The sequence below is a fragment of the Paroedura picta genome, chromosome 11 (genome assembly GCF_049243985.1).
Source record: "Paroedura picta isolate Pp20150507F chromosome 11, Ppicta_v3.0, whole genome shotgun sequence".
NCBI lineage: Eukaryota > Metazoa > Chordata > Lepidosauria > Squamata > Gekkonidae > Paroedura > Paroedura picta.
The window spans coordinates 23,369,765-23,513,943 of NC_135379.1; the positions used below are offsets into that span (position 1 = coordinate 23,369,765).

Genomic DNA, 144,179 nt, shown 5'->3' on the forward strand with positions numbered 1-144,179 from the left:
AGGGCCATACAGGCCATCTAGTCCAACCCCCTGCTCAACGCAGGATCAGCCCTAAGCATCCTAAAGCATCCAAGAAAAGTGTGTATCCAACCTTTGCTTGAAGACTGCCAGTGAGGGAGAGTTCACCACCTCCTTAGGCAGCCTATTCCACTGCTGAACTACTCTGACTGTGAAATTTTTTTCCTGATATCTAGCATATACCGTTGTACTTGTAGTTTAAACCCATTACTGTATGTCCTTTCCTCTGCAGCCAATGGGAACAGCATCCTGCCCTCCTCCAAATGACAACCTTTCAAATACTTAGAGGGCTACCATGTCCCCTCTCAACCTCCTTTTCTCTAGGCTGAACATTCCCAAGTCCCTCAACCTATCTTCATAGGGCTTGGTCCCTTGGCCCCAGATCTTCCTCGTTGCTCTCCTCTGTACCCTTTCAATTTTATCTACATCCTTCTTGAAGTGACAGAAGATCTTCTAGAGGTGCCAGGAAATCCAGTTGCCACAGACCAGGAGCTGACTGCTCTCCCAGAGGCCCAACCCTACTGTGTGAAACCCTGGGACAAGATGCCAACCAGGCCTGAAGACTTGCCAGAGGGGCAGCACCAGTAGCCCCAGGCCAAGACCCTGGCAAGCCATGAATGGCTTTCTGAAGTTCAAGGAGAAACATACTTCTGGTTTATAATCATCTGTTTTCCTATATTGTTTTTTTTTTTTTAATATTACTGCTATATCTTCCTTTTGCCACCTGGGATAGGCTGGCGATATTTCCTCAGGTGTGGGAATCATTCCTATAAAGTATCCTACTGTGATCCGTAATAGCATTGTTGGAAATGGCAACACCTTTGTTAGGTTACTGACTGAGAATGGTTAGTAGTGTTTTCCCAATGGGCAGTAATTGTTCAGAGACAATGAATCATCATGAGGTTATGGCTGCAGCTGAAGAGAAGGTGCATTTTTACATGTGTTAGAAGGAAGAACAAGAATGAGCGACCAATCAAGTCACACTGAGCCATTAAAACCTTTTTGGCACCCCAAAACAAGCAATCTGATATGTTAAAAAAGAAAAAAAAAAGAAAAATGGTATGTGAACATTCATTCTGGGTGGGAAAATCAGACTCAGTTTGCAATAATATTCACTGGACCTAAAGCAAAGAAGAAGGATTTCTTTTTTATCCACTGATTTCTGAAAGAAATATTAGCAGCCCTTCTTTTAGTTTGTCATAAGGACAGACAGTCATAACAAGATAATAGAGCCAGAGACAGACTCAAATAGAATAAAATTAGTTATCAGCCATTGTCATTGGCGTTTGTTTTTGTTTTGTTATCAGAAGCAGAATCAAATTGATCCAAAGTAAAATAAAAGTCGTCATCGTCAGTAACCTTTTATTGGCATAAAATATGTATAGGACATATAAAAATAGGGTTTAAAATTTCAACAAAATAATAAAATAGGCCATGGGGTTACATAACCAAACAGATCTTAAAATGATTAAATAAACTATAAAAGATAAAATACAAGGTAGGCAGCATATTATAAAAGCATCTTAGTTAAAACTCTGGCAACTAAAATGGTTACCTCTGGGTCTTTGTCAGAGAGCAGAAATTGCAAGGTCATAGATTTACTTACAGAAGGCTTGTTTCCCAGCAAAGCAACAAATAAAAGTCAAAGTGTTTCCTTTATAAAGAAGAAAATATTGGGGTGGGGAGGAGTAATCCAAAGGGTTTTCAAAACATCCTTGCTTTCCCTCAGGTCTCCTAACTGTATTAAATTTCTTCTAACACACTGTGTAATGAAAAATAGTAAATTGTACTACATAAAAGATTTTTAATCATCTAAAGTGACAGCTCTGTAGTATGAATCAAGGAATTAGCAGCTGCTGATTATACATAGTAGATAGAACGAAAGTGCCTTAAGGCAAATTTTAAAAAGGCAAACTGTACTTTTATAAAAAGCATGAGACTGAATTTTATTCACAGTAAGACTTAAACATTCCTCTCTGTATTGCATTCCATTTGCTTGGACCTGTACAAAAAAATAAAAAATAGAAAAATAAAATATAGCCTTGTATATATTAGCAAAACACTGTAAAGCTAGGTTCTGGCTTTGCTTTTCCAGCTAGGTTTTAGCTTCTTTTTTGTTTAATCAGGTTAAAGGTGTGTGTGTGAGTTGGGGGAATGCCTCAGCCCACTGCACTGCTGGCCCAATCAGAATCAAGCCCTTGCAACTTTAAAGTGATAGTGGTGGCCCTGTGACAGACACAAAGATTAGAAATGGCATGAACAATATTTTTGCAGTTTTGTTCAATCTCTATGATCAAACCATGAACAAATACAAACTGGGAGGTTGATTTGTGAACTAAGCCAGTTTGTGTGGGTTTGTGAGGCATTTAAAGTTTAAACCCCTGATTTTTGTTCTCTGGGAAAAGGAAGCAGAAAGCAGGGGCTTGGAGCCATTTAAACTGCTGCTTCCTGCTTGTTGTGAAAACCCACAAAGAGCAAAAAGTAGGGGTGGAAATGGCTCCAGCTATTTCATGCCCAATATCTCACTTGCTATAGCTTTTGGTAGTGAGTAAAAAGGAGGGGGATGAAATAGCTTTGAGCCATTTAAACCCCTACTCTCTGCTGGCTGGGAAAAGCCACAGTCAGCAAAAGCCAGAAAGTTAAATGCTCCTGCAGCTCTGCTGTTTTGTGTGAAGAGCAGAAAGCATGGGCTTAAATGACTCCAGGCCATTTAAACTTTTGCAGCAGTGGAAAATCTGGCTGGATCCAGCCTTTTGAGACGATATACTTCAGCCCCGAGAAGCCATTAACATTTGTCAAGCATATGATACTGCCTTATACTGAGTCAGACCATTGTTCCACTTATCCCAATATTGTCAACTCTGACCAGCAGGGTCTTGGTGTCTTAGGAAGGCACAAGTTTTTCATGACGCCTGCTCTCTGCACTAGAACCATTATTATACAGTTTAGAGACCTGTAAAGTATACAGTTGCTAGAATGGCAAATATTATAATTTTGATTAACAGAGCTGTTTTGCTGTCTAGGACAGAGTCTCATAGGTTACATAATGCAACTTTTTCTGTGGTGCGCACATTTTCTTCAGCAAGAATGGTAGTGGAGCCATTCCATCATCTTAGCTCCCTTACAAGAGAACAGAACAAACATGTTTGGGTACTTACCTTTAAGACTATTTGCAGTCTTGGCCCAATGTACTGGAGGGACCACCTCTCTGCATGTGCCCCACAATGAGCACTACAACTGGCCAACTCCTACCAGCTAGTGATCACTGGCTCCAAAGAAGTACATCTGGCCTCAACTAGAGCCAGAATATTTTCTGTCCTGGCCCGTACTTGGTGGAATGGACTCCCGGAGGAGATCTGGGTCCTGTTAGAGCTGGCATTGTAGAATGAAGTTCTTCCATCAAGTCTTTGGTTGGGGCCAGTGAACTATTAACATCTATTGGGCCTCAATCAGAACTCCCCAGCAGAAATGGCTAGAGGAGAATATCTGGAGTGGGGTGGAATTAATTGATTAAATACAGTTTTAAATGTTTTAAATGTTAAAGAAATATGATTAAAATGAGCCTCAAGTATTCCTGATGGCAAAATGTTACAACATGTAAACATAGAAGCTCTCCTATATTTGGGGATATTTAAAGGCAATAAGTGCCTTATAAGAGCCTCTTGTGGCGCAGAGTGGTAAGGCAGCAATATGCTGTCTGAAGCTGTCTGCCCATGAGGCTGGGAGTTCAATCCCAGCAGCCGGCTCAGGGTTGACTCAGCCTTCCATCCTTCCGAGGTCGGTAAAATGAGTACCCAGCTTGCTTGCTGGGGGGTAAACGGTAGTGACTGGGGAAGGCACTGGCAAACCACCCCGTATTGAGTCTGCCATGAAAACGCTGGAGGGCGTCACCCCAAGGGTCAGACATGACTCGGTGCTTGCACAGGGGATACCTTTACCTTTACCTTTACCTTTAAGTGCCTTATAAATTTCTTAAGTACAGGGAAAATTGGGAGCAGGTGTGAAGGTGAGGAAGGTGTATAAACCAGAATGTGCATGTTCTGATAGTCTATGTCACCTGCAGCTTAAGGGCCTGGGCTGTTACTATTGATCCTCAGGTGTTTGGTATACAAAGTCTGTGTTCTACCAGTAAGCTACTGCCCTTCCCCAAACTGCTCTGTGGCTGCTGAAAGAGATTTGAAGAAACTTTTCCATGCAGCAGTGGTAAACACATAATCGGGGAGGTGGGGAACGTGGCTAAGGCTATTATTTTGTGGTCTATCCAGGAGCTTAGTTTTAAATGTTTTAAAATTTAGTATTTACTGAAATAAGTGGGGTGAGGGGAGATTATGGGGGAAACCATTTTTTAAATCTTTTCTTCACGCTGTCATTTCATGTGAAGAGGTACGGATTGGTTATTATAAAAATAATCTTTGGTTTGTAAATAGATGACAAAATGAATTTGCTCCTACCAGAGTTCAGCTCAATTTGCATGTGTTTTTCTTTTCCTTTTCTTTCTTTCCATTTTTTTATCCATATGGGCGTCAACATATTCATACTGTGTTCCCAACAAACAGAAAGCAATTTACACCTACTCTGTTTTTCCTCTCAATACAAAGCCATAACCATTTAGAGCTGGCTTTGAAAGTGTCAGGCATTCAAGGCAGTCTCTGAATTCTCAGGTTAATAGAGCATTAATTCCACAAATATACTCTAGAAATGAAATAGATTGAAGACTCAGAGATGCCCCAAACCAGACATCATGTCAGTCCATACCTGGCACACTCCCAGACAAGGTGCTCAGTCAGGGACCTCTATTTTTGGCTATATAACACTCTGGGGCACACACGCTACTGGCCCTGGAGAACCAATAACAACAGCAAATTAATAGAACCCCAATAAATGAAGTTTAAAACATCCAGAAGAGCAAACATCACAGAAGCTTCCGATGAAGCACTCAAATCCCATAGCCATTTTTGCTTAGCAAATATCATCTATATTTCAGAAGACACATGCATTCCAATAAAAAATGAATTAGTAGACATGGAATCTGCAAGCCCTGTTTGTCATTTCAGGAGTATGCCTCATATCTGCAACTCAGAGAACAGCTAAGTTGATTGCAGAACCACCACAAAGTTCACCGTTCCAAACAATAATGCGTTTTAAAATGAGGACATTGAAAACTGAATGCCAACTGCAAATAATGTTGGTACTACCTTTCAAAAATTAAATTATAAAAAGATTTTATTTTCCTTTTGCCCTTTTCCTGTTGTCATTTTTTCCTTAGTTCCTCTGTTCCATTTCTACTATATCTGTCCTATGAAAATTATCCAGAATATAAAATGAGTCCAAAATGATCACATAATGGCTTGTAAGTAAACACTTGACAAATTATCTTGCCTTGTTGTAAACGGAAAGTGACTGTCTTCAATTATTTTGCTTGTTTCTTCTGTGATTTCCACCCCACACACCTTAATAGTCCCTTCCCTTTTAATTACCTAATATTCTTTTTCCAATTGCATTGAATATGCACCATTCTTATGCAATCTCCACACTGTGTGAATGTTATTTTAAAGCAACTCAGCTCTGCTGTGATTCAATGCAAATGATCATTCTCAGGCCGCAGTGGTTACATGTGTAGAAAGAAAAGCAAGCCAATGTAGAAAAGGCAAGTCCCCCTTTGTGCTTTTCACAATATGAATTTTGAATGAAATCTGCACAAATTCCAAAGAACAGCCACAGATACAAAAGATCAGCCATTCTGCAGGTAAAGCGGCTCTTGATAAGACATCCCAACAGGTTAAAATGAACACGGATATGTTCTATACATACTGTTGCTCTTACAGTAACTTTCTGTTTTGTTTTGAGCTGCTGTGGGAAACGGTAAAGTTAAAGAGAGGCCAGTAAATAAAATTATACCTGAATTGCTATCCTAATTGTCTGATTGATAACCTCAGAACCCCCAAAGTTAATATAAAATCTGCAAGGCAAGACAGGATTTTCACACCTGGGCATATCCAGAGCACTGTTATGGTGCCTCAACAAGAAGTATTAGGAAGGTATTGTTTCTTAAAAATGAAAAGTTGGTAATTCTGAGAAAGTAGCAGATCATAATGGTAAATCACTGCAATGTTCTATCTATCTATCTATCTATCTATCTATCTATCTATCTATCTGTCTGTCTGTCTGTCTGTCTGTCTGTCTGTCTGTCTGTCTGTCTGTCTGTCTGTCTGTCTGTCTATCTATCTATCTATCTATCTATCTATCTATCTATCTATCTATCTATCTATCTATCTATCTATCATCTATCATCTATCATCTATCATCTATCATCTATCATCTATCTATCTATCTATCTATCTATCTATCTATCTATCTATCTATCTATCTATCTATCTATCTATCTATCTATCTATCTATCTATCTATCTATCTGTCTGTCACAACACAGGGCACCCCATTATCTCAGGCATAAACACTATCTTCATGGGGGTATCTGGCTATATGGACTCCGCACTGCTATCCTATGCCATCAATCTATCTGTCGCCCTCCCCTGAGGCTCAAGGCGGTTTACATGGAACATTAACAATTCATGGAACATGACATATGAATGAACTGCAACAATAATGACATTGCTCTGTATGAATCCAGCCATGAATTGTTTCTTTAAGAGGCTAAATAAGCCCTCCAATAGTATGGGGGAAATGACAACTGTGGGAGGCGAAGAAAAAAGAAAGTGCAGGAAAACTTGCTGTATGTAAAGTCCATGGCCACAGTGAATGTCTCTGTCAGCAGCAATGAGAGCTGTGTAGAAAGCTAAGTCATGTGGATTCCTTCTGTGGTGGAGCAGCCCTGCTCTGCCCTGCTATTCTACTTTGATCTCTGAGGCATCTGGGCACCAGTGGTCATCCAGGGTCACTACCTGGCATGTGTCACCCACTTGGCTTCTCCAATACCCTTTGTTTCCCTTTCTTGGTTCAGCCTTTGGCAACACCTGTCCTCCATAGGAATTGTCCACTGAGAGGGCCAGGGCTCTTAAGCTTTCCTTCCCTGGGTTGCTGTCCTGAGGCCTTACCTCTGTGTCTCCCATACTCAGCATCTGGTTACCACAAGGAGAGCTTAATTTCTTGTAGGCAGTTGTCATCTGATTGCCCTTCCCCTTCTTCTTAGTTTTTCTTTTAAAGTCTAGTGCCAGGAACAATAAAGGTCTAATGTGATGCTAGGGTTGCCAGGTGGAAGTGGGCTGGTGGCAGGAGTATTCTGTGGAATTCTGCCCTATTTGGGTGGTGCCAATACTTTTTTTCCCCACCCTTCCATTTGTTTCACTTGTCACCTAAAAATAAGGTATTTGAAAACTGTCTGCAGATCTTTTAGATTAAGTGCATAAACTTATAAGGCCATGCTCAGACTAATATATATTATAGTACCAGTACATGCACTCAACAACAAGAAGTACTGAAAGGGTTTTGTTTAATTTCTACCTGCCTATTAGCCACCAGCATATAACCTTTCCACATACACCTTTCAGGAGACAAAAGATTAATGTGGGGATAAGTGAACAGTTAGCAGAGTCAGCATTTGGAGGCTAGAAGAAAAGGTAATTCCTAAATTCCTGACTTGCTGAAATGGCAATAATCTTACAAGAGATACCCTGGGGAACAGACATGAGATTGTTTACTATGGCAAACTTGGTTTCCATTACTTTCCCCCCCCCACTCTCTCTCTCTCTCTCTCTCTCTCTCTCTCTCTCTCTCTCTCTCTCTCTCTCTCTCTCTCTTCTCTCTCTCTCTCTTATTCATTTTTCCCCCTGAAGGGAAACTTTGTGATTTCAAAAAAAACTACTTTAGCAAGTTTAGAATCTTGTGGATAACAGATTCTCTGTCTTGCTCTCTCCTTTTATTCTAATCCCAGACTCATTACTCTGTATTAAGCTCTACTGAGTACATTTGTCATCTATTAGTTGTGCTATTGACTACATTGTTTCTCATTATTTACTCTGGTTCCTAATTTGAAATCAGCCAGAAATCTTGCTTCCTATGGCATTATTCTGATCATTTATTTAATAATAAGAAACCTCAGGACACAGCACCAAATGATGGAGCACCTAGCTCCATACCAGCACAGTAATAACCCATCACTTAAAAAACGTTGCTTACATTAGGTTTCTTGACTTTTTACGAACATTAACAATAAGCAATAAACTCATGATTTGCTTTTTAAAAGACAATCCAATTAATGTGCAGTTTCAACACCATGTGTGAAGCTTCAAAATTAATGTGTATAATACTTTTGTCAAATACTGTGTTCATATGCTGATTCCTAAATAGATGTCCAACCCATACCAAATTCACAAACAGGAAGTGAAGAACAATTGTGAGACCAAGGGTCTCTTTAACCATTTCTAAAGGCAATCCTTTTACAAATGTCTTTAAGGATACAGTACTGTCTAGCGTTGTGGTGGGAATCTTTCTACTGGTTATTCTTGTTGTAGGAAGAAAAAAATATTCTAAAATGCCAGATTTGCACTACCTACCATCACACCCAAGGAAAACCCAGATGTTGCACTAGGCATTCCCAGAAATATATGGTCAAATTAGAGCTTCTCATAGTGTTTAGAAAAGTGTGATGTCACTTTCTCAAGTTTTCCCTGGAAGTGACATCGCACCATCTCATCAACATAATTTTGTATTAATTCCCCACCACCACTTGTTGACAGAGCAGCAGCAGAAATTAGGGGTTACCAGAAGGAGATCTCCTTCCTTGGTTTGATTGAAATACCGTCCTCTCAGGAACGGGCTCATATGCATTGGCATCAATTATGTTAGCTAAGCAATCAAGAAAGAGAGATCTCAGAACAAGAGTGTATCCATTTGTATTGTATGTCCATAGATATACGCACATCAGTCTCACTATTTCTAAAGACAAGGGTGAGTACTGAAACCTGAACTATAGTAATTTTAGCAAATGGTAGCAAATGGTACAATTTAAAGGCATATCCAAAATAAGGACATTCAAGGAGGAATGAACATATGCTACAAGTGAGGTTGCCCACAGAGCTGGCAAACATTACTTTGTGCCTTGAATAGAAGCTGGATCTGGAAATAGGCAGTTGAAGCTTTTTATGTCATTGTGGTAAATGACATCACTTGGCAAACAACATTGCATCAGGTATCTATTAAAGGGAAAGGACTTTCCCCCCACACCCACCTCTGTCCTGCTGCAGCCCTAGGAACAAGCTATCATTTTGTAGGCAAGCACTAAGCTCTGGAAGCCTTTTTGGTTGAACAATAACAGGCTCTGGATAGTAATTTCTTGGCTCCCCACATAAAGATATCAAGATCAAGGTAATAGAAACTAGAGGAAAATACAGCATTCAAAATAATAACATCTCTGCATAAACCATTGGTTACGGAGATTGAGAAGCTTTCCAGAGCTCGGTTTGTTAACCTCAGGGATTTCCTGGCTTCTTTGTGACTTATGGGGCCTAGGTTTGTCCACCATACCATAGAGCCGTAAATCCTGTGTCATCTGCTTAGCTTTTTGCTGCTATGAGGCAGCTGGTGTCAGCGATTGAGGCAAAACTGGGTTTAAGCAAACTTCATGTTTTTGCACATGTGCGGAATTTGCTTTTATACTGTGATCCAATTTAAAATGCTTGATTAAATCTGAGCTTCCCCCCCAGGTGTTTAATTTTGATGTTCATAATTGGCAAGCCAACTACAACACGAAGGGGCAAAAGAGTTTATCCATCACTACGCCACTTTTCCTGACTGAGTCTGAACTCGAAATCTTTTACATATAGCAAATCTTTTACATGGACCTTCATAAAACGATCTTGCCCGCAGCTGACCTAGGTTACTGATATTATACTTGGAATTCAGAGTGGCAGAGTGCTGTAATAGCTGCCCTAGGATCTGGGAGACTTGCTTTTAAAACTCTGCACTGTCATAAAATTTGCTGGGTGATCGTGATCTGGCCACATTCTCTCATCCCGAGCTACTTCACAGAGTAGGTGTGAGGGGAAAATGTGCACCCCTTACTTGAACTGGAAGGGTTTGGGGGGGGGGGACGATGTGAAACAGGTGGAATGGCTTCTTTACTAGATTGGCTGGAAATTAAAGAATTGCTTAACATATTTAATAGGAAGTTGGTTAACAGTTGTTTATACAGCATTTACCTATGAATACATGTCGCAAGGGATGTGTATTAGGCACCCAGGAGCATGAGAAAGTGGGCTCAATTCACATTTCCCAAATGAAGGAAGGAAAATTGCTTTTTGAATATCAATTTTTAATCTCCCCCCCCCCCCCACTGATTTACAAGGCCAAGCCATTTATCCATAAAGTGCCTATAACATACAAAAACTATGAAGCCTTGGTGGTTCCATTGTGCATACTGGGAGACCTAAATTTATTGGAAGAGTGAAGAAAGCCTCATACATCTTCCAAACTTTACTGAGCTTTTCATAGCCTTTCTGCACAAAACACACATGATTTGCCTCACATTGTTGGAATACACTGAAAACCCCATTAACCTGGCAAACTTTCATTTATGAAAAGCCGGGTAGCCAGATTCATTGTATGCCTCTCACCTCATGTCATTTCAATACAATCCTATGCAAATAGGCCTCCCTCATCTAAATTTAGGATTTTTGATGTTTTGCCTGACTTCCCCTCCATTAGCATAAATTAAGTTGTGCTATATTTAGCTTGTGACTCAGTGTAGCCTTCAGACCTTCAGTACCAGGATTCTCTTTCTATCTGTCTACCAATAAGGATTTCAACAAAGGCCATCCACTTGGGCAAATAAGCATACAGCCAGTCTCTCTTGATGGGGAGAGGGGATGCAGTTCTCTACTGACAGCATTCAGGCAGCTAGGGCAAGTGGTATGAGACTGTTACTGTCATGAACACCTGCTGGGTAGTATTCATTGTACTAATGTTGACACACACAGATGTGGTATCTTGATCCGCTGTTTAGCATTTCCAGGTTCTGTAAAGCTTTCTGCTGTACCGTTTTTGTATTCAGAAACAATCCAGGCTTCTCCTTTCCTGGCAGCAGTGCCTAATCATTTTATGCTATATTTTAGAAATGATTTCTAGGTGGACCTCTTAAAGAACTCTGAAATAAAGACTATTTTATATAATGTGCAAGAAATTGTGAGACAGTAAGAAAATGATGTCTTATGAGTGACAGGCCTTGAAGAGAACGTCATGCTTTTTGAAAAAAAAAATGTTTTCTGAAGTTATCTTCTCTCCACCCCCTGAGTATTTCAGAAAGAGAGAAATATTCCTTAAAACTAGGCACAGGCATCAAGTATTTTAGGACTGCTTCCGCACGGAGGTATAAAATGCCTCCTGCTTGCCAACGCGGGATCATAGAATCATAGAATCATAGAATCATAGAGTTGGAAGGAGCCATACATGCCATCTAGTCCAACCCCCTGCTCAACGCAGGATCAGCCCAAAGAATGATTGCAACTTGGATCTAAAGTACTGAGACCACAGCTGAGCAAGAACTCAGCAGCTTTCTAAAATTTGGCCGCCCAGAGTGCAGCTGAACTGTGTGCACTTCATAAACATTCATATTAATTTCACATCCAGATATCAAGGTAGACACTGGTTCCCTTATCATTTGTTCGGTATCCCTTACCAGTTTGGGATTCCATTTCAGGTTGTGTCTCAAACCTTCCCAAGATTCCAGAATTTCAGGCTGATTTGAAATTCCCTATTTCTCCCATGAGAGCCAGCAATAAAGGGGGAAAAGAGGAAACCGGTCTGGCAAACACCCATTAGTTGGCATCTCTCCTTGCTTTACAGTTTAAAAGGCCATTATGTTTTATGGAAAGAGTTGGCCTCTAGAGTTCGGAAGGCCGGGTCTACTTCCATAGAAAATAATAGCCCCTTAAAATTTAAAGGGTCCAGAGAAGTAGCTAATAGTCCAGTAGTAATGTACATGACTCTTTACATTTTAAAAGGAAAGGACTAGTGGACGGTAACATTCAGATTTTCCTGTCCACATGGCAGCTATTTTTCCTGACATTCCTGCACAAGCATTTTCTAAACCTTGCCACGAAGAGGCTTTTAGTTTATTTTGATTGATTTCTTTTTTTAAAAACTGTTTATCAAATGTTGTTATATCAATGTAGCATTGCAATGATATGTAGAACAGGTTATGTGAATGGCCAGTTTTTCTAAAATCTCTAGCTTTTACTGTTGCAGAGATATGTCTTTTCTCCACTGCAGAAGGACTAGAGGATGAAATAGCTGGACAATGACGGTCATATGGCGGGGAAAGCTTGACTTTGTACCCTCTGTTCTTTCCTTTTTAAATGTTAAAGGGACAAGGGGTGGTGGAGACCCAGCCTTCAGAGGCCATTTCTCCCAGACTATCAGCTGTTACTTGGCATCTCTGATACTTTTAAAGGACTGTTATTTTCTATGGGTGTCGACCCGTCCCTCAAGACACCACAGACCAGATCTTCCCATGAAAATGACAGTCTTCTAAAATGCAAAGGAACCAGCAACACTGACCAGCAGCTATCTGCCAGGGTCAGATTCCTATCTCTCCCTTCCACTCCCAGCCTCCCCTGGAATACTGGGATATAATTTGTCATTACTCACACACAATTTTGTGGGTCATTTTGGATATCCCCTGGCCCAAAGTTAGTTCTGCTGTATTCCAGTTTTGTGTTGTTGTTACCATCAAATCATAGCTGACTTATGGTGACTCCTGGTGGGGTATTCAAAGCAAGAGATGTTCAGAGCTAGCTTGTACTGCCTGCCTCCATATGCAACCCTGGTACTTCTTGATGGTCTCATATCTGAGCATCTGAGATCAGGCTAGCCTGGGCAATCTGGGTTGAGGTACTTATGCTCAATCATGCACCAATTCAGTTCATATCCTGCTCTGCCAGTCTTTTGCTCCCTGATTCTCCCTATTTCCTTCTCAAAGGACTGGCAGAGTCCCATGTCTTTGTAGCTTCTCTGACCCCTCCAGTCCCCAAGACCAGTCAAACTAAGTCTGTCCAGCCCCTCCTGGCTGCCCCCAATCTCACCCATGTTCTGGGCCTTGGATGGCCTCTGCTGTCAGCAGTTCATCTGTGACTGCACTGCAGTTCTCAGCACCTGTTCTTGGGTTTTGTGGGTCATCTTTGTCCTCCTTCCAACTCTGGTACTGCACAGCTTGACCACCTGTTGTGGATGGCACATCCCAGCCAGCGCAGCTGTGTTTACTTTGAGTTGGGCCAGTTGAAGCCCCCCATTATGGAATATGAAAAGGAAGCAAACTATACACACTCCTGTTCTAAAACTGATGATTTCTCCTATTTAGGCAGAAATTCAGGGGGACTGAAATACCAGGCAAATTCCGGTACGAAAAAGAAATAGAAGTGGATAAATCTACTAACCCTTGTGTTGTGCAGAAATATCTAAATACCACAAAAACAATTATATTAGCAGTTTGTGACCCCCCCCCCAAAAAAAGAATTGGCACACCTAAAACACACATTCATATTTCTACCAATCCCCCTCAAATTTAACAGTAGGTAAATTCCTCATAAACACTAGTTTAGATACCTAATAAATATACTTTAGGTGCTTTCAAAACAATGCAAGATCATTCATTCAACTAATTTAAATTGGAGAGAACAAAGAATTTACTAATTTCATATTAATCCACATTAGGGCATATGCAGTAGAGAACATTCTTCCTAGGAAGTGAATGGAGAAGGTAATTTCAGACATACATTGTTCTTTTATCTTCCTAGAGTTAATTTCTACCTTGATTAGAAATTAAAGAAGTGGCAATTGAGCAATTAATCAAAACATTAAGAATTTCAGTCTATCTGCAAACGGAAGTTTGGCGTAGTAATGGCCTATTTGCAGCGAAAATAAATGGACAAGACAAGACCGCGAGGGCACTGGAAGGAAAATGCAAACCAGGTAGCATTAAATTTTATGGCACTCAAAGCAATATCAAGGCATGGCATGCATGTAGCAATGACAGTGTTTGGTGTTCGTTGACAATGACACACGGATCCTCCTAAGCAATACTGTTTATCTCATGGAGGATCTGAAATATTCATAGATTCCAGCACTAGAATAAATTTATTGTCTGCTCTAAGAGATATAAGAGGTTGATAAACAGCTTTTCTGACCTTGGAGAACTTTGTTGCCGCATTAAGGGACTTTGATACATGGCAGCGTGCAGACAGCCTCTGTGATTTGTTAGATGCGCTCTGCTTAGGGACTGCATGATCAGGGGCACTGAAACCACAAGGACCTCTTTAGAGCAGGCAGCGCAGAGTGAGAGAGAGAGAGAGAGAGAGAGAGACTGTTCTTTACTTATATGTACAGTATTTGCTGGTGTATAAGACTACTTTCCCCCCCCTGAAAAACATGGCTCCAAGTGGGGGGGGATCATCCTATATGCCGGGTGCACTTCAGTTGGGATAGACATAGCTGCCCATAGTGGCCTCCCGATACCCGCCCACCTCATTCTACATTCTATCCAGTATCGCGCAGTATCCAGTGCGGCCGCGGCGAGTCATCAGCGTGGCTGCAGCGAGCATCAGCAGTGAGACAGGGGTGCCAGCCTTTTTGGCCCGCCCCTTGTCTACGCAGAGCTAAACATGCGCACTTGCGCACTAGTGCCGGTCACAGGGAGATGCAGGGGCGGGCCGGAAGCGCTGCGGCCGTGCTGTGGCCGTACAATGGTGACAATAACAGGTACGGTAAGATAATGTAACAAACTCTATATTTTGAGTGGAAATGTTGGGGAGTCGTCTTGTACACCCAGTCGTCTTATGTGCCGGCAAATACGGTATATTTTTTCTCATTTCTGGTAGAAAGGAACATGCATGAAGAAATTGAAGGGGGGAGGGATGCTGAATTACTGCTTTTCAATTCCCAACTTCTTTTTTCCCCTCTAAAGGTAAAGGTATCCCCTGTGCAAGCACCAAGTCATGTCTGACCCTTGGGGTAGCACCCTCTAGCATTTTCATGGCAGACTCAATACGGGGTGGTTTGCCAGTGCCTTCCCCAGTCATGACCGTTTACCCCCCAGCAAGCTGGGTACTCATTTTACCAACCTCGGAAGGATGGAGGGCTGAGTCAACCTTGAGCCGGCTGCTGGGATCGAACTCCCAGTCTTATGGGCAGACCTTCAGACAGCATATCTGCTGCCTTACCACTCTGCACCACAAGAGGCTCTTTTTTCCCCTCTAGCCTTTGCAAAACTGCACCTTTTATTTCTTTGTGGGTTTTTTTTTTTGGGGGGGTGGCCTTTGCTACCCAAGTGTGTCCTCTGGGGAACAATATGCCAGACCCATCTCACTTTGTTTACAAAACTCCTATTCACTGAGTGGCAGCAAAGTCTTGCCAGGGGGGACTGCATCGGTTCAATGTTCATCTGGAACCAAAGCTTATAATAAGAATAAAAAGTCACTATTGTGTTCCGATTGACAAATTTGAAGTGCCTGGAGAGAAATATTGCCACTGTATGATCTTTGCATTAGCAGTTTCTGCCCCATTATTATTAATTTACAATTGTGTGCTCCTGATTTCCCTACTTGTTGATAAAATTATGAAGAAAAAAATACTCCTAGATACATAAAGAATTGGATAACGGTGGCTTATTAAATTATTATTTGATCTCTCTATCTGTTCTAGAGCAATATTGTACTCAAGGACATCTCCCTCTGCCCTCCCAGACAGCGTTGCTCATCTCATCATGAATTTCTCATTTCTTGTTGTTTAGACCTGAAATTTTGTGTCTGTCTTACATGTATCGAAACTTATAAATGGCATGTACGTACAAATGCCATATATATTTCATATAAGCAGTGTATAACGCTTGGACATGCAATAAAGAAGTTGACAAATGTAAGAATGAAAGGCAGAGATTCAAAACCACTGACAAAAACATAACATAAAACATTAAATAGTCCCACACACCTGGCCCCTCCCACGATGCATTCAGCCACCGTACAGCAGCACGGCTCGCAGCCCGGTGTCGCTCTTCCCATTGGCCGCTAGCCATGGCATCGATGGCAGCCGTGGTTACTTGCGGCCGCTAATTGTTACTATTGTGCTGTTTGAAGTTGTTGAACCATACGTATTCCTGTGTTTTAAGTAAACCACTGTGAGCTGCAAGGGAGGGCAGTATACAAATAAACAAATACACTGTTTTCAGTGCAGCTTACTCCCAGGGAAACATTCATAGCAGTGTAACATTCATCAGTAAAGAGGAGAACTGTTATATGACACACAGTGCAATCCCCTTACCTCTCTTGGCAAAGTATTTGCAAATTAGTTAGTGAAGTAGCAGGACCATGCTGTGCATTGTGCCCCATGTCACTCCCTTGAAACATCCATTTGAAAGCACTTTTCCAGTTTACAGAGAGTGATCTACAGCCTGCTTCCGAAGCCAACAGCCCCCCCCCAGCCAAAGTACTTTGCAGATTAACTGAATGATGGAAGGGAGCATGCAGCACATTGTGCTGTGGTTCATCTCCGTGAGGCTGCCGGTTTCCAAGCACTATGTTAGCTTTAAAAGATCTACCAAAGGATGTGTCATCCAATCGTCTCCCGATTGCAAATTGGCTGGAGAGAGAGGGCTCGTACTGCGCGACACACTGCGTGGTGCCTCCTGTAAACAAGCAAAATGTTTCCAAACTAACAATTTGAAGGAGAAGATCCACAACGTGATATTCAGCATGATGCCTCCCCATATCTTGTCAGTCTGTTGCAAGTGCTCGGAGAAAAACAACAACAACACTTTGCTCCTGGTTTGGTCAAGGTAACCCAAGTGGTTACGGGACCACTTTTCCTTAATGATAACCATCACAATCTTTTCATGGTCTCTGATTAGCTGGGGTCACTCCAGGAAGAAGACAGCAGATGGAGGAGAAAACGGCAATCAAAGAGTTTCCAGGAAAACAATAGTTGCAGCTGATAACACCAAGAAAGGAATAACGTAGGCATGAGCATCTGGACATTTTACTAATCTGATGCAAACAAAACCCATTAATACTGTATTTACTTTGAAACTCAAGAGATTCATTTCTGACATTTAAAAATGGTTAGAAACCTTCCACTCGGGTTTCATTTTCTTGTACAGGAGGAGGAGGGAGAGATGAGCTTGTTTTTGTACCTCTCTTTTTAGTACCCAAAGGAGGCTTAAAGTGGCTTACATTTGCCTACCATTCCTCTCCCTACAACAGACACCCTGTGAGGAGTTGAGGTTGAGAGAGCTCTGAGAGAATTGTGACTGGGCCAAGGTCACCCAGCTGGCTGCTGGGGGAGTAAAGAATTAAACCCGGTTCTCCAGGTACCATGGCCATGACTCACCCGAGGCTGCCTATTGAAGCAGCGATGGGCTGGCTGGATGGCAGACACGATTGCCCCAGCTACCCCTGCACTGCACATGGGTGTAACAGCAGCACATCCTGCCATCAAGGAAGCTGGCCCTGTGATGCCTATAAAGGTGTCACATGCTTCGGGGCTCAGCTGAACAGACAGTTCCCAACCACCCGTCCTGTTTTGGTTTGATAGTTGTGGTTATCAATTGGTTGTAAAGTTTTTGTTTGTCACAGCTGTGGAGTTTGGCCTGTGTGTCAGACTTCCTGGAGGTTTGGGGCCTCTTAAGAGGCGGCACATGGTGGACAACACCAACCCAGCTGGGAAGGTGAGCAAGGTGATCCAGGGGTAGTCAAATGAGGTTGGCGCCCTTTGGCTTCCAGCCACAAGGTGTCCTCCTGCAAGTCAATAGAATCTACCACACTTATGCACTATACCAAAGTGGCTCTGGAGATGCAACAATGGATGACAGATCGGATGCCATCCAACTGGAACAGTTAGCTGATCTCCCTGTTAAACAGGAGAGTTGTAGCTTCAACCATGGTTTCTGCCAGAAATCCAACTGTCTCAGCAACTTTGGAGATGTTTTTCTGGTTCTCTGAATATGTAGTTGTACATCTATGCCAAATTTTGTCATTCTGCTAGGTAAAGGTAAAACTTACTTGCATCTGCTGGGAACAAGGCAGAAAGCGAAGACTGGGGGAGACAGAAGCAGAAGCCCGTCTTCCTGTGATAAGCAAGGATGCCATCTGCCTGCTAGGGCGCTGCTTATATACACTGATGGGCAGCAGGACTGCAGAAATGAAAATGAAAAATGGTTGTTCTTGGCCCTAGAGAAGCACGCCTAGCCTCAACCAGGGCCAGGGCTTTTTCGGTCCTGGCCCCCACCTGGTGGAATGAGCTCCCGTGTGAGCTACAGGCCCTGCGGGATTTGTCAGCATTCCGCAGGGCCTGTAAAACGGAGCTCTTCTGCCAGGTTTATGGTTGAGGCTGGGGTCTGCGAGGTAGAGCATTGCCCCTCCGGGGGGGGGGTCTGAAGTATACATCATCTCCCCCATTCTCTATTGCCTTGGCAAGTGGGAGTAGATTGTGATTGGCTGCCACCATGTTATGATTTTTAATGTCTTTTAATGGGGTTTTAATTGGGATTAAAGACAACTGTTACCCGCCACGAGCCTACCCACAGAGTGGCGGGAAATAAATAAATAATAATAATAATAATAATAATAATAATAATAATAATAATAATAATAATAATAATAATAATAATAATAATAATAATAATAATAATAATAATAATAATAATAATAATAAAAAAGACAGAAGCAGGCCTCACATGGTGCTAGTCAGCTGAGGTTTAGTAATAACTGAGCACACATGTTTAGGATATGTTAGAGAAATCAGTGATGACAAAGAATTGGATACTTCCTTCTATGAGCAGGTTTGCAAGAGCAAGCTGTTGATTCAGGATATAAGAGCTCTGACATCTGTATATACCATGGAGGGGCCGATATGCATACATAAAGCAAGAGGTGGAAAAAGTAGATGGACAAGATGAGCTAATCCTGTTCCCTAATCCTGTCCTCTCCTTCTCATGTCTCTGTGCTGTACTCTTCAAGGTACACTGTCTTCCAGTCAAGCTGCAGTATGAAAGTAAACCAATAAAATCAACCATTGGGTTGATTTTGTAAGGAGTTTACTTTTAATTCTGATGCTATATACCTAACTCACGTTTTTGTAATGATATAAGACCCTCTTGCTAATGTGAGCAGTTTTATTGATAAAACTATATTTTGGTACCCCTTTTTTAGCCCTTTCCAAAGTACATTTTTTACTTTAAAGATGTTTCCTGGCAAACACTAAGGGCAGGTCTGCTGTTCTCCTTATCCCATTTTAGCTTGTTTATTCCTTTTTGGATTGTCTTGAAGTCTCACTGTGCTTTTTGGCCATCAAGACAGATGGCATGTTACCAGTTTTGAGGTTGTTTGTTCTTAAGCACATCTTCTAGGTGATATGTCATAATGACAAGCAGCCAGCATTCTGTGTGCCAGAGACATTAACAGCCCTGTTGCAAGGGTTATAGTTCATGGACCAAATCAGAAAAGAAGATGTATGAGTGATCTGGTGATTGCTGAGAGCTCACTCCAGGAGTCTGAGAGAGAGTCAATGAGCCAAAATTGTATAAAATAGGGGTCAAATATGTACAGCTGTGCTTCTAAATATATCAGACAGGTCTGTTTTATTTTATTTTGTATAACATTTATTACAAAAAATGACACATTGGCACTACTTAATTCAGAGCACATGGTGTTACTAGTTTCTTTCGAGAGGTATGGAATATGTAAGTTCATTTTTATCTCTTGCACAGGACACAGGGTGGGGACCCTGGACCTAACCTGAGTGTTCTATGATGCATAAAGAATATATAGAATATCACACACACAATACAATACTGGATTGGGCATCTGTGTGCCATGGCCCTGTTTCAATTCTCCAGGTTTCAGATAGAGAAAAATTATATTTTATGGGAATAATAAAACTTGTTTAAGCACAAACATGTAAGTCAGTAAAGCTCAGTGAACTCTGAATGCTTTTTAATGAACCCCTAAAATCTATCCCTGGACTATAAACTTGCTCTTTAGTTACATTTTTCATTCATCTATTTCTATAGATAGATTCTTGACCTTAGCATGAATACTTGGAAATGAGCAGTATTAGAAGGACCAAAATACTGATTTTCTACATTTTAAATCTGTGTATCTAAGTTGCCATCTTGTATCCTGGGTACCGTAGTCTGCGGTTCATACTCATATTTTGCTGGCTTGTTTAAAATGTATCTAGACTATCTTTTTCAGAGCAGCTTAATACACAAGGTGCATAATAACAATAGAAAACCAATTGGATAAAAATAATTTACAATACATCAAAACCATATATTAAAACAATCTTAAAATACCTTGTGTGACACTGAGGCTCATTATGCACGGGGGTGGAGGATGAGGCTGGGCCGGTGCCTGCATGACAGTAGAGTAAAAATCCACTTATGTATGTCATTGCCATTGGCCTGGCCCTCTCCTGGCCGTGGCCCACTTTAGGGCCTAGAGTGCCTCCACCACTGATTTAACATGGGCACCATTGGCGGCTATGCTAGACTGGGCCTATGCATCAACCCTACCTATGGCATCCCAGCAGGGACATAAAAAAATGGCGCTGTGAAGCCTAACAGGGCATTTTTGCTCCCCCACAATGGTGGGATAGCTTTGTGCCACTATCTTACCTTCGTGCAGTGAAAAAAAAAAACCTGCCCTCCCCGCTGCCATCATGGTGAGGCATGGCAGACCCTTTCTGCCCCAGAGTTGTGTGTGCACACAAACAACTCTGTAGTGGACTGTGTCTGCTGAGGGATTTCTTCCCCCATTAGTACATGAGAAGAAACTGGTGGTGGCCTGGTGTGGCTGCCATCATGCATAATCAGTCTAAAAGTATATTTCCCCTTGACCAAGCCCAGGGGTCTCCAAAAGCTCTGCAGAACAATCCTGTCTTGCATCTACATTAGAAAGCCAGGAGGATAGGAACCCTCTCCCCTTTCAATTCTTCCTAGCATTACCCAGAGCATAGAGCAGCCACTGAAGATCCAAAGCCCAAAGTGTTGTAGAACAAACCAAAAATACACCTTGCTGGGAAGACTGATCTGCTATATGGAAACATGCTTGGAGACATGGTCTTTCAGATATATGGGACCTGATCATGAAGATCTTAAAAGGTGAGCACCGACACATTGCATTGGATTGATCAGCAACTAGTGATGGAACCTCAGAGTAGAACTAATATGATCCCACTGGCTAGCTGCTGACAACAAATAAGCAACCACATTTAGCAATAAAAATGATCCTAAACCAAATAGCTAAAAACATCCTAAATCGAATTGTAACTCCAACCTGCCAAATCTACTTCTTATGCATGCTTTGGTCATTGCAAAATAGGATAGTGGGTTTCAAAATCTCCTAACTGTACATGTCTGCACACTCCCCCCAAAAAAATCATTTGGCTGCTCCCGTTCTCTTTCTCTTTGGTCTATTGTAATGGTTTCCATTTCCCAGAAGTGCCTAATGAATTATGAAGGTGTTTCTCTTGAGTACAATAAACAACATATTTTACTAAAGCAGACCTTATGTTCAATGCATACCCAAGGCATCAATTAAAGCTCTGTGTTCCCATCTGCAAATCACTGCTGAAAATGAAGGTGGGAGAAATGGCAATATGGGTGAGCACTGGATTCTCTTTTTCTTTTGTGAGAGCTGATTTATCTAATCCCAGAGGTTCACTGGTTGCTTTCATGTGGCATGGCCCAGGGTTTAAAGAACGATCTGCTCTTCCCGGAGTGCAGAGCAGAAGCTTAATGCTGCTCTTTGTGTTTGTCCTGAGGAGATCTTTGTTTGTAAAAGCTGCAGATCTTCACACTACAAAGCATTTGGATCCATTTCATGCTTGTGATTACATTTGCAATTCATGCCATGTAGATGATGGAGAAAAAGACAAAATCTAAATCCCTGGATAGTGGGAAAACTAGCAAATTGGGGGGGGGGGTAAGTTTTAGATGACACCGTACCACCTTCTCTATTTAATCTTGAAAACATCTAACTCTCCATTTTTAAAAAATATTTTAAACATACTTCGGGACAGAACAATAATACTGTTTGTTTATGTATCCATGTGGTGGGAAAAGAGTAGAACTGGTTCTATTCAACATTTAGAGACAAAAAAAAAAGGATTTAAATTTATTTTATTTGCTTCATTTATACCCAGCCTTCTCCAAATGGGGACATAGCACAGTTTACTTCACACTTGCCCTCTGTTTTAGCCTCAAAATAATTCTGTGAGGTAGCTTAGACTGAGTAGAGGTGACTGGCCCAAGGTCAACCAGCAAACCTCCATGGCAGGACAGACATTTGAATGTGGGTCTCCCACACCTGGCCCTGCATTGATTATTTTATGGTTATTTCTTATTCAATTTCTATACCTCCTATCTTGGTGGGAAGTGATATAGAAATCTATACCAACCTGGCTCTCTGACCATTAATTTCAAATTTTTAATTTACTTTTGTATCATCAGGGGAACAATTCCCATGCAGCAAAAAGATAAAACACAGCATTTTGAGTCTAAATATATTGTTTCAATGCTATATACTCTCCTGCTTAACCATACATATTCTTTGCATCCATTGATTTATCGAATGATGAAGTAGCTGCCCCCTCCCCCTTTCAGATGGCAAAAGCCATAAAATCTGGCCACCCATATAGGAAATAGACACCTGGCTGATTCTAGCTATTTAGGGATTAAGGATTGAATAGCTTTTTAAATAGCTGTAAGATCATAGTTCTGTTTTGCTGCAAGTTCAAAATGTCTTCTAAGTGGCCGAATATATATTTGTGATGTGTTTAATATGAGATCCTGTGATTGTTTCTCTATGAAGGCAAGGGGATGGGGCGGGGGGATGACTTCCACGAGGGTAGGATTGTGTGACAATGCAATCCCACCTTCGTGGCTCCATGGTACCATGGTACCGCAAAGCTGAATGGGCATTTTCTGAGCATTTTTCTGGGACACTATAGGTGGGAGAAGTCTGCCTTTTCTGTGTATGCATGGGCCTGGCCCAGCTTGGCCACGGATGGTCACTGCAAAAAAAAAAATGTGAATGCAAAAAAAAAAAAAAAAGCATTCTTTTGCTGCTGGGCATTGGAGACCCTAAAGCAGGCCAGGGAGGGGGCTGGGCTGGCATTGACATCATGCACAAGTGGGAATTTGCCCCACTGCCATGCAAGGGCTGGCCCAGCCTTCCCCTCCCTCCCCCACATGAATAATTGGTCTGTAAGAATTTCCACCATTTGGATGGATATGTTTTTTTTAAAGGAAACCACTTACTCCCCAGTTTCAGATTTTATGTCATTAAAATGATTTGCTGTCATTTTCCTATCTCTGCAGAATTACTAATTACTAGAATTACTAGAGAGCCAGTTTGGTGTAGTGGTTAGGAGTGCGGATTTCTAATCTGGCATACCAGGTTCGATTCTGCGCTCCCCCATATGAAACCAGCTGGGTGACCTTGGGCGTGTCTGTTGTGGGGAGAGGAATGGGAAGGTGACTATAAGCCGCTTTGAGCCTCCTTCGGGTAGGGAAAAGCGGCATATAAGAACCAACTCTTCTTCTTCTTCTAATTTCTCTCTGTTTCCTTTGATGGACTCTCTCTCTCTCTCTCTCTCTCTCCCCCCCCCCCAGACACCCCACAAATGAAGACATGAGACAACAATATGTGTTTAACTGGTTTATTCAAATAACCAACATCATCATATTAAATATATCAGTATATTTCAATGGGTGGGTTTCAATAGGCAGCATGACCCCACTTCCCTTTATTTGGCACTTCCATCCTGACTCCAAACTTGGCCAGTGTCTTCTGCCAGCCTTGTTTATCATTGTCTGTGTGCAGTGTACCCAGTCCCAGTCTCCTCCCCCAATCACTACCAGGTTCAGAAAGATGTTGCTCAGCACCACAAACAATCCTTCCCAGCCACATCTTGCCACACAGCTCTTTTCGGGACATGTCCTACATTGCTCTCAATAACCTTATTGTGATCAGCTCATTCTATCCCTGCCTAGACAATCAAAAGACCAAGCATATCTAAAACCAACCTCTGCTATGACATTATGAAAAAAAGACCCCACCTTTCCAGGGAAGCCCCAAAAAATCCCATTTAGCCCCAAAGGTGACAGCTAATCCCATGGTGTCTAAAGGGATGATGGGTGGGTCAGTGAAAGTCTAACTGGGGGAGATGTGGTTCACAAACCATGTCTCTCGTTGGTTAGACACACAAATGGTTGCCCGAGAAGCTTCATGCTTCATTTGAACCCATGGAGCTGACGCAAACTGATCCTCAGGTTTAATGCCAAAAATTCCACTTTTCCTCAAAGAATGAAGGAAAGATTGTGGATTATGTCACCGTGGATGGATTTATCAACCGATGGTGCAGTTACCTGGGAAAGTGCTTATCGCAAAAAGTGAAAGGCATAAAATGACTTAAAAAAAGAAGTGTGAAATAAATCTACAATTTGGTGAAATTGTTTGATATGGATTTTGTAAGGAAAAAATGATGAAGCAAGAATGATAAATTGACAAACCTGAGCACCTGTAGGCATAAGTCTAGCCTAAACCTGTAGATTTGATTGGGTTCATCTTTTGTTTTACTCTATATGCCATGCAGAAGAATTGGGAAATTAATCCCTGTTCTGCAGTGATCTGGTTAGAGAAGATACAGATATTCTAGATGGGTGCTGAGTCAAAACCATGCAACCAAGTTTCACATTTATTTAAAATATTTATACCCTGCCTTATTTCATTGGACTTAAGGCAACAATGTTTGTGCTTCTCAACAAGCATCCTTTCATTTTTTTTCCTATTGAGGGGACATTCAGATGGGGTGGAGATATTCACAGGATTATTTCTTTTTTTCTGGGGGGGGGGAGTTAAAAATCCAAGCATCTAAGCATATTATTAGCACATAGTAATGGGGCTTTAAAATTTTCTTTTTGAAAAAAATGTGCATTAGCATTCACATTAGCACACAGCTACTGGGCTTAAAAAAATCATTTAATTCTGCAATTATTTTTAAACTCAAGCATTTATGTGCATTAGCACCCAGCAAGAGGTCTTTAAAAAGAGACGTTTAATGTGTATCAGCATGTGGATCAACTTATAGCAATAGGGCTCAAAAGAGAATGTGGGCAATGTCCTTTCAAATGAAAAGAATTTGAGGCAGCAGATGTGAAAAGACTGCAAAATCAAGGAAAGTAGACTTTTCTTTGGCCCTTTGATACCTGTCAAAATTGCAGTTTTTGCATTGAAGAGAGAAACTTTACAAACATTCTGTGCAGTGTAATTCTGGATGTTCTCGCATATGTGTGGTGCATCTAGAGCAGTATGCAGTTGTTCATGCCCAGTCTGATCTTGAATGTGCTGTACATGCATAAAAAAGGGACATACAGATGTACATGTCTATATATGGTGGAAAGTGCCATCAAATCACAGGTGACTTGTGTTGCCCCATGGCGTTTTCAAGGCAAGAGATGTTCAGAGTATTGGAATATGCAAGACCTATAGTGCGTATAATTATCCTATAGGAGGGCATCAGAGGAGATATGTAGTTTATATATTTAGATCAGAAAATTCCTGGAATTTTTCAGAGAATCTCCTCCTGTCTCGTAACTGTCTCAGTTGGAAACCTCCTGCTTCTTTGAGCACTCTTCCTCCCTGTTGGCCTTTGGATGTAGAAGAACAGTAAGTCAGTTAGGACTACCTCTCTTATCTCGCTTTACACCAGGGTTTCTCTGGCATTTAACTCCTTTGCAGATGTAAACTCTGCCAACACAGAGGTGTTTTTTACCCATTTGCCTCTGCATCATGACCTTAGAGCAGGGGTAATCAACCTGTGGTCCTCCAGATGTTCATGGACTACAATTCCCATGAGCCCCTGCCAGCGTTTGCTGGCAGGGGCTCATGGGAATTGTAGTCCATGAACATCTGGAGGACCACATGTTGACTACCCCTGCCTTAGAGGTCTTCCATCCAGATATTAGCCAGGATTGATCCTGCTTAGCTTCTGAGATCTGACAAAATTAGGCTAGTTTGGGCTATTCAGGTCTGGGACATACATGTGTATACAGAAACACAAAATATACCTGCACACTATTTATTTGCAAGCATGACCAGGGTGAGCATTTTTATTCCATCTATTTTCTTTGTTAAACACTTTAAAAATGTTATTCATCACTTCATGTGCTTTTTTGTACCTTTGGTACAAAGAGGCAGACTTCTGTGGGCCAGATTCCCTTATTTCTAGTTACGAGAAAAGAATGGTAGGAACCATTCTGTTCACTGTAGCATCTTACTAATTTCCCCCATGGGGGTAGAGATTCAGAGAGAAAGACTGCTTTTCAATTCCCTCTACTCTTCCTCCTTCCATTTGGTTTCTCCTCCCCACCCAGATGCCATCCCTACTGCAGGTAAGTCCCCCAAATAATTTTGTTTGATGTGACAATGTTTAAAAAAATGGCACACTGCTTTCTTATGTGTGACTGCAGAAGCCAAGCAGTCTGATGGGCATATTAGTGAAATGTTATCTTTCTCCCTCTGACAAGATTATAACATGAGCAACAAAGAGGGTTTCTATTCCCTTTGGGGTCGAACTCTCGGCTGACGACAGCTTCAAAGGAGAAAGGCTGCCTTGTACCAAATCCACTGAGATTGAGAGATAAGACTCACTTACATGTCGCCTAGGCTTGTACCACAGAATGTAATATTAAAGGTTATGTTTCACTCCGCTCAAGCCGAATTGCTTAACTTAGGAGAACATGAGCAGAGACAGCCTGTTGAGATTTGACATGACAGCCATGCTCATCCTATTGTCTTTTGAGGTACAGCTTAGACTACAGACATCCTTTTGGATGGGGAAAATCCTTTGAAACTCCTTGAAGAAAGTATTTCTGCAGGGGGAAATAAGGGGAAAGGCTTCAGACCTCTCTATGCCATCACTGGAGATATCCCCCCTTCCACCCCACATTCACACTTGAGGGTTCAGTAGAAACTCATAAGATCAAGCGCATCATCATTTTATCAGAAGACAGGAAGACTACAAAGACCCCCCCCCCCCCCCGCCAACCAACTGCTATAATAAGGGCTATACGGGAATGAACATAAAAGGGAAAAAGGAACAAGTTGTTCTGAATACTCAAATAGATGTTCCTCCCCTCCCCCCACCCCTTTATTGAAGATTTCCACTATGATGACTCTGGTGTATATGTAATCTGATCATTATTTAGCAAATTAATGCATTTTTGGTTGAATTAGAGATCAACAAATGTTTTCCGTTTCTTTGCAAATTCATTGACATTTTTACCTTTTGTGTTGTGCTCTTTGCGCCGCTGAGAATATTGAAATGGAAAGGTGGCATATCAGTTTCTAAATAGGCTAAATAAATACGCTATGTGCTTGTGAAATGAAATTTATGTAGTATTAATGTGTACTATATACTGTGCATGATAATGTGTTATATAATGCTAACATTAGTGCCACAAATACCTTTAACAATTTGTACCCGAGTCATGGGGAAAGTTGTATCAGTTGGTGAAGGTTTGGTGATTTCAAACCAGTTGCCAATTGAGCATCAGTAGATGTTGAAGACTAAATGCATCTGTACAAATTTCATAGCCCCATGTAATGATTGGGGTTGACAAGGGTGAAGTCTTGTGCAGTACAGTGCTTTTGATGGGGCGGAATGATCATTGACTCTGTTAAGAATCCAGAAATGATGTTAGAAGCTGCCCTCCTAATGGAGCAACAGTTCAATATAGTGGCCAGAATATGTCGATCCTCTTCGTTTGGCATGGAAACTGACCTTCTATGTGGATTTAGCTCATCTGGTCTCACATAGTTATTATGACAGAATAACCTCAAGGTCCAGCTATTCATTGTGACATGCACCATGTGAAGCTGCCCTCCACAGGTCAAAAATCCTTCTAATCCTGCATTGCTCCACTGGCATGAATTGGAGCAGCTTTGCTGGCAAAGCCTGGGTGGTAGGAGCAGGGAGGCATTAGTTTTCTTCTCCTAGGTTTATTATGCAGCACAGAAAATTCACAAAAAGACTGCCAAAACCCCAATGTATTTTAAAATTCTTAATGTGGCACCATATTAGCAGCACGAAACCCACTGTATTATTTTTGTTTTTGCATTTCAAATGCTGCCTATATTTCCAGCTGCTTTTTTTCAGTGAGACTTCTGAAACTAGTTTTACGGTGGCTTTTCTTGTGTGATGACACAAGACAATCTTTTTTGATGCATAAATGTTAGCTAAAAAAAACCCACAATAGCATAGAACCAGAGCACTTGCATAAATGGGAATATTTTTAAAACATTTTTTTAAAGGACGATTTAAAAGGATCAGCAAATTGACTGCAGGGGAAAGCAGTGTATGCATAATAGGTCCTAGTGCTCTTCTGACTAACTGGTCAGCCACCAACTCATTCTCTGACTCTAGACACCTTGATTGCCCTTTAAACAGGGGAAAGGGGGAAAGTGTGGGTGTGAAGTCCTCATAAGGCATCTGTGCACAGCAGCCTTTTTCTTCTCATGTATCTTCCAAAGCTGGACCAGATAACTGAGTTGTTTTAAAAACTAGCCAGAAGTATAAAAATAGAGTTCTTTTCTCCACATCTAAAATAATGAATTATACACTAGAAAACTCCATCGGCTTTCTAATTTATTCATTGTTTACAGGATGATGATATACAATCTGCAAGGCTTCTCCTTTAAGGCTATTCATTTATTTATTTCTGATGTTTTTATGCATCTTCCCCACGATGCTGTAATGTTCCCAGAGCTGCCAACCATGGAATGGCAGTGAAATGTTAATGTGACATTTATAACTTTATTTCTCTTATTTGGTCTTTACATTTATGATTTAATTTTTTTAAATTAAATGCTGCAAAGCAGTACATATTGTTCAGATTTCTCTTCAGCTGGCCTCAGGCCAGTCTATTATTTTGGGGAACTGATTGGGTCTGGGCCGGTAACCTCTGGTGTCCCTTGTAATGAGCCAGCAGCTACACAGAAGACTATTCCTGGCACCATCCTTGCGTATGGCTGATTGGATCGCTGCAGCAGAAACCACAATACAAGTGCTGCCATGCTCTTCCATGCCTTCTAATTGTGGACCCCTGCTCTCAGTCCTTGGCTAGCGATCTGGTACAGTCACAGTCTTTGTTTCTCTGTGGTTTGACCCTGGCTTTCCTTGTGACCATGGCTCCTGTCTAAAGTTCTGGCATAACTTCAGTTTTTGCTAGTCCAGCATTGATTTTTGAATTTTCTTGTTTAAGCATAAACTCCGTCTTGTGATGCACATCTCCATCCTAAACTCCTGTTCAGAAAGGTTTAGCTGGGGGGCACCTACACATTAGGACTCATCCCTTCCTAAAGGATGCAACTTGCATAATTTTATGTGTGCATTTATTAAGAGATAGCCCTTGATTCCTTCAAATATTGTTCTCAAACCTTGATTGAAAACAACATATTCACTTTAGACATGGTTCAAGGATGCTGCAAATGTACGACTAAAATAGTCATGAAAACTAGTTCTGAAATGGACTAATGGCAAGGAACTTATTTTGGTTATCAACATAATAATATTTATTATTTACATAATAAAGGAGGGCAGGATGCTGTTTCCATTGGCTGCAGAGGAGAGGACACGCAGTAATGGGTTTAAACTACAAGTACAACGATACAGGCTAGATATCAGGAAAAAAATTGTCACAGTCCGAGTAGTTCAGCAGTGGAATAGGCTGCCTAAGGAGGTGGTGAACTCCCCCTCACTGGCAGTCTTCAAGCAAAGGTTGGATACACACTTTTCTTGGATGCTTTAGGATGCTTTGGGCTGATTCTGCGTTGAGCAGGGGGCTGGACTAGATGGCCTGTATGGCCCCTTCCAACTCTATGATTCTATGATTCTATAAAGCTTTGGGTTACAACTATGTGTGTGTGTGTGTGAATATTATTTATACCTACTCTATTAGAGGAAAAGCCAGTTAAGATAAAAGAAGGCTCCGTCAGCTGAAGAAAGTTCCTCTAGTCTAACCTAAGATAGAATACTGTCCGCTGTCCATTGGATTCCCCTAGGCCATTGTCTCACTCACTCCAGATGAAGTGCCCAGTTAACTTCCTGCTGGCAGATCATCTGCATGAACTGGAGAAGCTTAGCTGATAGACCTTGTGAGAATAGAGCAAAGCTGGCCTCAATTTTTAGTCCATGCCTTAGGTCAAATGCCATCCAGAGGAATTTTCTGCCAAAAAAAAAAAATAAAGTCATGCACGCCTGATTTTAAAATCTTATTAAATCTAAAGCCAATTTGCAAAAAAACCTGCAATTATTACTTTCCAGAGGGTTACGAATTCCCTACTAATTAAACTGTGCACTGTATCATATTGTTTATCATATGTGAAATCCGGCAAACTCTACTGGAATACTTTCAAAAAAACCTGCAATCTGTAATGTCCCCCTCCCCTTTCTTACAGCTTTGTTATAAATGATTCTTTTGTACTTCCTACCACTCTTTCATTAATTAGCTGGCTGATGATCTGTGGCCAACTCTACAGCTCACTGAAGATTAGTCGACCATTAATATCGCATAGCTTTGTCAGTTTACATAAATGCCAGACACCTTCTCTGCATATAGGCCATCAGCAGCTCAGTAACAGGCTTTCCCCCCTGCACCTCTGGAAGGAAGACTCTGGCATCAGTCTTGGATTAACTAAAGTTTATTCATTTTAACAGCTGAATTATGTCTGGTAAATTCTTTACCATTCATTCACCAGCATTTAGGCGAGCCCACCCTGGTTTTAAGTTTAGTGAAATAATACTACTGCTTTTTAAAAAAAATCCCAGTCAGTAGGCCCAACTGTTCTGTGACCGTTTCCATACTGGGAATTTGTTGCACCAGCTCCCATGCAGGAGCACAAATCCAGGGCAGATGAGGTGCACTGGGCTAAATGCTCCCCCATGCGGGAGAAGGAAGAAGCAGGGCAACCTGCTTCGGCACAAACTCCAGCATGCAGCCCAGCACAAAGCCTCCAGTGTGGAAATGGTCTGAGAGATGTTCCCATCAAGGGCACTCCCCATGCTGGTTAACATGAGGGTCCAGAATTAACATCCAGTATCCAGACCGTTCCCTCCCCGGGTATATGAACCCCTTCCCATTTTAAGAAAATGTAAAGTGTATGCCAATCTGTTGGCTTTAACAGGTAGCTGACCCTAATTCTGCCACTTTTGTTGGGGTTTTACCAGTTAATTCTGCTCAGCCCTATTTAAAAGTAACTTCAGCTTCCCCTTACAGCATACAAAATGTCCAATTAGATCCTACTCTCTTCACATTTTTGCTTGCCCCTAAACTAGCAACCTGTTAATTTCATACTATAATTTGTGGCAAGGGGTACGAGTCAGCTTTCCATCAAAGGCTTTGTGATCACAGGATTTTAAAAGCCCTCTGAAGTAACTTGCCCAGCTGCCTGGGTACTTCTTTTCTGAAGAGGAACAGGACCCCCAAATGATTCCATCATCAAGGGTGAAGCCATCCATGCATTCAGAAGACATGCAGTCAAAGAAATAGTATTCTGGGCTAACTGAAGTGTGAGAACACACAAGATGCCCTGCTGGATTAGACCAGTGATCCACCTAGTCCAGGGGTAGTCAAACTGCGGCCCTCCAGATGTCCATGGACTACAATTCCCAGGAGCCCCTGCCAGCATTTGCTGGCAGGGGCTCCTGGGAATTGTAGTCCATGGACATCTGGAGGGCCGCAGTTTGACTACCCCTGACCTACCCCAACAGCCTATTTCACACAATTGACAGCCAGTTGCCCTGGAAGGCCAACAAACAGCATAAAAGCCAAGTGTTCTTAGGAATGATATTCAGAGGCTTATTGAAAATGTATGTGGAGGTTCTGTTAGGTCATAATGGCTAAAGAACAAACTAGACATTACAGGACAGGCCCAGAGATGCTGTCAACATTTTAGAGTTGAATCTGGCCATTTGAAAATACCATGTGAGCCTAGTCCTTATTGCCCGCGGTCCAGTGGGACTAGGCAGTTTAGTTTCTCTACCCACATGCATTTTAAAGTGCCAAAGAGTACTCATTTTGTCTTTTGAAAAGGCATGCTAAGGACTTGATATGATACCCTCACAGCTTTTTAAAGATGGCTGAGTTCAGCTCTTATATGATATTTACACCAATGTCTAGTTTGGCCCTAATTCTAATCTATTTTGAAATCATGCAAAATAAATGGTCATTTTTGATATGGAGGTTTCAAATGTAATATGGACAAGGGCAAGCTGATAATAGGGGCCATCTAAAGTCTACAAGACTTCAGTGAAGGTCAAAGCAATGATGGAAAGAATATAAAAACTGACCTGGAAGAAAGTGGTATAATAAATGAAAATATGGAATGTTGTAGTGAAGACAGTTGTGAATCCTCTGCTCCCTTCTATAGCAGTTTCTTCTTTAATTCCACACTCTACTGTCCCCCTCTGCTCATTGCCTATTGCTGTCCCAAATATACCTTTCTGACAAGCACTTAAATGGCTGTGCCCAGAAATCTCTAAAAGTACTTTGACAGCAATGGGGGGGGGGTAGCCTATTTCTCTGACTTTATAAGAAATATAAGATACATTAATTCCTTGAAAAATACCAGCTCTTCTTGGCAGATTAACTTTAATGAGTAAAAATTCACTTCAAAATTGGAAATCAAACATGACCACCACACCTGCCTTATTGATGATGTTGACTTAGGGTCTCCATTGGGGCAGTATGATGGGGGAGAATTTGGATGTTATGCAAGTTTGCTATTGAGTAACATGAGGCTGAACTACAACAGGGATGCTTTCAAAACATTTGCTCTCACATGTAAAAAGAACAAACCTCCCTTTTCAGAACAGGCTCTTCGGGGATTTTAATTTCCTAACATTAGGAGATGCTGTTAAGATAACTAGGGATAGTTTTAGTGATACTGTGGTTCTAGGCAAGAGTCCAAGACTGGTCAGAGAATGATTACACCCCCCTGCTTTCAAATTTTCAATTGTGTCCATGGGGGGGGGAGTGGGGACAACTAGCATAACCAAAAGGATTTGACAATGTGATTATTGCTATTGATAGCAATAGGCATGAAAATATAATAAGGTAGAGGAAAGTAGATGTGTCTCAGACCCATTTAGGTCAAAACAAATTTATTGGAGAATAATGATCCATAGTGAAGGACTTTCTGTGTTCTACGTCTTTACAAGTCTTTGGAGTTAACAAAATTGACTGGTGGGCCCTGAGTGACACAGATAATTGGATGTAGAAGAAATCTTCTAGAATCACCAACATTTGAATGTTAAGAAAAACTGGTCATTCCTAGGTGTTTACATCTTTCAAGCTCTTCATTATGTGGAGTGTTAGAGATACGTAAGCCTTCTTTATAGTATATTGTTTTGAAAAAGGGTACGTATGGAAAATCTTCCCTTCTGTAATGAATAGAAGGTGCTTATCATCTCCAAGAACCCAGTTGAGAAAATGCAATGGAATATGAAAATATGGGAATCTGGCAAGATGGCAAAACTGTTACATTTCACTAGTCTACAAATGTGTAGGTAAACTGAAGTTTCTGTATATCCTAACAGGGTGATAACTCTGCTTCCACCTTTACCCATCTGGTAACAGCCGAAATGTACAGTACTTAATAGGAAAGATTTTTATGGTTTTCAAACAGTATGTCTAGTTAAGTTGTACACAGGCTTAGAACATTTCAGTAATACACAAAAGTGTCTTTTGATAAAGTTATATGTTACTGCAGCCCTAGGGCAGCTGTCAATCTAACCATGTTTTATATCTTTCCTTTCCTCACTATTAAAAACAATCAAGGTAACCATAGAAACAGCGGTTTTTGTCACACAGAACTTGTGCAGTCTTTCAGCTATAAAAACATGTCATTAAAGAAATAGGCAGATTTCCATATACTGGGAACCCTCTTGATTTTTGTGAAAATAATTTTGAACTCTCCTTTGGGAAAAGTTGTTACTTTTGTTTTTGATCATACTAAACATCTAATTTCCTTTTGATAATTCTGAGTATATATGAACAAAAAAAATCATGCCCCCCCTATACGTGGTCAGTTTCCATCATTAATTGATGATACCACCTTTTCAAAAGGGGCAGATATTGTTGTGATTGGCTGATATTGTTGGAGCCATGGTAGGCCAATCAGAACAGGCTGCTCAAGAGGCTATTTATTGCTTCCTTGCCTGGTAAAGGTTTTTGCTATCTGTACAATTTGCTATTTCTCCAATGATGGCCTTTTTCTTTTCTCTTCTGTTCTAACCATAGATGCAAGTAGCCCACAAAATTGTTTATTATATGTGTTCACTGTAGACATAGGGTTTTGGCTGCTACACATATATGAAGCACCTCAGGAGGATATGTGTAAACATTACACATGAAAATATATGTGTATGTGTGTGTGCATGGGGGGAGTACATCCAATGTCTATGATGAAATTAGATGCAAGTAGGAATCTTGATATTTGAGAAGTTGAGAAACACAACAAGGAGAAATGAATTTCTATTAATATAATCACATAAAGCAGGAAGGGAAAAGAAAACTCATACAGATTATCTGTTTATCTAATATTCTGGTAGTTTTTGCTATGTTTGAAATACAAAGGTCAAGGCTGTGGTATCTCCTCTTCTTATGATTGATAGGTTAAAAAAGAAATTCAACCTCTTTTTCCGCTCTGACACCTAGTAGACAAATATCTTCAAGGAATTGCCCATAATGCAAAGATGGGAAACCTTGACCTTTACCAAGACAGTTGCTTTTAGTTCTCCCACTATACAATTTCTGCCTTTCGTTTTCATACATCACATGGGTGGTAATTCCAAGAATTAAATCAGGCTAGTATTTGCGGATGATTTGTTCCGTGGGGATGCAAGACTAGCCTAAGCACACAAGCACTTATATTTCCATAGGAATGGCATTTACTTAAATGGCAATACTGCATTTATTGTTGACTATAGCTGTTTATTGGATGTTGGTATTAAATAAAAGAGGAATTTGAAATGCATGGTATTTATAATTCTACATCATGCTGAAGGTTTTACTACTTGGCTTTATTTGTATACCCTTCAGTTGCATTTGTGGTAAATTACAATGAGCTGTAAATTCAAATTAACTGTTATAGTGCCATGGAATGAATTATCCCTGTGATACGTCCGTAAAGTACTTGCGCTGCTGAAGTAGCATGCTCTATTGGTTTCATAGTATGCACAACACTTTCCTATAATCCGGAAATAATGTTGGATCTCTTTGTGCATATGGGTGGCAACACAATTGTGTTGCAATCTGTGTATATGTTTATTCATTTTGGAAATTATAGCTGGCCACACACGGAAAGCCATTTTTACAGCTTGAAAATTATTTTCCAATATAATGTCGTACACATCATAAATTGAACAATTCTAACACGAGTTCCCCCAATTCTAATTTGTTTCTTGGTTTATATTTTCTTAATTCCATTTTTCCTGCAGTTTTAATTATGGATGTTCTTTGATTTTAAAAGAAAAATATGTAAATGTAGGTACAATAGGGAGTAGTTAAAATGTCATTCTAGGGTGGAGTCTGCACGGGGCTTTTTATCCACTCCCAGTCCAAGTAAATCCCTGCTGTCTACATTGAATTCAACTTCCATTTTGATTTTGGACACTTAAAATTTTCCGTCTGCAACATGAACAATTGAGCTGCGGTGACCCTACCTTTTCCCTGCGATATCCAGGAGCGAAGATAACTCGGTACAAATGATCCAGCAGAGGTAGAGAAGCAGTCTGTCTCTGATTGGCTGGGCACCAGTTTGAAGACTTCCTGGTTGCAAAACTTTCCTCCCAAAATTTATTTTTTCTCTGTTTCCCTCTGGAATGTGTTTTAAAGAAATTCATGGAATACAAGCACAGACATACATATTAAACTGCATTAAGCACATTTAAGGATTAGGTAGCGGGCCCTATAAGAAAATGGCTTCCATAAGGGCAGGTTTGAATTACAAATTGTTGAGAGGCTCTATAATGGACCATTTTCTACATGGGTGTTCCTTGCAGAAAAAAAAGTAATGAAATCACCTTTTACTCTAATGAAGTGGAGAAAAACCAGGACTGGCTCTTTGCTTTGGGGACGAAGGAAGTGGATTCCAGAAAACATTTTGGTAGGCACTCTGCTGAGGACTAACGGTTAATGAAGTTGCTATGCTGAAGATGAAGATATCATTTGCTTGTCAGGTGGTTGCTAGATTTTAAGGAAACTTGGATGACACCTGAGAAAGGGCTTTCTTGGTCATGGAACGCTAATGTTTAATTCCCTTCCTGGGTGTTTGTCTTCGCTCTAACTTCTGCCAGCAGGTGAACAGCTTTATACTCTGTTTGAAGTTCCAGTACTGACCATCCCTACTTCTTTATGGATATGTGTTTTATACATATGTGTTTCTAAAGTTATTGTTTTAAACTTTTACTGTTTTGAGGGCCATAATTGGGCAAAATGGTTTAGATAAACAGACAATATGTAAATGTGTTACATTTTTATTTTAAGCATATGCATCTTCTCCCATCCACTTCTGACCAGAATATTTCCAGTGTGTTCCCCATCCAGACTGTGTTTCATTGTTCAGTTTTGCAGTTTTCCATTTTGGTGTAAATATATCAGGGTCTGGTGTCAGGTAACTGTTGTCAGGTAACTTCTAAAAAACTTTGTTTACCAGTCACCCTTACCCCCCCCCTCCACTCCACACTTGGCTTCAAATCAAGGCCTATAGGACAGTACTAGTAAATTTGGAAATCAAACATATGCATGGTGTTCAAAAGTTGTACACACCCTGGAAAACCAAGGGTTACCATATTTTCCTGTGCATACAGTGAAACAGAATCTATTTTATTTTATAAAACCTAAGTGACAGGAACACTGCAGTAATTAAACCACAGTGCCTTAATCTTTTAATAGATACTGAAAATATTTGTATTTTTTAGGCAAAAGAGTGCTACTGGATGCTCACGGTTTTTTAAAATTGTTCACTGTGTCAAAAGGGTTTCCTCGTCTCCAATTCCTACACAAATTTCTCGGAGGACCTATATCCAAAGGCTGTTTTTTGGTGGTCCCCTCTATTCCTCTTCATTTTGGAATTTTCCATCATAACAGATAGAAAACAAAAATAGTGAAGTGGGCACCCACTGAAATGCCCCACTGAAAACACTTCAATATTAGCTTTGTTTAAAATTGTTTACAATTTGGCACACAAACATCTGTTAAACCATTCAATTGACCATAACATCTCAATTTTTCATCCAAGAATAAACAATAAATCTAAAATGTGGTGAATCAGGCATTAGTTCAGTACATGTTTCTCCCATTTTCCATGTCCTTATTGGTCCAGCCAGCCTTCAGGTGGAAAGGGTTTTGCAGCATTTCTATTTCTAACATACACTTCTACAAGCACACACACACACATAGATCTGTTATAGCTCTTATCAAAATGGGCAAGGGAAAAATGTTTCAACCTTTGCACAAATATTCAGAAGTACTGGCAGATTCCTTTCCCAATGCTTCATAAATCCTGTAAGTGAAATAATTCTGAATAGAAGACAGGGTTTTTTGTTGTTGTTGTTGGTTGTTGTTGTTTTTTTTTCTTTCCTGGAGACATCCTCCCAAATGTCCTTGCTTATCACCACAACATTAGGTTCTTAATAATAGATAGAACCTGCTTTATATTTGCCCTTTCAAAAAGATACATTTCCAAACAGCTTCCTCTGTGTGGTAGGTAATGATGACTTTGTACTGGCTAGTACTCCATGCTGGCCCAGAGACAGGTGTAAGTAGTAGATAACAAATACAGGAAAGACGGCTATTGCCACTTGCTAAGCTGAAGCTGACGCTATTCTTGCCAGACAATTTGCTTCTGCCTCCTGGTGCTTGCTTAACTTTGTAATCCCCTAATATGTTTTTCTGCAGCTCTGCTGTGCTGTGAAGTTGATGTCATATCACGCCATAATTGTTCAGATGGGTCCAAGAGGAGTTGTTTGAACAGAAGTACCTTGGCTCCCTTTGTCAGGCAACTTTCTGATGAGATTGCAAGACTCCAAGGCTGCTGCTCTTGCTTCAGCTAGAATCAGGAAACTATTCCTATGCGAAGAGGTTGGCCAGCCTACCCACACAACAGTGAAGGCAGGCAAGGAACTGAGCAACTAGCAGTGACTTCTTCTTTCTCACCTCTGACACTATTACTGTAGTCAGTGTTAGCTCTGCATATTGTGGAGACCAAATTGCTCCTTATTGACCAGTCAGTGTTTTCCTCTGAACGCCTTAAGATGGATATTCTCCCTCTCTCCCTCTCTCATTCTCTCTCCCCCCTCCCTTTGGTCAAGTAGCTTCACCATTGCCTTATTCAGCTCTTAAACAGCAAAGTTGAGCATTCCCACATATTTTCCTCCCAACGATTACTTGGAGCAAATCCAGGCATGAAACAATGAAAGAAAGGAATGCATAAAAATAGCCTGCTCCACTAAGTGAAAGAGAGGCTGTTCTTCACAACTCTGGCTTATCTTCTAGTGGGGATGCGGAAAAGAAATGAAACTGCTCTTTGATCCTGCCTGCAGCAATAGTCACCAGGCTATTTATAGGAATGGATTCTAAGCCAGTCAGTAAGTTTGGGTTGATTCAAACTATCTCCCTGACACTCCATTTGAGGAGATAACACTCAGACACCCTTAGTGTCATGTAGCACCTCCCTGATGTTCAGGCATGCTGAGTCACTCACTCCAACCCTGGGAAGGACAGCATTTGGGGGAAAGAGTAGAGATGTGATGCTAGACTCTGCACTGCAAGGTTGCTACTTCCTCCAGGGAAACTGCAGGAGCAGTGATTCTGGTCCTGCTGAAGGCAAGTTCAAACTGGATTCAATGATCTGAGACTTTTTTAAATATAAGGATTAAAGCCCGCCCACCTCTCTGCAGGTGGAAAAGAAAGGGGTCCTCTTTGATCATCTGAAAGAGTACCCTTGAGATTATGAGACCCGCATGGACAAAACTGACGGGGTCTGTGGTATATTGGTACTATTACTTGAAGAATAATTCCCAGAGGCTCTCTAAAAAGGGGAGCTTCAGGTCTTGTGACCATAACTGGAGAAGGACTTAGAGTTACTGAGGACCAGTCATGGACTGTTCCGTTAGTTGGCTTCTGTGTTCCAATAGACACAGTTCTTATGACCACTACTGCCTTCAGCACTGATCCATAATAGTAAGGAGGCTGGATCCAATCCTGATTTCTAAAACAATATGTATGTACAGTCAATGGTCTCAACCTGAAAAGTGTCTCATCCACCAGGGGGATCCTCCCCCACCAAAGGGTCACAGATGAAGGTAGGTTGGCTGGTGAGGGGTAAATGGGGAGAGGCTATAGAAACTTTCAGTAAAAGGAAAGAGGAAATAGTTGGGCAGAGGAAAATAAGATGGGGCACTGGAGAAAATGAGATGCTCCTCTCAACTCCTTGCATGTCTCTCACTTGCACATGGTAACTTACAATATATTTACTGATTTGGGGTCACCAAAATGGAAAACACAGCTTTAACTGGCTTGGTTTCAGAGAGAGTACGTGAATGTCGTAGTTCAATATTAAACAGCAGTGCCAGTGACAGGATAAAAAAGAAAACTCATCCAAGAATAAAAGTGAGTGGGTTTACTGTACCAATCAGGCATGCTGGCAAAGTGGACCACCTGCCAGACTAATCTCTCTTTGAGACTCACTTAAAGAACTAAATAACCAGCTTAAAGTTTTATTTAAGTGAAATGATCCAGAAAAGCAAACACTATGTAGCTGTTCAGCAGCTCCTCTCGGGAATGACTATTTCTTGCTTGTCCTTCATAACGGAGGATAAGGGTTGTTTGTTGCTGCCTTTGGAGGATAGGATTTTTGTACTGAACAGAGAAAGAAATATAATACAGAGATTGGATGAATGAACCCATAGGTAATAAGCTGACTTGTCACATCTACCTTTCATGAAGGAAAACATACTCTAGTACAAAATACCGTATGATACAGTGAGTCAAGCAAAAGTCACTTCAGTGTATTCTGTTGTCAAGTCGCATGGCACATTGATGAGACATCAGCATCACTTCCTCTGACCATGCCTTGAATCCAACCAGTTTTTCCATTAGTGAAAAGGGATGACAGGTACTCTGTCGGGGATCATGGGACATGTATGGACAAAAGGCATGAGCCTCCGGGGAGCGCAGTATATAAATATAATCTAAACACCGACTAAATAATTCGCTAAGGGCTTCTGGGGTGGGATCTGTCCGTGATGAGGAAGGGTCCGGATTGGACTCTTCCTCTGGACAGACAATCGGAGGGACCAATTGGCAGGTGTAAAGCACCTGCCAATTGGTCCCTCTGATTCCCAGCCCCAGCAACTGCGAGCCGCGCACAGTGCGGCTCGCAGTTGCCCCCGGCCTGACGCGGCGAGAGGCGCTTTGCGCCTCTTGCCACATCAGGCCGCCGCCAGACAGAGCCCCCGGCAGTCACGCAGAGTGCGGCTGCCGGGGCCTCCCTGCCTCCGCCGCCGCTGAGAGATGATGCCGTTGACGCAGGACATGCCAAACTGTGAGTGCGTAGCGCCCGCTGTATCCCTTATACAGCGTGGTATATTTCTAGTAGATAAATAAATGTGTTATGGGAGCTCTAATAAGGAAGAGGACTGAGATTGAAAGAAAAGTTTGGCTGGATCCAACTCAGAATTCTTGGCTAGATGGTGCTATCACCTTTTCTGATAGGACTAGAATAGAGAATCAACAATGAAAAAGCTTTGTCATTTCTAGCACACATGGGAATGCACTTTTGATGTAGAGCTAGGCATAAGGTGAGATCGGTGCCCTCAGAGTACATGTATTTTAGAAGGGGGGCTCCAAATAAGATACTTTAAATATACTAGTGGGAACTACACCTAACAGATTTTTCTTTGCCACCCAGCAACAAGCCTTTAGATTTTGAACTTGTACAAAAGAACATTCCACATACTAATTTAACCACCAAGGAAGACCCCCCCGGGGTTGAAATGCGTTTGGTCTCTTTGGGCATGTGCAGTTAGATGTGTGTTGTTTTTAATATGTTTTTAATGTATATCACTGCACTTTGTTTAATAAATGTGTAAAAACATTAATATTGCTTTTACACCTCAACTTTTGGGTTCCTGACTATAGTCAAGTTACGACATAAGACTGCTGGAAAAAATAAATGCTCTTCTAAAAAAGCAAAGCATACATCTGGGTCTGGATTCTGCATACTTTTACTTCTGAATAGCCTTGTAAAAGGAGAATGCCAAGAATATGTACCAGGGGACAATTATATTCCTCTAAACCTGTGCCTGTAGCCCTGTAGAGGCTGGAGAGATGCTTTCCCAAGTCAATTCAGTAATTCTGTTTCCTTGGTACCTTTTAGGATTTCCTCCTGCCCCCAGGATAAAGGAACACTGCATCTATTAAAATTGTATGTACTGACTGAGAGGAGAACAACACTGTGATATATCATGTTAACTTTAAAAGAGCTCCTTATGGCAACTGTAGTCCTATAATATAGCAACCAATTAAAATCCAGTCCTGTGGTCTCTTTAGGGGGAAAACCCCCATACAAATAAGAGATCAGGCAATTAGCTGTAACAAGACTCTCTTGGCATTGTAAGACTAGTCAGCGCATACAAAAATAATAGCAGCGAGTCAAATGGATTTAGAATCACAACATACATAGCAGCCTTTTCTTGGCACGTTTCAAATTTTCAATTTGGAACCATAATTTCCCTCATCTGTTGCTAACATGAAGCTCACAGGCCATTACAGAAAGCCAAACAACTTCTCTTCAGTCAGGTAAAATAATTGCATGTCATAGCTAAAGTACCTGTGCAAACAAAGCCAGAGAAAGAAAGAAAGAAAGAAAGAAAGAAAGAAAGAAAGAAAGAAAGAAAGAAAGAAAGAAAGAAAGAAAGAAAGAAAGAAAGAAAGAAAGAAAGAAAGAAAGAAAGAAAGAATCCTGTTGTGGTGGGTAGTAATGGATACCATCTACTAAGAATCATGGATGTGCAAAAATCCACCTTGTTGATTTCCACAGATATCTTCCCCTTGTTTCAAACCAGTAACAAACCAGCCCACAGTCATGGAGGTGGAATAATGTGAGGACTTAAAACAGAGCTGTTGAGCAAACTGAGGCAAAAACTGTTACATCATAGCAACTGGTGGGTTTGTTCTCTTACTGTATTGTATAGTTATTTTGACATGGTCCCTTAAGGGCAAAGTACTTGTTTTAATTTAGTTTCACCCTCCACAAGCTGTTGCTTGTTATGTCCAGGCAGTACCTAAGGGACATTCTGCTCTGTTTCCAAGTTTTCAACTATTTTTGTACACGGTGCTTTACAGAAGTCTAATTTTGGGTAAAAAAAGAAACCTGGATCTCCATATTCCTCTATCAACAGAAAAGTTATGTTGCGAAGTATTGTGCAGCTAAAGGGGAACTGTCGGTGCACAGTGACATCTGATGTGGCCAACCAAGGACCAAATAGCATCTTTCAAACCACAGGGGTATTTAGGCTGAGCCAAAGCTGTAATCAGCCTTGCTGCAGCTGCTGTGTTTCCCTGCTCCAAAGAGTTTCCCAAAAGATGCCCCACTGATTTTCTTTAGAGTAAGAAGAGATGTTTCAAATGATAAAATCACTTGAAAAAGCCAGAGAGAGAGAGAGAGAGTGTGACCAGAAAATGCAGGCATATTTAGTTCTTATTATTGCCTCGGAGGGCTGGAGTGGCTGTTCGTCAACTGAATGACACCAAAATTTCAGGGGAGTAAGGACTTCCTGTCCACTGTGATTGGAAGGGAGAAGTGTCATTGCTGGTAAGCACCGAACTTGAAATAAAACTTTAAATACGGCACAGGGGGTTTCATTGCACCAACAATCCCAGCTTTGCATGACTATTCCAAGGAATCACAGTAGCAACCTGAATCAGAGATCTTCATGTAGATCTTCTGCTCAGCAGTTTCATTAAGCATATGCCTCTGGTGTGCTCAGTTTGAATTTTACTAATGAGGAAGGCTTTTAGCCCAAATGCTTTTGTTACTGCTTCTTGCATATGAATATAATTTGTACCTTTTAACCTGTATTTATATAATTGGACTTTTGTCTTTATAATAGGATTAGGTCCTCCTATGCAGAACCATAGGGTTGTGGTTTTTAAATAATACTCTAGCACAGAGGTTCTCAACCTTCCTAATGCCGCGACCCTTTAATACAGTTCCTTATGTTGTGGTGACCCCCAACCATAAAATGATGCAAGTGTTCTTTCACAGAAATTAAACCAAAACTGGCCAATGGCGTGAAGATCCATTGTTCATGATTGTATATAAATTGTGTTTTTTTTCAGGGTTTCTCAGTTCAGTTCTGCTTCTTGTCCCACCATGCTGATCTCTCTCTCTTCAGATGGTGATACCGGACGCCTCATTTATTGCCTCATTTTGGAATATGTGCTGAAATATATTTATTATATGCATATTGATATTGTGTATTTATTTTAAACCACTAGGTTTGCTACTGCCAGAAAAAGAAAGAGGTGCGATGGAAAGTGCTATCAAGCCATGGCAGATTTTTGGTAACCCCTTGAGGTTTTCAAGGTATGAGACTTTTGGAAACTATTTGCCATAGCCTGACTCTGGGCTTCAAGCCTAGAATTATTTGGTGGTCTCCCATCCAAATACTAACCCTGCTTTAACTTCCAAGATCTTACAAGATTGGGTTAATCTGGCTCATCCAGGTCAGGTGTTTGTGTTGTATTTGTTTCCTGTTGCATGATAATGACATACAGTCAAGTTTTGTGCACCAGATTTAAATAGCCTGATTAATAAAACAGCATCTGGACTGAATCGATTAGTAATATAATAATTCTGATATTTTTATAAAAAGTGGTGAGGTTTTCTCCGCTTTCATGTACTTCAACATAATCACAGTAGGTGGAATTTTCTTTTAAGAAAACCAAAGATGCTTGGAGTCATAAGGCTTAAGGAATTAAGAGTTTTACAGGCAAAACCAGAACAAATATAATGAGACATAATGTTCTTTTCAGGAGTCATCCTCTTGGGAACTTTGAATTCACTCCAGTCAGTAGCCAGATGAGAACTCCAAAGAGAAAATGTTGCTCTCACCCTTCAAGCCTGACAGTCCGATACTAAAGCCAATTTTAATGCTCTATGAATTTTGTGGTTCACTCTGGGAGAATTTAAATGCTGGGAACATAAAAGATCTAAATGCAGTTTGCCTGAGAACTACTTTGATTGCTCTAAAATAAAGCAACCTCTTAAAAATATTGAACCGTTTTGGAACATAAACAGGTTATAGACTTTGTATGCAGGATATTAAATATTCTGGGTCCCATTGGTCTTGTTCTTTTCAAACCCTGGTTATATAAAAATTAGATTCTTAGTATTTAATTTAAAGTAGTGCCCAAAAGTAAAGACCAGAGAGGACATACCACCAAGTATGAAAAAAGGACTTGCAATGTCAGACAGACCATTCCTCACACTGATAAATATTCGAAGTAATAGTTATAAGGTATATTCATCTTTAGACATTGGCTAGCTTTCTTGTCAAATGCTTTTAACCCAATCAAGACAAAGAAATACCTAGATTTTAGTGCATACAAAATAAATAGAGAGGGACTATCCTAAATCCAAAAGTATTTCAAAAAGTGCGATTCACAAGCAGTGATTCACTGCTTAAGGTCATAAGGCTGTTGTACAGACGAAGCAATACCGTTTTGTTATATAAAACTGCAGCAGAATCCTAAGAACAGTGTTCAGCTCTGTACTAACAATGGTACCCCCACATCTATAAAAAGCTAATAAATTAGATTTATTATATAAGCATCTATCTCTATATTATAAAAAGTGTCATAAAAATCTAATTTGTTAATTAATCTTAATCAACAATGAACTAAATGAGAACAGTTATCAATTACCATCAAAATAACATGAAGAACAGAAAAATAAGCTGCCAATTAATAAATGCAATATTTGGGAAATGTGAGACTAAACACATAATGAATGTGTGCACAATGGTTTTCGATATAACCACATATACTTCATCACTAAGGGTGATTTCTTTATTAAAGTGTTTATATCCTGCCTTTACTCTTAGTTCATGGTGACTGATCTGTCTGGAGAACAAATTAGCTCATGTGACCAAGTGGGAACAAAGTGTCCTTTTTGGATGAGCAGCATCCACTGTGCCCTTTTTTGCTGGAGTAGCACATGGGAGCTGGACTCTAATTCTTCCCTAGCCCTTCCCACTGGCTCATCTACCAATAAACTATCTAACCTGCACACTTGTGTCTTGTGTCCTGTGTCCTTATTTGAAAATTTCTGATACAAAACCTATTGAAATAACGGCTAAGAAAGACAATGGAATTTACCCATGTAAGTTATTTTGTTTGTTTGTTTGTTTATTACAAGATTTTTATACCACCACTCCTGGACTGGCCAGCTCGTGACGGTTCACAGCATAATGATAAAAAACATAAGACGGCAAGTTATGCCATTTTGCCGACAGTACAAATTAAGAGGCACCATGATAAAGCCTCTTAAGGGTATGATGAATTAACAATTTGCCGGGAAGTGCAAAAAGGTCAGGAATGTTGGTTGCATATTTCAAACTGAAGTACATAGATATGGATTTGTTTTGTATATTTATTTGTCTCTAGAAATCTGTTAACATGAGATTTGATGTTTAAACTTTCTCTATAATGGTATCAGCAAAAACGTTGAGGCAAATAAGTTATGAACTGTGTAGGTACATTAAACTCTTTCTACAAATGGATACAAATCAATTTGTAAGCATAAGAGCCCAGTCAAAACTGGTGGGTACCAGTCAAGTATTAGATCACCACGAACAACACAGGGTGTGAAGAAAGATTTTTTTGGTTTTTTTAAGAAAGCTAATGGTTACTATCAATTACAATAGTGATCCTGGGAGAGGAGAGAGGAATCCTCCCCCCCCCCCAGTTATTGCTACTGTGAGGGCTGAAAATATAGTTTGCTGAGAGCATAGAAACAACAATGAATCACTGTTTGCATATATAATCAATGCAAATACCTTTTTCAGTATGCTATTTGGCCTCAGTATAGCAGAATTTGTTGCTTGTTTAAAACAGCCAGAAAGCACTAGCCTAAGGAAGGCTGAGAAAAGACTACATTCTAACATTCATAACAGTAAGGCAATCTTGTTCAAAACAGTAACATCTCCCTATCCCCTCAAAGAGTACTTGCAGTATGCCACTAAATCTCCCTTCCTACTAGGTTCAAAACAAAAACAACAACAAAGACTTGATTCAAAACTGCATCAAAAGAATAAGAACAGCACATTAAAAAAGAGGAGAAAATTCCTTCTACATCACAAGGATTTTAGGAGTATCAAAGCTACCCCTGCCTATCAAGTCAGAATGTGGAAAGACTATTAGTAAAAGTGTTTTCATTAACCCTTTGTGGTAAAATTGTGTGACAAAATTCCTAGTCTTCTCATGACAGTTTGACATGGTTGACAATGATTTGTTAGCCCACCACCTTGCTGGGGCTGGGATTTGGGGGACAGCTCTTTGGTGGTTCCACTCCTTTCTCTGGAACAGGACACAGAGGGTGACTATGAGGAAGGAGTTGTCACACCCCTACCAACTTCCTTGTGGAGTTCCTCAGGGGGTAGTCCTCTCCCCCACTCTGTTTAACATCTTTATGAACCCTCTGGCCCAGCTTCTCTGGAGCTATGGGCTGGGGATGTGGATGTGGATGACACCCAGCTCTATCTTCCATTTACCAGTTGTTTGGAACCAGTAGCTGGATGGTTAGAGCAGAGTTACCTGAAAGACAAACCCTCCGAGATGGAGGTCCTGTGACTGGGCAGGAAGACAACAAATTTGGAAGAATGATGATTCAACACATTTCTATTGTCTAAATACATGAACAAGACCGGTCACGTGCAAAACACTGGGTGATGGTCCTTGGTGAACTTGTAAAAAGTTCTGAGCCACTTCTAGTTTTATAAAAGAATATTCTATGGTTGTTTCACTTGCAATGAGGATAATCAGGATAGCAGCCATTGCAGCCTGCTTGCTATGATAGTTGGAAGTACAAAAACATGTTGATGAATTATTCATCTTTTCTAGTCATAGCTAACCAGACAAGTTCATTAAAATCACAACAGCTAAACTGGGTTATTTCTGGTGAGACTTGACTGTATTTATGGCACCCAGGAAGGAATATATTTTAGCTGTCTGTTCCCCTATGCGCTCCAGCTCCTAAGATAATAAGTAACAAAGATTTTGCTAGATTACTTTTAGGATCTTTCTAGAAGTGATGTTTTTCTAGTGTTAAGTATTCTGTGACAATTGCAGTTAGTCTAGATTGTAGAATGAGAACTAACATCATCAGCATATGGAACAGAAAACAAAATAGGGAAGGTAACTGATTCCCCCCCCCCCTGCTGTTGTATACACAATCCTAATTGGCCAATGATGTAATAGCTACAGCAGAGTCACAGAAGGAGCTGTGTTCAAGCACATGTGCTATTTCTGGCCACTATAAACAAAATGTGTAGAGATGCAGTGGGAAGAAGTCAGAAAGTCTGCTCTGCATGAGGATGTTATGGAAGACAGCCCAGAACCACTATCTCGCTGACTCTTGTGAGAAAACAAATGTGCCATCAAGTTGCAGCCAATTTATGGTGTCTTTGTAGAGTTTTCAAGGAATTGCCTGCACCTGCAGACTTTCATGTTAGTCTCCCATTCAAGTAGTATAGGAGACCCTGCTTAGATTGCAAGATCTGTTGAGATTTGGACAATCTGGATCATACCGCTCAGGGCAAAAATAAAATTGCAACAATCATAAACAATTTATGCTGATTTTCTTGGAGATTTCATGTGGAAGGTATTTTCCCATATTCATCTATTTTAGCACTATGTGCTTTAAAAAGCCACATGTGGGTCTCATCTGGACGTAAGCTTACAAAAACTCTACACTTGCTTGAGAAATGACTTGATTTCTCACACTGACATAGGGAACAAAAATTCAGAGAGGATCTAATAGAAGGAAAATATTGGATGCAGCCTATTACTTCCGATTGATTGAATAATAGCAGGATTGGGTACAAATTTGGCAATTGTCCATTACCTATTAGTCTATATGGAAAGTGTTGATCATGTTTTTGATTGCCTAGATCATAACTGTAGATTTAAAACCACTGAGAATAAAAACACTATAAGAACAGCCAGTGTAAACGACCTGTGCATAAAGCACTGGCTACAATATAGCAAATGCCTATGGCCGATCAGTAAACTGAATACTGAGTACTGAATACAATATAGCCAGATAATGAAAGTTATCATGAAATTAATTAGCTAATCAACAACTATTAATTAAGTGAACTTTTCAAACTATTATAGAAAGGGGATATTTTCAATGTTTAATTAAAATGTGTGTGTCTCATTGCATTATTAATCATAGTGTTTGTATGACCTTCTTAGTCTGATTCATTAGATAGACTTACAAGTCTGTGATGAGTTGCATTTAACATATTGGTATATTGTTAAATGAGCCTCAAATTCATAGAATCATAGAATCATAGAGTTGGAAGGGGGCATACAGGCCATCTAGTCCAACCTCCTGCTCAACGCAGGATCAGCCCAAAGCATCCTAACGCAAATTCATTAGGGCTATGAGTACCAAAATTCACATTCCAGTATTTAGTCTATAATTTTCCCTGTAATATTCTTTGTGGTGCTGTCTATACCTAACACTGCTAAATTGTCCGAGGAAGTGTGCCTGCACACGAAAGCTCAGATTTTGTCCTGCTATATTCTGTTTTGGAGTGTCAAGCTGAAGTTTTTCCTTTCAATCCAACCAGCATAAAATATCAAATGTAACTGGAGAGAAATCCTGTATATTGCATCTAATTGATATGATTAATCCACTTTTGTTACACAAAATACTACTTTAGATGTGTGTGAATGAGAGATTACAAATTAAACTGTACAGATAGAATGGTCATACTACTCATTGATCATGATTGTTTTCAGGGAAAACAGTTCAAAAATTCAATTGTCATCAAGTGTGACTGCTCTCTTTCACATATGGAAGATCTCCACGTTGGGATCATACTTTTGTGGGTGTAATGACAAAAACATATATTGATTGGTAGAGAGTCTGTAGGTCTCAACGTCGAAGGTCTTGTACAGATAGTAAGGTGCCTTCCCCAGTATGTATATACAGTATCTTGTTCCACATAAGCAGTTCTGAATTGTGACTACAACAATTCTAATAGTTACTAAATGGGTCTCTTTAAAAAAAATTGCACAACAATTCAGGATGCTGACATACATATAGTTTCTCTACTACAGAGAAGCCATGGTAAACACACTCACTTCTTTAAAAAAAACGTTTGTTCTGATCTGATCTCCCACCAGTCTCGCTTCCTGAGAATGAATTGTTCATAAATAATTCCACCCTTGACTGGTGAGAAGGATTCAACAACAGAGATGTTTTCAGGTAGACTTTGCACCTGTTGACATTTTGAGACAAGAGATCAATAAGAAAACACAGCCTTTAAAGCTGATCACAAACTAAATGGTCCCAGGGGAAGAGCTACATGCCTGCCATTGCAGTGAAGGGATATCAGTTTGAGAGGGTTATAATATTTGTCTGAGTCTATTACAAGCTGCAACAGTGACATGACTAACTCTTCTGGTAAGCCAAAGCAAAGAAAGGTGTGAAAAGCTACACCCATCAGTCTTTTAGGTCATATTATATAGTTATGGTGAAATCTACTAAGAAATTATAAGGCAACAGGATCGTTAATCTACTTTATGAACAATAGTAGGGCATTTATTTACTCATTCTGAAACATTCTGAAACATCTGTATCAAGTGTAAGATTCTAGGGTGAATTATGACAAATTATTACCATCAAGAAATACAATTTCTTGGGACTGCCTGTCACCCTATGCCCCACACAGGGCTCTGCACCATGTGGGTACCAATGTACTGGTAGTTCCCAGTCCCAGAGAAGCTCACCTGGCCTCGGCCAGGGCCATAGCTTTCTTGGTCATGGCCCCTGCCTGCTGGAATGAGCTCCCAGAAGTGCTACGGGCTCGGCAGGCATTCCGCAGGTCCTACAGGGCATTCCACAGGGTCTGTAATATGTTCTTCCACCAGGTTTATGGATAGGGCCAGTGCTGGGAGAAGATCTGATTGGGCTCCCCTGAGGAAAATATTCCACCACATTTTGTTCTATCTGTGGTGGCCAGCAAATGTTGCCCTGTCGCCCTGGCAGGGGAACCATTCTGGGAGGGCTTGTTTTTGACACCATGCTTGTGTGTTGTGTTTGTAATGTTAATTTTAAATTGGGTTTTAATTCGACTTTTATTATATTATGGTTTTTTTTCTTTTGTAACCCACCATGAGCCGGCCTGCTGAGAGTGGTTGGGAACAAATTTAAATAGTAGTAGTAGTAGTAGTAATAGTAGTAGTCGTCGTCACCGTCGTCCCTGGCAGAGTTATAGTTGGCATTTCTAAAGTTATACTAATACCAGGAGTGACTCAAAGATTCCTCTATCAGCAAGCAATTTTAGTTTATTAGGAGAAAGAAATTTGGGAATAAGTTAACACTTACTCATATAGTCTAAATTCTCATGCTTTCAAAAGAAGTCCAAGTTGCATCTGAGGATCTGCACTAAGCATGGGAATTCATGTAAAGAGAATGGAATCTCCTAAATTTATTTGGTTAATTAATTGATTCAGCAAAAATATTGAATGAACCAATGATAATTCTTTGCCCCTCAGATTTCCCTTTTAGTCTCCCCCCCCCCTCACCAAAAAGAAAAAAAACCTTGGTCAGTAGTCACCAGAACAGCCATCACACTAATAGTTAAACAATGTAACTGGAGAAACTTCGTCTCAGATCCTAACTGAAACTCTGAATTACTACTGAATAACTCTCTCTCAACCTAACCTCTAGCCCCTGCCTGCTGGAATGAGCTCCTAGAAGAGCCAGTGGTCCTGTTGGAGCTCTTCCATCAGGCTTTTGGTTGAGGCCAAGCTGAATGGAGTTCTTGTCCTTCCCCCCAAAGTGCTCCCCTCTAACGACATCATCCCTGGAGTCCAGGGAGGTTGGTAGTGGGGGGAAGAAATGCAGGTTCTTATCATTCTTGGGGCTGGGGTGGTGGGGTTTTATGCATTTTTATTATATTGCTTTTACCTGTTGTCAGACATCCTTAGCTGGCAAGCTGGGGTGGCAGACTAAAGGTACATTATTATAAATAAATAAATAAAAATAAAAGAAGAAGAAGAAGAAGAAGAAGAGTTGGTTCTTATATGCCGCTTTTCCCTACCCGAAGGAGGCTCAAAGCGGCTTACAGTCGCCTTCCCATTCCTCCCCCCACAACAGACACCCTGTGGGGTGAGTGAGGCTGAGAGAGCACTGATATCACTGCCCGGTCAGAACAGTTTTATCAGTGCCGTGGCGAGCCCAAGGTCACCCAGCTGGTTGCATGTGGGGGAGCACAGAATCGAACCTGGCATGCCAGATTACAAGTCCGCACTCCTAACCACTATACCAAACTGGCTCTCAACCCAAAAGGGGTTGTGGGGATAAAACAGAGCAGGAGGGACCCCATTTTTGCACTGCCCTGAACTCTTTGGAGGACTAGCAGAAATAAAATTTAAATAGTAAGTGAAAGGAAATGGAAGAAGGACATTGTGTTATTATACACACATATGTAATAGTCTATAATGAAAGTGATTTTTAATTATTAATAAAAATAGGGAAGCATAGTTACAATCCTGACTGCCACAAACAGTATGGAATTCCCGTGTGCAATGCTCAAATTCACATATTTGAATTCAGATGCATATGTAGCTTGCTTTGTTCCTTCCTTCACTACTGTGCTATTCCAGTGGGTCCCATGCCCCTGTGAACCAGGTTTAGATCGTTTATGCACTGGGAACTTTACTGCCCCAAGAACACAAATCAGGTGCACCAAATCAAATGAGGTGCACCAGGCTAAATGCTCCCCCAGGTAGGTGCAGGAAGAGGTGGGGCAATCTGCCATGACTAAAACTCCAGCCTGTAGCCCGGCATGAAACCTCCAGTGCATAAACGGTCCATAAACCTCTTCCTGCACCCACACGGGGGAGTATTTGGCCCGGTGCACCTCATCCACCCCCAATTTGTACTCCTGCACAGGAGCTGGGGCAGTGAAGTTCCCAGGGCATAAAGAGAGGTACTTGGGGCTGCCCCAAGAGGGGAAGCATTGAATTTCCCTTTGAGGATAGAAATCCTTGCACCTGGATCTATGTTAGTTTGAATCCAAGGCTGTGTATCACATTTCAGCTTTCTGTACTTGGTAGAAATAACTTCACAATGTCAATGCACATTTCATTAGGTATATAAGAGTGATTGAAAGGTATTTACATATATACATATTTGTACATTCACTAATTCATATATTTGAAATGTGTTATTAGGCTATATTTTTGTTTTAATTAAACTTTATACAACTCAACATATTAAGTATAAGGACTCCATGACTGTATGTGATAACTGTTTATTCAGACCTTATTTCTTCACCTTTGATAAAACTTTATAGAGAAGCAGCTCATTGAGGGAGAAAAATCCTTCCATTTATTTGAGTATAATTTCAAATAACAGCCTTTAGTGATTTTTAAAACGTTAAAATAGAAATTGCCTTGTAAAATGTAACTGCTGCCTAATGCACAATAACATTTCATTTGAAGGTTTCAGTGACATTTTGTGGGTAATATCTGAATAAAGAAAACTGCTTATTAAAACAGTCCAGGCTTCTCAATTCAAAAAAGCATTAATTTCCTTCAATTATTTAAATAAGTTTGAGCAGTGTATAAAAGCAAAGACAAATAAGGGCATATACTTAAGATACCCTTTATGAGTTTTTCTTCATCTGTAAACTCAAGAAGGAAGGGGAAGTGCTGGATAAAAATAACAATAATTATAAAGAGTGATGGGAATAACAAAGCTGTATCAAACTTTGACATCTGTTTGTTGCCCACTCTGAGATCTTATTGGAGGGGGGGGGGGGAAACCATGAAAAAATTTGCCATGTCAATGAAAAAGCTTTGCCATGTCTTCTTGCTATTTTCCTTTTCTTTATTGCTGGATATGTACAAATCAATTATTTTCAGAACCAGGGCAAAGCTTTTGCATTGACCTTACACGGTTTTTTTTCCCCCTCTCGATTATATTGTTACTGTATACTCCTCTTCCTTCCTTCCTTCCTTCCTTCCATCCTTCCTTCCTTCCTTCCTTCCTTCCATCCTTCCTTCCTTCCTTCCTTCCTTCCTTCCTTCCTTCCTTCCTTCCTTCCTTCCTTCCTTTTTCTTTTGTGTGTACTCTGAGATCTTGCCAAATCTCTGATGCTTACATGAAGGGTTCCATTTAGATACCTATGGTACAACTCTCAAAACTGTTCTGCTGAAGGAACAGGGAAACTACAAACAAAAGAGGCAAGCCTGAACAGGAACAAGACAGTAAATTCATTCCTGAACAATGAAAATCATATTTTCACAATATATATCACAGGTTCAACAGTAAAAAAATTAGCAGTGACAAAAGATACTCCTTTTTCCTCATGAGATTCTTTGAGCAGTCTTTCCCTCCTCATGGTATTTCCTGTCCTGCACCAGTTTCTACTTGCCTCTTTGTGGTTTACGGGGTTTCTTTCCTCTTTTTTTCTTGTTTAGGAAAAGCAGCATAACCAGAATTCAGGATAGCATTAAAATAACAAGTATAAGCTCTCTTTGAAAAGAACAAATACAAAAAATCCCGCAGCCTTTATTCGTCCTTCTTACAATTTATCAGTAATTTCCATCAAGGTGTCCCAAGGGCAGTTAGAGGTGTGCTAAAAACCACTGAGCCTTGTCAGACCCTCACAGCACTTTTGATGAATCTCCACAGGACATCCCCCAAACACAACAGTAATTCAAGAATCATTCTAGCGGGATGATGCACTGCAACAGCTCCTTTTGAGTAATTACAGGGTGCTAGGTCAATTAGACGAAGGATGTTACTGAAATATTGAAACTTTCCAAGTGAACTTGGAGGATGTTGACTCTCTGGGAGTTTGTAAGAAGTCATTCCTGTTTAGAATAAGACCTGGTCTGCACTAGTAGTACAACAATGGTGCTGCAGTAAAGTGACTGCAGTCTGTGGCTTTAGGAAAGGCTGCACTGCTTCAGAATGCAGATAAGAGACTGCATTTTTCAGTGTTACCCTTCTAGGCTTGGTCATTCTGGGAAATTCCTGGGGGTTCGGGAATGGAGTCTCGGGAGGGTGGGGTTGGGGAGGGGAGATCCTTCAGCCTGGTATAAAGCCATAGAGACCACTCTCCAAAGCAGCCATTTTTTCCCCAGAGGAACTGATCTGTGTAGTCTAGAGCAGGGGTAGTCAACCTGTGGTCCTCCAGGTCCTGTGGTTCATGAACTACAATTCCTGTCCCCTGTCTAACAGTGTCCTGTCGCAATAGAACTTATCAGCTTTACTAAAGGCTTTCCACTTATAATGTTACTTTAAAACATAACAGTTTTTCTAACTGTGCCACTTCTTGTGTTTCCAGTTGAAAACCATTTGAATATGTATTCATGTCATTTGTTAGTATCTGCTTGTTATACATTTAGTGATTATTTTTGAACAATTATTATACTTTTCTAATGTTTTTGTGGCACATTGTTAATGCTGTGGTGTGTTGTCTATTTTATACCATGACTATTTATCAGGCTTTTACACCAGGTGAAAAATGGGCTTGATCCAACCCATTTTCTTCAATTAAAAAAAAAATGATAGGCCTGTTTTCACATTACAGTGAGTGCACAAACCCCTGCATGTTTGTCCATGCATGTGTACGGCAGAAAGAACCAATGTTTGTTCATTTTCCAAATGAAACTGGGGACCAGTACCCTGATAAGTGTGCTATTTGTGCTATACATGCATTGAAGATAATATGAGAATTGCTCAGCACGCACATAGTGCACAGATTGCACATGTGTTCACTGTAACATGTGAATGGAGCTCATGGGAATGATGCTCATAGCTCAAAAATATTGTGATGAAAAGGAGACTGCCATCAGGACAGTATTGAAAAATGTATTGAAAAAATCATTTCCCCCTTGTAAACAAAGAGTTGATAGCTGCACCTAACTTCAATCAAGAGGCAACACAGACAAGAAACCACAGCAAAGACAAGAGAATAGGTGACTGAGGTATCATAAGGTGCTATGTAAGCTCTATTGTTTTCTGATTTATTGAAAGTGGTAGTCTATGAAAGTCAGCACTATAGTCTCAGGAATACACTGCATCCTTGAATTAACCGTGGTGGTGCTTCGCTATATTATTATGCTGACCATTGCCAGTGTTGCTGCAGTCACATCTGTGGAGACAAAATGGATACCTTTGCCCCTTTCCACAATCAGCTTAGCCCATCATCTAAATGAAATGTGTGAAGTTGTCCTCTTTCCAAGTTTTTGGTACTACAGGAGATTTTTGTGTGGCTGTATGTATATGCATTAGCCTATATACAGTTATATATTAATTCCCTTGCCCTTTCCAAGAATATAGTTAGGTAATATTTTTATATGTTTATGATATGAAATGTATATTTTATGATTTTTCAGGTAATCTAACAGTCTAACTAGATTTGAGATCAAGGGTGAAGAGCTTAAATTTAGAAGAAGAAGAGTTGGTTCTTATATGCCGCTTTTCTCTACCCGAAGGAGTTTCAAAGTGGCTTATACTTGCCTTCCCTTTCCTCTCTCCACAACAGACACCCTGCGAGGTGGGTGAGGCTGAGAGAGCCCTGATATCACTGCTCGGTCAGAACAGTTTTATCAGTGCCGTGGGGAGCCCAAGGTCACCCAGCTGGCTGCATGTGGGGGAATGCAGAATCAAACCCGGCATGCCAGATTAGAAGTCCGCACTCCTAACCACTACACCAAATTGGCTCTTTGTATAACTGGATGTTAGGATGTATAACTAGAGTTCTCAAAAAAAAAAGTCTGTTAGATTTTAGTCACCTGCCTTCTTCATTACATTTTAGCATTTGTACCACATTCAAAGTCCGATATGATTTTTACCTGAGATTTTTGAATACTCCTTCCTGCAGAAATTTCCCCCTAAGCAAATACCTACCTGTATACAGAACATTACTGTGTGTCAGGGACAAGTGTAATCTAGATGTTCAAACTTTCTGTGCGCAGGAGTTTCTGATAAGATGAGTAAACAATACATTCTGCTTGAAGTGGTAAAGTCCAAGAAAAGCTGTTTCATGTAATTTTGAACTGTCTATTTCTACAGATTTCAGAGCTGGAAGTGGCTCCCCCCCTCCCAAAGGCTGCATTTAGATCTGTGCATTTGAACTTTAGATGGCTGCCCTAAAATGGTATTCCTAGCTACCAAGCCATTCTCAGCCTTGGCAGAAATCCTAGTCTACATGGACTTGAGACCAAAGATAGCCCATCCACCATTTTCTTAGACCTTTCATGGGAGGATCTACAGCTACAGACACTAAAGGTAAGGAGTAGTAAACTTTTCAAAACATATTCCCTGAAAGGCTCATATAAAAAAGATAGGAAGTCTGGTTACTCTCAGTAATGCCAGGTATACTGCTCATCACTGTCCCTGGCCTGTATAGTGCACAATCATTGCAAAAATAGTCCAGTCTGCTATATCAAAAAGGAAAGGAAAATATTAAGCTAAACAGATGGCAATTAGATGGGCTGGAATTGATCCAGGATGCATGCATTAATGTCCTTGTTATTAGCGGAAATAGCATGAGATCTTTTTTTAAAAAAAAATAGACTGCTGGTCATCACAATGTCTCTTTTATGCATCAAGAAAACAAGTACAATTCCAGCAGTAATGGACACGCCTGCCTTGCACTGACACTGAGGTAACAGCACCACCTACTGAAATATGTCACGTCTATATCCTGCCGCGCTACTTGTGGCTGTATGGAGGTGTTCAGGCTGTGAGCACCCCACCCAGTCTTACTTCTGTGAGAAATTTGGTAGGATCAAATCCCAAGAGGACAATGGGAAGCAAGACCATTCACCCCAAACAGAAGTTTCTAATTAATGGATCCAGTCAACGTCCTTCTGCCTTCCTTCTGGTTTCCATAGCAAATACATTATAAACAATGGAAATGACGGAAACCCTACCGATGCCTATCATATATGCTAGTTTTGTGTACAAAAAGCATTGCAATCAGTTGCAAAAAGCAATGCAGTCTCTGATGGTACATAAAAAGGTTTATCTGGGCTGACAAGTTTGTCGAGTGTTAAAGAAATGAATAGCAGCTTGCGATCCCACAAAAAAAGGGGGGAGGCAAGTCACTGTAATGATTGTGGATCTGGCCCAAGAGAAGGTGCAGATGGCAGGGTGGGAGAGCAAAGAAAGCCTTGGGTGTTGAATTAATGGAGAAGGCAGATGCTCAGAACTGTGTCAGAGAATAGAATTGCCAATGGGGAAAGAAGCTGATTATTGGATTTTATCAAATTTGGAAGGAGGAAAAGGTACCAATTGTTTAACACAGCCAACTCACAGCTAGAAAGTTAGTGCAGCTTCACATAACTGTAGAAAGGTTGGGGAGGGGGTGTTTGGAGACCTTCTTTCTTTTAAAAGGTGGTGTTAAGCATTACAGCTATCCAGAGAGATTAAATGCTACAAATATACCATTTAGTCACTGAGAGGAGATAGAAGAATGAAGCAACAGAATGCTGAATGTAGGTGGTTAGGCACCAAAGAGATTAAGCAGGTTCCAGTAGACTGGAAGTTCTTGGAGACCAGAAGGGCTTCTTCAATGTTGTCCATTTGCAATATAGCTTACAAGAGCCTCTAATGACAAAACATAGTGGTGATAAAACGCAGCTGGGACTTTTTGGTCTGCAGCTGAGCTAAATGAATCCTACCCACCCTATGATTAGACATTGGTGAATTATGGGTCTGGACATTTGGAAATTTATGTTGTTTGTCACAGCTGGCAGAAGGAGACAAGGAGGGGAGCCTGTGCAGGAGGAGGGAGTCAGATTAAGGACACCTGACTCCACGGTATAGGCGCCTCCATTGACGTAGCTAAACTGTGAGCTAAGCCAACCCCGGCTGGGGAAGGTTAAGTGGCTCACAGGGGCCAGATGGCCCGAGGTGGGCCTATGAAGGTTCGCATCTTCAGCAGCGCCTCAAGTGGTACATCCCCCTGGGGAACAAGCCCAATGGCTAGGTACTGGGTCTGCGGGCAAGCAAATGCAGAGAAAGCCAGGAAGACATTGAGTGAAGGGTATCAGTGGTCAGATGACCACAAAGATGGCAGGTTTCCACCTCCTTGTCTGGCCAATGTCTAATAAAAGCTGAGGCCTGTTTGCAAGCCAGTTACTGTCTCTGCATTATTCTTGAACCATATTGCCAACCTTCAAGTCAATATTGTGTCACATTGGTACATGTGAGCATGGCACAAAGACACTTGGCCACATGGCTGGCACATTCCTGTAGCACTAAAGAAGCATTTGCACCTCTACCAAAATACATTAGATTTTGACGAGTCTTCATACAAATATATTTATGGGAAAATATAAATGTGTCAACTAGCTGTATAAATGCTGCTGGTTTTTTAAATGTGAAATCTTGACAGCTTACTGTTCAACGCAGGAGCAAACCAACCATGTAAAAAAAATAATACTGCAAAAAGGTACAATTCTGGGGCAATCCATCTTTTTGACTTATTTCATCAGTTGTGACACTGATCTTCTTGTATGCTACTTGAACTCACAGCAGCACTGGCATGGGAATCAGTGTAGTCTCCATGCGGCTTGCTGATGTCAGGCACGATGAACTAGGGCACCTGACAGTTGAAAAATGAGCCCAGCATATGGTGGTAGGTCACACGATGCATCAGGCTTGATGAGGAAAAGCTGGTCTGAGCTAGGTCAGTGTTGGAACAGGAGACCTTCTGCGAATCCGACATAATCCACCTTAAATTCCAAGATGGAAGGAAAACAGGATATAAATAAAAAACCCTTCTGTTTGAAAGTATGCTAACATTGCAAATCCACTGCTTATTTACTTGGAAGTAATGGGATCAGTTCTGAAGTTTCAGTAAACATGAAAGCAGCAGTTTCATTTCCAGTGGCATGATGACTCCTAGTAGATATCCTGAGGTCTGGATTAAGGAATACTCAAGTGGCATGAATGGGTCCTTGGAGCTCCAGTAGAACAAGTTAGGCATAAGGCAAACTTTCTGATTGAAATCCAATCCGGCTTTAAACTAGTCAACTTTTGCTGAATTATACCTTTAAGCTTCTTGAATTCTGAAAAGTAGAATGGGAGTAATTTTTGTCCTATGGTGATCTATCCTGAGATTCACATATGGTATTCATTTCTTGTATTCTAATATGTTGATTTTTCTTTTTAAATCTAGTTTTAAGGCTATGATGGGTTTTTTTTTGAGGTTTTAACAATAAAAATTGAGTTAAATCCAGCTCCTCCAGTCAACTGCTGAATTTCCTTCAGCAGCAGAAGCAGCAGAAGCAGAAGAATTGGGTTTTGTAACCCACTTTTCTCTAGTGGAAGGTGTCTCAAAGTGGCTTACAATCACCTTCCATTCTTTGCCCCAAAATAGGCACCTTCTTGCCACTCGTAGTAAGTTCTTTGCACCAACAGAAAGGCCAGTCATCAGCTGAGCAGAGTTGTTAGGTTGAATCCATTATGTTTAACCATTTTCAATGACTGAGGTATTGTATGCCAATCAGGGCATTTTTCCAGTAGAAAAGAACAAATTTTGATCAAATTTGAGAATCATATTGACCCTGTCAGCTTTACTATCATTTTCTTTCCCATTTCTCCAGTTTTGTAAAGGTGTTTTTAATGTGATATTTCTTTTCATTTCTGTTCCTTTTGAGGTCACTGTCTATTTTTATAACCCTCGAGCTTCAATTAGGGGAAATATTAACTCCAAAACATATGCATATATCTGAAAAGAGGTTTCCACCATGAACATAAATATGTGACAACAAATAGTATGCAGGGGGGGCATGTAAACAGAGTTGTGCTTTAAAACCTTTTTTCCCTTCCAAATGCCTTGATGTACTGTGAAAAATTTACTTCTGCTTGAAAGCTGTAATTCTAATGGTCACCAGGCTCAGCTTTCTAACCTGTGAAAATTTCAAAGAACACTTTAATATGTTTGCATTTTCCACAGCAGGAAAGTACATTTTCCTGTTTACAAACTGAAGTATTTCTCCAAGAGTTAGCAAAAAGTGCCAATGCACCAAAGCCTTTTTCTTTAAGTTTTTTTTTTGGGGGGGGGGGGGGGGCGTCTCTGTGGCACAGCCTTAGGTAGTAGGAAATAAAAACCCACTGAATCATTGGAATACTTTTGCTAGAGAAATCATTGGAATACTTTGGATAGAGACTCCTCTGGGTAGAGAAAACTGGCATATAAGAACAAACTCTTCTTCTTCTTCTTCTTCTTCTTCTTCTTCTTCTTCTTCTTCTTCTTCTTCTAATCTGGCAAGCTGTATTTGATTCCCCACTCCTCCACATGCAACCAGTTGGGTGACCTTAGGCTAGTCATAGTCCTGTTAGAAGCTGTTCTCACAGAGCAGTTTCTCTCAGATGTCTCTCACCCTCACCTCCCTCACAGGGTGTCTGTTGTGGGGAGAGAAAGGGAAGGTGGTTGTAAGGCTGCTTTGAGACTCCTTCTTCAACTTTTAAAAAGAAAACAAAGCCAGGAATTCAGAGAACCTACTGACTTAGCATTTCAATGCTATATCGATATATCCATATCCTTGTGGATGGACTGCCAAGTTGATCAGGCGGACGTTGAACATGTGGAAAAGCTCTTAATTCAAACACTAAGCAGACTTGGAAAAAATCACCTTTTGACCAAGGTGTCATGGGATCAAAGGGGCATTTCAAAAGTAAAAAAATATTTAATTTATACGATATGTTGTACACCGCCAAGAAACAGGCCACCAGGATAGGTGTTATAAAAATCTAATAAATGAATGAATAAATAAATTGCCTAATACCATCTTGATAATGTGCTCCAGAAATGGGTTGTTTACACTGACTAAAAAGAAATTGCATACTTTTTAGCAGAAGAGCCAGAGTTCTTTGGCTAAGTCAACAATTCTGATTATCATTAGCCGAGATGAATGAGATGAAAGGAAACATTTGGTTTCTAATGGGTAACAATCCTTTCTTTTACTTACAGATCATGACTAATAGATCATTCATTCTATTATAACTAAGCCTCCATGAATTGCACCCTGCCAAATTTAGATGCTAGTATGACTAACAGATACATACATGTAAATTCAAACTGAACAATTAAATAGGTTTGCCTTGCGTTGGTTATGCTGAGTAGCAGAACAAATCCATCAGTAAAGGACATTAAGCTCTAGAAGAAGTTTACACTCCCCAAAAAACAGGGCAAAGTTTGAGTCCATTGACACTTTTAAGACCAACAAAGTTCAATTCTGGGTATAAGCTCTCATATGCTTGCACAATTCATCAGATATACTGAAACAAGACTTCTTCAACCATTACATATAGGAAAAGAGAGGGTGCGGGAGGGGGTTAGTTGCTGGGAAGGGCCAATTACAGTCAACATGCATAAATAACTGAGTGATAAATATAGATAAAACTGAATTAAAGCCATGGGTAAGACCTGTGAATAGCAGCAAATCAGCATACAGATATGAAAAAAGCATACAAACTTTGTGAGAATTAAGTCTGAGTCCAATGGCACCTTGAAAACTAACAAAGCTCAATTCTGGGTATAAGCAAGAACCAATTAGCATGTATCGTGAGATAAAAGGTAAAGGTAAAGGTATCCCCTGTGCAAGCACCGGGTCATGTCTGACCCTTGGGGTGACGCCCTCTAGCGTTTTCATGGCAGACTCAATACGGGGTGGGTTGCCAGTGCCTTCCCCAGTCATTACCGTTTACCCCCCAGCAAGCTGGGTACTCATTTTACCGACCTCGGAAGGATGGAAGGCTGAGTCAACCTCGAGCCGGCTGCTGGGATTGAACTCCCAACCTCATGGGCAGACAGCTTCAGACAGCATGTCACTGCCTTACCACTCTGCGCCACAAGAGGTATCGTGAGATAAGAACCTGATATTTGTTTTATTATTTATTAATTAGGTTTTTTTAGGCAACCCCTCTCCAAAAATGGTCTCTGTTAAGCCCTTGGGATCCTATTATCCTGGGTTCTGTAGTAACTTGTAATTTAGCACCCTCCCATCCCAGTCTTCTTCTGAAATTCCTTTGCAAAACAGCGACTTTGATGTCCTCCACTGAGTTCCCTGATAGACTGAAATGTTCTCCTACAAGTTTCTCAATGTTGTGATTCTTGATGTCAGAGTTGTGTCCATTTATCCTTTGGCATTTGCCCTATGTAGAGAACTGAAGGACAACGTTAGAAGATGAGCAAGTGAATGTTTCTGAGATGATATAGTTGATCCAGTGACTGTGTTGTGCATGCGCATGAACGTTTATGCCCATTAGAAATCATTAGAAACATGCCTATCAATTTGCCTTTGTATGAGCATTTACTATGCTGTTTTCCTCTCCAACAATGAAGACATTGCTTACCTTATCCTATGAATGACAAGGATGACATCTAGTACTGTTATGAGCTACATGGCTACAATGCCCACTCACTTCTCAGAGCAAGCAGTGATGGCAGGGGGAGCAACCACAGAGAGAAGGTAGGCAAACAAGCAGTAGTGGCTCCCAGCAACGGGGAATGCTTGTTGTCCAGTAAAGTGAGCAAGAAGCAATGATCAGCCAGCAGTTGTCACCATTTCAAAGTGGGAGCCCTTTCTTCTCTGTCTGAGATTGAGCCCTGTTAGCTGAGAAGTCCTCTTTCTCATCAGTACTTAAAGGACAACAACCCCATGTCTCAGATTAAAAGGGTATAGTATCCAGTACTGAGAGCATGAAAACATGGATTGCAGTACTGTACCTTTCTATCAAAATAAAGCCTTCAGTGATGATGGAAGAGTAAGGAATGAGCATTGAATGTGCATGCACATCAACACATTCCCTCATGGTCATATAATTGTCACCATAAGATGTACATCAGCAACCGTGGGAGATGATCTGACTTGGTACATTACAGCCTGCATAGCCATTAGCTACAGGGCAGGAAAGCAGTGATTTGCAAAGGAGCCCTATGAAAACAATGTGGGGGGAAAAAATCTGTGAACGCTCAAGAGGAAAAACAGAATGAAACCATTACTATTTTCAAAGTGCACTTTTGTGTCCCTGAGAGATGTGACTTTGAAGATTCTGTTACAGAACCATTTATTGGTGGGGCTCAAAGCATTCTATCCCAAATTCTTTTTTAAATAGCCAGCTCTAGCGACTGTATTTGGCGGTGGTAGAAATCCCAGGGAACATATTGCGCTAATGCTGTAGCTCATGAAGAAACAGACGCAGTGTAGTGTATCATGACAGACCGAAATGGAATTCCAGCCATGTGAAGGTAAATTTTCCAGCTGTGCTAGCACAGATTGGAATAACTCACTCATGACTGCTGCAGAAGAAACTATCAGTCTATATCTCAAACTGAAGGTATCAACCACTTTGCAGGGCCGCCTGGAGCCGACACGAAAAAGATTCCTAAGCAACAAGGTGAGATTAATGCCGTTCCCCAAGGTAAAATGCAGCTCCTACACATTTTTTCAAAAAGACTCTCTTAATTCTTCTTGGATCAGATACCCTCACCTCAAATCCACACAGAGTTATAAGTATTATCATTCTCTCTGCTGGTTGTGACTTTCATTTTTCCCCTTCTGTTACCGAGAAGGCAAATGAAGTCTTATGAATGGCCCCTTCCTTCCAATGGGGACTGTTGGTGGGTCCCATGAAACTGTCCAGAGCAGAGAAGAACAATGCAGCTTTATGGCAAAGTATTATGACTGTGTACATGCTTGGGACAAAACTGAATATGTACTACAGTACTACACCACATCATGAAAAAGATACCGAGAAGTAACTGCTAATGGTGCCTTGACTTGATGCCATGTAAGACTTTTAGCAACATTGAACTGATAACTCTGCATCATCTGCTGATTACTTTTGCTTCCTTTTTCAACCTTTTGCCCATGGAGGATCCCCTGAAATGTTTTTCAGGCTTCATGGTACCATAGAAGTATTGTCAGCTGGCCACGCCTTCCTGCCATGCTTCCCAGATGTGACGTCACTGGAAGTGACATCACCTAACCACTCCTACCAGATGTGATCAGACCACTCCCACTGCCCCATCATAGGAAGTGATCTGCATTGCTAGAGTTGTGAACTTGGAGGTGAGGCCGGGAAATCTCAAAGAACAAAATGATTTGCTTTTCTTTGTGAATGGAGCATTATCTGCACTCTGGGCTGGCTGTCAATTTGTTCTTCTTCACCAAAGAGAGCCTGCAGTAGTATCTTCTCTGGTTTTTCCCTGTGAAAGAAAATAACCACAGGACAAGTAAAATTTCAAATTGTTTTAAACAGCTTTTGGAATCTCAAAAGAAACTAAGTAAGACTTTTGTTAAACAAGTGGCAGTCAGTAAAAAAAAAGCTCAAGAACCAAGTCATTTTGTTGCAGAACTTGTTGCCTGGCAAAGGAAAGTCACACTGTGTGAGCAAAACTAATCCTGCCAGCATGTAAAATAATAGTGGGAACACCACTAGGACCACAAGCAATACAAAAATCAAAAAGGTTCCATGGTCAGACAATACAATAAGTCAGTACGTTGATGACACGTTATATGATGCTGAAGAGGTTCTGTGTGAAATACTGAAGAACAACAGCTTTTCACTGCGAGTCAATGAGTTGACATTTTTCATCCAAAGAATGTGGGTCACGTCATTTGTAAGATTTGTTAATGAAGAAACAATTCAAGAAAACCTTTTCTTGTGCCAAGAACTACAGGGAACATATAAATGGCAAGATGTTTTCAAACTTTGGTCTTCATATCTGGAAGAAAAAGAGAACTGTGTTGGTATCTGTACTGATGGTGCTCCATCAATGGTTGGCTCCATAAAAGGTTTCGTTTCCCTTGTTAGAAAAGAAAATCCTGATGTTGTCTCAACATACTGTTTTCCTCACAGAGCAGAGCTGGTGTCAAAAATCTTGGGAGATGAAACAAAAGTGTTCTGGATGATGCTACAAAATGGTTAACTTCATTAAACAAAGACCTGTTCACTCGAGACTGTGTTTTTTTCAAAAAGGACTCATGGCGATAGTTCCATCCTCTCTTCGCTTGCTTGCTGAGCCTTGTGTCCCTCCTATTTACTACCATTGCCCCTTCCAGGCCCAGCACAGCTCCCAGTCACAGACACAGTTATCTCTACCCCTGTGCAGTTCCCCAGGTCTGTTGCCACTGTGGCAGGCCCTGCACATCTCTCAGGATTCACCAGAATGGTGCTCTAGATCTGCCACCAGTACAGCCAGGTCTAGTACAACTCCATCATGGTGCACTTGTGTCTGGGATCCTTGAGTCCCTTGCCACCGTGGATGGGCACTGCAAGACTTCTGGAGTCAGCCGTGGTGACCAGGCCCTACATAGTTCCTGGACTCTTCTGTGGCAGCTGAGCCCAGTGTGGCTTCCAGGGTTCATGGTAAAGAGTCTGGGTCCAGTACAACTCCTGGACACTGCCTATAGCTGGCACTGAGCCCAGCATAGCTCATAGCTCATGGCCCCAGCTATCATCAACCAGAAGTGGCTCCCCAGACTCTATATTATTTGCATGTACCAGACAACGCTCTTTATTTCGGGGGAGGAATTTAAACCTCTCCAGTGCAAATGTTTTCATTTGCAGGAATATGTGTTTTAAGGCAGTGTGGGCCCAGTCCACAGATTTAGGCATGAGCCCATGTGCAACTATTAGAATATATAAGTGTGAACCTCGATACTCATGCAGGCATCCTTCCCCCTAGCACTGCAGATTCCCTCCTTATGGGGGGGGGGGGTAGGTTGAGAAACTTGCAGGTGGGGGGAGATCCGTCCTACCCCTTGCCAAACAGCTCCAGGCTCCAGCACCTCCTTTTGTTAGATTTTGTGTTTTAGAAAGAGTCAGCCACTGGCTGTCAGTTAAAAGGTTAAACTGTTTATACCCAATATTATTGAGCACTACAGCTTGGTCCAGAGCAGCACCCAACATCTTCTGCTGACACTGTTGCTGGGCTGGAGCAGCAGGTGGCATACTCCTCACTGCCAGGCCCAGAGCAGCAGTTGGCCTCTGCCACCACCATGGCTGGACTTTGAGCAGCCAGTGAGGGTTCACTCTCTGCACCACTAATGCTAAACGCAGTACAGCTCCCCTGTTCCACTGCCAAATGACTGAGGAAAGCAAATTCTTGCAAAGAATGACACTTTCCTGAGCGGGAGAGAATTTAAACTCCCTCATATATGTTTGTAAATTGACAGCTTTTCCTGAAAACCTGGGGAGTCTACCAAGTGTACAGAAAGATCTCTTTAGCCCCCCGTGGCCCTGATCCACGAATTTAGATATCTGCAGATCATGACCACAGGTGACTAATAGTATATAGATGGTTGTAACTAATCCCAGTGGGGAAATTATATTTGTACAAAATGAGGGAAGATTCTTAAATATTCAGCAATCTGGTACCTCACTGATGCTGAATAATTTCTGCAGGGCAGGGGTGAGGGTGGGGGGAGTGAGCAGAAAATGAAAATGACAGACAGATAAACTGACCAACCAGCATTGCTCTCATCAACATGGGCATACGGTATCTTCACCAAGACTGTTTACGCACTGGAGGTTTCATGCCAGTATATAGGCTAGAGTTTTAGTCGTGGCAGGTTGCCCCACCTCTTCCTGCCCCCACACCAGGGAGCATTTGGCCTGGTGCACCTCATCTGCCCCCAATTTGTGCTCCTGTACAGGAGCTGGGCCAGTTCCCAGTGCATAAACGGTCCAAGTGTTGTCCCCTTAGGGATTAATTTCTGAGTAAGCGCAAAACAGCATCATTTCCTTGTCAGAGTTTACAATTTGTTTCTCACTGGGAGATGACATTAACAGAGCCACATGCATTTGCTTTAAATACTATCAATGGCTTACAATCGCTACTTTAAATACTGTCCTGTTTCTGAGTACCTGAAATTTGAAGAAGTGCCAGATAGTAACTTCCCTATAGCTCCACGGGGCTTTTAAATCCAGGTCTCTCCAGCCCAAGTCTAACATTCTGGTCACTGAACCCCCAATTGGCAATCTTCAGTTCTTCATCCTACATAATTCATTATATGGTTCCAAGTAGACTATAATGTTCTGAAATAAAACTGAGTACCACCTAAATACAGGACATATGGGCAAGCAGGGATGGTGCAGAGTGTTTTTTTAAGATTCTCAGAACGAGATGCAGATGGAAAGGGATAGCATGAGGTGGAGATCATGCTTCAATTGGTATCCCTGTAGTGAGCTTCACACCTGTGACTGCTGAAGGTTACCAACAGCTGTCCCTCATTCAAGTCACCTTTGTATGGAATGCAGCTCTTATTCCCCCCTCCTTTCTTCACAGCAGCTGTGTGAAGCTTACAGCTGAGAGGTATTTGAGATAGACATGCTCATTTTATGAATGACCTAAATATGGATCTTCAGTGCTAAATGAAGATTAATTGATTGAGATATTAAGACAGATTTCATGGTGCTGTGGACAGTGTTTGCTGGCATGGGTGGTAAGACCATCGGACCCAATGCATATTACATTTTTAATATTATAGGATTACTTGCTTTAAGTAATATTTAATGTAATAATTTTGGCTGGCACTGTGTGGTAGGAATAGAAGCTACAGTTTGAGATGCCTCCATCCTAAAACCAGAACTTCTTAGTGATTAAACTTTTCTAGAAATTTGCAGGGCAAGTAAACTTGTAGTGTAAGTCTCAGTGGAGTCATATCCATCTTTAAATTGGCAAAGAGAGATGTTACTCTGCTTAGAGTGGTACTTTTATTTTGGAACAGTCAAATCTGAACATGCTTATGAAAGATTGGCTTTAGGGATAGTTCATACTGAAGAGAATGAACAATGCCATCCTAAACAGGGGCTTATGTGCACTAGGCTTTTAAAGCTTATTTGATGTGATTAAACAAAAGCCATCTGCACCTGACTCCATTCTGATTCTGGTCTGTTTTTTTCTCTACTCTGCATAGCTGAGGATTGACTCTGTAGTCACACTACTTATTCACCAGCATATACAATGAGGATTTTCTTAACTTTATCAAAGAAATGTGGGCCCACAGCACTCTTTTCTGGGTGCTGATATCCTGCCTCTTTTGTCCTTTCTTCTCCCCTCCCCCAGCTATGCCTTGAGCACAGACATTGTGCAGAGGTCTGTGCAGAAGAAGCCCCTTTGACTTCTAGTGGCTTCCTTCATGTTATGCTGCTTTATCAGCCTTCTTGATATGATATGAAGTACTATCTGAAGACGTAAAGACTTGGCCTCCTTACCTCTAGCTGCTTCTTCCTCCCTTCTTCCAGTTTGCACATGCCTTACACCAAAGGGGTGGGGAGGGGGGGAATAGTTGCCAAGGATGCCCTTTTTCTGTTTCTTTTTTAAATGAAGGGGACATTTTACATTGGGATTTCTTTGTTTAAAAATGATTGTACAGAGGCACTTGATTTCATTCTTTAATTTAAAAGAAAACTGGCAGTGAATCTTGTGAATGTGGCCTGCAGGCAATGAACTTTAACAGGACTGTGGTTGTTCAATTAATAAGATGCTTATCTTACAACCACAACTGTATGAATTTGAGTCTGCCTATGGTTCTTGAGATTTTTTTCCCACACAGAAGTTTTAATGTTTTTTTTATTTTTGAAAAGCACATTTTTAAAATGCTACTTTTGACCATTTATTTACTTTTGAAAACGTAAAAAAATTGTCAAAAGTTAAGGATGATACATTTTAAAAACGCACTTACTTTTGAAAGAGTTTAAAAAAAATTAAACTCCTGCATGGGGAAAAATACCTCTGAAGATCCACACCCAGACTTGAACTCATAAAATATTGGTTGCAAGGCAAGCACTTTACTAATTGAGCCACCATAGCTCTATTGAAATTCATTGCCTGTGGGTAGTATTCACAATTGCTGTTTTTAAAAAATTAAAGAATGAAATGATGTACCTCTGTACAATCATTTTTCAAGCAAAGAAATCCCAGCATTAAAATCTCCTCTTCACCTTTTAAGAAAAGACCAGATAGGACCCAGGTCTATATTTTTCTAAGTCCAATGAATTTAAAAAGATATAATTCTCCTTAGCTGACATTTTCAAATAGTAGGCAGTACCATCTGAAAGTGTCAACTAAGGAGACTTACATCTTAGGACTGCCTACTAGGAATGTGTGCCAAGAAAATATTCAGAGGGTAGCCATACTGGTTTGCAGTAGAATGACTAGCTTCAAGTAGCACCTTAGATTCAAACAAGATTTTTTGAATATCAGTTGTCAAGAGTCAAAGCTCCATCAGATATGAGACAGAATGGAGTCTATATCTCCAAGTAAGCAGGTGGGAGAGGTGTTTCAGAGAAGGAATTCAACATGAAGGAGCACAGGTTTGGATCCAGGTTTTTGAGGGCAGTAATTTTACCATGATTCCTTCATTTCACATAGGGCATTACCTATTCAAGTTAGTGATCCATGTGGTGTTTTCAGGTTCTGGATTGTTGGGATGATTCTTTTCAATGGACAGTCAATTAGAGGGTCTGGAACAGCAGTATTTGAGATAATGTCACCAAATTCACTCTAGACCCAGCTCTCTCTATTATCTCAAGAACCTTTGTATTTTAAGCACATTCAACACAGGGATTCCATTTACCACGCCCCCCCCCCCAATAGATGAGCTTCCACACATATGTACTGCGGACCATTATTTTCAATGGACAGCCAAACCAAGGATCTGTGACACCAGTCATTAAAGCTAATGCCACGAGATTCACTCTGAATACAATTTTATTGTTTCAAACCTCCCCAAGTCAGCTGGCATAAGGGGCAGCATATAAGTTCAATCAATAAATTTTGAATTCTGAGGACTAAATAGTTCCCATAGTGCAATGGCATTCCCTGGGATCAAATATATTGATCTGGGATGGCATGAAATCCCCCAGATTGGTATGATGGTCCCTGGAAGTAGCAGGAGTATTCTGTGACTGGAATGACAAACCCCAGAGTGGAATAACCACCAAATGCCACCAAATACACACTGAACATGGTCCTTTCTCTCCTCTCAAGCCCCAACCCCAATTTTCAAGCACATTCAATAATGGGATCGATTTTCTTGGGCCCTGAAGTAGGTGAGGTGCTGCTCTTGTACCCTGCAGACACCATTCTTTTCAATGGACAGCCGATTTGAGGGTCTGGGGTGAAAGTCATTGAGGATAATGTGAAACACAATCAGCTGGCAGTACTCTGTTCTCCCTTGCATGGATTGGATTACTTGGAAGAATGCTGTTGCCTGGGAAACCAGTGGAATCAAAGTACAATGCAAGATGTGCATAGTGCTGCTAGTTTGGTAAGTACTCTAACTTGATAGTAACACAGATATTTTTGGGGGGGAGGGGCGGGGTTGATTTGTTTCACTAATGGATTGTTAACCCCAGTCTAAGAAACAATTATAAAAAGCAAAATGGTGAATGATGTGGATGTTTTAGGTTTGGTTTGGTTTGGAAATTCTGTTATGCACATTTTATTGCCAGTAGTTAGCTTGCTGAAATCTGTGCTGCAAAATCTATATAACCTAATCACTGTATCTAAAGTCACAATGGCTGGCCCTGTGTGGATGACAAGAGCTAGGAAAATATGACCTTGTAAATTAACCAGAGGGAAGAACCCCCAACACATACAGACACACACACACACAGAGCCTGATTGAGACTTTAACAAGCTTCAAAGAGAAGCTGAGTGCTAATTAAAGGTAATTTATTTACACATCTATTTTCAGCATTTCTAATCTGTCTTTTTCCAGGAGGCTCAAGGCAGATGACAATAAGACATTTATACTCTATATATACACAAGGGAAAGTTTGATTAGTAACTCATATACAATTCAATACCTTGACAAAAGCTTAAGTTACAACTACCTGTGCTATTTGAGGCTAGGGGTAAAAACCAGTCAACTGTTGCTTCTCAGAGCTTAAAGAATCATGTTGGGGCAGCTTGGTTGGGGTAGGATGGAAATCCCAAGTTGTTCCTCCTTTTAAGCTCAAAACCAATGGCTTGAAAAGTGGGTTCCAAAATTTTTATCAAGCAGAAGCTGCATGTTTAGTCACATGTGGAAACATTTTTATAGCTTGTAAAGTAGGGGGAAGGGGATATTTAAAACTCTATTAGGTCTTCTCCAACCTGTTTGTTGATAAGGGCAGTTTACAATGATTAATGATAAATTAGCTGAGCAAAAAAAGCCTGAAATGCCTCTTTGTGTTTGACCAGGAATGTTGATTGCAAGACAACAGAAAACTTGGAACAATGTGAAAACAGAAATATTTTTCTTCCTATAATAATAAAAACTGGGGTCATCTAAATTATTATTTTTTTAAATTTTCTCCCCTTCCCTCTCAAAACCAGTCCAGGCTGTGGCAATTTAAAGTAAAAGAATAGAACACAACATGACATAATAAAACTACAACCTGACTCCTCAACAATAACAATATCCAAGATGGTGGGGGGGGGGAAATCTAAAAACCTACCCCCACCCCAGTCCACAGTAAAATATTGTTCCCAAATGAATTGCAATACAGTTAACATTTCTTCATTTACCTTTCAATGTTAACTTTTGATCTAAATAAGTCAATTAATAATTTTGTTACATTTTGGTTTTGTTACATGTTAATGCAGCCCCCATGTGCGAGAATGTTGGGGATCCTGCTAAAGGCCATTTCTTAAACTCTACTCTAGCCACCTCCAAATCTTCATGAATTTTACAAGCTGGCAACGGAAACTTGCCTCATTTGAAGCTCGCTATATAAACTTGGGATAGTTATTCCCTTCAGCCTAACTTAACACACAGTGTTGCTGTGAGGATAGTTTTAATGAGAGGGATATAGCGTATACTGCTTTGAATTTTCGGGATGACGAGTGGCATTAAAATAGATAATAACAACTGTCATAATTGTATCCAATGTCTTTTTGTGTGGCATTTTATTGGTGATACAACACCAGACACACAAAAAGTATAGAAATAAATCACATGCATGATCATAACAAAGCTGCTTTTTGCAGTCTTTTATCAATGTGCCTCCAAACATGAATATATTTGAAAGAGGCGGAAAGATGCAAAAGCACTCAAGAGACTGAAAGCTAAGACAGAACCAGGGGATGACACGATTCTGGAGTGAACGTTATGAATTCTTTTAGCTAAGTTAGAATTCACAAAATATGAAATGTAGTTCAGAGAGGAACATCCAGAACAATAACACTAACTGACTGGGGAAAATCCATATGTGGCCTTGAGGGGGCCACTGTGAGTCCCGGCCTGCAGCTGATTGCTCCAAACACCCTGGCTGGATATAAAAATATGGGGACCCATAGCAGCTGTCCACAGGGCTCACAGCTCAAAAGGAGGAGGTGGGATTTTGAAAGGGAGAAGAGGACCCCAGCATAAAGGAATTTGGGGCAGCCACGGGTGCTGCCAGCATTTACAGCAACCAGGGTGTGGGGGAGTCAGTGAGAGGTGGTCTGGAATCACCTCACATCTAGCAGCAGGACTTTTCTGACACAAAGACATCTAACCAGAAGAATGTACACTGGTGTGAGAAGGAAAGTATGGCTGAGGTGTGGAAATAATGAACTCATAAAAGAAAAGAAAAAAGAGCCAAAGTGTGTAGGAGCCAATGAAGAGACAAAGGGGATGGAGAACAGATTATGTAAATTCTGCCAATCAGAGTCTGACTCAGTATCACATATTTTACTTTATTGTCTGTCGCATTATTTGCTCAGGCACTGATTTATTGTCCCCATCACTGTAAACCTCTCTGGCCCTATGGATAGAATCGCTCAGTATTCACTAGCTGATAAATCCCCAGAAATAAAAGAACTAGTAGCCGAATTCTTGGCTAGGGTGATACAAAAGGATAATCAGCTAACTAAAAAATAATTCTATTCCATGGACATTATAGTTGGTGTGAATTACTGATTATTGAGCATTCGATGGGGGAATGTATATTTGATTATCAATATTTTATTTCACCTATTCGTTTTTATCTTATAACTATATATAATCATTTTGAATTATTAATGATCAACTACTTCTTTTATATAGACATTTCTATATGCTATTAAAGGGTTTTTTTTTTTAATTTGACCAAAGGGGGGGGAGCCATAAGGACAACCAATTGTCCCTGTTCTGAGACTCCAACTATCTAAAGGAGACATCGCACAGCACTAGTCATGCTCCTGTTAAAGCATTCTGTTTGGGGAAAAACCCCTGAATACCCAGGTACTCTTCTTTCATTAACTCCATAAATAATATAGAGATGTGGGGTGAATCATTCCAAATCCAAAGAGAAACCAACCTCCTGACTTGAAATGTTACAATTACCCAGAGGAGCGTGGGGAAGAGAAGAGTGAAAAGGAATGTCAAAAGCTGTAGCAGCACGCCTAGTAATAACTATTTGTGGTTAAAAGGGAGAGGCAAAAGACTAGCAGGGAGCCGGCATAAAATGTAAACACTCCCACAGAACCCAGGAGGAGGTAAGTATCAACAACAATAATAAGCTTTATTTGTAGCACTCCAGCATAGCGCAGTTTCACAGGACGCACACAAGGAGGGACATTGCAATTATAATATATTTCACAAAATAGGGGGGGGGCTTAATTTTGTACTACAACAAAATTAAGAGCTGGATGGTAATATTGCTACCGAGTGGTATAAAAACAGGACTTTGTGAGCTTCAAGACTGCACATGTATGGTTTCTTTCACGTGACAATGAATTGGTGACTCTCTTCTTGTTCAGATGGGAATCTCAGTTTGCACCATCAAGGGCATGCAAAGTAAGGCTTGAAGAACGTCTCTGTTGCTTCAGTGCTAGTTATCCATCTCAGCTGAAAGATCTCTCAACAGTTGTGTGCCCCAGAAATTCAACAAATGCCACTTCTGCCACTCCTTTGTTGAAACCGCGTTTAACAAGCAGTGTTTTTTCATCTATGCCAGGCTACGCTACTAGCACACTACTGTCCTCAGAACACCTGGCCACAGTGATCCATGAAACAGTCACTTCCAGATTAGATTTCTGTAACTCACTCTATGCAGACTTTCCCTTGTCACTGACACAGAAATTGAAGCTGGTGCAAAATGCAACTGCTAGGGCTCTCATGAGGTCATCCTGGAGGTCCCACGTCCAGCCTATGCTGAGGCAGCTGCATTGCTTGCCAATCAGCTTCCAGATCAGATTCAAGGTTTTGGTTCTTACCTTTAAGGCCATCTGCAGCCAGGGCCCCACTTATTTGAGGGACTGTTTGTCTCCTTATACCCCTTGCAGGGCTCTTCACTCTGCCGGTAAGTCTTGCAAGGGAATGGCAACCGGGAACCAGTTTTCCTGCAGTCTTTTAACTGATGCCCTGACCAATCAGCGACAGACTGCTTCACTATGTAAACATTGGAGGCACAGAGGAAGTTAATCTGGCAAAATGCAGACATCTACATTTGAAATACTGGAGCTTTTGGAGCAGTTTTCTCAAAGGTAGCGAGTTATATCCAGCCCTGGATATTGCAGAGCAGTGTCACTGTGGCTCAATCAAAGACGTTACAGAGGGAAAAATTATAGCACTATATACCAAAATGGAGATCAAATAAGGTGTAGATGGGTTTCTTAAGTTCAGGGTCACAGGGGATAAAAAGCCCAGTGAAGAGTCTGCCTGTGAGTCAAACAGCAATTTGGGCTTCAACATCAAACCAGGCCTCCAAAGTCGTTCACAGATCCTTACAGAATCTATAGAGTTAGACAGGTTCAAGCCCTTTAATATTAGGCTTGGCCAAACCTATATTGTTTTGAGTATTAGTATGCTTTGTAGAACCTGGCAAGAGATTCCTAGATGTGTAGAAGCTACCAAATTTTGATTTGTTGGTGATAGTGATGAAATCGGTGCCAGTGTTAAGTCAAGTCAATACTTTATTATGGAATAATTCCAGAGGAATAAGATAAAATACATAGTATGGTTGCTTACACCAAAACAATATATGAGGAATATATTATAACCTTATTAAAAACTTACCAATCTGTGTCAGTTTTGTTCAGAACTGCCTCAAACTATTCCAAAAAGGATGGTAGACAAATGGATCTTTAGATGCAGTTATGATTTTAGAAAGTGGAAGGCGTAGACAGTTTTGCTTATTCACAGAGGAGCAATGAAGAAGAAAGACCTAGGAAGAACAGGAGAGTTGGAGGGTGTGGTCCAGGGAGACAGGAGAAGGCCAGATGGAGTCATCTGATGAAAACAGAAACCTGATTGAGAAAACAGATCGAGAAGAGATGCCAACCGCTGAGATTTACTGAGATGAAAAAAGAGACTGGAATTCACCCTGAGATGTAAAATAACAATATTTTAGGCTCCTGGCCTTTAGTCGAATAATGAACATGTATAAAGGTTCTTCGTATTATATTATGAAAAAACTTGATGATTTTGCTTTTAGTAGGCTTTTAGAAATATGGAACTGAATGTCACCCTGAATTTTCTTGGTTTGTTAGGCAGGTGGTATGACAGTGAATGTAGGCTTCACGTCAAAAAGATGGATGTGTTTGCCTTTCTCCGGAGCTTCTCAGGACCCATGATGCTGATAAGGACCCATTATGCACGGGGGGAATAACGCACATTCGGGGTGGAATGGCGGCGACTAAAATCACCGATAATGCACGGAGCCGGCTGCAACCGGCTGCAGCTTCAGTGCATGCCGCCGAAAAAGCCGCAGCTTCCGGGTGACCGGGGCGCACCGGACCAGAAGCGGCGCCCGGATCGCCGTGTGCATATTCGGTTACTCTGGGTTTTGCCGCCATCGCGCCCCGCCCCGTGCATAACCGGTGTGCGTCGCATCTTCCCCCTCCACGTTTTCCATGTGACCCGAAATCGCCGTTTTGGCGGCCGTGCATAATGGGCCTAGAAGGAGATGATAGGAGATGAGAGGCATGGCTTGCACCTATCAGTGCCCCCAGATTTGCCTGGGTACGAAGTAAGTTCTAATGGTATTCAAAGTGCCATTCTGTTCATCTTACTCCCAATCATCTATGATCAGAGAGGAGAAAAATTGCTGTGGTTTGCATCCATCATTCTCTTGCCCATGGATTTGCACCACTGTGGTCTGCATCCAAGACAAACTCCTGCTAGCATTGCTGGGCATATTTGATGGATGTCAATTTGTGTCTCTAAAAACAGTGTAACTGGCTTGGAAAGGGAACATACTTTTTCATACTTACCTTAGTTATTTCTTTATATCCTGCCTTTATCCCGATGGGGACAGCTTACATCATTCTCTCCTGTTTTATCATAACAACCCTATGAGGTAGATTAGGCTTAGAGTGTGTATCTAGCCCCAAGTAACCCAGCAAGCTTCCATGCCACAGTGAGGATCTGAACCTGGGTTTCCCAGATCTTAGTCCAACACTTTTACCACTATACCACACTGGCTCTCAAATACTACTAGGAATAATCATTGTGGTTCTTCAGGTTTTATACATCATGGTCATCATATGCTGATCAGTGGTCTATAGACTGCAGATATATAGCTCCATAAACTGTGGATCAGTCCTAGCAACATGCAGACTGAAGAAACTTAGCAGAAATGCCTAAACAATTGAATGACAAATCAATGGTCAAAATAATCACTTGGCTCATGTGTTAGCAAAGCAACCGAGAATCACCAAGAAAATCAACAACTAGTTTTGCAAAAGTTCTTTGTTCCTCTTTACCCAGTTCATAAGAATTATTTCCCCCCCCCCCTCACACACAAGCATAGATGCATATTTCCGTCCAATTTAGTCGCTTTAGAAAAATAAAGAAAGGGATTGTGCAACCCACCACTCTCAGCAATTGTCCATGAGTCAAATGGATTTGACCCTTCCACACAGCATTATGGTTTGTTGTTCATTTATCTTGTATGTCAGGTCTCTGCATTTCTTGGTGATGATGTGAAATGTGAAAGTGCATCCTGCACTGTGGCTATTTTTGTAAAGGATGGAAATAGATTGAACTTCGAATTCTTGCACGAGGAAACTGATGGGGGAAAGGGAATCAGCTGAAATAACATGATCCCTTGAGCTCCAAAAACAGCCTATGTTCATTTAAATAGTTTCTTCATCCCCCATGTAAAACCATTAGCATAATAATGAGTCGGAACCAAAGCATTGTGTTCAGACTAGTCAACAGTGTACATATTGTAGCATAAACGCTTCCATCGTATTTTCCTTCCCAAAGTATGTAGTTCAAATAAATGCCTGTTTTTGGTCTAATAATGTCAGTTTCAATAAATACGGAACCAATACCAAGAAATATATTTCCCATTCTGAAGGCTCAAACAAGGTAAAAACACTTTTTAGAGATCATAATAAATTACCTGAATGTCTTGAAACCGAACAAATTCTGGCTTTATGGACAGGCTAAGGATGTTCCCAATTTTTGTACCCCTTCTGTTTCAACTTCAAAATCCCCTTATTCCCATTCTATCACATTAAATCTTTGAATCTTTATTTTTCGTCAGTTTTTCTGTTTTCTTAAGCCAAAATAGCCCCATGAAATTTGTGCAAGCTTTAACTATGATCTTCTCTAATTGCATATAAATAGCATATAATGTTAAGATGGCAAAAAAAGAAGTAAAAATATCACAAAATAAATAAACAAATTGAGAACAGCAGTAACCAAAATGGGCAGAACAAGAAGTTATACAAAATGAAGTTATGTGAAAACATGAGAAGGAAGATATTAAAACGAACATGTCAGTACTTCCTGGGTGGTACAATATGTGCACTGCATGGGGTAGTCTTTGCCCTCAATTAATGGGGTGCCACTGGGAACCCTATTAGATTCCTGTGTATACAGTTAACTATAGTAGTGAAATATGCTTATTTCCAGCTGCATTCTGTTCAGAAGTTGTCCCAGTTTTTGCAGACATTTTTTCTGATCTGGCCACAAAGATCTAAGCTATGATAACTTCAAGGCTAGGTGACTACATGGGGCTGTCCTTGAAGATGATGCAGCCCATTTGTTACGGGGCCAACTGTTGGGACCACATTAGGGCCCAACTGAAAAGTCATTAAAGCTCATTATTAGCTGGAGGCCACATACTTGAAGGACTATCTCTCCTGCCATAACCCAGTGGGGCCCAGATCTCCTAGCACTTCCATTACGTCCCAACCCCTTTTGTTGTCCTGCTGCTGTACAGCCTCCTGCAAGGCAGGAACCTACCCTGGGGCCTTCTAGCAAGGAACTATTTACAGGGATTTACTGAGTAGCTTGAAAGTTATAGAAGTTGGATCTGTCTTAAATTTTACATAAAGTCTTTACATTATTTTAGTACATTGTTATTTTTGTACTTCATTTACTGTTGTTGTGGTCTTGAGTCCTGACTGAGTCAAGAGAACCTGCAAGCATAAATACCTGAAATAAATGTCTCTGAGAAAGACTTGTAGATTGTTTTTATGCACCTTAAAATACCTATTCTATGATCCTAAGATTTTGAGATTAAGATGTATGGCATACCTCTTGGACAGAGACAGATCCTGAGAGCAGATCAATAGGAAACACTGTGGGTGTCCAGGAATGCTGGGTTCTCCAGAAGTCAACACTCACCTAGAAGTCAGGGGGAGAAGACCAAAGCACACCTTAATAACATAGAAAGGAGCCCAACATAGCAACTAACTGCCACAGAAGTGTAAGGAAACGTAGGCAGAAGATCAATGCCACATTGCTAGATGAGGAAGGAAGGAAGGAGGGTTGGACTGAGGGCAAGGCTTCAAGTTCAAAGGACACTTAGCTTTATAACCAGGTAGGAATGCGGTGATGGGAGGGGTCAGGTCCAGCCCGTTTAATGTCTATTGTTCATGGATGAAAGGGGTAGAAGAGATTTCCTATGTGTAGATCTGGGTGAAAGAGGACAAGAGTGGAGCTGAACTCCCTCCCCAACTTGTTCTGAAGTGCAGGAGATTTTCCGTCTGAAGAAGTATGCACCCAGGATTAAACTTTGTTGGTCTTAAAGGTACCACTGAACCTAGTCTTTGTGCTAGTCCTAAGCAGAGTTGTACTCTTCAAAGTCCATTGTAGTCTATGATTTAGAAGTGAGTACACATCTTTAGAATTGCTCTGTAAGGTTTTTATTTTATTTTAAGGATAGGAAGCAAGGGATAACATGAAATGTACCGTGGAAGTGTTCAGCACTCAAATTTTCTGCGTTCCCCTGTGATGATCAAATGTGAACTGATAACCCAGTCTGGTTAGTTTGGCACCAAATGACTCAAATGCTGGCCAGGTTTATATCAGGTATCTTTAAAACTCTGTAAGTGCTATACTGCTGCTGATCAAACAGAATGTCACTGTTTGGTTGAACACGGAATGGTTGGAATTGTTGTATTTTAAACATAGCATTTATTTATGACAGATATAACTGTCCATTAAAAAAAATTCTTGAAGTAAGTACATGGAGGGGGAATCAAGCTTCGCAAGGCTGTGTGAGGATAAGCATGCGTGTAAAGCCAGCCGTACCTGCACCCGTAAGATACATAGTGCAGCAGTCTGTAACAGCCATGAATAAATGGGTTGATAAATCGATGAACACTCCATCGAACAATCAGATGTGAAGCCCCCAAATCTTGTCATACTCCCTGGAGGGTCACATAAAATACTTTATGTGTGAGTTTTATGTACTGACCTTATTATTTTTCCATGCACCTTTGAATATTATAGAATCTTTTAAAATTATTCTGCGAACAATTTTATCCCCACTCCAATGATGTAAAATGACCGTTTATGCACTGGGAACTTCACTGCCCCAGCTCCCCTGCAGGAGCACAAATCGGGGGTGGATGAGGTGCACCAGGCCAAATGTTTCCCCATGTGGGTGCAGGAAGAGGTGGGGCAACCTGCCATGACTAAAACTCCAGCCTGCAGCCCGGCATGAAACCTCCACTGTAAACGGTCAATGTGGTACACATTTTTGACGGGGTTTCAGCTGACGCAAAAGTAGGCGTGTTCTTTTCTTTTAAATCCTTTCTAGAAACACAACGTGCTTTAATTACAAGTATCAAAGGCAGAACTCCATGGGAAAATGTAATTTGGATAAACGTGTAACAGAGAACTGTGATAATTAGGCATTTGGTCTGTAATTACAACATTTGGAGCAAATCAGATAACTTCCCCCAATTATTTCTATGTATCTCTTTTCTGAAAAATAATGCATTGATTAGCAAATTTTATTAGGGCTTTCTATAAAAGTAGTGGAATTATATAGTATATTTAGTATGCTATTTTGTAAATCCTATTGTGGCTTTACATTTTCTCAACCAAGTCTAAGCATGAGTGCATGCAATTCACATTAATTGCCCCATAGACATTCCCTTGGCAACATTAATGACCTTACATGGAATCTATGTTAAAAATGTTAAGTATTTTTATTATTCCTGACACAATAGAGCTCATAGCACACAAATAGTTGTTGTTCAGCCAACTTGATTTTCTGCCTAGCAGCTCCACCAGTATGCTACATACAACACCAAATTTATTTTCTTGGGTTTTTTAGCAAATCCATTCCAGTTTTGGTTTTACAGCTGTTTGCAGAGGCTGTTGACATCCATTTCATCATATCTCTGGAGAAGAGAACTTTAATGCAATATGTAGTCGATAAGATAGCAATTTTATCCTGGTGTGCTTTCACCTGTAATGGAAGTGCCTTAATAAAACCAGCTATTTTTAATTCTGTTTCTCATGTGTTCCTACTGCTCTACAGCTGCTGGCCTTGCTTCTAACAAAACAAAAATAAGTAGTTACTGGCAAGGTAGTTTTCCAAGGTGACAGCTATTTCCTGTGATTTCTGTTTGACCAAGCCAAAAAATAAAAGTTTGTCGTAAGGGACATTGTTGAACAGAAGACCATAGGGCAGTAATCTGGTCTCTTAATTCAATGGTGTGGTTTGCATTTAATACATAGTCCTTTCATTCAATATCACCTTCATTAAAGGGAATCATATTGATATGGGTTAGCATTTTATGTTTTCCTCCAGGATCAGAAGAAATGCTATCCTGGTATTTGAAAGCACTAATAAATAGGCTTTCTATTAAATCACAGTTCTCCAATATATTTTCTCACAATATGATATTCTACCATTTAATGCTGAATGGTACTATTGTGAGAGTTACATACATTTATTGACATGTCTCCCTGACATTCGAACAAGGTTATTCCCGTATGAATGTACTTAGGATCACAGCTATGGGACATACTCTAAGCCAGTGGTCCCCAACCTTTTTATCACCGGGGACCACTCAACGCTTGACAATTTTACTGAGGCCCAGTGGGGGGGGGTAGTTTACTCCTCTACTCTCAACCACTGCCCTAACGCTCTCTGATCGCTATGGTAATGTTTAAACATCCCTTCAAAATAAGATACAGACACGTCACAACAATGAACATAGGGAACATTTTATTTTCATGGAAATTTTAACTCATGACAATGACAAATCAATGGGAACCCTGAGCTTGTTTCTCTGCAACGAGATAGTCCCATCTGGGAGTGATGGGAGACAATCACACCCGAAGTGTGTTGTAAAGGGCCGGGGGGGGGGGGTGAAGTAAAGGGCCGGGGGGGAGAAGGCGTCCTTTGCAGCCCACCTCCAATTAGTCAATGGACCACATGTGGTCCGCAGCCCACAGGTTGGGGATCGCTACTCTAAGCAATCTGCATATCCAATAAAAATGGACAGTCAGCATAACTTTGCATCATAAGCATATATAATAAAAGTAGAATGTGCTGTATGACTACTAAGCTATGGAGATCTCTACAACTGCTGTTTTGTTAACAAAAATGAAATCCAGAATCTGATTAACTACAGGATTACATGTCAAATCTGTAGCTGCTGCTATGGTATAAGATTTGAGAATATCAGTGTATGTCAGGGGCTTCCAGCAGCCCTTTCTGCGAAGAGAAAGCTACAGCTTCAGTGTTCAATGGTTTAAATCAGCAGGACCCAACCCCCGGGCTGAAGACCGGTACCGGGCCGTGGCTCCTCCTCATCCTCCTCCCCGGCTGCTGCCTCAGGGGCTGCCCTACCACTCTGCCATGGCTGGGGCTCCCCCTCGGCATGGCAGCTGCTGCTGGCAGCGCCCCCCAGTGGGAAGTGGGAAGTCAGGTGCATCGGTGGGAAAGCAAGTGGAGCAGGGACTCAGGCAGCAACATCCCTCAGCCAAAGACTACCACCCCCCTGGCCTCAGTAATATTGTCAAGTGTTGACCGATCCCCAGTGATAAAAATGTTGGGGACCACTGGTTTAAAGCATCATAACAATTAGCTGGTGTCTTACTTCAAGCAGCCTGAAGGTACTGCCACGTGTTGGCAATTAGACCAAACAGCTCACTCAGCACACCTGTCATTCTTTATCTTTCCTGTTTGCTTATGAATACTTTACAGCAGGGCTAGTCAACCTGTGGTCCTCCAGAGGTTCATGGACTACAATTCCCATGAACCCCTGCCAGTGTTTGCTGGCAGGGGCTCATGGGAATTGTAGTCCATGGACATCTGGAAGACCACAGGTTGACTACCCCTGGTTTACAGGGTCATGAAATGCTCCTGTTCTAATTAACATTTTCCTTTTCCCTCTTAGATCAGTCTGAAGTCTAAGATATTCCCAACTCTATTAAGCTTGGAAGTTTAATCAGGGGATAGAAACTATCGGGGATCTGACCACCCTCTGCTGATGCCAGGGTCATACTTTCCACACCGGGAACTTTGCTGCCCCAGCTCCCTAATGGGGTGCAAATGCTCCCCTGTGTGGGAAGAGGAAGGAGCGGCGGGGTCCACCTTGGCTCAAACTCCAGCCTGCAGCTTTGTGCAAAACCTCCGGTGCTGAAACAGTCAACTGTGTTCCCACCTGGTCTTCCTAAGCACTTTTAAAGGGCTTATAGCTGACAGCAGACACTTCTTCATCCAGGTATTGAGGTTTATTTCAATTTTGGTGCACCAAAATTCTCAGCTGGTTTCAGTGCTTCACACTGAGTCCATGAAGCATTTCTTATTTGTTTTTGGTTTTTGTTAAATCTCTGATACAAGCTCCAGCAGCATGCAAATATAGCTAGATATATTTGATAGCCTTAGAAAAGAAGAGATTATTAAAAGCAGTTAGTGATTTTATGTGTATTATTCCATTGAAATTCAATATGAGCTTATGCATATTGTATCCAAATAGTCCGTTATACTGTTGAACAGCATATCAGCATAATGTATTTGAAGTTCATTGATAACAGAACTGTCAGAAAATGAGAAAAACAATGGAAAATCATATTATACCCCTTTCACACCTGTTTTTTTCTCATCAGGATGTGAGGAACTGTGTAAAACAGTAAAACAATCCAAATTACTAATGGGGGGGGAGAGAACATGCCAGTGAAACCCCCTGCACACTATCAACCTAATATATAACTTCACTATTAGATACCCCCCCCCCACACACACACACACAATAAAAGCTTCTGTAACTGAGATCACAAAGGCTATTTTCTATGGTGGCCATGAAATAATTACCAGATTCAAATTTGAAAATTAAAATATGCTCTCACTAATAGAATGGGAATCAGAATGGGTAATCTGATATACAAAACAGCATCAAAAAAAGTGATTACTTTGTTCCGGTTTGTATCATTTTCTAATTATAGCAAATAAAAACAGAGTCCAGTAGCACCTTTAAGACCAACAAAGATCTGAAAGACTAGGCAGGAAGATTCTGACCCAAACCTGACATGTATCTGGCCAAATCTGAGCTTCAGATCTCCCCAAGGAGATAGACACACTCTATGCAAAAGGAGAAAACTACTATATAGACTAAGGATTTCTTTTCAGACTGGCTCATCTTTGACAGATTGCATTTTTATTACTGTCACACTGTCCCCTACTTCATGTCAGCAAAAGGGTTTAGATTTACTTACCACTCAGCCTCACTTTTTGTAACTGGCTTGGGGTTTATCCTGATACTCCAACTTCTCAGTTGACCTTTCTCTTCTTTGCTTCATGGACCTGCCCCGGTATCTCCCTCCTGTCCAGTCAGTTTCAATTCCTGACCAGATTCTTAGCTGTGGAGGAGAGCTTCCCTTTTTTTGAGGTGTGGACTTGTATGTCACTTTGCCTCCTTTTAATTTTATTCCTCAGCTAGGGCAAAGTTTTATGCTATGTTTATTTGATGTTTTCCATTCTGTAATTTTATTTTTGCTTCACCAAATGGCATACATTAATTTTATTTTGGTCCTGTTCATAAAATGAAAACTGTTTCTATTTAAGCATCCTTCTCCTTTCATTTTTTGAGTGTTGATATGACTTTGGACTTTGCTATACACTGGCTAGTTCCCAAGTATTGAAGTACCCCAAATATGCATGTTTGTTCCATTCTAGCAAGTGGATACCTTGGCACATTATTTCCCTGACAAGTGTAGACCTTTTTGGAGAGCAAAATGACTGCAGAAAGGATCCTTCAGATTCTACTGGAAGATGCAACTCTATTGTAAGAGTAATGGAAATGAGCTTCATGGACAGCAGAACCCTGAATGTCCTACAAGAGGTGGGAAGAAGGCACGATATCTGCCAAACAAAAGGTCCAGTAATAATAAACCATGCAGGATATTTTCAGCATTCTCTGGCCACTCCCAAAGCTGAGAACATGTGGAGGATGAGACTGGGTAGAACAACCTTTTAGTCAGAGGTCACATGAGGCTCTGAAGGAGGCCAAACCTGGGCTGATACAGTTTAGCACTTTAGACTTCCCACAGCTTGGACGATTACAAAGGATACAGAATGGCTGTAGTACTCAGCAGTGGTGAAGTACTAAAGAATGAAGTCATCATTGGTTAACTGTCTTGCTCAAATTTTAAAATGTTTTCCTGCTATATAACATATGCAGTGTGTTTTGTCTATATTTAGGGATTTGAGAACAAAGAAACCCGTTTTGAAAACACTACGAATGTGCTAGGGAGGAAAGCAAACAGAGGGGACTTGGATACAAATGATGAGGCTCCTTAAACTGCTGAGGTAAGTGACACACAGCAAAGACTGAAAGTGAGGCATGATATGATAATAACAAGAGGTGGGTGAAAAGAGGATTTTTGGCAGAGGAATTCTGAGAGCTGTTGACAACTTTACACAGTATAATCTGGAAATCCATTGTTTAATTAAGTCTTCCAGCAGAGGGGAAACATAATGGGGCCAGAACTGTTTCTGACTTGAACATGTGCCCTTCTGAATAGGTTACATTTCCCCCACTGGCAGCCTCTCCTTCCCCATCTGTTAACGCAGCAATCACCCTGACAGGACAGCTGAACTGAACCCTGAACTGAATTGCATTTGGAGTTTACTTAATGACACTTCTGTTTGCCCTCCAGCACAAAGTGAAATGTCCACATGAAGAAAAAAAAGCGCTAATTGTACACACCTGGGCTTTGTGTTTGTTTGTTTCTATAGATGGACAATGAAGGGCCATATGCAACTTTTGGTCCGGTTACTGAATGTGAATACTTAATAATTTACCAACAAGAATAAGGGGAGATACGCAAATTCTCATTCAAAATTATCCAGTTGTTGTGGACTCCATTCTACAGCACTCATTCTTTCAAATCCATTTACTTACCAAAATGAGTTTTTGTTTATTCCGTGTTCCTTGGTAAAGCAGTTTAAGAAAAGGTTGCTGTTTTAGGGCCCAAAGAGTTTGTCTTCCTATAAGAGTGTAAAGCAGGGGCAGTCAAACTGTGGCTCTCTGGAGGTCTCTGGACTACAATTCCCATGAGCCCTGGCCAACTGCTGGCAGAGGTTCATGGGAATTGTAGTCCAGGGACCTCTGGAGAGCCACAGTTTGGCCACCCCACCTCTTTGCCATTGTTCACCCATCAATGCTCTCTTCCCCTTCCCCTTTTGCAATGAAACATAGCCAACTCACCATATAGGGTTAAATAACCTATTTCATGCTGAGTAACCCCTTTGGTAAGCAATATTGCTGGCCTGTAATTTGCTCAAATGTGGCAGATTGCTGAGGGCCTTTCACACAAGCGGCATGAAAATCTTCACAAATGAGCACATGCCATTAGAAGCCGGGGCTCTAAGAGAGCCATTGTAGGAACTGAATATATATTATGGATCATTCTATGTAATTTAATTCAGCAATGAGGGGGAAAAAATCTCCAATGGAACTACTTCACACCCCTACCTCTCTTGTTCACAAACTGAAGGAAAGCAGTAGGGGAGGAGTCCTGGCAGAATTCAGTATCTATGTGCATAGGCATTCATGTGGTGGGGAAATGTGTTCTCTGAGGAATATGGGGAAACTAGAAAGAAAGCCCATTTTATCTCGGAATAAAATGGGCGCTAGGGGTGAGGGCCACTGGGCAGGAATGAATCAGAGGGCTCCAGGCCTGTGGGTGAAGGCGGTAGAGGTGAGCGGAAGGAAGAAGCCAGGTAGCGCGGAGTCCATGAGGGAAGGCGGGTAAGTCCGGCGTTGTGGGTGCGGGGAGGTGCGGCGCCATGGTGGGGCAGGGAGGCGTGGCCTCGTGTAGTTGTTTTGGCGGGGGGGCGGGCGTTTTTCAGGGTAGCCTTCCGTTCTGTGTGGGTTGGGAGGCTCCGTTGGCAGCAGCTGCGAGGCGGCGGGGCAAGGTCTAGGCCGTGGCCGGGCGGGGAGGCTGTTCACGGCAGTGAAGCACACGGCGGGAGGCACTGGTGGGCCGCATGAGTAGGTGCGGCTGTGGCGGGCGGCGTCGGTTGGCGGCGCGGGCCAGCAAGGTGGCAGGTTGGTGGTGTGGCTTGCGGGGAGCCATCTCATGGCGGCGGGTGGCGGCATGGGCTCGCTGGCGACGGTCCCTGGGGTGGGAAAGGAGCTCCTTTCCCTAGGGCGAGGGGAGGGCGCCATGAGGACTCACAGCGTCGTAAGGCAGCTTGTCCCTCGGCACGGTGAGTCCTCTGGCAGCCGGGTGAGGCCAGGCCAAGCCAGCAATGGGGAGCCAATTGGCGGCTTGGCCCTGGATGGACAATCGGAGGGCCCAATCAGGAGCAGCTTCGCGGCTCCTGATTGGGCCCTCTGAGTTTTTATCCTGGACAGGGCCCGCCCTAACTCCTCCCCGACAGCCCTTACTCAATGGCATTTAAAATTATTCATAAGATGAATGACATTTAAAATGCCAAATTAAAGTAGAATGTCATGCTTCAAGACTACTCCAGAAATATTTATTATTTCAGATTAGTAAGTATCAACATATAGAGAAACATGGCTTGAAAAGCCCAAGACTTGCACAGGAAAGTATACACTTTGCAACAAACATGCATTACTTGCGACTGCCTGAAAAATGCCGTAGTGTGAAAACGCATGCACCAGTCACAAAAGGGCTAATTAGCCCGTCAGAACGATAAGAAAGTGGAGGAAATGTTATTCCAGACTGCATTAAGCTTTGTCATATATTAAAGGTGCCAGTCCCATGGAATATAGACAGCAACATGTAAAACACCTTGCCCTATCAGTTTATTTAATGACACTTCTGTTTGCCTTCCAGCACAAAGTGAAATGTCCACATGAAACTTATACTTACGTATAAGTCCCTTATTTTACAGATAAGGAAGGGAGCTGGAAGAAAGGTAGGGATTTATAAAAATTCTATTGGCTGAATAATGTCTAGAATGTGGAGGACATTGGTTGCTACTTGGCTCATCAGTGATGTGTTTATCTGAACATGGACCCCTCCACTATGGTTCCAGTCCGTCACTCCAGGATCTGAAAGCATGGTTTGAAGCTAGTTTATTAATCTCACATAGACTCAGTTGCATGACATATAAATGTAAGTATCCTTGGTTTGTTCCCCAGAACCATTCTCATGACCGTGGGTCGCTGTGGGGAAGTCAGAGAAAAAAAGGAAAGGGAATATTTTTAGATATTGGATTTTACCGGTGTTTAATTTTTGAGACATCTATTTATGGAATTGTGATAAGCAGCCCTAAGACCTCCTTGGTGAGGGGTAGCCAAAAAGCCAAATAAAAAAATTAAAATAAACCAAAATAAAATGAAGGCAGTTGAGGTAAATCAGCATTTGAAGAATGGCCTATAAACAAGGGGTAGTCAACCTGCGGTCCTCCAGATGTCCATGGACTACAATTCCCATGAGCCCCTGCCAGCGTTTGCTTTGAGCCTCCTTTGGATAGAGAAAAGCAGCATATAAGAACCAACTCTTCTTCTTCTTCTTCTTCTTCTTCTTCTTCTTCTTCTTCTTCTTCTTGACTACCCCTGCTATAAACCAAATCCCAGCCCCGCAAAGATAAACCATGGATTTGTGTCATGTCTGAACTGAGCCTATGTTAAACACCAAAGGCAATGATAATCAGTAGGAAATTAGCATATCGTCCATTCTGCCATATATTGGATTGCTGTCAATGTGAGCCCTATAGGATGCCTCAGAGCATGTCTTAATCTCCAGCATACTAGTTGAGACACATAGGAGGTGCGACATTTTTTTAGAGAAATGAGGTTAGCTAAACCTGATTGATGCAAGCTGAAGCTCCTCAGGCTCCTTTACACAAGATGCAGCATGAAGAGTACTGCAGATTCAAAGCCCACCTGGAAGCAGGTATCTGTAAGTGGTCAATTTCAATGCAGATAACCAGGCTACCCTCTAAAAGTCATTCCTTTGTATTTCTGCTTCTTCTCCCTCAGGCGAGCACTTCATTGGATTTCTTCCTTGCATGCAAAAATATCAACCTTATAAAATCCAGTCATTTGCCTTTTTGGAGCTCTTCTGTGATTACCGCTTCCATAGCTGTGGCTAGCCTTCCTTCCTTCCTATACTAGCAAACGGAATAATAGGAATATCAAACAATCTTTATTTGTCCTTTCCAGGACTGATCCCTTCTCCTTATTAACACAGCCAGGCACTTTCTGCCGCACCACTGGCTTGGGACTTTTATTATCTTTCCCCTCCTATCACTGCAGCACAGAAGTAGTACATTAAAAGCAGGATGGGAGGTACTGAGGCAGTGAAGAATTTGGACCCAACAGCATCAAACGGAACAGTCAAGGAGAGGCTGAGGAGGGTATGGCTGTTTCTTCAGGTTACTATTTTTAAGGGAGAGACACTGGGGCAAATGGAAATTGGCATCTTGCATACTGGCAGCTTGTGTCCCTCATCTAGTATTTTGGTCGTTGTCAAGGTTTGAAAATAAGCTATGAAACATTTTTGCATGTCATTTGCAATGATATTTCTTCTAGTGCAGAGAAACGGAATTGTCTCTTTGTATTCAGAGGGAAGACATATAGCCAGAGCAAAAGTAGAGATTCCCTGTTTTGTTTCTATTTAATAAACCATTATATGAAACATACTAGATGATAGTAGAACACTGTATTATATATTATATATTATGCATTATATATTACTCACATGATTCACATATATTTTTCTTAGCTGTTCTATTCTCCAGCATTCACTATTGACCTTCTAAATTCTTGTGCATTGTATGTTGGATGGTTCGTAGACATGGCTTTAAGTGTTCCATCTTTTTTGGGGGGGCGGGGCGGGGTCAGGTGCTGCACCCAGAGATATCAGAATCCTCTGGTGTCACATACTCTAATTCGATTTGTCATCTTCCATGTTGGTGTGACAAACTGCACTTTAAAAATGTTTAAGTGCTGTATAAACAGGTGAAGGTCTGTGAAGGGGTAATTCCTTATCAAACAGGAGAGTCTTGAGTGACAGGCTGCTCCAAGAGATATAATTGGTTAGCACCTCCCTTACTTGGATTATGATCCTGTCCTAGGCATCAGTATTATTGACCTGCCATTGCCACAGTGGCACTGGTGCTGCAGTTCTTCCATGGGTCATGTACCCCCCACCCCACCCCCACACTTCAGTTTCTATTGAAGAGATTCTCTGACTTGACCTTAATCCTTTTGAGTTTGCAGTGCCACCATAACACTGGTTCTGCTGGACACATTGCACAGGTTTGCAGTGCAGTTCAGTTTCTACCACAGAGATTTTCTGTGATTTTAACTATTATGCTATATTTAAGAGCCTCTTGTGGCGCAGAGTGGTAAGGCAGCAGACATGCAGTCTGAAAGCTTTGCCCATGAGGCTGGGAGTTCAATCCCAGCAGCCGGCTCAAGGTTGACTCAGCCTTCCATCCTTCCGAGGTCGGTAAAATGAGTACCCAGCTTGCTGGGGGATAAACGGTAATGACTGGGGAAGGCACTGGCAAACCACCCCGTATTGAGTCTGCCATGAAAACGCTAGAGGGCGTCACCCCAAGGGTCAGACATGACCCGGTGCTTGCACAGGGGATACCTTTACATTTACCTTATGCTATATTTCTATTGCCCTTGCTTATTTTGCTAGAGGTCATCTTCTATGGGGAGCCATAACTCAAATCCTGCAAGTTTATTATTCACCAAACTTGGACAGCAGGTAGAGGAGTCAGCTGGAGATCTCTGGTGAGTTTGGTTTCTCTAGCTTGCTTTGGGGGGGGGGGGTCTTCTACTGCATCCCAAACCATTCTTTTAGCTCATGAAAGTTCATGATAATTCATGGTTTGCAAACTTGACACACCATGAACCATCACAAATGGCATTTTCATGGTTCGTGCCCATCCTTAAGAGTTAATGTTTTTTGTATTTAATACAAAGCTATTTGCCAAATATTTTGTCATTTACTAGACTGTCATCTGAATCCAGAAGACCTTTTACATCAGAAAGAGCAGTTGTTGCAATAGACACAAACCCAAAAGCAAGTCTTGAGAAAGATACTTGAGCAAAGGAAAAGTCTGATGGGAGAGGCCCAGTTTCCACTCTGTGGGGTGGTTGATCTGTGTTGCACAGATCAACAGAGCTTTTGCGATTAAGGGATTAGTGCCAGTTTTTACCAGCAAAGAACTGAGAAAGCCATTTCCCCTAGAGTGAGATTATGTCAGCATTTTCCTTCGGTATTTCTATTTTGGGATGTTTCTCTGTATTTTTTTGTCCAACCATGCATAGTTCTGGATGTGAAAAAAAGAAGAAATCAAATCTTTGCTATTGTGCTGGTTACTGTGCTGAAGGACTTTAGCAGCTCTATAGTAGAGCCGGATTAGTTGGTTGTAAACATGGTTGTGCTGGACGTAATGCCAGATTGAAAGTTCTAGCATGGATATTGCCTCACTCAGCTGGGCCAAAACAGAAGAAAATTACCACTGTGGGAATGGCATAGATACCGGGCAGAATGGTGACACAGAGACAGTTTGGTGTAGTGGCGTAATTCACCCAGGCAAAGCAAAAAAAAAAAAAAAATTCCCACCAGTTAACACACAAAGCATGCCTCTCTAACCCCCCCCCCAAAAAAAAATGGGAACAAGATTGCCTCAAGGCTAATGATTCCAAAAGGGGTGGCATTAGAAAAAAAAGTACTATGCATCTATGATAGGTGTCTAAACGGAGAAGTTTTACTTTAACAAAATTATCTTGCATTGTGGGCCCTTTAAAACAGGGGGAAAGGTGGCTTGATTGACAAGTGGGGGAGAGTCACAAGTATAGTGTGACTGGAGAAACACTTTGGTGTAGTGGTTAGGAGTACGGACTTCTAATCCAGCATGCCAGGTTCGATTCTGCGTTCCCCCACATGCAGCCAGCTGGGTGACCTTGGGCTCGCCATGGCACTGATAAAGCTGTTCTGACCGAGCAGTGATATTAGGTCTCTCTCAGCCTCACCCACCTCACAGGGTGTCTCTTGTGGGGAGAGGAATGGGAAGGCGACTGTAAGCCGCTTTGAGACTCCTTTGGATAAGCCGCTTTGAGCCTCCTTCTTCTAGTGTATTCTTCTCCTTCACCATTTCAAGCCGGCGTGCAGAGTGCCCAGAAGCGCGAGAAGGCAGCAGGGGGAAGGGAGATAGCCAGGAGGTGAGGAATGGCTGGAGGCACGTTATTTAATAGCATTATGCCATGGCGCTGCCATAACGCTATCTTTTTCAGCGTGCAGAAATGCCTAAAGATTTACAGCCTGTTTCTCTTTCACTCTAATCCTTGCTCTGGCAGCAGGCAAATGGCCGTCTGCTTGCCTGTTTCCTCTACCCAGTCATTCGCATGCCATCCAGATGAATCCCCATCTTTCTCCCCAACTTCACTGCCATGCTTCATTTATTTTTGAAGTTCTGTGGTGAGTCAGAGTTTTGTTGCCAGGGTGATGAGATTCTTGGTACTGCTATTTAGCTCTATCATACACTGGTCACTTGACCATCTGAGCTGGCAGTCTTGAGCTGGGTAATGGTAGTAAGGATGGGAAGAGCTACCACTGTGGGGAAAGTCCAAGCAGTGGCCTATGCTGCTTCAGTAGGCCATTTCTGAACATTCCCCGTGTGAAAATGCCCTGTGGATAAGCAGCCCAGCATGAATGCTAGTCCCAGCTATTTCTTCATATGCTTCTGCTGTGCCTTCAGCAACTCTTTATTATAGAAGAGCATGCATAAGTTCAAGCCTTTGCCAGCCATCTGAAATGGTACAGCCTATTCCACCACCTCATTTACCCATCATGTGAAGGCCACGCTTCCTGAGTTTACACACCCACTTATACATCTGGCTGTGATGATATTAAAATCATCCACTTGACAAATACGCAAGTTCTTTTTTTCCATCTCTGAGGAGGGGTTTTTTTTTGGGGGGGGGAGGGAAAAAATTGCTGTCAAGTGGCCTCAACAAAGAACTGCAGCAAAGAGGCAAATATTTCAGTCCCAGAAAACCACCATCCTCTCAAGATTTGAGATGAAGTTTTATAACTACTTACGCTTGTGATTAAAGATTAGAGATTAATGAGGACTGACATCACAGTTTTGCAGAGAATCTGTAATTATAACTGTATGGATGAAAATTGCAAAGGGAGCAATTGAGAATGATGCCACTCAGACTTCTACCCCCCCCCCCTTCTCCCAAATTCATGAAATGTTTCTCATTTCATTTTCTGCAGCTAATCAAAATTTACTTGACTGGAAAGATATGGGACAATGGTAAATATGCAGGATTTCTAATCCACTGTTTGCATTATGATGCCCGCACAGTCTTTGGTTCAGATCAGTTTCTTGTTTTAAAATAGATTTGATCAGAATAAGCCATTATCAAATATGAAAAGGCTGAAATGTATGAATAGTGGTTATTAATAGTCACTTCTGAATAAAGAGAGGAGATGATGCTGTGTCTCCATGCACCGACTGAGTATCTGACTTCTTCCTTTCAGAGGGAGAATCTGAAGGTTCAGAGAAAGAGATTGAATGCAGGAACCTGGTGAGATGGACGGGGGGGGGGCGGGGGGGAGGACTTGAAACATCTCCTTACTTGCAGGACTTTCACCTGGCACCAAATTAATTCCAGAGCAACTCTCTAAATCCCCTAGAACAGGGGTAGTCAACCTGTGGTCCTCCAGATGTTCATAGACTACAATTCCCATGAGCCCCTGCCAGCATTTGCTCATGGGAATTGTAGTCCATGGACATCTGGAGGACCACAGGCTGACTACCCCTGCCCTAGAACAGTGGTTCTCAACCTATCTAATGCCACGGCCCTTTAATACAGTTCCTCATGTTGTGGTGACCTCCAACCATAAAATTATATAAATGTTCTTCCACAGAAATTAAACCCAAACTGACCAATAATGTGAAGATCCATTGTTCATGATTATATATAAATTGTTTTTTTCGGGTGTTTCTCAGTTCAGTTCTGCCTCTTGTCCCACCATGCTGATCTCACTCTTTTCTGCTACTCCAGACAGACGAACATTCTATCTCACCCCCCCTGCCAAGCTGCTTGGCTGCCATGACCCCCGTGAAAGGGTCATTTGACCCCCAAAGGGTTCCCAACCCCCAGGTTGAGAACCACTGCCCTAGAATAAACATATAAAGCTGTCTTACACTGTCCTAATGAAGTCAGTTTTGTCTATTCTGACTGGCAGCAGCTCTCCAAAGTATCAGGCAGAACTACTACCTGATCTTTTAAAACAAAGATGGCAGGGATTGAACCTGGGACTTTCTGCATAACAGATTCGCTCACAGAGTCATTACTGTTAACACACAGGCCTGGGTGTTTTTTGTTTGTTTTTTGATATTGTGCTGGGAAATAGACACTAAGAATTGCCTTGCCTTTCTTTGCCCCCCATACATGGCTTTAGCATTCCTTGTTTGGTGTGCAGTTCCTGAGAGGAGGAATGGGAGACCCAAGCATCCCTGGAAAAGGGCTTATCCCTCTGACAGACAGACAGAGGGAGGGAAGATGACCAGACTGAAGGTAAGAGTAACTGGTTCATGGATGCTCCTGCCCAGCTCACACATAGAAGGAGCTGCTGGCTTGTGTGGCTTCTACGTGTCAGCCGAGCCAGCTCCTGCCCACTCACCTCACAGAAATCAAGGACCTCCACTCACACTGCCCCCCCTCACAGAAAGCAAAGGCTAGCAGCTAACAGTAGCTCCCATCCCCCTTCCATAGAGTAAGTCTCAACTCGATTGAGGCTCAATTGACAGAGATTCAGTCTCCCCAATTGCAGCCATTTCTCCTCAACCATGTAGAAAAAAGGTAACCACTGGTGGGCTATCCCCCATATCCCCGTGTTGACACATCAAATGCTGCCATAAGATTGAATAATATGAGAAGCACTGACCTGCAATTCTAGAGGGTAAATTTAAAAAGTTACCTAGAGAGGAAAGACTTTGTTATGGTAAGTCAGGGGAGACAGAATCAATCAATCACATTTTCTTCAGGTGTCCTTTTTACATCTCTGTCAAAAGACTATCAGTCCTCTTCTGGAGGGATCAGAAGCAATTTGGATGAAGAAACTTCTCTCTGAGACTAACCCCTAACTCACTGAGATGACTCCAAAATGCTGTGCAACACCAATCAAATTATGACAAATAAATACAAATTCTTAAATGATTTTAATGAATTTTTGATTTAATTTCCCACAAAATATTGTTCTCTATTTTCCCCCTTCTTAGCAAAATAATTTATTTTTAATCTGTTTAAATGTTTTCCCCTACGCTTAGTTACTTTTAAGCTTATTCTGTTCTCATCTGTTTTATGAGTGGTTATTGCATTACAATTTCCTGAACTACAGCAGCTTTTTTAAATATGGTAAACAATATTTTTTGTATTCAATTTTGTATTTACAAAAAAAAAAAAAAAACTCTTACAAACTGGCTATATACTGAGCACTGACCCGCCCTGCTCCAACTGTCTCTGGAGGTCATCCATTAGGATGACTATAGCCATCTTCACTCCATGGCCACGATGGAAGCTGGATTGATATATGTCAAGAACCAATGCTTCATTCACATATGCTAGCAGCTGGACTGTGGTCACACACTCAACCACCTTCCCTAGAAATGCTAGGTGTGACACAGGCCAGTAGTTAGCTGGATTGTGTGGGTCCAGTGACTGTTTCTTCAATAGAAACCTCCTTCATTGCCTCCTTCAAAAAAGGTTAAGCTCATGGATGCAAGTCCTAACAACCCACTTCATAGAAAGCCAGATAGCCCCTGTGTGTCCCTTCCTGAGGCCAAGCTTCAAGCAAAATCCCAGATGTTGAAAACGCCTTCTTGCACTGGCAGAAATACCTTCGGCAAAGATGCTCGATAAGTTTTCATTGCCCTAAGAGCAATTCCCCCTTTCCTCCTGGTACAACAAAATAAGGAAGCTCTGTACTACAGTGCTGATTTCAGTCAATTCAGAGTTCAGCTATCAGCAATTCCTGTCCTTCAGCTGTTCCCAGAGAGGATTGTTCAAGTTTTCCCAGATATCAATGTCAGCTCTTTATCCTTTCTAAGAACAAAGTTTTGCAAAATAAGCCTTGCCCTTCAGAGACTTTAGCAGCTTTCAGTAGAATTCCCTCTCTCCTTTTCACCTGACCCAGGTTTTCTTTATAACACCTCTTCTTGTCCTGGTGACTCTTTCAGAGGTATGCCAATGAGCATACTTCCAGCTAAACATGCAAATTAACACAAGCGTATGTACATCAGCTATCTGCTGATTTGGTTTGGCTGAGGTCTATCCAGGTAGCTGCAGTCTACTAATCAGACCTAGACCCCAACCCCTTTTGTTCCAACACAGGCTTACACCACAAAATTTCAGCCCCAAAACATTTATTTTGAATCCAGGCTCTTCACGCAACTTCTTCAGTGGAAGCCAATTTTGGTACTTACTGACCTTTGAAATTCTGACCATTGAACAAGTAAAGGTGGCTCAATGTAAGTGGTCAAACAAATTAATTGAAAACATGATGTGCAATATTAAACACATTGAGGAGTGGATGAAAAAGTTACTGTAGTATTGAATAGTTAAACTAAAGCAGGCTCCGCATCCCAATGCCAAAAATGCTTCCTGCCATATATGGTGAACAAGATCTCCGTAGAATGCCTGGGGCAACCAAAGTAGGGTTCAGCCAACAAAGTCCGCTTTCTTTTTTAAATGTTTATGTTGTCATTTCATTTTATCGTTTTTCCCATTCTTGATTTTCTCTTTTATGCTACTATATGTCTCTTGGATATTATACATCATTTATATGCAACTGATGAGAAAAGAACTTTGAAAAATTCATTCAATGCCATGGGAAAAACCAAGCACCAGGAAATGGAAATTGATTGGAAGATGAAGAGAGACAATTTCATTACAATAGGAGAAAAAACATCAAAATGGTGGATCAAAATGGTGTAACTGAACCAGAGAGATTGCAAATTTCAGTCCCATCTGTAATAAAAATACATGATTATCATGCATCTAACAGGTTAACTGTATTAATCCTTAAACTATTTTCTCTAACGAATAAACTTGAGTAGAACTGTAGTTATATGAGCCTCTTGTGGCGCAGAGTGGTAAGGCAGCCATCTGAAAGCTTTGCCCATGAGGCTGGGAGTTCGATCCCAGCAGCCGGCTCAAGGTTGACTCAGCCTTCCATCCTTCCGAGGTCGGTAAAATGAGTACCCAGCTTGCTTGCTGGGGGGTAAACGGTCATGACTGGGGAAGGCACTGGCAAACCACCCCGTATTGAGTCTGCCATGAAAACGCTAGAGGGCTTCACCCCAAGGGTCAGACATGACTCGGTGCTTGCACAGGGGATACCTTTACCTTTACCTTTTAGAACTGTAGTTAGACATGCTTAGGATAACTCTCTAATATTCTTGGCGGTTTAGCAGGTCATGAGAAGAAGTGTTGGTTCTTATATGCCGCTTTTCTCTATCCAAAGGAGTCTCAAAGTGGCTTACATTCACCTTCCCCACAACAGACACCCTGTGAGGTGGGTGAGGCTGAGAGAGCCCTGATATTACTGCCCGGTCAAAACAGCTTTATCAGTGATGTGGCGAGCCCAAAGTCACCCAGCTGGTTGCATGTGGGGGAGTGCAGAAACAAACCCGGCTCACCGGATTAGAAGTCTGCACTCCTAACCACTACACCCACCTGGCTCTCTTAGTGCAATTCATGTTTACTCTTTAGATGCCTTATACTTACGTGTAGTTTTTCTAATGTAAACAGATGCCACTTTTTAAACAGCTGACATTAATTGTGATGCATTTTATTTGTGGATGAATATTACTCATTGATGCATTTTACTTTCAAAACAAGTAAATTGAGGTCTCAATTGAAAAAGTTCCTAGTGTCAGGATAGGTATGATTTGTTGTGACTATGTCCTTCTGTTTCTTTAGAAAGAAATCATGAATTTTAGTGTGGGTGTTCTATAAGTATTATACGTTTGGGTAGCAATAAGAAGTTGCTATGGGAACCCGACCATTTATACTACTTACTGTCATCCACTAAAATTAATAATTTAATGGCTTATGTTAATAAAATATTGTTACATTTGAAGGTAAATTATTGCTTGAAGGGATGTAATTCATCTTCCCATGTAAAAATAGCTTAAGCACTGGCAAGAGAAAGCTATCCACAAATGCACGTGTGATTCCTCTGGACAAATATGTTCAACAATTCCTCATTTTCTTTATTCAACTCCCACCTCTCTGCAATTTTCTTAAAGCCCTGGTCTACCTTGTGCTACGTAGAAGTGCCATGAAGCTCACCAGGGTATTTTTGCCCCCTCCCAGCCTCCATAAGGCAGGGAGGAACCAGGTCTGGAAAGCCCGACTCTTCCCATTCACATGGGCTTGCCATGGACAGGCCCCATTGGTCCTTGCAACACAAAAAAGGAATGCAGAAGAACCCACATTCCCTTAACATGGAGCTACTGAGGGCCTGATCCACAACAGGCCCAGGAAAGCACCAACTTGGTGATGATGTCACGTGGACTCGGGGATTCGCCTCACATCCATATGAACCCTCTCCTGGCCTTTTCCATGCATGCAGAATTGGCCATGGAATCTTCCTCTGGGTCTCCTGGAGGTAAAGGAAAGTGGTAGCAGTAGCCAGGCAGTGTGAGAAGCCAGTGGTAGAATACAAGTGTGCAAGTGGGAAGCAGAAAGACTGATTGCTCAGTATGCTTGTTCACAAATACAAGCTTGTTGCAGTGGATTGCATACCCTGTTTATTGCATCATGTATGCCTTTGACACTATTTGGCAAAGAAACCAAATTCCCATGTGCCAGTTGACTAAGTCTGTTGGAGTGCCTTCTCAAAAAGAGTAGTTTTCTATTGGATTTGATCAAGTCTCTGAACTGATTGGTGTCAAAGCAGGAGGGCTGATGTACAATCATGTCCCGGCGTACTGATACTTTTATAATCTATGCCTGACTTCAGCCAGAGTTGCTTACCTGCACTGTGTCAGCACAGATCTTCATCTCTCTTTTGCTGATCATAGGAAACCATTCCAGAGATTACTCATTCTAGCAAAGTTTTCATACAATCTGTTTTGAATAGACACATCAGGAAATTATAGCTAGTGCTTTCTGCAGCTTCCTTTTTTCTTTCTGGCAAAAGGTGCAGATAGGAGGAGACATGACATCAGATTCTATATATTACCGCTTCCTGGCTAGCTTTCATACTGGGAAAATTCACTGTGATTTAAGTAATGGACAGTGCATCAGGACTACCCATTGCCTTAGAAAACAAGCACCAAAGCACAGCACATAGAATGAAGGTGAACTGCTGTGAACAAGAATATGGTTTATGCCCCACTTTATTTTTCAAGGTTACAAGTGAACTGCACCATTAACAAATAATGGACATCACGCTCAGCAGGGCGGTGGAATTTTATTGAATTTTTAAGCTACATCTATAAAAGACTGAGAGTAGTAGCCTTCCATGTCCATATTATTCAGTCAAACTCAGAGCCTAGAGAAGAAAGACATCCAAAGCATTGCAGTAGGCCACTCATGGTCCCTTTAAAAAGAATATTAAAAAATTAAGGCCAAGGCCAATGGTGTCAGTAAAGAAAAAAAATATACTATTATTCTGTTAAAATTCCCTATTTCGCCAAAAATAAATCACCAATAAAATAACACTGGCCAGGGGAAGCTGTATTATGCAATATTCAAATACATTACTGAGTTCTCATAAATAACAAGTTATTTAGCTAACATCCTGTAAATAAATAAAGCATTGTGTTAAAAATAAAACATCATCCAAAGACATTATGTATAACCCCTAGAGCATATTCTGTCATGATTCCATGAAGGAAACCAAGCGAGAGAAAGACACTCCCTATACTAGGGATGGACATGAACCAGCTGATGAACAAAAGTTCATAATGAATTTTGACCAGTTTGTGGTTCACAAAGCTATGTTTGTGAACTGAAGAGATGCCATTCATAAACCTCCATGAATTTAGACGTAGTTTGTGAACAGTACAAAAAAAATAAAGGACAGGAAGGCCTGGAGGATCATTGTCCATGGGGTCGTGATGGGTCAGATATGACTTTGCAGCTAACAACAACAACAACAAAAACAGGGTTTAAATGGCTTTGAGCTGTTCTTCATGAAAAGCAGAAGGCAGGGGGTGGAATGGAACTGAGGCATTTCACCCCCTGCTTTCTGCTTGCTGTAAAAAGCTATGGCCAGCAGAAAGCAGCAGGTAAAATGCCTGTGAGCCATTTTACCTCTGTTTTTTGTTTGCCACCAAAAGGCATGATGAACAGACAGCTGAGGGTGAAATAGCTTGGAGCCATTTAAACCCTTGCTTTCTGCTCCCCACAGCTTTTTGTTTGGAGCAAAAAGCACTGGTTTACATGGCTCCAAGCCCCTGCTTTCTTCTCCCCATTAAAAGTAGCAGGAAGCAGAAACCAGGAGTTAAACATTAAATGAGTCATGAACTGGTACACACTGGTTTGTTTTGTGAACTGGCCAGTTTATGATTTGGTTTGTGGTTCAAAAATGCAGCTCATGCCCATCGCTACCCTATATGAAAGGGAGATAAGATAAAGTGTCTAGCAACCAACAGTTTTGGCTCAGTTTTATAAGTATCTTTCTTCTGCCTATATGAATGTTACAAATCTCTTAGCCATGAAGCATTTTTTCAACCAGAGTAGAAGGTGGCCAGGAATTGCCAATGGAAGAACTCTAGTACATACCATTGTTTAGTTGATGCCATGTCTTTCTGTTTTACATCAAGAAATGCAATTTCAGAGACAAATGTAACCCTTTAGGTGTCAGGGTCTGGCGTCTGATAATCCCATCTGCTTCTTCCCCCCACCCCCACCCCCACCCCCCAAAAAAACCCCAGCCTTTCATGACAAGTTAATTTCTGCACAGCCAAAAGATAAAAATAGAAGGCCGTGGTTGTCTTCAATAAAGTGTTCACCCAATTAGGCACTTGTTCCTTTCGATTCGGGTCCTGCTCTGCATTCCTTGTTTTCCCAGCATAACTTTGATTACAGAGACATTCAATGATATATATTGTCTGCAAAGAGTTACATCTTAATATATATTCCTTCTTAGCTAAAGTGTGGATGAAATATTTCACACTGCAGTTTCCACAGGCAAAATGTCCCTGGAGAAGATTAGTGCTTGATAAAACTCTTTGATGACTAACACATTTATGAGTGTTACTTTGGACTAGATGTTCCCTCAGATTCATACTTCTGTTTTGCATATGCATACACGGATCCAAAGTAGTCAAGGATTTGAAAGATCATTGATACTGAAGTGTCACAATGCTACGCCCAAGTTTGTGAACTGAAAAGATGCAGATAAATTAGATCTTCGTCCTTCCGGAGCAGCTATTTACAACAGGCCTAAAATAGAAATGAAGAACACTGCATTCATGAAGGTTTATCATTAGAAAAATCATTTACTTAGGGAAAGCAAAAAGGCCTGACCATACATTCTTGTGTGCATTCATCCACCATAAGACAAAAAAGATGCCTTGATTAATGACCCTGCTAATCATTTCGGGAAATTCTGTAATTTGCTGCGATTAACAAATTAATTTTGTATTAATAATAAATGTTACTCACGTACAAGTCCCACATGCATGTTGACTATATGTGCGTGTGTGTGTGTGTGTATGTCTATAGAATGATCTATATTTTATCAGTTATAACAGAATGCTTGACAGCCAGAGCTGGCTTAAGCAAGCAATTAGTGAGTAAGTTATTGAACATTTTAAACAAATGTGCTGCATGAAACTCAAATTAAAGGAGTTCAAAGGAATTTAACGGTGTTTTGATTGCACAGGTGTCTGTGCTTTGATTTAGCATGTACCAAAAATGAAACAGAAGACTCAAATGTGTAATGCATTTTGTTAATGTGGGCAACTATTCTGAGCACCGCACTGAGCAAACAATTTTAATAAAGATTCATGGGGGTTCTTGATCAGTTATTTAATCCAACTTAATTTTCCCTTCACTCTTCTGAGGGTGATTGCAGTGACACTGTGGTGCCTACTGATTGCTTAAAATATATCCATTATTGAGTCTCGCTTTTGATTTTACATTATAAACCAGGGTTGTGTCATTTTGTAGGAAAAAATAAGAGAACAAAAGAACTGAATCTCTAATATTCACCACCCCATCCCACTGCATACCAACACTACCTTCTGCTGGTTGGACTGGAATGGAGGCTTTGCATAGGAGTCTACTATCTACTGAAACACAGAAGACCCAATATGGTCATATTTGAAGAGACTATCAACAACTGCTCATCCACTGAATCCACTCTTTCCTTAATTACTAAGTATTCATTCCATTAAGAGGTTTTGCACTGCTATTTTGAAACTTCATGGGTTTCAAACCTTCATGGGTTACCTAGCAATAATAAAATGATAAAATAAAGCAAAAAGACTGCTGAGAGGGATCACTGAAGGGATGGCAGACCCTTGTTGGGGCCAGGGGGACCCTGACTTTGGCATTATTCTTCCTGCTTTGAGGGCTTCAGAAAGCAGGGAGAAATTCCCCCCCAAAGCAACTGTTTTTGTGGCAAACCTTACCCCCTCGCCTCTGCATTCCCTTATGCACTCACCCAACATCTAAAGTGACATCAGCACACTGGAAAGCAACAGGAAGGGTGAGATGAAAACATGATATGTGCTAGAATCTTTGGTAAGGCTGGAGTGGAGGGGTGGTCCTCGCCACATTATGGACTTCCCATCAGCAGGTTGGTGATTTCCTTGATCTTTGGGCATAAAGCCTAAGGAGGGCAGGCTTTTTTTTGGGGGGGGGACCTCACAGGCTATATTGCCATAGAGTTCGACTTCCAAAGCAGCCATTTCTTCCAGAGAAACTGATCTATGCAGCGTGAAGATCAGTTGTAGCTCTGGGAGACCTCTAGATATTACCTGGAGATTGACAAGCCTGACAGCATTTATCTCTCAGCCTCTTCCAACAGCATCATAAATTTGAATGAGGTCTAACCCCAACACAGAGAATTTGTCCCAACAAACAGCAAGAACCCAGCCGAGGCTTACCGCAGCAGAACATTGAAGCTGCGGAGGGCCTGCTGGAAGGCTGACGTGAATGCAGGACACACAGTATTATGAGCAGGGTGGGATCCTTGCACATGGTGCCTGTATAAGGTGCCACGTGTGAGGGTCCCACCCTCTTTGCCAAGGACAACGCGGGAGCAGCTCCCCTCCCATCCACCCAATGTCGATGTGTATACGGTATTGTTCGGAGTGTTGAGTTGGATGTTTGGTGGTCAATATTGTCACAGCTGTGGGTTTGCATGGGATGGAGCCTGTTGACAGGGAGTCCGGTACGTGAATGGACTCCCTGGTGGTCAGGGCCACCCTAAGAGGTGGCGCGTATATGAGCACAGCTTACTCAGCTGGGAGGCCAGGGGCTCATTTGCCAGGTGGCCTGGGGGCAGTCAAATGAGGTTGGTGCCCATTGGCTCCCCTGCATAGGTTACTTCTCTTAGGGCAGACTTCAGTAGGCAAGTGGACCTGCTCTCCCGGGTGGGAACAGTGCCTATCCTCAGGGCGCCTCTGAACTCCATGGGGTCTTGGTGCAGACCGCTGACTGCTAGGTCAGGCTCCCTCTCCCATGCTTTACCAACCCTCCCGTGGAGAAGTAATAAAGCTGAGGCCTTGCTTATTCCCAACATAAGTGTGTCACATCTTATTCCAGTACATAATGCCCTCCTGCAAGTCAACTACATTTTCAAACTCTGCAAGAGCATAAAACGCAGAAAAAAACAACCTGTTAGACCCTCTGTGAAAGGTCTTCCACCAGGCATTTGGCTGAGGCCAGACCAATCAACCAACATCTGCAGGGCCCCTGCCCCACCCCCCAGAAACCCACTAAGACTCTTGGACCTGTTTGAGTTACCACTGTCTATGTTATAATGTTATACTGTTATGTTATACTGTCACCCGGTTTATCAATTAATAATGTGAATGTTATTATATGTATGGTTTCATGTATAGTTTCAGTTATATGTAAACCACTCTGAGCCTTCAGAGAGGGCGGTATATAAATATGAATAAAAAAAGAAAGAAAGAAAGAAAGAAAGAAAGAAAGAAAGAAAGAAAGAAAGAAAGAAAGAAAGAAAGAAAGAAAGAAAGAAAGAAAGAAAGAAAGAAAATTTCCCAGCCCTCTTTAAACTAATATTCTCAATTTATTTATCTTTTAAAAATATTGTCTTATGATGCTTTTCCCTCCAAAAAACAACCACACAAATTCTGTATAGCTGAGCAAGAGCTAACTAAACTTTTCTCACCCTTAGGCTACTTAATCTTGGTGTCCTCCTGCTGTTTCCTATCAGTGTTCAATTTGCATTACTCCTGTAGCCCTTAAGAAGAGCTTTTTAGTATTCAGTATTGCGCTTTTTATTTTTAAATATTCTACCATCTTCAAAAGGCTTTTCATTTCATTTTATGTGTTCCGGATGTTCTGTCAGTAGTCGCTTCCACAGCTGTCCTTGCTTCAGATGTTCTGGAGTGTGTGATATAGCATCCTTCATTGGTATGGGCTAAGAAATATCTGTTAGCATTTCTGTTTTCAGCAGTCTTCTGAGGGCCTTGAGCATTAAGCTGTAACATCTCACTTTGGGCTGAAATTTGGCATTAGAGTGATTAAAAGCTTTTGACCAGTGGATGGATTAGACCCAATTTCTTAAAAGACAGCCTGACCATCCACTGCCTGCTACACTAATTCCTTGTTACCTTGTACATTGTGCAGTTGTAGGAGTTTGGTGTGCACTGTACGATGCACCATTTGGTTACATAGAATAATAATCATAATGAGGGCTAGTATACCTGGATATGAATTTTAAAAGGCACCTAAGAGCATGCTATTAGCTTTGTAGCAGACAGAGATTTGTGGGAAAGGCAGAGGATTTCTCAGTAGAGAAGCCCATGTGGAAGTAGAGAAGCCCATTGAGAGAATGGTTAAAATACAATGTGATATGAAAAGGAGCTTCAGTTCCCAAAGGCAAATTGAAACTAAATTCTATATTTCCACATATTTCTCCAAACATATACATATAAATGTTATTGTATCACCACTGTGTCACCACTGAGGTAACCATGAAAGCTCACAAAAGAAGGGAATGGACTCCCTCCCTTTTGTTCCATTTTTCTTCCCTCCACCCACTCTGCCCACCTCTAGTTGTCCTGCCTTTCTACACCTTCTTCCCTTCCCTAATTCAGTTTGATAGAGGAATAAATGTCACAAGATTATTTTATGAGATCTTGACAGCCATTTTAGGCTACCTAGGCAGTAGACAACCCCTGCTAGAACAAACAGTTCAGTTTCCCCTTCCAAATATGTCTCTTGTAACGCTGCATCCCCTGCATCATAGCATGGGAATGAATTGTCTTATATGACAAGAATGAATGCTGCATGCATGTCAGGAAACAAAACTGAACTGGGCTCCAAGTACAATGAAATATAAAATATTTAAAATCAGAGCTAATGGCAGTGGCACCAAAGATTGCCTTTGACAGATTAGGAGTGCATAAAATGTGGGACCCAGTTCCCAGTCAGCCATGAAATTTCAGTCTTCAGGCAGTCACAGGATTCACAGGGTTTAAAGAATTAAATGCAGGAGGTAAAAATTGTGTAAGTTTTCCAGGCATCTTTGGAAGGACAGTGAGACAAAAATGTGATAGTAAAATGGCAGGCAGAATGTAATATTTCTAAGCCCATTGAGCAATGACTTAAAAACAATTTTCATACAAAAAACAATAAAGTGTCTTGTACGGCCATGAGATTTTAGGGAAAGTCAACATTATCAGTTTCTTAATACTATAAAATATTATGGAATGTCTCGAAATTGTAAATTTTATCATTACATAAAATAGCAGAAGACTCTGTTGGAATCAACAACTCCCTAACGTTAGGTTCCTGTTTCCTTTAGCTGGAAGGATCCCAAGTTTCTCCCAATTATGTTGTCTGTTGAGTTCCTTTTCTTTTGATCCATATAGTTCTTTAGAGTTTGTAGATAGTTCCTTCAGTAGAACTCTTTGTTAAATGATTTTGATCCAGCAGGAGATACAATTACTATAGGCCTGAATGAACAGCCAGTTGCATCCCGGATCTGGTTCAAGGTTTTGGTTTTGACCTTCAAGGCCCTTCGTGATCTGGGACCCACATATCTGAGTGACCGCCTGTCACCCTATGCCCCCCGCAGAGCCTTGTGCTCTGTGGGTACCAACTTGTTAGTCATTCCCAGCCCCAGGGAAGCTTGCCTGGCCTCAGCCAGGGTCTTTTCGGTCCTGGCCCCTACCTGGTAGAATGAGCTCCTGGAAGAGTTGTGGGCCCTGCAGGAATTGTCAGCTTTCCTTAGGGCCTGTAAGACATAGCTCTTCCGCTGGATTTATGGTTGACGCCAGTGCAAGAAGATCTAATGGGCTCCCTCCTTAGGACGTGTCATCATTGACATAGCCACTTGCTACCCCAAGAGTAGGTGTACCAGTATGGGGCGGCAGAGATTTTTACCGCCATGTGTCTTTAAGTAATGTTTTGTAATGTTTTATTGGGATTTTAATGGGATTTTATTTGTATGGGATTTTGTCAATTGTTACCCGCCACGAGCATGTTTACTGGGAGTGGCAGGATATAAATTTAATAATAAAATATAAATAAATAAATATCTCACAATCCTTTTGTAGAGTGTGTTTGTCATATTCCACATCTCTTTTTGAAGTAACAAGAATATTGGGCATGTCATTAGAGCTTGGCATCCCCATGCTATTGTAATAATAAAATAGCTGCTTCTGCTACATTTAAAAAGTCTCAGCTGCTACATTAAAAAGTCTCCGCTGTCAAACAAACTTTTAACTTTATATTAACAACTAATTGACAGCACTCTCTCTCAGACTCAGCCTTCTTTCAGTTTGCCTCAGAACCCAACTGAGGAGAAACTGAAAGAGGATGCCACACGTGCATATTCCTGTCTCCTTCTAGGAACTACAACATAATCATATTGCTATATGGACCGCTGATGAGCCTCTTGTGGCGCAGAGTGGTAAGGCAGCCGCCTGAAAGCTTTGCTCATGAGGTTGGGAGTTCGATCCCAGCAGCCGGCTCAAGGTTGACTCAGCCTTCCATCCTTCCGAGGTCGGTAAAATGAGTACCCAGCTTGCTGCTGGGGGGTAAACGGTCATGACTGGGGAAGGCACTGGCAAACCACCCCGTATTGAGTCTGCCAAGAAAACGCTAGAGGGCGTCACCCCAAGGGTCAGACATGACTCGGTGCTTGCACAGGGGATACCTTTACCTTTATATGGACCGCTGCCTCTCATTGTGTTCTGCACTGTACAATTCCTATGCTATCTCCTTAAGTTGGTGCTTCAGTGTGTTTAAAAACAAGGGTGAGTCCCGATGATCACATGTAAAAGGGACAACAGAGCTTCTAACTGCCTTCTGGGAACTTAACTACAGCTCAAAGAGCAAATGCACAGCTGCCAACAGTATCTGGGGAGCCAGCCAAGAAGCCAGATGCTCCCAGCAAAAGAATATCCTTTGCTGTTTGGCACTCAGGGCCCCAAGAGTGCCATTCAAACACAAAAAGGTCCAGAATGTTTCACTGAACAATATGATAGGATGCAAAATACCTCAGCTGTTTAAAAGGCTGCATGTGGAATTTATGACAGCCTCAAACAAGTCAGGAATAAACAGAGAGGCATGCAAATCAAGAATGTTGAATTGAAGCATATTTCCAATCTAATTTAGATTTACACTAAGCTTGGAAATCAGCAAAATCCAAATGTGCCCCTAGCAGGGAGAGAGAATTGGAACTAATGGAGCTTGGCCAAGAATGCCAATTTGATACACACACCCCTCCCCATTTTCTTGTTTGGAAAACCATTTGCTGATGTGTGAATCAGATAAGGCTTTCAAACGGGGAGAGATGCTAGCCAACAACATCAGAAGGACAAAAGAACATCATATCTCCTTCCCATGTGAGTAGCACAACTAGTAATACACACAAGTCAGCACTGCACCTTGCTGTGGTCAGCAATAAGGTAAAGGTAAAGGTATCCCCTGTGAAGCACCGGGTCATGTCTGACCCTTGGGGTGATGCCCTCTGGCATTTTCATGGCAGACTCAATACGGGGTGGTTTGCCAGTGCCTTCCCCAGTCATTACCGTTTTACCCCTCAGCAAGCTGGGTACTCATTTTACCGACCTCGGAAGGATGGAAGGCTGAGTCAACCTTGAGCCGGCTGCTGGGATCGAACTCCCAGCCTCATGGGCAGAGCTTCAGACAGCATGTCTGCTGCCTTACCACTCTGCGCCACAAGAGGCTCATATAAATAAATACTAGTATTGTGGTCAGCAATACTAGTGTTTATTTCTACCCTTTTGATGCAACTGACCCACTTTGGGAAGAATGTTCATATGTTATCCCTGCTTGATTTTCATGGACAGACAAGTACTGATTTACCACTCAGCTTTTTAAATGAATGAGACAACTCATGAAAGATAAATCAACCAATATCTGACAACCATGACCGTTTAATTCAGACTTCCATGAAAAATAGATAGTTGGTTGGATCTACTGACTGTCTTCCACTAAGTGAGGATTCTTCCTTTATCTTGGAGGAAGCCTCCATGCTTAATGGGAGGGATTCCTTGGACCCAACAGAGCTTGTCTCTAATAGGAATGAATCTCTAGCCTGCATTGGTTGTTGTTTTTTCCCCTTTGGCAAAGGCAGCAATTTTAAACAATCTGTTCATTTGGAAATGTGCACATTAAACAGACATTATAGAGTGCAGAGTGCTTTTGTTTATCACAAGTATTGATTCAGGCCCCCCTAAGCCTAAATCTTTCTCAGCATTAAGAAAAACTGTCCCTTAACTGTCCCCTGGCAATGCTCATAAAATATCCCCATCGCCACTCTGAAATGCATTTCAAATACATTTGAAATGTACAAGTCTCCTTGTGATTTCTTTTTACTACTTTTGTTTTGTCCCACTGCCTTATAAGGACAGATTTCCAGATCTGAAGAAGTGTGCATGCACAGGAAAGCCTATATCCAGAATAAAGCTTTCAAGGTTTCACTGGACTCAAATTTTGTTCCGTTGATTCAGACCAACAAAGCTACACAGCTGAATCAAACTTTGTTGATGTAAGCACCAGTGAATAAAATAGTACATACCAGTTTAGGATCGCTCTTCCTGCAGTGATCGTTATTTCTGGATCATAGATAATTAACTGAAGGCAAGAGACAGAAAGGGCAATTATGCGCCAGTGGTGCCACTCCAGGCTGCAGTGTTGCAGAGCTGCATGCTCCAATGGGGGAAATACATTTCAGCACCAGATCATCTCTGGTGTCCGACTGTATCATGCTGAAAGGAGACCCCCTGGGAAATGTAGTGGTGGAAGGTAGGTTCTGCTGTATCGGGGAGCAATAGGGAGGGTATTGTAGTTTTCTGGACAGTGGGATTGCATTCCTTATAATCCCACCATCCTGCAAATGGAATGAACAATGCCTTGGTCTGCCCTGCAGAGCCATGAAGTGCTGCGAAGCATTGTCCAGGGCATTTTGTCCCCTGCAGGCTTCCCTTAGTGCGGGGCTTCTGGGGCCCAAACTGCGCCAGGCCCAGGAGGGTGGCAGTCTAATGGCAGCGTCATATAGACACGGGGATTAGCCCCAGGTCCATATGGATGCCACCCCAGCCTTTACCACCTGCAAGAGATGTCTGTTTAAAACCTCTGCAAGTATGTGAATTAGACTTCCAATGTAAAATATATATACCATATTACATACCAGATTAGAGGTGTGCACCCCCCCCCCAGCATTTTTCAGGTTCAGGTGTACTGTTCCCCCTAAATATAAGGATTTTTCAGTATTTCCAAATTCCAATTCTGGTATGAATCAGTAAATACTTGGGAATGTCAAGTGTTTTTCTGGCTCTATTATAACCTATGGTCTTCATAAACCAATGGTGGCCAGGCTATGGCTCTCCAGATGCCCATGGACTACAATGCCCATGGTTAATGGACACCACTGCCATAGACTATAATTGATCCAGGGTATCTGGGACAAGTTTATTTTTAGGGAGAGACACCAAATTTGCAATATGGCTTGTAGTTCCTCTCCTCAAAAAGCCCTCCAATTATATGGGTCTGAAAAGAAGGCGCCCACAACCTCCATTGTCCCCAATGGCGGTGGGAAGGCATTTCAAATTTAATGGGTATGCATTAAAATTTGAATGCCTTTTACAAGGCACAGTGGCAGCATGAATGAGCTCTGAAAGTATGTGAAGTGCTCAGAGTCCTGGACTGAGAGCGTTTTAATATATTTTAACTGTGACTATCCAGCAATCCCAAAAAATGTTTTCAGGATTTTTTGGGCAACAGGAAAAAAGATATCCAGCTGAAATAATACCTGAAAAATACCAACAAGATATTATGGGGGGGGGGGGCTCAGATTAGCCAAAAACACACTGCTGGGCAAGATAATATCCAATTCCATGAAATAAAGGAAAGGAAAGGGATAAGGGAACCATGGTCAGTGTACAATGGAAAAGATTGCCTATATAGTTAGGAAATATTTTATTTGACAATACAACATTTTAAAAGAATGGATCCAGTCATTCCACACCTGAACCCCATGGTCCCCAGAGCTAGAGTGTACAAGAAAAAGAATTCTTATAAAAATATAATTTAAATAACATTCAGAGATTGCTTCTCTCTAAGCATCACAGCACTCCAGAGTCATACAAAGAAAATCAAGAAAATCAAGATTAACTATCTAACACATTTGAAACCTGCATGGCATAATCTTAAATTATCAACACCTTCTCTACATTGTTGTCCATTGCAATAAAACATACCATATGTCTGGCCTTTAGTCCATCAAAATCCAAGGTAGCTTTTTTCCCTCTAGGCTCTTATCCCAATAATAGTTTTTTTAGGCCAACCAGGATTAGGTAATGATGACAATCCAGTCAGGATGTGTTTTTGCTGGAACTCTTTATAAAATGGCCTCATCACTCTTGCTGCCCCCCACATCCTGTGGATCACAGGTTTTCATGATGATTCAATTATCCCATTCCTAACTCTGACCTTCAAGATCAGGGGTAGTCAAACTGCGGCCCTCCAGATGTCCATGGACTACAATTCCCAGGAGCCCTTGCCAGCATTCGCTGGCAAATGCTGGCAAGGGCTCCTGGGAATTGTAGTCCATGGACATCTGGAGGGCCGCAGTTTGACTACCCCTGTTCAAGATGATAAGGGCCTTGTAGGCAGGGATGTCCAATTAGCAACACCTGCACAATGGAATGAGCCCCTTAATTTGCACATTAACCCTTGGAAGGAATCAGATGTGCTTTTCCTCACTTACTTTGGTAAGTATTTTCAAACCTTTTTCTTCCTTCAGTTTATCTATTTTGAAAGGCACACTATGCTCAGAGATCTAACAGTAGCTGATTTTCAAATCTTGGGAAAGTGTCTGTGACCAATAGGAGAAAACCGTCTTTTTATGCTTTTCAACACTCAAAATATATTCAGATGTAAAAATCCAATAATTTAATTGCAACAACAAACTCAGTGAAGTGTGTTTATCTTGCTGTTACATGCAGGGATTTACGTTTTAAAAATCACCTTATGGAAAAATAGTTCTGGACCCCAAAATCCAAACTCAATGGAGCACTGCACACAAATGGTATTCAAATCAAATGGGTCCTTCAAATTCAAAATTCAAGCTCAAAGAACCAGTTAATCCAAATGTAAATGAAATGAAATATCTTCTAGTAAAATCACAAAACTATTGCACTTATGGAGGAGTACTGAGAGATGAAACGAAAGACGAACAAGTTGAGTTTTTGTTTAAAAACGAATTTTCCATTTAAGTATCAGCCTTTTGGATTTAAATTGTACAATTTCTAAAAAGGGCACCTTTCTAAATATTATTGGAAGAACCTTTGATCTCTTTGCTACCATTCAGCTCTTTTAAACTTTCTACTTATTGATATTTTTATATTATGGAAAATACAAATGTCAAACCTATAACACAGCAATTATATTACCAATATCCAATTTTTACTTAATTCTTTTTAAGGTAATGGCAAAATGACACAAAAAATTATGTTCCCTACAAAAAGTCTCTATTGATGATCTTGACATATGGTGAATCTAATCTCTACTCTCATGCTATTTATTTCTATGGTACATGTTACAAAAAGAATTCAAATTGGAGACAATAATATTTTAGCCACAAGCAACTTCCTTTGATCTAACTTCTTAGCCAGGCTTAGAATTAGTAAAGGACAAGCTAGGAACAATCCACAAATCCCAGTAAATCCTTCCCCCCTAAAATACCTCAAATTTAAGAAACCTGATTTCCCTTTAGTTGACTTTCAATTGATTTTACTGTTTCATCCCTTCTCGAATATATTCAGTTTTCATTGGGGGGTCTTGTCTGGGGAAAGGAGCCCCACACCCACATGTACCACCTCCAAGGCAGCCACTCAGGCAGACAGTGTAGGCTTTTCCAATAGCCAGGGTAGCTCTGGTGTCCACAGGAACTGAGCCCCAACTAATAGTGGTAAAGGGAGGGCATAGCTAGCAGTGTCATTGGGAGACATGGCATAGCCCCTATCTGAGTCAACTGTGCCTACCACTAAATTCATAAGGGAAGTAGAGCTCTGCTTCTAAGTTGTACCTTCTTACATTCCTGCAGATGAGGCCCCCTTAGGACATTGGGGAAGGATGGGGTGTGAGGTAAGTAGGCCTACTTTGAGCCCCAAGTCCTACTTGTTTCCCATGGCTCACAATGACCCACCTTCCTCCCTGAATCTGCTATTAATTCTTTATAGCAACAATAATCGGTGTAGCACCCATACTTGTCTTTTTGTGCTCAGGCAGCTGCTTGTTTCTGGGCAGGATATTTATATCAGGGAACCGGCAAAGAAGGAAAGGAGTAAAGACTGTCACCGTTATGTGCTATTCAGAATGCAGTGGCCAGGATCCTCACAGCAACACCATGGAGGTCCGTTCCAACATGTTTCTAAAACTCTTTGAACACCCTACCAGCATGGTGGTCTTGGCTTTTTTTTTTTTTTGTGCACAACACCATCTTCAGAGTGATATATCACTTAAGCTCCTCATTTAGATGATATATTACTCAAAATATGTCATCAGTTTGAGTAGTTTTCGAAATGATTTATATGCTCTCTAAATCATTAGTGAAGCAGGCTGATGATGCATTATTCAAGCCTGGTGCCTTAAGAGGTTCTAGATGAAGATTCGACACAATTAAAGGACACACAGCCCCATCCCTTGCACCATTCCTCCAGTCTAATACTGAAGTAACTACATAGGATTACACTGAAGGAAAGCAAAGTAACAGCCCATCCTTAAAGCTACATTCCTTGAAGTCTAGTATCTAAATTTACTTATTTATTTAATTATCTATGGCTTCATGACCATGAGGTTCTCAAAACAGTGAAGAGGGATTTTAAAAAGTCAACAGAACAAGCTGTGATAGTAAAGATGACAGAGCTAACAACAAAAACAGTAAAAACAACAGCAATAATATTTCAACCAAGTCAGCAGTTATAAAAGTAGCAGGAGAGGAGTAATCATAGGATTAATTTAGCAGCCTTGTGGCCTGACTCAATTTCAAGTAATAAAAGCCTTTAAAAATGAATGAGGAAGCAACACCAGACACAAGCACATAAAAACAAATAATCAAAAGCCCAGGATAATAAAAAAAAATTACTTGGTGACAACCTGGATGTAATTGCCCTAATCAGATTTCCCTTTACCTAGTTAACCCTGTCTAATATTCGCAGTAATTAAGACCACTGCAAAATTGGAAATGTTCTGTAATTGCACCCATCACAATGATTAATCCCCCCCCTTATAAAACAAAATGCTCCTCCCCAACACACAATTATTCCACTTCGGGTGACACTGTAACTGTTACAGAACATGTCTAACATAGCCACGCGTATGGTCATTTGATCACTGGTCATTCATCACTTCTATTTCACACTATTACACACAAACTAACATGAATAGGGAGGCTACAGCTTCTTAATGTTAGGGAGACTACAACTTTTTAAGATACCCGGATGAAGCAAAATGGATTCTGGTAGCATCAAAGCATTTCCGTTCCATCTGCTAGCCTGTTGAGATAAATGATTGCATTTGTTTTTGTTGTTTTTTTGTTTTTTATATTCCATCCTCATCATCAGATCTAAATGAAAGGCCATATTCCTATTAATCAAAAGTAAGGCAAGTTTGCCACCTGGCTACTCATGCTTCAACTGCTTACAAGAGATACTTGTCTGCGAGAAAGCAGGACTCCTCTCTTTTTCATTTGCTGCTTGGAGAGGATGCCCATTTCACCACCTCACTTGGCACAGCTACTACTTTCTACTTAAGAATGTTCACTGTTCACCTCACATCAGGTTTGTAGTTTATTCCTGGGTTAAGTGCATTCTACTAATAATAGCATGACGGGGAAGGCAGCATGGTATAGCTTCATCTTATCATCAGATCACAGAAGCTAAGCAAGTTCTCCTTGCGAGACCACCAAGGCAGGCTCTGCAGAGGAAGGCAACGGTGAAGCACCACTGCTTTCACTTGAAAGCCCTTTGTTGGCATTGCTAGAAGTCACTTTCAATTTGGCACTAATAGAGCGTCAACATGACTTGTGAGCCTTAGACACAATTTAATGCAACTGCCACAAGCCCAAGTGGCTCCTAATTGCCTACCTATTTATAGCATATAGCAACAAAACTCCAGTCAGCCAAAGTCATTCAATAACATGTGTCCAGTCAAAATTGGGTGTCTGCCTAATATAGCATTGAGTGGGGATAATGGTATCCTGATAGACCACTAAAACTCTTGTTCTTTAAGTGATGAGCTTCTGATGAGAATCTACTCCAGCCAGCTGAGCTGATCCAACAAGTTCCTGGAAATGTATGCTGTCAGGTTTCTCATCATAGATCATATCATGGCTAGTAGTTTTCTCGTGAACCAACATGGCATTCAACAGCTGCACCAGAAAATCTTGATCATCAGCAGACATGAGAACGATACATTTGTCATTTGAGAGATGGGCCAAAATGGTGGCCACAGCAGTTTTATCTCTCCTCTCTTTTATACACTTGCTACAGTGTCTCCATGCCCCATTTATTTTCTTCATGTATACTTCATCTTTCTCTCTGTTGGGAACACTAAGTGGCTTATGTCATTCTTCTCTCTATTTTATCCTCATACAATCCTAATGTTTAGACTCAGAGTTTAACTGGTCCAGGATCACCTAGAAAGCTTCCATGGCCGAGCAGGGATTTGAAACTGGGCCTCCCAAATACTACTTTGGCATTCTAACCAGTATGCTAGTAACATTTAAGAGATACCCTTCCTCTTGCTTCCCACTTGGAGGCACATAAAACCATAAAAGATACAACCATCTGTCTACTCTGACTTGTCAACTATAACTCTACCACTGCTACAAAGAGTACAGTAATGCACTAACACAAAAGAAGGACCCTTCCTATACCCTTACCTCACACTTTCCCAGTGACTTCCAGGAATCAATCAGAGGATTTATTTTGTAGCTTTTCTTCTACTATATATTATATGCATTATCTTAAAGGATTTGGGTGAAAAATATGAAATGAGAATTTTTTTGCTACAAATGAAAAAAAAAAGTTGACTAAAATGTCCAGGTGACCCTTTGAAGGATGTAACGTCTCTCAAGGATATATAACATTCTTCCCGGATCATAGTATCATCTCTTCCGCAAATTCTAGCCGGAAGGAATATATGTAATCTTTTAAGTTCAAAGCCTTTCCAGTTACAGAAGGTATTCTGAGAGTTACCTAGTTCAGTGAAAATTTAAACTCAGTTGCAAACTCCAACATTATAGTGAGTCAGTTAATAGAGCAATTGAAACATCTGGAGGCCGACAGTAGGGGTCTGATTCAGTAAATCCCTCCCCCAACCCAGAAAAATGTATCTTGATGATGGTTCCAGGCACAAGAATATATATTTATCATCATTGTGGAATACTTTGGCTGACAGAAATTAATGTGGGGGTTTCTAGAAGAGGTTCCAACTACATGGAGTTGGTTTGTTTATCCTCTTGGTTTCCTGAGCAATAGGGGAGAGAGACAGAGACAGAGACAGAGACAGAGACAGAGACAGACAGAGACAGAGACAGAGAGCACTTCTTCCTGGTCACCTGCATTCTTGCTCAAGCCTCATAAAGTGGTAGTTCCTTGGAAGACTACTTCTCTGAACAAGACATCTGTGTGCTGTGCTTATGACCATGTCATGCTGAGAAATACAATGTGGGTGAGAGCCTCAGATTTAAATGGCTGTGTTTGGTGGTTTGGTTTAATTGTTTTACATTTCTTAGCTCTCTGTGCATATGCAGATAACGCACTAACCTCCTCCAAGCAATGACAATGGTGGGAGGGGTGTCTAGGAGCAGCAGTATGGAGAGGGAGAAGCTACAGCAGGCCAAGTGGTGGAGACTAGGAGTTGCCCAAGCTTGATGCCAATGAGGGGTGGGTGGGTGGACCTGCAGCAGCTCCAGCAATGGTGGCAGATATCGGGGAAGTGATGCTGCAACAGACCATGTGCTGAACCATGCCGGGTCCAATGTCAATGATGGATGGGTCAAGTTGATGTTAAAATGTTTATTTGTAAATTTTGTTTTGTATTTTCATTATAGATACCACTCCTAAAGAAGGCTCTGTAAAGGTTAAAGATGGGTTTACTGGAAGTCGTTAGTCTTTTTCTATTTTTATTTCCTTTAAATTTGCTAACTAACACTGAAAACTTATTGAAGAAATCCATTATGGAAGAAAAAAGCCATTTTTTTTAAGGACTTACTAAAAAATACCCTTGAACGTATCTTTTTGGTTCATTTTTGCTTCAGACGGTTTTCTCGCTGCAAGGATGGAGGGAGCTGCTGCCTTGATGAAGGCAGCAGCAATTTGGGAGGGAGAAGCCATGATGTGCCTGTTATTGGTGAGGGAGAAAGAGAGAGAATGGGAGGGCAGAGGCAGAAAAAGAGAATTTTGGGTTGGGGAGCAGAAAGAAAGAAAGAAAGCAGAGGGCAAAAAGAGAGAAAGAACAGGTGATGTGTTGGGGTCACAAGAGAAAGAAAGAGTGATGGAATAAGGAACAGAAAGAAATTAATGGGGTGGGATCAGAAAGAGGGCAAGAGTGGCGGCATGAGGGAAAGAAAGTAAGAAAAGGGATGGTGGGAAGGAGAAAGAATAAAAGAAGTAAACAGAGAAGAGAGGAAACAATGATGCGGGTATGGAGGGACATTCCTGCATGTTACTGGTGGGTCCCAATTGGGCAGAACTAATGTATGAATTGGCATATTATACTAACACAGTCAGCCAGTTCATGTTCCCATTGGAAAGAAAAGGCAGGATGGAAACAAGGCAAATAAACAAATATCATGCAATTCTAAGCAGAGTTACACTCTCTGAAGCCCAGTGATTTTAGTGCATTTAGAACAATGTAACTATGATTGTAAGGTAGAGTGTCAGACTAGAGTGTAAACTGCACAGAACTTTTATTCAAATCCCAGGTCGATTCAGTCCCTGCCATCTCCACTGAATGCAATTTCCATTTTGATTTTGTCTGATTTAAATTTTCCCTCTGCAACTAGCATGATTGATCCGGAGTGACCCTACCTTTATCCTGGAATATCTTAAGAGTGCTTTTAACCCTCAATATTTTAAAAATCGGATTGAGTAGCCATGAGGAACTCCAGCTGCTGTACATTTGAAGCAGACTCCATGGTAGAGAAGCCCTGATTGGCCAAAACTGCCAAGCTTTTCTTAAAGAGGAAGTCCCAATTTTCTCTCAGTAGAAACCTTAACTTTTGTCAGTAGAGGTTTGTCACCTGGGTTCCCCCCCCCTACTGTGTCCAATCCTCTCTCCTCCCCCCAACTCATTCAAGAATAGAAAAGAAAGAAAGAGGGTCCTGCTGTGCTTGGCTCCTCCCCTCCTCTTCTGAGCCTCCCTAAGCATGTACAGAACACTTTTCTGTTTCAGTGGGGGGGGGGAGAAAGGAAAGCCCAAGTTCAAATCGATCTGGATTCAGCATGATCCACAATGGAATAAACAAAGTAAGTGCAGATTCAGCCTAGGCTCCAGGAGACCCAGGTTCCAATCCTTACCCAGTCAGGGAACCTTGCTGGGTAACACTGGGTCAACAACACAGTCTCAGCCTAACCTACCTCACAAGATTGTTGTGAGGAAGAAATAAAGAGGTGAATTATCAAAGCTGCTTTAGGAGCCCATCAGGGAGATAGGCAGAGCATAAATGAAGTAGATAGATAAATACATTTACTTCAGATATTACTATTTGTGGGAAATTTCATTCTTTCACACTTGCAGCTCCAAGTGACATATTTTTTCCCCAAGAAGAAAGAGCTGTAGTTAATGGATATACTCGTTACAATACTTGGAGTTTAACTGTTTTTGTATTTTACGATTGTTAAATGCTATGGCCTTTGGCTAATGCCATAAATCAATTGCTTTGATGAATTCAATGTTATTTTGACAGCACTGAATGAAGAAATATTGCTCAGTTTTGGCAACTGTAGAATAAGTTAATGATAGCTGTAGTACTGTTTTGAGATGTTATTTAATATAGGCCATTGAATATTCCCCTATAATAGATTATACAAATATGAAATATGAATCTAGCCTACTTCACAAAACACGGCTATTATGGAATTAAAAAAAAGGAAAATAACTTAACAGTATATATCTGTCCTCAGATACAATAGTTCCTATATATGAAACAATGATACACAGCTTTTCATAAATAAAGTACATTGCTCTTTTTAAGGAGTTTTATTTGGAATTTTAATATAGGTTCCATTGTTGAGGGGGGGGGGTTGGTTGGTTTTGCATTTTTAGAAGCTTTCTGTGTCAATTTACTACCCTTCAGTCATGGGGCCCATATACCTGGGCTCTTTCTGATTATGAAGAGCACATGGATCAGGAAATCCAGAAGAATAATTACCTAGTAGCATCCCTCACTTAGAAGAGCATGAAACAATAAGAGTCGATGAAACCTGCCACTTCATAGAATCAGAGCTCGAAGGGACCTCAAGGATCATCTAGTCCAATCCCCTGCACAATGCAGTAACTCACAACTACCTGCCGACCCACGATGGCCCCAATTTCATGGCCAAGAGATCCCTTCACCAAAAATCTCCATAATCCAGCCTGACCTGGAGGAAATTCACCTACCATCCCACAGCAGCAATTAGCAGTTCCCTGGGTATGCAAGGAAGGGCCACAAGAAACAAACACTGGCACATCACTTCCTGCACACCCACTCACAATCTGCCTAAATTCATAAAATCACCTTGTTACAAGTCCAAGCACCTGGAAGGGGGGGCAGGGATTTGAATACCTACCTTGTCCATGATGAGAAGCTGTGGGTGTAGCCTAGCCAAGAGAGACCAAGTGACCTCCAGCAAGGCAGGCAAGGAGGAAAGTGAAGGATGGAAAGACAGTGAAAACAGAGGTGGGGGAAGGAGCAAAGCAACACTGTGGTGGGACCAGGCCAGGATTAAAGAACAATAGAAAAAATATGTAAATGGTGGTGGATGCTAATGGAAAGGACTTGAAACTATGAGGACAGGATGAAAGAGGTCATGTGGAGGAGTGGGGAATCAAACGTCACTCTTCAGATTGAAGTCCACTGCTCTTGACCACTATGACACACTGGCACCCTTAAAGCAGGGGTAGTCAACCTGTGGTCCTCCAGATGTCCCTGGACTACAATTCCAATGAGCCCCTGCCAGCAAACGCTATGCAGGGGCTGGCAGGGGCTCATGGGAATTGTAGTCCATGGATATCTGGAGGACCACAGGTTGACTACCCCTGCCTTAGAGGACAAAAGGTCAGGTGAAATCAGGGGAAGACTGTTTCTTACTATTCAAAAGGGTCTTTTAAAACTTTGAGGAGAGAGGCTTTCTTTTCAGTTTCTGCTTAAACTCTCAAGCATAGGGTTCTGAGTTTCACTGATTCTAAAAGTCTTTAAGATGGGGACATATAACCAAGTCCCCATAATCTTTACATATACACAGATTAGGGATCTTTCCTCTTTTAAAATCTACCTTCCTTTTCACTGGGCCAGGATTCCTTCTGCTGTTGTTGTTGTTAGGTGCGAAGTCATGTCCGACCCATCGCGACCCCATGGACAATGATCCTCCAGGCCTTCCTGTCCTCTACCATTCCCCGGAGTCCATTTAAATTTGCACCTACTGCTTCAGTTACTCCATCCAGCCACCTCATTCTCTGTCATCCCCTTCTTCTTTTGCCCTCGATCGCTCCCAGCATTAGGCTCTTCCCCAGGGAGTCCTTCCTTCTCATGAGGTGGAAGCAATTCCCCCTTTTTGCCTTGAATGTAGATCCTCTCTGATCCTCTCACTCCTTCTGCCCTCCTTCCCAATCCACATTCAGTGCTTAAATGTCTTTTTTTTTTCAAATGTCAGTTTCCAACTGTCATTTCTTAACCGACTCCTTTGAGCAAGATTCAAAGGTTCTCAGACTCTGCTAGGCATTAACCCTTGGCAGTCTGTCTCATAGCTGAAGGGAACTACACCCTACTACATAAAATATTGAGGGTGAGTCCATGGATTTATTTTGATTTTATTTATTAAGATATTTACATGCTCTCTGTCATCTTGGTGTAAGATGACTCTATGAAGTGATGATGAGTTCAATAAGCTGTTGCCCCAGGTTTCATCCCACTGACTTGCATGGTGTCAAGTTGCATGCAAATATTGCTCTGTCACAGATATTACTATCACAAGTCATTATAAACAGCTCAAACAGTAACACATAAGGTGTAATGACAGATATTCAACTATTAGAAGAATCACTGATATATACCCATAGCAAGATTGACTTTAGGGCAAATTTTATGGCATCAGGTTTGGCATAGAAATGTGATCGATAATGGCTTCTGATTGGAAACCAATCTTCATCCCTTACCTTGACATTTAGAAATCTCAGATTGCAGAAATCATGCCACAGGGCTCCACTGAACCCTACTACCTATCTTGACGGTAGGTACTATCAAGGTATGGGAGATCAAATTCATCCAGTCTTTACTTAGAAATGATATTGGATGAAGAAACCACTGTAAGAAGATCCATTTTGGTCTCCTCCCAATGGCAACTATATGCTCTGTCTCTTATCCCTCCCAATATAAACCTAAAGAAAGACAATTTTAGTATTTATTACATTATATAAAATCAAAACCCCCTAATTTGACTAGCTTATATACCATAGTGAATGTCATTTGCATTATTAGGAGGATGCATATGATGCATTGGCTCTTTGGGAAGTAGAAGAGTGTTTTAATTAAAGAAGAACTACTTTTGCTTCTCTAAATTCAGAAAGGCCATGGCTTAGTAAGAGGTTCGTGGATAAACATTTGATCGTATGATGCCTCTAGATGTCTTTCTAAGGATTTCCCAAGAGGAAGAAAGTATTAAATAATACTTTCATATAGAAGATTCATTGAGCACTTCTGAGTTCTCTTTCCACTTCTGAGACCACTTGGCACCAATCTAGCAGCCCACAAAAGAAATATCCTTAGGGACGATGCAAACAAAAATTACTCCTCTTTTAAATCTCTCTCAAAGCTATTAGCATAATGCAACTTTCTCTTATTACAAATAATAAAAGTGGAGAGCCATTCAGGATTCAAGCTCATGTAAACCAATAAAGCATATTTACCCATGAAATGGAATCTACAAAAAAATACTTTTTTCATGTCTCATCATTAGCTCTCATTGCTTCGCCTATGCAATCTACAGTGTAATTGATCCCAAGAGTTAGGGGATAATGCCTGTTGTATCAAAACTCAAACCAGACTTCAAGGAAAGCCATCATTGAACTGTGAACACAGTCTTTCTAGTCAGTTCTGGCCAAGGATACTGAAGATATGTCACATTTCTCGTGAGTTTTGGTCATGCATTTTGAATTCTACCCTTTCAAAAGTCTGTAATAGAAGATGAGTTTCAGTGACAGCTTGGTGCTGGGATACTTTCTGCAGCCACCGTCTGTTGTCAGTTGGTTGATGGTTCTTGACACTTTCTAGAGTTCCAAGTCATTGTTTGTGAACACATTTTGTTCACAACTTCCAGTATGGTAAAATATATGCCGAAAACTATCAAAAACCTTCCATAAACTCTGTCTTGTGGTTGCATTTCAGAAGTACTAAATTTGCCACAAGGAACGCTATTTCAAATAAATAAGTTGATAGTATCTATTGAACTGATAATGCAACTGATACTCAAAGGTGTTCCCTTCTAATGGAAGTGGTCCTAGCAGATTTATTCCAGAAAAAATCTCCAAGGGAAAAAAAGGAAATAAAGGAAGAATGGTAATGTTTAGTAGGGTTCAGTTAGAAAGGTTATGTTGTGCTTACAACCCAGCTGCGTATTTCAATGTATTTTTGCTTTGCTAAAGCAACATTTGCCAATGTTTTTAGTCCTCTTTTTTAAAATCTGAATTGCCAGATTTTGGTTCCAGATCTGAATGTTGACAGCATTAAAATCATTATTCTCTGTGCTATTGGTAAAACACTGTTGTACATAGAGATGCCATTTTGGCTTTCACAGTTGAGTCATTTTAGGACAGAGTTGCCAGCTTTCAAATAGGTTTTTAAATAGTTTAATGGGTATAAGTAAGTATGAGTAGCCGAGACTTACCAAAAGCCACTGCTGATGTGGCAGAGGGCAGGCTGGGGGCCAACACAACCACCCCAGGAGCTCAGCTGTGGGGGCAAGGTGAGTCCTGAAGTGCTGATAAAATGCTCCATGGGGACATAGACCTGGCCTCTCTCCCCTGCACAAGTCAAGCAGACAGCTTGCTGTTTGCCAGCTGCAGAACTGTGAGGTGAGCTGGAGAAGTGGTAGACTCATTGGGGATGGAGGACTGTGATGCAGGCAGTGGTAAAAGGTACTGCCAGCAGACTGAGTGCTCTGGGGCATGCAGGAGGCATCTTCTCTGCCCCCCCTGGCAGAGCATTTTTTTGCAGGCAGGAGTGGGGGGGAGCCCACTGGTATTTAGCCACAGCCCAATGCATTAAGAGCAGGCATGGCACCGTGGTGATGGAAAGATGCTGCCATGGGCATAGGCAGCCAGCCAAGCCAGTCAGCTTCCATGGATGAGGCCCCTCAAAATGCAGAACCTCAGCAGGATTGGCAGGGGGAATGAGGCACCACAAGAGCATGGTGAGGGCCAGGGCAGCCTGGGTTGCAGAGCTCCCTGCAAGATGGGGAGCCCCAGAGGAGAGGGGATCAAGGGGCCCATATGGGGCAAGTGACAAACCTAGGGTTAGGATGGGGTGGCAAAGGATGAAGGTATCATATAGTGGGGCCCAATCCAGTGCCTCTGGGTCAGCCTCTGCAGGGGGATGGTGCAGTCAGGGAGTGAAGGTGGGTATTGAGACGGTGGGTATTCTTCTGAGGCCAGTAGGAACAATTCCACAGAGAATGGGGATGGATGAGCCAGGAGTAGGGGGCAGAGACATTCCTGGCCCCCTTACCTGCAGGGTGTGTGGAAAGGAGCAGAACACAGCATGACTCCTGGGCCATATAGGCATGAGCACTGGTGCTAAGAAGGGCAGGGGGTGGAACTGCATCATCATCCAGTTCCAGGGGGGACAGTATGGAGCATAGGCTGATAACCTCTACTGGGGACCCACAATCTTTTTTGAGCAGTTATGCCCAGGTGGTGGCGCAGTTCACAGGGGCGAGGCCTGTGAGTGTTTTGGCTATTTGATGTTCTCCTGCTTTCTCTGGATTTCCATGGGATTGGGAAAGCAGGGTCAGTGATATATGTGAAGATCTATATCTTTGGCTTCAGTTTTGACAATGTTTTGAAGAGAGTATTTTCTTGCTCAATAAATGAAATCTTTTGCCTTAAGTTAAGAGTTTGCTTTTCTGGTAACTGAAGATCCTCACATGCATGTATAATGCATCTCATTCACCATTTCATTTTGGTCTGTCTTGAATCTGACACTCCATTCTTGGCCAGCCACATGGTGAAGGTACAGAAAGAAGTGGACAATGACCCCTCTTAATTTCAGGTTGAGAGGTTCCTTCATATGGCACCCAGGGGGAACCAGGTACCAGACATGTTTTCAGAAAGCCTATGGACTTGTGTAGATGAGTTTTCCGGCAAAGAGTGCTGGGGTCATTGACACTTTCTACTCATCAGATGTATGAATGAGCTATTAATGGTTTCTTGGCCCATGCTCAGAGGGTGGAATATTGGTTAAAGCAAGTTTAGCCCATTTAAAAGGAAGTAATCATCCATCAAGGAGATGTAACAGTTTAGCAAAATGTTGAAATTGTGACTAGAATTCCTTTCCCCACTCTGTCAATTAACTTATAACTGTCCCTGCCTTCCTGGATTGAATTTAGGATCTGATTGTCCCATTCCAGTGGTTTCTTCCAGTTTGTGAGATTAATCATACAAGTAATCTGAGATCTTTGTGTAGCACAAGTGGGAAGACAGGGTGATATATGGATCTGCTACTTGCTAGAGTTGAAAGAGGGTCTGTTTGTGAATGAAAATGCAGTGACTGTAATATTGGGTCAGCACTAGGTCCACTTGTGCATCCTTTCTGACCTGTTTTGCACCCAATATAACAAATGACATTCATTCAGCTATACTCTTCGTATTGAATCCTGCTGTTTTCTCTCTATTCATTTACTAATTATTTTTCAGCTTTTCAACTTTGAAATATGTCTCTTTTTGTTTACCCATTTCTGCCTGCCTTCTGTATGTCAAGGACTCAAATCCTATGTCACAGTGCAATACTATGCAGATTCCCACCCCCAACCAATTAAAAAAACAATATGCATCCTTCTTGTTTAAGGCAATTTCACATTTATTTTAGTGCACAGATATCTTAGTTTTGATCTTTTTGTCTGGCTTAAGAATAAAAACCAGGCATTCAAAAGAAAGATATGTTAAACCTGTACTCATTAATTGCATATCCAAATTCCACAAAAATAATGAAGTAACTAATCAGACAGTCAATGTGTGTTGGAACTTTCCATCTTTGGATTTAATTGACTGAGACCTTTTCTGAGGCTACTACCCAGGTCTTTCAAGTCTGGAAAATTGATTTCAACAAATACTAGTTAACCCTCAAAGTGAACTGATGTAAAAAAACAGTGCAATGGTTAAATTTAGCCCATTGTTGCTGGTGGATTTAGAATGCCTTGTGACTCTTCTTAAGATTGCATTGCAAATAACTTCATCCAACTGAATTGTCAGGGCAGGGGCTGCTCACAGATAACAGTGCTTGAACTATACCTGGCCTTCTAGATTTTTTTAAAGGCCCTTAGTGAAGACTAGAGATTCACCTTTGCTGATCTGGAACACAGTTACTGGCATACTGGCATACTTACTGGGATGGAAATGGATATGGACATGATGTCCATAGTCCTACCCCTGGGAGCATGCCAGAAGAGGAAGGGATGGAAAAAAGGAGGCAGCCAGTGGAGGCAGAGGCTAGAGTACTGGCCGCAAGAGAGGAAGATGGCTAGTGGAGGAGTCCTGGGTGCTAGTCATGGGGGAGGGAGGGAGGCAGCCATTGGAGATGGAGGTCAGGGCTCTGGCTGTGAGGGAAGGAGGGAGGCAGCCAGCAGAGGCCTCTGGGGCAAAGGTTGCACAGCTGTCCAAAGCTGAGGCACCACCCTGGAGGCCTCTGGGTGGAGGCTTGGAGGCTGCATGGTGGAGGCCTGGAGGCCGAAGCCATATCAACACTCCACAAGACTCTAGGGACCGGGGTTGAGGCCGCGTGGCTGTCTAAAGCTGCAGTGCCACATTGCGGACCTCTGAGGGCTGGGACAGAGGCCATGCAGCTTGCTGAAACCACAGAGCCACCCCTGAGGCTTCTGGGAGGCAGGGCAAAAACTGTGTGGCTGTCTGAAACTGCAGTACTGCCCTGCAGGCCTCTTCTGTTCCCCAGAAGAGGCTACATGGCTGGCTGAAGCCACAGCACCACCCTACAGGACTCCTGGGGCCAGGTCTATGACCACATGGATGGGGGGAGCCATGGTGCCACTCTCAGGCCTCTGGGGGAGGAGGCTGCACAGTTGGCTGAAGCAGCAGTGCTGCCCTGCAGGCTTTAGGGGACGGGGGTTAGAAGCCACACAGCTGGACGAAGCTGTGCCACTGGGGTGGAGACTGCCTAAGCCATGGCATCACCATGGAGGTGTCTAGGGTCCAGAGCAGAGGCCACATAGGGCTGGGTTCCTGCCCTCTGTGGGCATGATGCATGCACAGGCACTGCCCTCCAGTCTGAAGGAAGCTGGGTCCCTCCTGGGAGGATTGGTAAGAATGGAGAGGGAGGACTCTTTGTGTGCATGTTTGTGTGTGTGCACATGTGTTTGTGTTGGGGGAGAGGGTCCGGGGAGTAGTTTGGCGAAGTGATAGGTGAGATGGAAGTGGGGAGGGAAGAGGTCTGTGTGTGTGTTCCTGAGAGAGGGGGGAAGGGGAAGGGGATGGATCAAAGAGTTCCAGAGTAGGTACATACCCGTGATAGCCTGGGTGTCACTACTTTTTTCCATCCACAGCACAATCTATGATCTGTCATCACCCAGTAGAATCCATACAGATTCTGTTCCTAAGCTTATGAAAGTCTGAATGGATTTCAAGGCTCGTATGCTATTTCTTCTTGCTTTCGATTGGTATCATATACATACCAGCAGCTTAAATGTCTTCCATTTAAGGAAACAAATAAATAAAATGAGTAATAAGTTAATCAGGTATTATTACCTTATTTTTCCCCTCTAAACAGTTATAACAATAATCACTAAAGAAAAAACTGTTTCAGTGACTTTGTAAACATCTAGCACTGCTAATCTTGCACAGCAGGCTTATAAGCGCTTGCTGAAATCATGGTTTTAATTATTGAAATACATGCCCCTATACTTATTTTAATAATCTGCACTCAATTGTATCTCATGGGGTGATTTTTAAAGCCCCAATTTACAAAAGCAGTCTAAGCCCATTCCTATTTTATAACCCCAAATCTCCTTGTTAAATATTGTATTAATTAAATCCAATGCATTTTCAAGGTTTTTGCTCTCGGCTCCTTCACTCTGAGCTCTTCTATATTCTTTTCCTGGCTCAATAGTTTTAGTCGTTTTCAGGCGAAAAGCAGCATAAATAAATAAATAAATAAAAGGCCAACAATCAGTAAACATATTAATAGATGACTATTTCAACCAAGTTGTTGTTTTCTGCTATCTTTTGTTTATGTTTAATATTGCAATGCAAAGTTTTCACCCACTGATTGAAGATGATGATTGAGGGAGACAATATCCCTGGGCAGGGAGTGCCAAAGTTTTGGTGCCATGACTAAGAAAGCCCTTTATTGAACTGCCACCCATCTAGTCATAGAAGGTGACAGTCGGGTTCATATGGGAGTAGACAGTCATTCACATATGCTGGCCTCATACCGACACCTGGCATTGGACCTTGAAGAGAATTGAGAGCCACTGTAATAGAACACGTTTGGAATGATATGTCCTCTATTACCCACTCCAGTCAACATCCTGGCTGTAGTATTCTGTTCTAAAGGTAACTTCTGTGCAAACTTCAAGAGTAACTACACATACAGCACACTGTATTAAATCGAATGCTGTGTTAACCACAGTTGAAAGATCTTTCCTGTCCATGAAAGATTCCAGAAAGTTCAACAGATGAATCTCATAAAAGGCATTCTGGCTACCACTGCCATGTCTTTATCTAACAGGAGTTTTAGGTTGAGCAGTAGCCCTAAGCTATGAACCTTCTACTTTAAAAGGGAGTGCAGCCCCATCTAGAGCAAGAGATGCCCTATTTCTTTGTCAAACCTTCCCCCCACCAATAGGTCCTCCTGAGTTGTAGGGATTAAGCTTTAGTTTGTTGACCCTCAACCATTTCTAAACTATCCTAGGCACCAGTACACCATTTTCACAGCTTCTCTGGGTTCTACTGAAATTGCAAGACAGAGTTGAGGGTCACCCCCAGCAACTCAGCCCAGATCTCCAGATGGCCTCTCCCAGATGGCCATTACATGAATGCTGAAAAGCATTGAGAACAAGATGGAAGCTTGCAGGAACTCATACACTGAATTCTAAAGATTGGAGCAGCAGTCCTCCAGCGGCACACTCTGAAACCTAGCTTCGAGGAACAACTCAATCCACTGCAGGACTGGATCTTATTCTTATATATCAGAATAGTCAGGAATATGTTTTCTGTAACTTTTCCCTCTTTATTTATGCGGATGTACTGTTCAATGAACAATACATTACTGGATGTTTAAATAAAAGAAAAATGCACCCTTGTAGTCAGTCACCTGTGCAGGAGATGATTCCTAGATGGATTAGATATATACAGATATCTGAGTCAGGATGATAATATTCACATTATTTTACAATACAAACGAAGCCAAAATATAGTTCCTTATTTTATGCTATAGATTCAGTGATCCAAGGTTAGGGCAGAATATAAACACAGATCTCCTGTTTTATCAGCCGAATCACACTGTCTTTCAGCTCTTAATGCAGGCAATAAGACTATCTTTAAATAGGACAGGGTCCTATTAAATAAAAGAGTAAGGCCACCTGGGGAGGAGTTAGGGCGGGCCCTGTCCAGGATAAAAACTCAGAGGGCCCAATCAGGAGCCGCAAAGCGGCTCCTGATTGGGCCCTCCGAGTGTCCATCCAGGGCCAAGCAGCCAATGGGGAGGCGCGCAAAGTGCCTTCCTATTGGCCCCTCACCAGGACAGACCAAAATTCCATTCACCCAGCCCAGTCTGGCTGCCAGTCTGCTCCTGACCACCAAAGGGAGAGGAGGTCAGTAGGGCTGCCAAGGAGGATGAGAACAGAGGTTGTGCCAGCCCTTTTCGCCCCAAGGCTGTCCTAACTGCCATATCCAACTGTCACTTTGCCTCAGAACCCTGACAGAGCTGGCCGGAGGCTGCAGAGTGCTCCCTCCCCCTCCCTCCCTTCAGTACTGCTGCGAAGGAGCCTCTGACAGGCCCTGACTGAGGGGAGGAGGCCTTTCCAAGAGCAACGCAGGGGAGTCTGAGGGCCTTCCTTTTGAGGGGGGGGGACTTTCCCCTTCTGCCAAACAGTTGCCTGACAGGGAGGCCACAGAAAAGCCCCTTCTCACATAAAATACTGCTCTGGCCGGGGGTTAGATACAGCCAAGCCATGTGCCTTTCTTCTTTGCAACTCTCTGCAGATTTGAGGCCACTGCACAGCGTTATTCTGCAGAGGAAGCTGGCTCTTTTGTGTCCTGTTTCATCTGCACAACAACCCTGTGCAGTAGGCCTCAAGTCTTTCAATTCAACAACAACCTGTGTGGGAAACCTTAAATGTTTCTTCTCTACCACAACCCTGTCCAAAGTAGCCCTTTCTGCCTGGAGGGCTGATCTTTATACTCTGCAGGCGAGCAGTAATTCCAGGAGCTCTCCAGGCCACACCTGTAGGTTGCCTACCCCTGGGTTGGAAATATTCCTGGAGGTTTGGAGGTGGGACTTCAAAATCGTACAATGCCTCAGAGTCCAGCCTTCAAAGGAGCCATTTTTGCCTCAGTTGGGAGGGAGTGGTGCAGGAGTGTCCCTCCTGGCCTATGGGCTATGGCCAGCCCTTACCAGCAACGGTTTGTATTCTGGGGCGCAGACAGGCAGACCAGCATCAGTCATGTGAGTCTGGAAAGTGCAGGAAGATCTAAATAAATATTTACAGCCTGAAACTAAATAGAGAACAAGTAAATGTCTGGAGACACATCGTAACTGAAATAATAACTGGCAAACCTTGGCCTGGCAAATAAAAAACCAGCATTAAAAACCTTACTAAGGTCAAGACTGCTGTGCACAGACAGTCTTCCTCTTAGGGTTGCCAGCTTCCCTGTGAGGCTCGCTACCCCACCTCCCTCATGGGGAGTCTGCTATGGGGAGAGAAGGGGAAGACGATTGGAAAATGCTTTGAGACACCTGAGGCCTGCTGGGTCACTGCGGCCCGTTCCCAGTTCTCTAAGATCTCTCACAACCCTACATACCTCACAGGTTGACTGTTGTGGAGAGACAAATGGAAAAGGTGTTTGTAAACCGCTTTGAGACTCCTTTGGGTAGTAAGCAATAGGGTACAAAAATCCGTTCTTCTAAGGAGCAACCATGAAAGAAGCATGTGGGCACATAACATTTTACCAACAGTGAGAATATGGGAGACAGAAGGAACAGGGTGGACACCTGTGTACTGTGACTACCCTATGTGTATTAGGGCAGAGGGGCATTTCGGTGAATGTGGCCTAATTCACACAAGAAGGGAAATGACGCAGAACTGGGGGGAATTGGTTGCCATGTAATCTTCCCCTAAGAAGAGTCTCCAGTGTGATTTTCCCTTCACATATCTGAGGACATGGCTCTGGAAAGCTCATCTGTAACCACTATGCCACAATTCCCAAAGGTCAGTCCTCTCCCACAATCAACAAACATTCCACACCACAGGTTCTTGACACCCATATCTCCACACCCATGGCCTCATTTGCCACCATGCCACCACAACCTCCCACACAACACACATGACAAACCCATGCCCTTACAGACTGGAGAACTCCTCCCCTTCCTCTTCCCACTGCCAAGCTCTAGCGCCCGTTGTATTCTTGGAAACAACGGGCTTTGCCCCTAGTATCTTAATAATAATGTAATTATAGCTTAATAATGTTATGGGGAGGAAATTTTAGCTATAGCTATTGATTCCTTTTATGTCCTTTTTCTCTTTTAAAAAAGGGATCTTCCCAATTTCTTTGAAGAGAAATTAGTGTTCCCTTTGATAACTTCAGCCCTTGCAATTGTTTTATGTTATACACATTACAGGGTGGTGATCTAATAGGAGGACAGGAAGGTTTGGGAAGGCATTGCCTGCCTTTGAGCATCTACAGAGTGGAATTCTAAAATGCTGATCATCCTTTCTTCCAGTTCCTTTTTGATGAGAATGGAATTGATTATAAACTGACTCCAAATTTCTTTTAAAACCCAGAAAGATACAGAATATTGCATTTCAGGGAGAAACTGGGTTAAAAGGGAATTAAGATCATTTCTCTTTATAAAATCCTTTCAAGATGATACCTACTTCCTGAGTTTTTTGACAGAAATGCCTGCCAGAAAGGAAACCCAGTTAGGAATGAAGATACATCCAAAGCAACCATTTGCAAAAACCTGGAGTGTACTGCACAATAGTTCAGAAACTCATTAAAACATTAGAAATTGAATACTGTTGCACAAGAAAGGAAAAGCCAAAATGTAATACATCACCAATAATACATTATAGCAATAAGGGCTTCTAGGGAAGGAATGGTTAAGGATTATTTGTTGGTTTGGCAAATCACAAGCTGCTGGATTTATCACACTTTTGTTCCTTGCTAGACAGAACAGAAATCTTCAGGGATGGCTTTTCTCTGGAATCTATCTGCTTCTGGGATTTACACAGAAACATCACTTGTCTCATTCACAAGCCAGGTAAACCTCAAGTTCTTGAATTTATGTCAGTTCAGACCCTTTGAAATCAGTAGTGTTTAATCATCATAATCCAAGTACTTTGGCGGAACTGAATTGAAGAATGGACTTCTCTGGGAGTGACCATCACTGCATGAAGGCAGAGCCAAATTTTTCCGAAAGGACCATATCATTTTGAAATGCACTGCTTGAGAGTTTGCCGCATCGTGTCTGGCTCAGCATTTTATCACAGTAAGTTCCTTTTTGCATGGCTGTCTTCCATGCCTGCAATTCCTTAAAAAGGACGTGTTATGACACCTCCAATTCAACTTCTTTATTTTAGGCCTAATTTTAACATCATGCAAAAAGGAAACCCTCACATTAGAACTGATTATTTGTTGCGATATTGTTGCATGATTTTAGCTGACAAATGTGCTCTGATTCATGTGTCAGTTGTTTAAAAAATGAGGCAGTACAGGTAGTCTGGCCTGTTTTTGGAAAGCGTTGGGTTGCTTTCATTGAGTGATGTTGACAAGAATTGTCAAGGCTGTGAAGGTCAGCACTTTTTATCCTTTCTGGTTGATTAAAGCTTGCCAAGAGAAAATATATGAGCCTGGAAATCATCAATGGCTTGTGAAACCAGGGTGTCTTTCCATAGGGTCAACAGCTGATTAGTTTTCCTTTGTTGAAATATATTCTAGATAAAAAGAGCAAAGTGAACTATTGGCCAGTTTCTAACATGTCATTTTGGACAATGTGACTGAGACAGTGGTGGCAAAACAAAACCAAAGTTTGTGGTTCTCAACCTTCTGGATGCCACGACCCTTTAATACAGTTCCTCATGTTGTGATGACCCCAACCATAAAATGATGCAAGTGGTCTTTCACAGAAATTAAACCGAAACTGACCAATGGCATGAATATCCATTGTTCATGATAGTATATAAATTGTTTTTTCCCCAGGGTTTCTCAGTTCAGTTCTGCCTCTTGTCCTGCCAAGCTGTACTGCCACCTGGAGCGCCTGGTGGGAGACTGCATTGTGCTGGAGGCACTGTTGGAGCAGCTGGTGGCCGAGTGTGGGTGCCTGCAGGAGGAGTGGCCAGGAGGAGACAACCACTGAGGAAAATTACCCTTTGAAAATGGGATATATCTAGAAACTATTTTGGTTGGATTCTACACAACAATAAAGAAACAAAGAATGAAGAGACTTTTTACTTTACTTTATTCTGTATATTTTTTAAAAAATAGTTAGTAGCCTAGAGATAGGTTCTTTCTCTTATTGTAGACACTACAAACCGCCCCATTTGTCTGCATTTTCAGGTGTATGTGGCAGCAAAGTTGGCATCTGGGTTTGTTGCAAGTTCTGGTATCAGTGTCCATCCTCAAATTAGATGTTGTATTGTGTTTGGAGTTGTTTGAGATTGTATAGAACATTAAATGTCAACAATGCCCCTCTGTTCTCTACATTATCTTCATTGTCGTCCTGCATATTTGTTGTGACTACTAATAATGTAACTCCTTTTATAAAATATGTGAATCTCACCTGATTCATATAGGAAGAGGGCAAGAAAAACTGTTCTTAAGCTTTTCCTCCCCCTCCCCCCACCCAACCTTTTAAAAGAACCATTTTACCTAAAGCTCCAGTCAAGAAGTTTAGTGAATTGCATCCTTCGTAATTTGCTGAGGCTATCATATTTGGTGAATGACATTTTGTAATGTGCTGATGAAACCAGGCATGATATGTTATATTGATAGTGCATGAAACTCAAGAACTCTTAAATGAAATGGTTTACTAAAAAGACATCCATGGACAGGCTTAAAAAAAAAATTAATATTGCTTTTCTTCAGTGTGGATCAGTCATGCATGTTTATAACTGTGAAAGCCAAGCCAATCCCATGAACTCAGGGCTAAGTGGCATTTCTTTTCAGCCTCGTGCCTCATAATTTGAAGCGTTTTACATTCCGAATGTATTGATTCTAGTCGGGTTCTATAACTTCTTCCTCTCTATCCATCCCAGTGGAGGACAGAAGTTCCTTCGTTTACAAAATATATGTCTTGTAAGATTAAAAGAGAAAAGGAAATGGCTGGCGATAGTCGAGATACTTAAATAGAAACAGTATAAAATCTGTGAATCCTACTCTTGAGTTACTGGAGATCAGACACACACCTCACTGACCTATCCACCTTCTTGACTTTACAGCCCAGTCTAATCTGTGGAGTCTGTTTTGCCATGCATTCCTTCTGCACATTCGCAGATCCCCGATATTTAAAAAGATAAAGGATCCCCAAGCACCAGCTGTGGAGCAGAGGATGTCAGCCACACATCTTCCCTGCTGGGGTTTAAACCTTGGTTTATGCTGTAAATGGAGGATACTACATTAGGAATTAAGCTCACGTGAGGATTGCTGCTGTAGAAATGAAACACTATATTGTATAGGAAAGGTACAGAAGAACATTCTAGCTAGCTATCTAAGCTTGGATGGAGAGACACTGCGGCCTGCACATCTTGCTCCAGGGTGCCTTGCCACCTTAGAAACCCAGGGGGCTGTTGGGGCTCAGAGTGTTTTGTCCACCTTCAGTTGGTGTGTCAGCCGTGGTTCATTTTAGTCAGATCTAGCCATAGTAAAACAAGCATTACTCAAAACTAGACTGGAATATTGCAGTGTGCTCTGCTTGATGCCACAATGCTGTATCAAGTGACAGCTAGTTGCTTTACTGAATTATCTGCTACATGCTTCTTTTCTCTGGAACATGTATGTATTTAGTTATACACATCTCTTATTGCTCTGTATGCTGTAGGTAGGAATTTGACTTAAAGACATGTATCACTTTTTTTGCAAGGTCTTACCCTAATTTAGACCCATAAAATTCTCACAGGTAGAGTTCCTTCCTTTAAATAAAACTGGTTGATAACAAGCTGGCCGCACAATGGCCCCACCCACATTGTGAAAATGAAGAAGGCTATGGCACCAATGGACATCACATTGGGGAACCCTGCCTTTCTTCCAGGACTGCCATGTCCTCTGGGGAAGTGATCTCTACAATTTGGAGATTAACTATAATTCTAGGAGAACTTTTGTCCCCACCTTGATGCTGGTAACCATAGATCAAACAGAGCCAGGAAAAAGTTCAAGGAGATATCCAAAGGTGCTGAATAAGCAGAGACCCTAATCACAATGAATCATCAAGCTAGAACTGTAGTGACAGACATTCTCAGATCAGCACCAGGGAAGCAGAAGCCTTGCTGAATCACCAGTATCAGAAACTGGGAGAGCAGGAAGGAGGACCAGCAAAGCAGGGCCAAAATAGTGAGGAGTAGTGAGGCTGTTTGTTGACTCAACAGAAATCTCTAGCTTTCCTTGGTCTATTTAAAAGTACATCTGCAAGGAAGGGCTGGGCTGAGTGCATCAGTAAAATCTGTCTGAGGCTGGAGTTCCCTAATCCTTATAGCCCCTGGGAATACCAAAATTTGCAGCCTCTGTGGATTACTACATGGGGCAGCAGAACTCATGATCTGAGAGTAAATTGGTCAAGCCACAGCAACCTACCGTGTCATTTGCTCCAAGGCCAAAGGTTGTATTACAGTCAAGAGTCAAGAACCAACATCTGTGATACAACTAAAGTGTGAATGTAAAAACTGTACTAAAGGATTCACCTTCCAAAACCAGGGTATATCTCATCTGTGACTGTTTCTTTGTGAAGAGATTATTTTCTCTACTTTTTCCCCCTCTTTATCTTTTTGTATAATGATTTTTTTTAGTTTTTTGTGGGTGGCAGTAGATTTAGTTTTGCCTTTGAAGATTATCTTTGCTGTGAATCCCTTGAACTGACTTTGAGAAATCCATCTCCAAACAGTGGCACAGGTTGCTTATCCAGCCCCTTTTCTTAGTAGCAGTGATCTGCTGTGAGTGGGGACATGACAGAAGGAAGCAGATTAATTCCAATGTCTTCTCAGGAACTGGGCCCTGCTTGTTATCCCTAGCAAGCAGCAGTCATATTCATCTGAAGTTAGAAAAGGAGATTCCCCAAGTAATTTGGGCATGAGAATGTAATTATATACAGGTATGTAATCATTTTGACTCTGATGCTAGCCAAGCAGATTACCTGGCCTAAAAGCCTCATTTTCTTATTTGAGAGATTCTTACCTGAGAGCTCTGAAACAACTTGGAAAACATGTATCTCACTGTCATTAGGGATTCAGGTGGCTAGCCATGTTGATCTGAAGCAACGGAAGAAATGTGCATGCACTCAAAAGCTTATACCCCAAATTAAACTTTGTTGGCCTTTAAGGTTTCAATGGACTCAAACTTTGTTCTGTGGCAATAGGGATGTGCACCTGGAATGTGACTAATCAAGATGCAACTCAAGACACTCTGGTTCTTTATTATCATATTCTGAAATAATTATTTGAGATATGTATGAGATTCCTTCCAGTTGGACCATGTTTCTTCCTATGGTACCTTTTAATGAAAGGGGGAGAGCCCTTTTCAGGGCCTTTTAGGGAGAAGTCTTTAGGGCCATGTCAAGCACAATCTACTGGACAATTTCCTACTATGTAGTTTTCAAGACTCCCCCTCCTGCTCCCTTGCTGCTTGCTGTTCAACAGCCCCCCTCCCCCAGCCAATGTGATGTAGTGGTTAGGGTTTCAGACTACAAACTGAGATACTCAGGTTTGAACCACTGGATGACCATGGGCCATTTATGCATTCTCAGCCTAAACTACCTCACAGGCTATTACGAGGATACAACAGGAAAAGAGAATGATGTAAGGTGCTATGAATCACCATTGTAAAGAAATATAAAGGAAACTAATAATAAATTCAGGTTAGGATAAGGGCAATAAAAGGTAGGTTGGTGAGTCATGATGAAAAATGGAAGCTGAGGAAAGGTGAGACTATGGGAGCTGCTTGGAGGGGAAAAGGAAATGGTATGGGAAGAGGTACAAGGGAAACTGAGGTGATCCTAACAAGTCCTGGTTGGTTCCCCACTATGCATATGGCCCAGCCTGGCAGCCAGCATTGCACAACTGAACCCAATCCAGTTGCTGTAATCGCCCCACCGGCCCATAGTTTTCCCATGTAGAGGCTGCAAGGCCAAGGGATGAAGGGAAAGCTGAATACAGATAAAAGTTTGCTGATAAATGGGAAGGAGAAATGAAAAGGAGAAAAGGGATGGGAGTTTTCAGGGAGGGGAAAGAAGAAATTGTGGATGAGGACAGGGGGGAAATAAAGTGCCCTCTGCAAGTTCTTTCATGTCTCCCACTTGTGCCTGTTATACATCCCTACTTTACTGAACCATGCTCAAAACATACTCACATGATAAAGCCAATTGACAGGCTCACATGCAGGGCTATTTAATTGATTGATCACCTGGGTGACTCACATGGTACTCTTCAGCAACCCACTTAACAGCAGTGCCTAGCATTTCCATTGTTGTAATGGAGAATTCCTGGAGATTTAGGGGTAGTACCTGGGTGGGGGTGGAGTTTGACCATGGGAGGGGCTTTAACAGGCAGTTTCCTAGAGAGTAGACTGCAGAAAGAAGAAAAAGTTCTCCCTGCATTGAAGCGAGACTCCCATATAAGGCAGAGGAAAATAAGTACCTGTCCATGCAGAGCATGCCTAAAAATCACAGGAATCGGGAACAAGCATTTGCCTGTGTGCTTGTTAGACAAGATGGCCTCTCTCCCCCGGACAGCCACATTTGCAAAGCTCTTTCATCCCTTGACATGATATAATAAGACACCTTCCCCTTCTGCCTTTCCTCCAAGATGCAGTGTTTCAATCTAGTTATAATATTTTTCTCTTTCAAGATAAAGTATGGCAGAGAGTAAGAGCCTTGATTACTAAGAAAACTTGCAATTTGTTTGTAAGATGTTGACGAGTGCAGGGGGAGGGGGGGGCTGTTCATTGTACTTTGTAACCCAAAGATGGAGCTGTGTCTTAGTTTAGACTCTTATCACTGAGGATAGAAATGTAGCATGATTGGGTGTCATTCAGAGCTGTTATCATGGCCAACATCAGCAAAGCTCGGGAAACAGTGAACTTGTAATCAAGGAAAGATATTTAAAGTGCCAGAAGATTCTGTCACATCATCCTATGAAGTGTACAACAAAGAGGGCTCCGTGATATCCTCAGCTCCTGCTTCCTTTTCCTTATTGCTATTTAGGTTAGTGAACGAGTTCATTCCCTTCCTTTCCCCATGCACACACATGGAAGCACACATATAATGTCTAAATGACAGTGACCTATTAAATTATTTTCCGGAAGCTGCCCAAGTATTCATCCACAACTTTAATTAAATTATAAATGTTGTTGTTGTTTTTAAAGAGATGTGCAGGGGAGGCAGGTAAGCTCAGTTGAGGGTTTGTTCCATTAACCCTGAGATCCTGGACAGAAAGGAAAAGAGAGGTTAATTGTCACATATATATTTAACGATAAGCTTCTTTCTTCCTCTGTATCTGTTTGCCAAATCAATATTTGGAAAGCTGTATTTTTAACATGCCGAGGTCAGAAGTACCATGTAGGTTTACTTTGTGCAAATGTGTGGCTCCAGTCTGCATCTATTAATTAATTAATGTTTATCCAAGGCTAAGTTACAGTGGCACCCTCACTCAAGTCAACATGACTGTTGCATGGCTACTGAATGAAGTCATTATGATCTCTGATTGAATAACTAATGGATTTACATTGCAGTTGAGAAGCCCTTACTCTAAAAGGCAGCCTGGAGGGAAATCCCAGGTAAAACCCTCTTGCGGTGTTCTTCAGAATGCCAATCATATGTTAAAAGGGCGGGGGGGGGATAGAGTGAACTAACAGACATATCACATCCTAAGATATGAGATCAAATGCAAAGGAAAGTCCACTTTTGAAAAGCAAATAAGGAACGCTAGATTATGAGCAGTTTTCTTTTTCTTTTCTCTTCCTGAAAGCTAAAGAACAGATATATGGTGCCACAGGGGGTTAAACATACAGTCATTTACATGGATTTGGAAACTTATCACCATATAAACCTGCCTTACACCCCTGGTTCATCTAATGCCATATTGTCAACTCTGTTGTGTCAGAGAAATGTCTTTCCCAAGAGATGCTACCTGAGAATCTTCAAGGAAAGATGCCAGGGACTGAATCCAACATCTTCTACATGCAAAATATATGACCTAAGAAAAACCCCAAAAGCCCTGATCATGCACAACTGGTCCTGTGGAGCAAGTAGTGACCAGACCGAGGTGGCACACATTTGTCCACATGAAAAAATGCACCCACCAATTGCAAACAGTCTAGATGAGCATGGAGTGTGGCTGGGGTGCACCTCCAAATGCTTACCTGCATCACTACCAGCTGCTTCTTCACAAGCCCACTTCTGTATATTTCAAAAGGATTTTAAAAACCTGCTCTGCTAAATCCTCTGGTAAATTTCTAATGCTATGAGTGACAAAATCTAGGCATACCTTGTCACATAATGACTCTATGACATTCCTTAATTTTTCATCATTTGTCTTTTTTAAAATATTTATATATCCAACTTTTCTGCTGGTCATCCAAGGACCAAGGGCAGACAACAGCAAAATGTAAAATCTATGCAAACAATTTAATAAAGCTTTCAAAAAGCACATTACAAATAAAATTAAAACCAACCTATGCTACTATCAGCAGGACATTCCCCCTTAGCAATATTTGTTCAGACTCAGGCTGCTGCCATAGCTCTCCTGAACACCTGTTTTGCAGCTCTGCTGGAAAGCCAACTGTCCCCCTGATCTCTTCTAAGATGTCATTAAATAGACATGGGTGGCCAATAAAAGACTAAAATAAGAGTGGCAGGTCTCAAACAGAAAAGCTTCAAAGGGACATTGCAATGTGAGATTCCTGAACCTGAGTTCATTCACAAATTCATTCACAAATACCTCCAGGATTCTTATCCCACTGCAGATGCAGATTTTCGGCCCCTAATGATTTCTCCCCTACTATAATCATGCTATAAGTTTTGCATTGCATCTTTGTATCCAAAGTCCCACCCCTCCTACCTTCTCTGTGGGTTATAAGGACTCAGAGATCCCCATTCCCATTTGTATCTCACAAAGGGAAAGTTGACTTTTGAAAGCCTACACCCTGAAAATCTTGGTTAGTCCCTAAGATGCTACTAGACTAAAATCTTGCTCAAATCTCTCAAACTGTGGCAGTGATAGACATGTGTCTATTATTCAAGGGATATCGATGAGAATGCCTTATTCTTCCCATTTCCTGGCATGTCTTTAATAAGCATGATTTTCCTCCAGTACATCAGAAATGAAATGAAGGGATGGTACATCAGCACTGGCAGAGAGTACATGTCTAGTAAGCTAGTGTTTCTGCAAGCAGAGTCTTCTACAGTCACATTCATAGCCAAAGGAGGCTTCAAGATGGAGGCGGAGATTGTCTTCAAACTCCTTAGGTGGAATTTCACTCACTGAAGTTAAAGGTCAGGTCTTGCCATCCTTGTCTTGTAAAGGGGGATGCTTCATTTGAACACGACAATAAAAAGCTACAAACTGTGAGCACTGCGTTAGCCAGATCCTGTACGAGTGGAAGACTTTTAGATGTCTTTGGAAAGAAAGGAACCATAGAAGTCAAGCAGGAGCAAGAATGCTCCCACACAGAAGTTAAATTAAAAGGGGGAAAATGAAACAATCCCTGCTAAGACATAGTCAAAAGAGTGTCACACTTGAACTGTAAAGACCTGTGTTCAAGTTCAAATTCATGAAACTCACCAAATGACCACAAGTCAGCATTTCTCAGTCTGACTTTAAACATAGAAACTGGAGAACGCCCAAGTATACCCCCAGACAGTGTAGGATGGGCATGAGAAGAGGGATTGCTGATCGAGCAAGTGAGACAAGGATGAAATATGGAAAATGGTTGGCTGTGGAGTGGGTTGTAGAGGTGCCAAAAGGGGGACCAGGACTGAAAGATGTATGATGAATAAGGAGGGAAAGGGGCCAAAAGAGAGCAGGGGATAGTCCAGATCATAGACTGTAGCATGCTCCTGAAGTTTGAGCAGTGGCAGTTGTTGTGGTGGCAGAGCACAGTTTGGGCCTGAGAACGGAACCTACCCTGCCATTCTAAAACCACGCCTAGTTAACCATTGAATCTGTGCCACTGACTCTCTTGGTTTAGTGACAGCTGTGGTGGTTCAAAAATCCCAATCATTAAGGGAAGGTTGGTTTAAAATGTTCTACAGATGGTATATTACGCCCAAAGTAATAGGCAAAATGTCATCCAAGGGAGACAATAGGCGTTGGAGATGTCAAAAAACTAGGTTAATAGTAGCCGCATAATGGAAACAATCATCTCTTCCAGAAGTCGACGAAGGGCTGAATAAGATGGGAGAATTTGCATCGATGGCAAAGCTTACCAGGCTGCTACATAAAGAGTCACTGGAGAAGTTTCTACAATGCTGGGAATGCTGCATGAAATGTCAAGATATACAACCACTGTAAATTGTGGGTCAGGGATGAGACTGTAAAGCTATTTATCTCCTTCCCTTTCCCTCTCACACTTCCCACTGCCCCCTTCCTTTCACCTACCCTTTCCCTTAAACTGAATAAAAGTAATGATAAAATAATAAAAAAAGAAATGACAGTTGGGAGGGAAAATCCCTCACTGGAATTTACTTTGGGGAGGGGGGTTTGCTAGTTGTATCAGAAAATTATGCTATCTTTGCTGATTCACTCAAGATTAGAGCTTGATCACTCATCCGGCATTATTCCATAAATGTGTGGGGTGTGCTGCAATGTGTTTTAACATCCCACAGGCATTAGTCCTCCTCTTAGGCTGGTTTTAGGGTGATTTCTTGGAGTCAAAAGAATAAGCCCTTAGTTTTGGGATTCCTGGTTACCTCATTTTGAGACAGCATTTTATCTGATTTAATTTTTTAGCAAGGGTTGATTAAAATTCCTCTACATGAACACAATTGATTCTCCTTCACTCTTGGCATGTTGTGGCTCTAGAGTTGTAAGCATTTGGAGAGTAACATGACTGTTTCCGCACCAGGAACTTCGCTGCCCTGGCTCCCGTACGGAGCAGATATCCAGGATAGATGAGGTGCACCAGGCCAAATGCTCCCCTGTGCAGGAGCAGGAAGAGGTGGGGCAATCTGTCCAGTGCAAAGACTCTGAGGTGGAAATGGTCTATGGCAGACATTTTGACAGTTCTGTACAAATACCAACCCATCATGGACACAATTCCGATGCAAGGCTGAGTTTTGTACACTTATACTGGTACATTTCCATTAGTTTGCAGATCTTGATTTCATCGAAGCACTTCTTTTCATGGCAACATCCCTTCCCCCTCCCCTTTGCTTCATTCTGATTGCTAGTCAGCTCTCTCCCTGCTGCTGTTGCCAGTGTAACCTCCATCTTGCGATATCTGTGTCTGTTGCATGAGGAGCATTTTGACATCACAAACAGCAATTATATGATTGCAAATCAGATAAAACTGTGTAATAATTGCATTCTAATTATGTCATTAAATGTATTTACGATAAACAGGCAATCTGGGGTAATTATACTGATGATATAAAGGTGTAAGAATGAACTCAAACCTTTTGTATAATGACAAATGAGCTGTATTTCTGAGCTATTCAAATGGCATTTCTCACTACAGCAAAGCTGGCCTGTCCATTAATGACCAAACTTGGCATCATGCTGTGATCGTAGGCAGACCCTGTGCATATTTTCAATTGTAAGATTTTTCATTGCCACTGAAAATATTTACAAGGACTATGCAATCCTGGAAAACAAAACAAAGAGGCAGAAGAATTAAGGTCATGAATTTATCCAGAAATTCCTTATTTGCCTTGCTGTGCCAGCGGTAGGCAACCTTTGGGTCTAAGTACCAGAAAACCTGTAGCATCTGCCCATGAAGGTAATTGTCTGCTGGCATGCAAAAACAGGGTCAGAGGAAGCAAAGGCACACTGGAGGATGTAGCACACCTAGCCAGGTCCACTGGTGGGAGTGGAGTCTCTGCAGCAGTGCCAGAACATTTGGGGCTCACTTTGGATCCTGGGCCAGAAAACTATCCCTTTGGATTGAGCAAAATGGTTTGGTGTCGCCACTTTTGGTACATGATCTTACTTCTGCTATATGGTGTTTCTTGTCATTCTATTTGACAGATGTTGTGTAAGTTTCTATCTCAACACCTCTGCTGAAGATGGCAGAAAAGGAGAGAGTGCCACAAGCCAGCTCAGAGTCCTATCTAATAAACCCTCTTATCTCAGCAATGTGGGTTACATGGTAGGAAAAGATGGAGGCCCATGCTGAACTGTGGAGGAGCCAGGCTGACACGTTGAATTTTGCTGTCCTAAGTATCCTCATCTTGTGCCATTCTTGCCTCCTTCAACAAGGGCTGCAGCCCATCCAGGACTTGGGAGGTGGTCGCATGAGTGCAAAGTCACACAACTTTACAGCGGACTTGAGAGGCTCTCTGCAGCCCATATCAAACATGGTATTAGTAGAGTCTGGGGGGTAGTGAGAAGCACAAGACACCTGGCTCTCTTATCAGTTATGCCAGGGGTAGTCAACCTGTGGTCCTCCAGATGTCCATGGAGTTTGCTGGCAGGGGCTCATGGGAATTGTAATCCATGGACATCTGGAAGGCCACAGGTTGACTACCCCTGAGTTATGCCACCTTCTGGTGATCTGGAACTTTAAAGAGCACCATTTGGATATCTTCAATATGAGCCAGCCCTGTGAGAAGAATAAACCATCATATCATTCTCCCTCCGTAACCCTTTGGGTTTGGATGAGGAGCTTCCTAGCAGTCATTCTGCACATATTGGATAATGTACTTCCACTATGCTTCAGCAGTAGATTTGTCTGTTTGGTACAGGAAAATCCAACTGCAAAAGAAGATTGGAAGTGCATTAGCCAAAAAGTGTGGGATTAGCCATTGACATAAACCTTAGCAATTGGGTGCAATCCACAGAGCTCTACCCAGGCAGGGACTATACTATTCACTTCGGTGAAGCAAAACTAATGGCCTGAAGGCCTGGCTTGGGCCCATTATGCACGGCCGCCAAAACGGCGATTTCGGGTCACATGGAAAACGCGGAGGGGGAAGAAGCAAAGCAAACCACTTATGCATGGGATGTGACACAATGTTGGCAAAACCCAGAGTAACCGATTATGCACACTGCAACCCCGGCGCCGCTTCTGGTTGCGCCCCAGTTACCCGGAAGCTGCACTTTCTTCCGCGTTTCGCTAACGTGGCTTTTTCGGCGGCATGCACCAAATCTGCAGCCAGTTGCAGCTGGCTCTGTGCGTTATCAGTGATTTTAGTCGCCACCATTCCACCCCGAATGTGCGCTATCCCTCCCATGCATAGTGGGCCTTGATGCTACACTGTCAAACTATGCAGAGTGCAGCAAAGTCATTGCCTAGTTGGGAGGTTCCCAGGGAGCCTGACATAGCCCATGCTTAATATCTTGTTTTATTCACACAATGGATTGTGCTGGTAGAGTAGGGATATAGAAAGTGAAGGTAAAGGTATCCCCTGTGCAAGCACCAGGTCATGTCTGACCC

The 144,179-nt window shown here is 41.7% G+C and overlaps 1 long non-coding RNA gene across 6 annotated transcripts; it reads left to right on the plus strand.

The window, feature by feature from the left end:
- Positions 1 to 38,795: 38,795 nt before the first annotated feature.
- Positions 38,796 to 100,153, plus strand: LOC143820735 (uncharacterized). 6 transcript variants are annotated; one of them, XR_013225483.1, is made up of 10 exons: positions 38,796 to 38,910; positions 43,588 to 43,675; positions 56,420 to 56,635; positions 82,923 to 83,249; positions 85,226 to 85,333; positions 87,835 to 87,916; positions 90,658 to 90,752; positions 93,517 to 93,563; positions 94,444 to 94,559; positions 96,845 to 100,153. It is a non-coding gene; the product is annotated as an uncharacterized LOC143820735 (long non-coding RNA). The 6 variants fall into 6 exon arrangements; XR_013225482.1 differs by having other exon boundaries at positions 85,206 to 85,333; positions 94,444 to 100,153; XR_013225480.1 differs by having other exon boundaries at positions 94,444 to 100,153.
- Positions 100,154 to 144,179: the final 44,026 nt, after the last annotated feature.